General features: G+C 38.3%; 8 protein-coding genes across 18 annotated transcripts in view; 6 read left to right on the top strand and 2 right to left on the bottom strand.

Moving 5' to 3' along the window:
* The window catches only part of LOC113020761 (nuclear GTPase SLIP-GC-like), a 15124-nt gene extending 3187 nt beyond the window's left edge, over nt 1–11937 (bottom strand). The window contains exons 1-18 of one of the 2 annotated variants that reach the window (XM_026164981.2): nt 11343–11937; nt 9765–9806; nt 9612–9650; nt 9166–9190; nt 8920–9006; nt 8551–8638; nt 7446–7662; nt 7110–7325; nt 3516–3722; nt 3248–3423; nt 1951–2044; nt 1781–1868; nt 1545–1666; nt 1106–1279; nt 878–1029; nt 622–739; nt 378–486; nt 146–276 (exon numbers count right to left, since the gene is read on the bottom strand). In XM_026164981.2, coding sequence (XP_026020766.1) covers nt 146–276; nt 378–486; nt 622–739; nt 878–1029; nt 1106–1279; nt 1545–1666; nt 1781–1868; nt 1951–2044; nt 3248–3423; nt 3516–3722; nt 7110–7325; nt 7446–7662; nt 8551–8638; nt 8920–9006; nt 9166–9190; nt 9612–9650; nt 9765–9806; nt 11343–11618 — 2361 coding nt within the window. In that variant the 5' untranslated portion in view covers nt 11619–11937. The remainder of the gene's footprint in view (nt 1–145; nt 277–377; nt 487–621; nt 740–877; nt 1030–1105; nt 1280–1544; nt 1667–1780; nt 1869–1950; nt 2045–3247; nt 3424–3515; nt 3723–7109; nt 7326–7445; nt 7663–8550; nt 8639–8919; nt 9007–9165; nt 9191–9611; nt 9651–9764; nt 9807–11342) is intronic. The other variant, XM_080300270.1, reaches the window with a different exon arrangement.
* Nucleotides 11938–15992: 4055 nt separating this feature from the next.
* Nucleotides 15993–39389, top strand: LOC113020765 (nuclear GTPase SLIP-GC-like). The gene is made up of 24 exons (XM_026164990.2): nt 15993–16224; nt 16358–16439; nt 16611–16723; nt 16892–16933; nt 17046–17084; nt 18570–18608; nt 19027–19051; nt 19213–19299; nt 19603–19690; nt 21893–22109; nt 22230–22448; nt 24592–24798; nt 24891–25066; nt 34353–34446; nt 34529–34616; nt 34733–34854; nt 35063–35239; nt 35340–35488; nt 35581–35698; nt 35808–35916; nt 36001–36131; nt 36415–36502; nt 36593–36679; nt 37485–39389. The coding sequence occupies exons 2-23, from the start codon at nt 16373–16375 to the stop codon at nt 36670–36672; spliced, it is 2475 nt and encodes an 824-aa protein (XP_026020775.1). The 5' UTR covers nt 15993–16224; nt 16358–16372; the 3' UTR covers nt 36673–36679; nt 37485–39389.
* A 9062-nt stretch (nt 39390–48451) lies between these two features.
* On the bottom strand, nt 48452–50995 carry LOC145428264 (uncharacterized). Its single transcript, XM_080300306.1, has 2 exons — nt 50302–50995; nt 48452–49413 (listed from the first exon to the last, which is right to left on the bottom strand). Exons 1-2 carry the CDS (start codon nt 50559–50561, stop codon nt 49143–49145), a joined length of 531 nt encoding a protein of 176 aa, XP_080156432.1. The 5' UTR covers nt 50562–50995; the 3' UTR covers nt 48452–49142.
* Nucleotides 50996–60001: 9006 nt separating this feature from the next.
* On the top strand, nt 60002–73889 carry LOC113020762 (nuclear GTPase SLIP-GC-like). Its single transcript, XM_026164982.2, has 24 exons — nt 60002–60251; nt 60387–60468; nt 60639–60751; nt 62181–62219; nt 62848–62889; nt 63007–63045; nt 63463–63487; nt 63631–63717; nt 64037–64124; nt 64913–65129; nt 65237–65452; nt 67072–67278; nt 67371–67546; nt 68775–68868; nt 68952–69039; nt 69157–69278; nt 69560–69733; nt 69815–69966; nt 70072–70189; nt 70305–70413; nt 70517–70647; nt 70854–70935; nt 71125–71202; nt 71356–73889. The coding sequence occupies exons 2-24, from the start codon at nt 60402–60404 to the stop codon at nt 71472–71474; spliced, it is 2583 nt and encodes an 860-aa protein (XP_026020767.2). The 5' UTR covers nt 60002–60251; nt 60387–60401; the 3' UTR covers nt 71475–73889.
* A 1564-nt stretch (nt 73890–75453) lies between these two features.
* LOC113020768 (nuclear GTPase SLIP-GC-like) lies at nt 75454–87473 on the top strand. 3 transcript variants are annotated; one of them, XM_080300296.1, is made up of 22 exons: nt 75454–76043; nt 76179–76260; nt 76496–76608; nt 76878–76913; nt 77225–77249; nt 77392–77478; nt 78050–78137; nt 79078–79294; nt 79416–79637; nt 80442–80648; nt 80747–80922; nt 81498–81591; nt 81679–81766; nt 84014–84135; nt 84406–84549; nt 84638–84792; nt 84904–85021; nt 85104–85212; nt 85316–85446; nt 85655–85736; nt 85930–86007; nt 86128–87473. In XM_080300296.1, exons 2-21 carry the CDS (start codon nt 76194–76196, stop codon nt 86001–86003), a joined length of 2355 nt encoding a protein of 784 aa, XP_080156422.1. In that variant the 5' UTR covers nt 75454–76043; nt 76179–76193; the 3' UTR covers nt 86004–86007; nt 86128–87473. The 3 variants fall into 3 exon arrangements, with proteins under 3 accessions (XP_080156422.1, XP_080156423.1, XP_026020778.2); XM_080300297.1 differs by having other exon boundaries at nt 75456–76043; nt 79449–79637; nt 86217–87473; XM_026164993.2 differs by having other exon boundaries at nt 75458–76043; nt 86217–87473.
* A 1996-nt stretch (nt 87474–89469) lies between these two features.
* On the top strand, nt 89470–104073 carry LOC113020766 (nuclear GTPase SLIP-GC-like). 5 transcript variants are annotated; one of them, XM_080300278.1, is made up of 23 exons: nt 89470–89902; nt 92640–92704; nt 92803–92884; nt 93490–93602; nt 94194–94238; nt 94321–94350; nt 94427–94451; nt 94638–94727; nt 96894–96981; nt 97529–97745; nt 97837–98058; nt 99013–99219; nt 99315–99490; nt 100635–100728; nt 100809–100896; nt 101025–101146; nt 101397–101570; nt 101659–101813; nt 101925–102042; nt 102117–102225; nt 102331–102461; nt 102670–102751; nt 102936–104073. In XM_080300278.1, exons 3-23 carry the CDS (start codon nt 92818–92820, stop codon nt 103019–103021), a joined length of 2439 nt encoding a protein of 812 aa, XP_080156404.1. In that variant the 5' UTR covers nt 89470–89902; nt 92640–92704; nt 92803–92817; the 3' UTR covers nt 103022–104073. The 5 variants fall into 5 exon arrangements, 4 of the variants coding, with proteins under 4 accessions (XP_080156404.1, XP_080156403.1, XP_080156405.1 ...); XM_080300277.1 differs by having other exon boundaries at nt 92640–93602; XM_080300276.1 differs by lacking the exon at nt 89470–89902 and having other exon boundaries at nt 89915–92704; nt 92803–93602.
* Nucleotides 104074–107652: 3579 nt separating this feature from the next.
* LOC113018027 (nuclear GTPase SLIP-GC-like) lies at nt 107653–129467 on the top strand. 4 transcript variants are annotated; one of them, XM_026161105.2, is made up of 23 exons: nt 107653–107941; nt 114147–114211; nt 114310–114391; nt 115042–115154; nt 115313–115357; nt 115457–115486; nt 116835–116859; nt 117037–117117; nt 119699–119786; nt 120296–120512; nt 120604–120825; nt 122042–122248; nt 122339–122514; nt 123128–123221; nt 123301–123388; nt 123539–123660; nt 124338–124508; nt 124592–124746; nt 124873–124990; nt 125096–125204; nt 125300–125430; nt 125680–125761; nt 125860–129467. In XM_026161105.2, the coding sequence occupies exons 3-23, from the start codon at nt 114325–114327 to the stop codon at nt 125928–125930; spliced, it is 2412 nt and encodes an 803-aa protein (XP_026016890.1). In that variant the 5' UTR covers nt 107653–107941; nt 114147–114211; nt 114310–114324; the 3' UTR covers nt 125931–129467. The 4 variants fall into 4 exon arrangements, with proteins under 4 accessions (XP_026016890.1, XP_080156408.1, XP_080156407.1 ...); XM_080300282.1 differs by having other exon boundaries at nt 114147–114391; XM_080300281.1 differs by lacking the exon at nt 107653–107941 and having other exon boundaries at nt 113471–114211.
* An 8034-nt stretch (nt 129468–137501) lies between these two features.
* The window catches only part of LOC145428263 (uncharacterized), a 12556-nt gene continuing 7139 nt past the window's right edge, over nt 137502–142918 (top strand). Inside the window, exon 1 of the mRNA XM_080300305.1 lies at nt 137502–137575. The gene's annotated coding sequence lies outside the window, so the exon portion shown is untranslated. The remainder of the gene's footprint in view (nt 137576–142918) is intronic.

Genomic DNA, 142918 nt, shown 5'->3' on the forward strand with positions numbered 1-142918 from the left:
ATTTAGAATTTTTTCAGACTGGATTAAAAATATAAATGGAAACATAAATTTTTGTATAAGTCTAATCCAGTTGAACATAGAAAAAGCCTTTGGGTGAGCTAAAACAAAATACGGTCATGATATTTCTTCATAAAACGTGACAAACCATCAAATCGTGCAACTTCTCCAACATGGTATTTTTTGCCTGCTCAAACATGTCCTTCTTTGAGTGCACATGGTTCTTAATAGTCTCCCTCATGCAGTACAGCATGCCTTCTCCTTTAAATTCTGCAGCCTCTACAATAAGACAGAAAGCTTCAAATTTCTCATGCCGAATAATGATGAACATAAATATGCGTTTTAGTGCCATGTATTGAATCTCTGATCTTATCTCTTACTGCAGTAGCCTTCTTCCATAATGTTCTCAATTGTCTCTGTCAGACTGCTGTAGACTTTTTTCTTCTGTTTCCGGATGATTCTGTTCAGTTTTGCCTTCATTTTTTCTTCCTTAGAGACAAAACATGAAATATGGATCAACATCATTTTAAATCACAATTCACAAAACTAATGTTAACTTTTTCATGTTTTACTTTACTGTACTTTACTGTTTGAATTGATGTATAGGAAAGTTTCATCTCTTACCTCTGTCTTGAGAAATCTGAGCTGCAGTTCAGTATTTTTGTACTTTTCAATCAGAGAATCAGTGTTAAGTGAAAATGTCTTGATGACTCCATTGAATGCTCCACATTCTGAGTCATTTCTAAAACATGTAAAAAATTTGGTTAATAATGAAAGAAGTGGCAATTTTATAATCATTATGTTAAAAACGTGGTATGTAATAAATTAAATATTTTGGATAATATTATGTGACTGTTTAGAACTTTTTTTTTTTTATTACAGGAAGGTCTTTCTGAATTCTTCATCAATGCTGTCAGTCAGACATGAAGCCAACTTCATGTTAAGGTTAATTAGCTTCCCTTTTTTTGGTTTGTAGACACCACCATTCTCAACAACCTGCTTCAGTACCCCACAAAAACCACTGTTCCTTCCCTGGAACACAAAACAATTATTTAAATATATATTTGTGTAAAATGTGTCTTTTGTTACAACTAGTTAAAATACATACTTGATACAAGAAATTCTTGAGTTTTTCTCCATATGAACGTTTGGATTTCTCAACGCCATCAGCAAGACATTTTTCGAAAGCCAGAAAGGTCTTTTCCATTTCTTTTCTGACATTATCAAGTTGGAGGATCATGATTATCTCAAGTTTTGCACAAATCCTGCCTTTTTTATCACCCTGAAAAATATTTGAAGGGATAAAACCATAAAAAATACTTGTCGTTTCTTATAGATTTATGAACTTCACATGGTTTTAAAAGTCACTCTCCTTGAATAATGAACCTGAGAAGTAAAATAGAACAGCAAAAATACATGAATCAATCGATCACTTAATAACTCATAAATTAATAAATAAACAAAAAACAGAATTGTAAACACAAAGACAAATGAAAAATGCCAACATGTAAGCGAATGTTGTTGTGTATCTTTTTACTTGACTTTACCACTCCTCTGGAGTTGGCTCCTTGAATCAAAGACAGAATCCCATAAGCTCCATTAACATAGTTTATTGTCTCAGAGTGACAGTCATTGAGCTCTTGCAACAATCCCTGAAGTTTGGTTATTTCTGTTAAGAAATTTCAGTGCCACAGTTTGACATTACGTACTATAATTCAAAATAAATAATTCTTCTTTCAGTCAGAGCAAACTAAAACAACATGTGCACTGAGACTTCACCTACCAGTTTCTTCTGGACTTAGATGCTTCCCTTTTAGGAACTCTTTGGAGCTCACTGTGAACACTCTGAAACTGTCATCATGGAAATGTTTCTGCGGAAAAATGATTTAATTTTAAAGCATCCTTGCAACTGTGGAGAGTCTGTATTATTTTCTATCAGCCTATAAAACTCACCTTAATCTTGCTTCGTTTGTTGAATTTTTTCCTTACTCCATCCTTGGCTTGCAGGTTTCTTTTAACTATTCGATCATGGATATCAGCTGATGAACTACAAGAAATGTGCAAATATGTACTGTTACCATCATCACTATTATCATCACCATCATTAATCTGGGGCAGGCTGGGTGGTTTTGTTTTATTCTTGACCTTTTTTGGTGAAATGTGTAAAATCTCCCTTTCTTACCAAGCTGAGCTTTCCCTGACTGCTGCACACCTGCCACTCATTGTTAACACGTAGATTGTATTTAAAGACTGGCTGTGGCAATGTTTCTCTGCCTGATGGTGCTGGTACTCCAGTTTGTTGCATTCTAGTCTTAAATGTGTAGTCTGGTTAATATCCTCTCATGCTCCTACTTACTACCCTGGGTTGTCAGAGTCTCTTACCAAAATACTTACCTGTTCACTACAGACTCCCTCTTAGCCGTGTTTGTAAACATAGTAAGAAGAACTCCTAATTTCTCTAAAAACATTTGATTTTGTTTCGTCCCTGCGAGTTATTGGATACTCTCGCTAATACACCAGTTCATTTTATATATTTTTTCATTGTAATTAAACCTCTTAAGTTTCAGTTGTGCGAGTCTGCCTTGCAGGTCCAGTCATTTATGATAAAATGACTTTAATTGTTTAATGCATTTCTCTTTAAAAAAACAAACAACTTCCAAATATGGGAGATTGGTAGCATTTATTCGTAAAGCACTCGGAGAAAGGCCAGCATGTTTTATTTGGATCGTGACATCAACACGCTGACATGCTTACATAGAAATGTTTTTTTTTTGTCACAGCAACTACTTTAACTTTGTTGCTGAAGGACAGTGTAATGCTACTTATTCTTTACAATGTAGAATTCTTGAATTACTCGACTGTAAGGACCAGGATATGCATGATTTCCAATAATATCATACATTATGTGCAACATACATTAAAGCTGCCATAATGTCATTTGCATCACTTTCTCCTCCTGCTCTCCTGTTATTACTCACCCTCTTCTCTCTTGCTGTCCCTCTAGAACTAAAAAATTCCACTGCCTGTCCCATTATCCGCTATTCTACTCTGGCCAGGAAATTCTCTGTTCATTACTCAGTCCACCATCTTCAACTTTATAAAACTGTAACTGCCTATGAGACTCCCTTTGAGCCAAATGTTCTGCATTCATTACAACAAAGGCTCAACCCTGTGCTTCATTCTTTGTCTAGCCTGGGTTTATCTTACATGGAAACACCCTGTAGTTGGTCAGTATGCAAAATTTACTTACAGATCATCAGAATCATCAAGAAGATCAGACTTGTTGCAGATAAAATGAATTTGCTGACATTTGCCACCATTTCCAATCAGACTACTGACACTTTCCAGGATCTCCCAGGCCTCTTTCTCTGATGCTGCTCGGTTAATTTCAGTCACAATCCACACAGTAGAACAATCTCCAACAATCTGAAAGGAGAATAACATGTCTCAGTGCTTCATTGAAAGATGACTGTTTACAGACAACACAGTATAAGCAAAGAGCAGTAGATATGAATTACCCCTTTCCACATCTGATCTCTGCTCTTGTTACAGTCACCATTTCCAGGAAGGTCCACAAGTGTGACATGCTGGAGAAAAGGATTGTTTGGCACCCTGACAGTCACACACTTCACTAGTGGCCAAAACCACTTTTTTCCTTCATCACCTTCTCCTTGTTTTGACTCACTTCTTGTGTACTTGACAAATTGTGCAGAAAGTTCATTAGCCTGCAATAAAAAACAAAAGTAAAAAGCTTAAGGAAATTTGATCACTAAAAGTTGAGTCATTCGTTTTTAATCTCAAATTTAAATTATTACATCGTGTCATGGTTCTGGGTCATTTTGACCCAGCATTTTCAGTTTCTTGTGTTTTGGTGTTTTTTCCACATTATGGTTTATTTTCTGATTCATTAGTTGTCCTGTTTTGAACATTATAATCCTGTTATCCAGTGTTATTCTGGTTAAGAGTTTTGTTCTTAGTTTGAGTTCAGTGTCTAGTCTGTGCCTGTCATGTTTCCTGTTTTACTTTGAAGGTCCATGTCTCATGTTAGAGTGTCCAGTGTTATCCTCTCCTGTGTTGTCATTATGTTTCATTCAGGTAAGCTGTGTCCTCATGTGTCACCACTTCCCCTGATCACGTCATGTATGTATTTAAGTCCTCTGTCACCCTTTGTCGTGTTATCTGTGTTACCCACTCCATATTTGGTCATAGTTTATTGTAAGATTTAAGACTGTTAACAACAATAAATCAAAGACTGTTGTTTCAAATAATTTTTTTCATGGCAGAAAGAATTTTGAATCCATCTTTGGTGAATCAGTGTTTTCCAAGCCTTGTCGTGTGAATTCAGACACTGTAATTTCAAACATTATGATTTGTGGTGGTAGAAAAGTCTAGCTTATATTGAATGTGTCAGTGTTTTCTGCGCCACCTCCTCTGCCTCCAGTCTCTGTGCCCAGGGCAGCTAGGGCCCGGCCTTTCCTTCACCTGTACCAGTTCCTCGGGTGAGGGCAGCACCCTTCCAGTAGCCAAACCCATCTGTTCTCTGATTGGATTGTTAAATTTGTGATTGACATGACATTGGCCAATCAGATGAAAGGAAGAAAAATAGGGTCAAAATTCATACTTGTAACTTGAAACTTGAGTGTAGAGTTTCACACGTATTTTTTCTCACACAAATCTTTTTTGCACTCACACAAATTCTTTTTACACATACAAATCCTGATTTACAAATACAAAACTGATTTACAAGTGCAAAATATTTATGACCACAATTTGAGCCCATACTGCCAGGGCACAGTCTGTCTCCACACCTGTACCTAATCCTCGGGTGGGAGCGGCTAGTGTTCAGAAGGTGCCTGCACCCATTCCTGTCTCCGCTGGAAGCTCAATTGAGCCCGTCCAGCTGTTTTCCTTGTGTTCTTAAGGCTCAGAAGGCTTAGCTCAGCCACCATTACAACCACCATCACTACCATCTGTAGATAACAGTTACGTTATGTTTGTCCATACTGCCTGCCGTTGCTGCAGTTACGGAGGTTTCCAGGAGATGTTGCTGTGGTTCTAACTTGGCTATGGCAGTGCTTCCTGTTACCTGTGTGCGAACGTTCATGTTGGCTGCTAATTAACACCTGGCATACAGTTACAACGGACTGGTTATTGTAAGCAAACCTACACCATCATTACTACAACCGCTACAACCTCTACTGCAGTCCATAGTTCAGTCAGTAGCTCAGTTATTAGCTCATTCACTTGCTTTGCCACCAGTTCAGGCTCCAGTGTTGTCACCAGCCCTGTTACCTGTTCAGTTCTCGGCATCAGACATTAGCTCTGTTTCCAGGTAACTCATTAGCTCAGTCACCAGTGAAGTCAATTACTCAGCCACCTGTTCAACCACCGCCCTCATCTGCTGAGAGCTCTGAATCCTCTCAGCCTCCCTCTGCTGCTTCCCCTGGGAGCTCTGCCAGGCGTCTCAGTTTTCTGTTTTTGCTGAGAGCCTGTTCGAGCCTCCCCAACGGTCCACAGCAGCTTTCACTGAGTGCTCTGCTGGGTTGTCTCAGCCTCCTGTCTCTGCTGAGAGCTTGTGCGAGCTGTCCACACACTCTACAGCAGCCCCCACCGACGGCACAGGCAAGCTCATCCTGCCCTCAATGGACTATGTGTTGCTGCAGCCTGACAGGCAACCCGAGCTGGCTGGCTGTCTAACGCAGCTCCAGATAGCTTCGTCTCAGCCAGGGGTTTCTGTACCATCTGGCCTTTCATCTGTTCTAGCTGGGGGTTAAGGAGAACCCAGCCAGCATCACGTCATATCAGCTGGAGGGTCTGAGGAGCCTGTCCAGCCATTAGTGCTGGCATCAGCAGCTTCTACTCTGTTGCCTGCTGCACCGCCACCTGCTCCTGCTGTTGCGTCTGATACAACTCAGCCTGCACCACCTTGCTGTCGCTGGCCACATTCCAGGCCACTGGCTAGATTTCTTCCTTGTCATGGACAGCTTTCTGAACTCAGTCACTGCCACCATCTTTCACTTGGCCGGCCTTGGGACCTGCTCTGTCGCCGCCGCTACCTTCCGCGCGGTCAAGCTCCGGAACTGTTTCCATGCCGCTGCTGCTTTCCACACAGTCGGCCCCCTGAACTTCTGGATTTTGGGAGTTCTGTGATGTTGGCTTCTGAGACGGCCCCCTGAACCTTTGATTTATGGACCTTTGTGCTGCTGACCCCTGAGGTGATTCTGAACTGCTCCCTGTGCTCCAGTGTTTTTTGTGGACATTTTGTTTTGGTTTCAACAGCTAGTATTACTGTTAGCAGAAACTACTTCATGTGGGCATTTTGCACAGTTGTCCACCACTTTGAGACATTAATAAGCTACTTTAGGCTGTTCCCTTATTTACAAGGGGTCACTACAGTGGATCACTTGGCATGTTTTGACTGTCAGGGTTTTACACCACTTTATGCCATTCTTGATGCAATTGACTATCAGACAGTGATTCACTAAAGTTTATGGCCACTTTGAATGAGTCTTTGCTAACTTTGCTCAGCAGTGAATTTAAAACCAGGCATATTAAAACAGGTAAGAGTTGATTAAAATAGGAATCTGTTATGTGAAGAGGTAAGGGTTTATACTGCGATTTAAAAAAAAATAAAAAATAAAAAATAATGCTCTACATAATACCTGGACCAGTCTTGGATCCTGTTAACCACAGTTATTACAAGAGCAGATAAGTTTTTTCTTCATTTAGATGTGATCATTTAGATGTGATCATCTAAATGTCATTGTGGGATCTCAGTAGGATCTGTTTTGTTGTAATCACTGGATCTTATTTTTAGTGTGTTTTGTTTTTTGGACTTTTGAATCTATGCTGAATTATTTTTTCAGAAATGAGTTATGTTTCTACTTCTTAGTTTTTTGTTAATTTCTTCAGTTCACTTTTTTGTCCAGGTTGTCCTAGTTTCACCTGTGAAGACCACAGGTGAAACTAGGACAGCATCCCCAGTATTTAGTCTATCATGGCTGTCTGTTATAGTCAGTCTGGAACACAGCGGAGTTGTTCAGTGCTGACGCTCACAGTGCAACACTTGCAAGAATGCTTCCTATAAAGAAATATGAGAGTTTTTGTCTTACTGATTCATATGTCAACATCTTCCGCCTGGATTGGAGAAATTCTGGAATTTCTTTGAAATATTTGCTGTCCATGGGATTTTCAAAGGATCTTCTCCATTCTTGTCCATAAAGTGCTGACAGCTTTTCAACAGCATCATGATAATCATCATCTTCCTTTTCCTGATTTTTATTATTGTCAAGAAACTGACGAAATGACCACAACTCATCACGCCACTCCTACAAAAATAGATGACATGCCATTTATTGAGGCATGTACCCAACCCTATGCCCCAAGAACTGGACTGTAACACATGATTTTGCTTAAAGTACAAATCTAACTTTGGGAATTCATTTTACCTCTTTTGTGATGAACTCAATTTCTGCTTCATACTTTGAGCTACGTGTGTTAGCTTCCACTTTGATCATGACTGAGGTGCAGGCATTGACACTTCCTGAGGGTAAAAGATTCTTCTCTTTGATGATGGCATTTATCAAAGAGCTCTTTCCAGCCCCAGTTTTACCAAAGACACCAACCAGCTCCCTCTTGTCTGTCTCCAAATCACTGATCTTTTTCCTGTTGAACGAGATTTTAAATATGGGTTAAATGGTTCAGTCATGATAACATTTTAAGCATGCATTAAAAAAAACAGTTTAAAAGACAGTTACAATGGTAATAATGGTAGTTATTATCAAATGAATTATCACTACATATTTCAGTTTTATACACTTGTGCCACCAATTGTTTACTGTATGTTGTTTTGATCCACACCTTCCTTTTTGTGTCACCTAAACTGAAAATGTTTTCCCAAAGAGTTGGTAGATGCCAGGTACAGCAGAAAATGTAGTTAAGTCACCAAAACTTCCTAAAAATATCAGTCTTTGTTGGTCTTAGTTTGGATGGTTTGTTTTACTACTGAATCATTCCGTCAACTATAATTGTACAGCTGTAAGTCAAAAGTATAACGTGAAAAAACTAAACAAAGAACCGACACGTCAAACAGACTGACACAAGAAACAAATTGGTGAATATTGAATCAAAAGGGTTCATGTACAGGCAACACGATGACTTGATGTTTGGCACTGTTGTCTCACACCACTATCGGGGGCCTTTTTGTTTTGAGTTTACGTGTTCTCTCCATGTTTGCCTCGGTTCTCTGCAGGTACTCTGGCTTTCTCCAACAGTCCAAATACGTGCAATTAGTGCATTTAGGTTAATTGGTGACTCTAAAGCCTCATCGATGTGGTTATTCATTCCTGTGACTGTATCTTGGTGTAACCATTGTGACATTCATAAAGTTTAATTGGATTAAATTACACATAACTAGTAGCTTCTGAGGATGTTTTATAGACATTTTTGCTTTCTTTAAAAACAATCTGTCTTTGATCTGTTTGTGAAACTGTCACATGAACAGGAGTGGAACCAGGCCCATTCATTACAAAATATGAAAAGAAAAATACTCACTTTAAGAAAGCACTGAGTTTGTCTTGGTCATTTAGTCTGGAATGTACAACTTTCATGATGCTTTTCACATCAGAAAATATGATTGCTTCTGTGGACATAAAAGTAAAGAACTATTTGGAAGGAATTATAGACTAGAATAAACAGAAAATGTAAAATCTCATTTTAAAAATACAAACAAAACTGTGTGAATCAAAGTATATCAGGAGCATAATGTGACCACTTACCAATCAAACTTAGTATACCATGCATCATGTGACTGTTAAATTTTGACAACAGCCCAAAGAAAAAGTAATTTCTAGCATCAAAGATGATGTTGGACAAATTGTGCTGGCTTAAACTGTGACACTGTTTAGAAAGAAACATAAATACCTTCAAATCCTGGCATAGACAGACGCTGTCGCTTAGCTGGTGACTGCAACCTGCTGGGGTCACTTTGAAGGTCTGATTTTCTCTTTCCTGATTGGATGAAAACAACAAAAAAAATAAGAACAAAAAACACATTTCTCTTAGCATTGAAAGTTATTCTTAGTAAAGTTATGTAGATTGAAAGGCATCAATATTTTTTGCAAACACAGAATAATATGAGATGCAATAAATACGATGCATGTGTCTCACCTGTATCACTTGTGGATGGCAAGACCTGAGGATGAATATGAGTTATACAGGAAATTATCACTTGCATTGGCATTGTTCTTTAACAAAATTTGAAGGACATTAACGTACAAGTTTTACAATCAACAAACCTAAATGCAGTTATGTTTTCAACCAGAAGATTGGTGAAGAATACATTATAAATTACCTTTTTCTTAGTAAACATCTGTGATTCTACAAGACAATTCTTTTGCATAATTAAGTCCCGGTCCCAAAGACCTACAGAGACGGTTGGCGAACCCCCTAGCTAGGGCAAAATGTATATTCACCAACCCCCTATGAATTAAGTTTTTAGATTCAGTCATTTATTGGTTTCTGTAGAGAGTGGTCAGTCTCTGTAGACCAGAGAATGGAGCTTTACTTTGTCTCAGGTATTGGCTCATATGTCTGAAATTCAGTATAACCCTTACCTTAACCAAACCAGCTGCTTGTTCATGTTCCTGTTTACACTGCAGATAAAAAGTGCAAAGCCGAATACAACACTGAGCACTTAAACATGTATTGAAATTGTATTTGTCATATAGATACTAAATCTCAAGGAAACAAAACAATTTTTAACTTACTTGAAAAGGAATGACTGTTTCCTGGTTTGAGTTTTGTTCTCCCTACCACAATCAAAACAATTCAAATCCATATTAGTACAGAATTAAAAAAAAATATGCTAAATATTGTTACCAGTATTGGGCAAAATGCTTTGAAAAGGTAATTAGTTATAGTTACTTCTTCAAAAAAAGTATTTAATTAGTATCTGGGTTACAATATTATAAAAGTAAGTTATTACTTGGAAAAGTAACTATTGCATTACTTTAAATAATGCTTAAGGTGGATGAATCATCAAATTGCTAAATCTAAATGAATTTTCATGACTTTTAAGTGTTTGGGGGGGATTTTTTTTCCTTTGGATTATTAATTAAAACCAAGGACAGAAATAATAAAATGATAAGTCGCTATCACTTCTACTTGTAGTTTAAGTATAGTAACTGTACAGTATCCCTTTCACAGTTAACACTAAAGGGTAATTACATTCAATCAAATCTGAGCCATGATATATTCTGGATGTTTGTTTCGATTACAGTAAATGTTGTTATGACTGTTTAAAGCAGCGGCATTTACCCTGAGGGCCAGGTTGCCTTTTTGATGAATCCAGGAGTAACAAAGAAACCGAAACTGGTATCCCGAAAAGTTCATTGTTTTTAGTTGGAGAAACGTTTCGTCACTCATCCAAGTGACTTCTTCAGTCTCAGCTGACTGCAGGTTTCACTTGTTTTACCAAGGTAGGTATCCCCGACAGAATTTGTTTCCCTTGCATCGGGAGCGTTCGCTGGGCAGGGAGAGCGGATCCAACTGATTCCGCCTCCATTACAACCAACTTAGACGTGGATGAACAGTTTTAGTGAAAAAGTGAAAAATGAGTGTCATTACATTACCGTTCAGTTTGTCGGTTACAACAGAAAATGATACATTTATTGTTCTCAGGTGTTATATTTCAATAAACCAAGGACATTTTGACTGATAATTATTTGTATCCTTGTGTAATTGTAGACAGCTAAAACCTCCGAAATTTCAGGAGCCATAAGTCATTATTAGAAGAGTTTCAGAACTAAATATCAAGAATGTGTCCTTCCAACGCAGGGGGAACCTACCTTGGCACGGAATTTAAGCTGTTATAAATTCGGTGACAGATTTTAAATGACATTAAAATCTGTCAAAAACAGGTCAATCATATATCTCACGAAGAACATCAAGTGATTTAGAGATCATTCCTATCACAAAGTAGCTGCTGTCGTCAATTTTTGGCAAATTAAATGTTATATATCCTTTATTTATCTGGATAAAAAGTAAAGGACAATTGAAGTGTTTTTTCCAGGAGAGAGCTAGCCAAAAGCAGCAAATATAACAACTATAACATCACAGTTCTATATATATATATAAAAAAAGAACTGGATTGATGACAATATGGGTAAAAATACGCATAAAGTCATAAAGATACTAAGAAAACAGATAATTTCTTTATTTGATATACATAACCCCTTCATAAACCCTGTTGACTAAAGTGTAATTACTGATTCAAGTAAATATACTAGACGTAAAAAAAAACATAAAAAAAAAACATTGAAAAACACTCTTTGACGGACGCTCACCTCCCCTGCCGGCGATCTTGCTCCCATGCGGCAACCACAGAACCGGCAACGTTGGTCTTGTGAGGAGAGTTTCAGCCGGTCTAGATGGGGCAGATTCGCAGCAGCCCCAAACTGAGCCAAAAAGTTTTGTAGCACCCGTGTCTGCTGCTCAGTCTGGGCCTGCAGGTCTTCCAGATGACGCCGGTACACTACCGCCTGCTGCTGCTGCAAGGTCGCCAATTCGGCCATCATTTGAACCAGTATCTGAGCTGACTGGAGGTTCTGTGGGTTTGACATATCGTAGCGGCAAGCTGGGCGCCACTGTAACACTCTGTTACTGATCCCCGTTACGACGCGCGCACACACAAGGAGACAGTTCTGCGTCACGTTTCAATAATCCTCTTTATTCAATTCTCAACTCAAAGCCACTCGTTTCACACACTCCAACTCTCACTGCTACAGCTCTCTCACTTCGCTCTCAGCTCTCCGGGCCCCAGCAGTTCCTAAAATAGGGAGAAATGTAATCAGCGTGACAGGTATCAGCTCTTTCTCCCAGCCTCCCTTGTCGCTGTCACCTGAACTCGCTGCTCCACCCCTCAACTGGTGCTAAACCACAAACCACACCCCACCGCAAACGAAAATCACTATTTTCGTTTGTGGCGGAGTGTGTCGTTTTCGTTCAACTATTAGCGCACCATAATAGTTCTAAAACAAATTCACCTGTAAGTGACATTTTTCAGAAGAAAGGTAGCAAATGTTAAAGCATTTAATTAATTAATATCACTCTAGGTCCAGCTCTTGTGATCAATTTATCGATTTCCTGATCATCAAGATGATACAGACTATTAAGACTATTCCTACTATTTAGTAGGAATAAGGATTATTCATAAAATGAGTTCAGAAATACCTTTTTAAAGGAGTTCTGCATTGGTGTATAAATTGAATGCATTTTAATTCTCTGTGTTTTAAACAAACTGCTAAGAGTTTTTACACCAAATGAGAAAAGCAAGAGAAAAGCTCTGTTTCATGGTTAATATTACGTACATAAAAGTATCAATATATGTACCCACAATAAATGAAATATGTTAAACAAAACAAATGTAATGATTTACTTTCAAATGTCACTATCCTTTCACTTAGTTTCCATTCAGTCAGTTTTCTTTGCACAAAATCATCCATGACCAAGATTCAAAACTGAAAGATGAATTGAAATTTCAGATAAACCACTCCTACTTTATAAATTAGGCCTTTCAGCTGAAATTGAACGAGTAGAGCAGTTACATAGATGCACAGATTGATCAGAACTTCAATTTTGTTAGTGTACTCAGCTGTTTGGTCATGCCGAAAATGGTCAGTTATGGAGGATGAAATTAGCAGGCAAAAGGAGAAGTGCAACAACCAGCATGATTAAAGAAAAACAGATTCAGATTTTTTTTTAAAAAAAGAAGCTAGACATGAATGGTTCTATTGGAGCAAAAGACTGTCTGTCAGAAAGCAAGTAAAACCTGACCTGCACATGTACAGACACTGATCAGGGAATGAGAAAAGCAGGGAGGGCTGACGAGAATGGCTGGATCATTGTTGTCTGTATGGCAAAGTTCAAATGAGTTAAAGGGGTTAAGTAGAAAAAGAAACAAAAAACTTTGCAAAATGACTATATGAAATAATAATAATCAAGAAGAAAAAGTAAAACCACTTACAACAGTAACAATGACTTTTGTGACAAACAGAGGTGCTGTTTGAACATACTCAGATTATTCTCATGTACTTATTTCAAGAAAAACACACATTGTTGGCAAAATAGAACAACTATCCTTCTTCCAAAGCTGCTTAGATAGATATGCACTGTCAAATGATGCTTATATTTAACTCTGTGAAGAATAAACATATAAAATATGCCACAAAACTAACCCTTTCAAGATAACAGACAAATAACTACTCTGGGCAGTCACACATAAAGCAAGGTCAAAAAGGCTGCTGGAAGCAAAAAGTGTCATGTTCTTAATGAAAGAGCACAACAACAAAACTGAGTGATTTTTAGTTTCTGATAAAAAGAAAATGAAACTGAACTAAAGATCAAATCTTACTACCTTTCTATTTACATGTTTTCATACACAAATCTACATAATGCTAATCTTCCCAAAATGTGCAGGAACATTTGCATTCACCAAATTGTTTCTTGTTTTAGCATCAATATTAAAAAACAAGTAGCAAAGCTAATATATTCAAGCTTCTCTAGAAGTTGAATTTTAACTTTCACATTTCACAAAAAGTAAAGGTTAATTTGAAATATTTTTTTTAAATATCCAGCTTTTCTTTGGAAAATACATGTAAAACTTTTTTTTATTTGTCAAAAAAGTCTCAGTATAGTTCAATTCAATTCAATTCAATTTTATTTATATAGCTCCAAATCACAACAACAGTCACCTCATGGCGCTTTATATTGTACAGTAGATCGTACAATAATAGATACAGAGAAAAACCCATCAATCATATGACCCCCTATGAGCAAGCACTTTGGCAACAGTGGGATGGAAAAACTCTCTTTTAACAGGAAGAAACCTCTGGCAGAGCCAAGCTCAGGGAGGGGCGGCCATCTGCTGTGACCGGTTGGGGTGAGAGAAGGAAGGAAGACAGGATAAAGACATGCTGTGGAAGAGAGACAGAGGTTACAGTTTTTTCTGAATGCTTAAACTCTAACTGCGATTGTTATAGCACAATTTCGAAAACTCTTAATACTTATAGCAAAACCACTCACTGAGTTTGCAAAACTAAAAGCACAAACACTGCTTTGCACTCAGTTTGCCATTTTGTAACACACACCTGGCAAAACTGTAGGTACAATCCACTGCACAGCACTCTTTTTGCAGAACTGTAAACACAACTCACTGCTTTACACTCAATTTCCAAATGATCAACACACTCCTAGCAAAACTATACACATTTATGGCTATTATTTACACTATTTTGCCAACTGTCTGACACACTGTCACGTGTGAAAACAGTTTTAGATAATTAGTTCACTTTGCAATCAGCCTAAGCACTATAAATAAGGTACAGGTAAGCTGTGGAGTACAATGGAGGGAGCAGGAAGAGTGAGAAGAGTGAGAATTAGAGGAGGCCGAGGAAGAGGACGTGGAGGTGAAGAAGTAGGACAAAGAGGATGACAAGGACAAGGAGGTGAAGTTAGAGCAAGAGGACAAGAAGGAGCAAGAGGAGCAAGAGGAGGGGGAAGAGGAAGGGTAAGAAGAGTAAGAAATAGAATTGCTGGTAACATCAGAGCTACAATAGTGGACCATGTAATCAACCATGGAATGACCCTGAGTGAAGCTGGCCAACGGGTTCAGCCTAACTTGAGCCGCTACACTGTAGCAAGCATCATAAGGATATTTCGAAATGAGAATCGGTTAGTACAGTCACTTTGCACTAAGACTTGTAGCACTGCCATATGCTAATGAGGAACACAACAATACCACAGATGTAAAAATACTGAAACTGTTACTTTACAGAATTGCTAGCTGACCAGATGCTAGGGGCAGAGGAAGAATGTTCACTGCAGACCAATAAACCCATATAGTCAATATGGTGACTGCAAATAATTCCATAAGGCTACGTGAAATTCAGCAGTGCCTAATTGAGGATGACACCACCTTCCAGAACATACAAAATGTGAGCACTTCTCTATTAGGTTGTGTACTTGCCCGCAACAAAATCCGAATGAAACAAATCTACAGAACACCTTTGGAAAGAAACAGTGAACGTGTAAAACAGCTGCAATATGACTATGTGCAGGTAAGCTATAGTATCATTGGTACTGAATCTGGAAGTGCATACTGTAGTGCTGTGCATGTGCCTGCTGTTTGTTTTGTCTTGCTCATGTCTTGCTCATGACCCATCTGCAGAGGCAGATGGGTCATGAGCAATTTGTTGTGGATGAGGCTGGTTTTCACTTCACTAAGACGAGGAGACTCGGAAGGAACATCATTGGACACCGTGCCATAATCAATGTCCCAGGACAACGTGGTGGTAACATAACTATGTGTGCAGCTATAAGTCAAAATGGTGTTGTTCACCATAATGCAACCCTGGGCCCATATAACAGTGCACACATTATTACATTCCTGGACACCTTTGACATGTTCACTAATGTTCAGAGACCAGAGCAGACCAGATACGTCATTATATGGGACAATGTTAGTTTCCATAGGGCTGCTTTGGTCCGCAACTGGTTTACAGATCACCCACTCTTCACTGTACTCAACCTCCCCCCATACTCTCCATTCTTGAATCCAATTGAAGAGTTCTTCTCTGCCTGGAGCTGGAAGGTCTATGACAGTCATCCCCATCAACGCATATCCCTTTTACAGGCAATGGAGGAGGCATGTGGGGATAAATAATAATAATAATAATGTACACACGTGGCAGCATATTAAAAAAAACCTATGGTGATATTTTTACTCTAACTACCTTAATGTAGTTTGGCAACTTGAGTATACTTTAAGTATACATAAAGCTGTTTCTGTCTTGTTTTTAAACTATAATATTTAATCCCTTTGATTTATTTTAAACAAACTAAAAAAACAAACACTTTCTCTGAGGCAGGTTGTTACCTGTCTGCCAGCCACTCCCATCTGCGCTGCACAAACACCTCTTCCTGCTTTTCTCAGTTCTCAGTTCTATTTTTCCTGCACCCGCTTTAGTCATGTTGGATTTACCTTTCTATTTTATGTATAAATGCAGTTGCAGACAGTTGTGCAGTCTAAGCCACACAGTTACAGTTTGATTTTAACCGTATCCGTTTGTGGACTTTGTGCTCGATTTCTTTTTTCTGTTTCCTGTTTGTGTCTCACTGCTTCCCTCACATCTCCCTCAGCAGCCTTTTCCTGCATTACTCAAACAAAAGGTGAGCAGTTTGAAGTTTTAATCTGAATTTAATCAGTGTCTCTGATTATATATGGATTAAAGGAGAAGTTGGTCACAAATATCTAATCTTTAAAGCAGTACTGTCTGGTTAAATATTGCATTTTATCTTACAGTTTCATTTCTTGGTCATGGATGATTTCGTAAGAACCAAACTGGTTGAATGGGGGCTAAGTGAGTGGGTGGAAAAATTTAAAGGTAAAGTATTAATGTGAATCTGTGATGGGTACAGATATTGATCCTGATGTGATCTGTTAACTGTAAAACAGCTCATAGATCTGTGCCCATAGCTTTTTCAATCATTTACGAAGAATTTCTGAAGAAAGTTGAGAATAAACTTTATCTCTGCAAATTCTTTTTAAATTACAGATGAACAAATCGATTCTGAAAGTCTGTGTGAGCTTGATGATCAAGAAATTAATAATTTGATCACAAAAGCTGGACCAAGAGTGAAATTCAAGAAGAACCTCAAGCTGTTAAAGGTAATTACCTTTTTTTTTTTTAAAACAATCATTGTTGTTTTAGTGTACAGAGGTGAATTTCTATTAGAGTTACCTGGATATTAAAAAATGTGCTGGCAGCAATATTATGTAGTGTAATTTTTGTTAACTCTTTACTAATATGGATTTGCAATGTTTTGATTGTGTTAGGAAGAAAAAAACACAAATCAAGAAACAGTAATTTCTTTTCAAGTAAGTTACAAACTGTTTTGTTGCCTTGAGATGAAGTATCTATATGAGAAATACAATTTTTAGTATATGTTTAAGTGCTCAGTTTATTTGGCTTTGCACTTTTTATCTGCAGTGTCAACAGGAGCATGAAGATGTAGCTGATGTGGTTCAGGTAAGGATTATACTGAATTTCAGACATATGAGCCAACTGCCTGAGACAAAATGAAGCTCAATTCTTTTGCCTATAGAGTTACATACTGATTCAGTATTAATTTTAGTGATCTCCCATTAAGGTAACCAGGTGTCATAATTGCCGACATAAATTAGAATTTTATTCAATTTATGTTTACACTTAGCCAGCAGTTTTAAATTTCCCTCAGTGTCGACTGTTCTGGTTGTCTTTGCTGGTGTCTCTAGCTTCACATGTGTTAGAATAGAATCACCAATTACCAGAGTTTGAGCCCCTGCGGGTGTTTCTGCAAATGGGGGAAAACACTTAGACACATGAATGGGTTGGTGGTGTGCCACGGGGCTTCTATTTAATACTGTGCTTTCTCCTCATCGTCACCCAGTCATCTTGTTTCCCCAACTGCTCGGGACAATATGCCAGAGGGAGCTACACTGGCTAAAGGAGCCTGGCTAGTTATGGGATTTTTAAGGGTGCGAAGCAAAGTCTACAATTATGTGATCCTGGCCTCCAGAGTTGTAAATAGGGTACATTTAATGCAAGTCTCATTATTGCTAAAGGAGACTGAGGAGTAGGGATGGGTATCATTTAGGTTTTATCCGATACCGGTGCCAAACCGGTACTTTTGAAACGGTGCCGGTGCTTAAACGGTGCTCAAACCGGTGCTCAAACCGGTGCTTAAAGAATGGAGAACATAAACTTTGCCCAAAAACCTCTTATGTTTTTATTTTTAGCAGTCTCCTCTTTTTTTCTGCAAAATGATAACCAAGTTAGCCTTTTCTGTTGATACAAGATACATCCTTTGGTTGGAACCAGTGCTTAAACAATGGAAAACACAAACTTTGTCATAAAACCTCTCATGTTTAGCTGTTTTTTTTTTCTTTTGTAAAAAGATAACAATGTTAGCCTTTTCTGCAGCTATAGGGCATATATGGTATCACTCTATCAAACAAGAAGACAGCTGTATGACAGCTCAAGAAAAAAAAGTACTGAAATAAAGCACCGAAATGTGTGCTGCTTTTCTGGTTACTACCGTTTATGTCAGAACCAGTACCCATCCCTGCCGAGGAGTAACTAAACATCTGACACAATGAGCAGGAAAGTGCAGGAGGGACAGGTAATTAGTGAGTAAATACACAGAGAGTGTGTGAAGATTACACCTTGAAGTAAGTTATACGTTTTTAATTAAATTGGCTACGCAGATAAGCTACACAAACACCACTGGGTGTTCAACAGTGTCTCACTGGCAGTAATTATTTGTAGAGTCATTTTATTGATTCTTAACTAATATAGATTTGAATCATTTTGATTGTGGTAAGAACAAAATTCAAATCAGGAAACAGTCATGTCTTTTCAAGTCAGTTTAAAACTGTTTTTTCCTTCAGATTTAATGTCCATATGACAAATACAATTTTTAATGCATGTTTAAGAGCTCAATACTCTATGCGGCTTTGCACTTTTTATCTGCAGTGTGAACAGGAGCATGAAGAAGCAGCTGATGTGGTTCAGGTAAGGATTACACTGAATTTCAGACATATGAGCCAACTGCCTGAGACAAAGTAAAGCTCCATTCTCTGGTCTACAGAGACTGACAACTCTCTACAGAAACGAATAAATGACTAATCTAAAGACATAATTCAAAGGGGGGTGGGAAAATACATTTTGCCCTAGCTAGAGGGTTTGCCAACCGTCTCTGTAGGTCTTTGAGACTGGGACCTAATTATGTAAAAGAATTGTCTAGTAGGATCACAGATATTTAGTAAGAAGAAGGTTATTGTAATTCAATTTTCATCAGTCTGCTGGTTAATAAAACATAACTGCATTTAAGTTTGTTGATTGTAAAACTTGTATGTTAGTGTCCTTTTGTTAAAGAACAATGCCAATGCAAATAGTGATAATTTCCTGTATAACTGATATTCATCCTCAGGTCTTTCCAGCCACAAGTGATACAGGTGAGACACATGCATCATATTTATTGCATCTCATATTATTCTGTGTTTGAAAGGCACTAATATTTTTTGCAATCTACATAACTTTACTAAGAAGAACTTTCAATGCTGAGAGAAAACCGTTTTTTTGTTCTTATTTTTTGTTGTTGTTTTTATCCAATCAGGAAAAAGAAAATCAGACCTTGAAAGTGATGCTAGCAGGTTGCAGTCACCAGCTAAGCGACAGTGTCAGTCAATGCCAGGATTTGAAGGTATTTACGTTTCTTACTAAACAATGTCACAGTTTAAGCCACTATAGGGTTAAATTTCTGTTCAGCACAATTTGTCCAACATGCCAGTTTCATCTTTGATGCTAGAAATTACTTTTTCTTTGGGCTGTTGGCAAAATTTAACAGTCAGCATGGTATAGTAAGTTTGATTGGTTAGTGGTCACATTATGGTCCTGATATACTCTAATTCACACAGGTTTGCTTTTTTTAACATCAAATTTTACATTTTTTGGTTATTCTAGTCTATAATTCCTTCTAAATAGTTCTTGACTTTTTTGTTCACAGAACCAACCATACTATCTAATGTGAAAAACATCATGGCATTTGTACATTCCAGACTAAATGAGCAAGACAAACTCAGTGCTTTCTTAAAGTGAGTATTATGTTTTTTCATATTTTGCTGACATACAACAGTACAATTATAGACGCTGAAATAATACAGTAGTAAAATTTATTGGAAAGTTTTGGTGACTGAGCTACATTTTTTTCCTGTTCCTGGTATCTACCAATTCTTCTTTTTTCTCCTCGATTGCCTTTTTGTGTTATACATTTCACTTTATGCCACCTAGTCTGACCTGTCTCCCCAATGTGATGTTTGTGTATTGTATGTACGTTCAGCAAGTTCCAATTTTCAATCCAGGCAACTGCAAGCGACAAATACAAGGATACATTGATTTATGATTCAATAGTAGACTATAACTATCCAAGTTAAGACCAACAAAGACTGATATTTTTAGGAAGTTTTGGTGACTTATCAATACAGGGAGTGCAGAATTATTAGGCAAGTTGTATTTTTGAGGAATAATTTTATTATTGAACAACAACCATGTTCTCAATGAACCCAAAAAACACATTAATATCAAAGCTGAATGTTTTTGGAAGTAGTTTTTAGTTTTTGCTATTTTAGGGGGATATCTGTGTGTGCAGGTGACTATTACTGTGCATAATTATTAGGCAACTAAACAAAAAAACAAATATATACCCATTTCAATTATTTATTTTTACCAGTGAAACCAAAATAACATCTTCACATTCACAAATATACATTTCTGACATTCAAAAACAAAACAAAAACAAATCAGCGACCAATATAGCCACCTTTCTTTGCAAGGACACTCAAAAGCCTGCCATCCATGGATTCTGTCAGTGTTTTGATCTGTTCACCATCAACATTGCGTGCAGCAGCAACCACAGCCTCCCAGACACTGTTCAGAGAGGTGTACTGTTTTCCCTCCTTGTAAATCTCACATTTGATGATGGACCACAGGTTCTCAATGGGGTTCAGATCAGGTGAACAAGGAGGCCATGTCATTAGTTTTTCTTCTTTTATACCCTTTCTTGCCAGCCACGCTGTGGAGTACTTGAACGCGTGTGATGGAGCATTGTCCTGCATGAAAATCATGTTTTTCTTGAAGGATGCAGACTTCTTCCTGTACCACTGCTTGAAGAAGGTGTCTTCCAGAAACTGGCAGTAGGACTGGGAGTTGAGCTTAACTCCATCCTCAACCCGAAAAGGCCCCACAAGCTCATCTTTGATGATACCAGCCCAAACCAGTACTCCACCTCCACCTTGCTGGCATCTGAGTCGGACTGGAGCTCTCTGCCCTTTACCAATCCAGCCACGGGCCCATCCATCTGGCCCATCAAGACTCACTCTCATTTCATCAGTCCATAAAACCTTAGAAAAACCAGTCTTGAGATATTTCTTGGCCCAGTCTTGACGTTTCAGCTTGTGTGTCTTGTTCAGTGGTGGTCGTCTTTCAGCCTTTCTTACCTTGGCCATGTCTCTGAGTATTGCACACCTTGTGCTTTTGGGCACTCCAGTGATGTTGCAGCTCTGAAATATGGCCAAACTGGTGGCAAGTGGCATCTTGGCAGCTGCACGCTTGACTTTTCTCAGTTCATGGGCAGTTATTTTGCACCTTGGTTTTTCCACACGCTTCTTGCGACCCTGTTGACTATTTTGAATGAAACGCTTGATTGTTCGATGATCACGCTTCAGAAGCTTTGCAATTTTGAGACTGCTGCATCCCTCTGCAAGATATCTCACTATTTTTGACTTTTCTGAGCCTGTCAAGTCCTTCTTTTGACCCATTTTGCCAAAGGAAAGGACGTTGCCTAATAATTATGCACACCTGATATAGGGTGTTGATGTCATTAGACCACACCCCTTCTCATTACAGAGATGCACATCACCTAATATGCTTAATTGGTAGTAGGTTTTCGAGCCTATACAGCTTGGAGTAAGACAACATGCATGAAGAGGATGATGTGGACAAAATACTCATTTGCCTAATAATTCTGCACTCCCTGTATTTTTTTTTCCTGTTCCTGGTATTTACCAATTCTTGGGGGGAAACTTTCACTTTAACTGACACAAAAAGAAGGTGTGGATCAAAACAACATACAGTAAACAGTTAGTGGAACAAGTGTATAGAACTGAAATATATTGTGATAATTGATTGGTTAATCACTACCATGATTATAACTCTCTTTTAAACTCTCTTATTTAAAGCATACCTAAAAAAATTTCATGACTGAATGAATTAACTATATTTAAAATCTTGTTCAACAGGAAAAAGATCAGTGATTTGGAGATAAAGAAGAGGGAGCTGGTTGGTGTCTTTGGTAAAACTGGGGCTGGAAAGAGCTCTTTGATAAATGCCATCATCAAAGAGAAGAATCTTTTACCCTCAGGAAGCATCAATGCATGCACGTCAGTCATGATCAAAGTGGAAGCTAACAAACACAGCTCAAACTATGAGGCAGAAATTGAGTTCATCACAAAGGAGGTAAAATGAGCTTTGAAAGTTAGATTTTTACTTAAAACTATTATAGGTGTTACACTTCAGTTATTGGGGTTAACGGTTGGGTACATACCTCAATAAATGGCTTGTCGTCTAATTTTGTAGGAGTGGAACGAAGAGTTGTGGTCATTTCATCAGTTTCTTGACAATAATAAAAATCAGGAAAAGGAAGATGATGATTATCATGATGCTGTTGAAAAGCTGTCAACACTGTATGGAGAAGAATGGAAAGAAAAGTCCTTTGAAAACCTCATGGACCGCAAATATTTCAAAGAAATTCCAGAATTTCTCCAATCCAGGCGGAAGATGTTGACATGTGAATCAGTAAGACAAACTCATATTACTACTATAACAGACAGCCATAAGAGACTACACACTGGGGATGCTGGGAAATTGTCACGGTCCTGGGTCTCCTGACCCAGCGTTTTTAGTTCTTTGGGATTTTTGTATTATTGTACTTGTGTGTGATTTATTCTATGGTTTCTAGTTTTGATCCCTTGCCCTTCATGTCTCTCTGTGTCCCCTCTGTTCTGTGTAATTGGGTGTCTTTGCATGTTTGAGTTTCTTGTTTTCTGTCACTCTGCATTGTGCATTATGTTCTCATGGTTGGTCTTTTGTTACTCCCTCTAGTCTAGTCTCTTGTGTTCCCAGATGAGTATTTCCCTGTGTATTTTGGTTCTTAGACCTCTGCCTTATGGTTTATGTCTCTGTGTTTCTTAGTTGCTGTCTCCACTGTGTCAAGTTCGCGTCTCTGTGTGATACTTCCTGTTTTACTTTGATGGTCCGTGTCTTATGTGAATGTGTCCTGCTTTGCTTGTCCCGTCAGTCCTGATTTCTCCCAGCTGTGCCCTCCTTCTGTGTCTCATTCTCCTCGTTACTTCCCAGTGTATTTAAACCCCGTGTTTCTCTGAGTCAGTGTCGTGTCGTCCCTCATGCTGTGTGTGAGTCTCCCCGTGTCTTCTGGTATGTGTTGCAATTAGCATCTCCCAGTTTAGTTTTGTATCGCTTTTGTATCACCGTTATCTTTTGTCACCTTTTTGTCAGCATTAAAGCTGCATTTTGAGTTCAGTCCTGTTTTCCCGTGAGTTTGCGTTTGGGTCCTATTTTCCTGCCTGCCACACACCGTTACATGACAGAAATGCACACAGGTGAAACTAGGACAACCTGGACAAAAAAGATAACTGACCAAATTAACAAAAGACTAAGATCTAGAAACATAACTCACTTCAGAAAACAGAATGCAGCATAAATTCAAAAGTCTAAAAAACACAAAACACTGAAATGCAGTGATCGCAACGAAATAGTTCTTACTGAGATCCCATAATCACATTTAGATGATCACATATCCAGAAAAAAAATCTGTTCTTGTAATAACTGTGGTTAACAGATCCCAAGACTGGTCCAGGTCCATTATGTAGAGCAGTGTTTCCCAACCACTCTGAGAAATGATCAGGTGTGCCCTGGAACTACCTGCTCTAATTAAATGGGTTACCAACTGCTAGTAAAACAGAAGAAGAAGAAGAAATTATACAACAGTCATGCTGTGAGTGAGACAACGCAGCACATGATAACGATAGATAAATATTTGAAAAGAAAAAGTAGTCAAACTGACCTGGGTCCTGGAGAAAATTCCAACCCAGATGAAGGCCTTAGCAAGACTAAGGCCTTCAGAAGAAAGCTAAAAAGGTATATTGGAGACAAACCGAACCAATTCCGCTATACCAGGTGAACGGAAAAATTATCAATATGCTTTTTTGACATTTTTCTTTGGTGGTGTGCCGTGTGATTTATCTGATGTGAAATATGTGCCGTGGCTCCAAAAGGTTGGAAAACACTGATGTAGAGCATGATTTATTTTTTTTTACATCGCAGTAGGAACCTTTACCTCTTCACACAACAGTGATCAGTTCCTTGTTTTAACCTACTCTTACCCTTTTTAAATCTCTCTGTAGAAATTCACTGCTGAGCAAAGTCAACAAAGATTGAATCAAAATGACGACAAACAATCAAAAGTAAATCGGTGTCTGACAGTCGGTTGTGTCAGGAATGGCAAAAAGTGGTGTAAAACCCTGACATTCAAAACATGGCACGTTATCCGCTATAGTGAATAAGGGAGCGGTCTAAAGTGGCTTATTAATATCTCAAAGTGGTGGACAACTGTACAAAATAACTGAGATCAGGTAGTTTCTGCTAATAGTAATAATAACTGTTGAGACCAAGAGTGTACTTAGTGTGATTTAAAATAGAAAATAAAAACTTTTAAATAAATAAAAAAAAGAGTATTTTAATTTTGGTTTTGAATAATAATTAGGCACTTTATTGAAACTATCAAATGGTTGATTGTTCTAAAAAGGATTTCACATGACCTGATTTTTTTGTGTCACTGACTTTTAATAGTCAGTGCACTTGTAAAGCACTTGCATTGCGGACTGAAATTAAACTGCACTGCTTTTATTATTTATTGCAGGCTAATGAACTCTCTGCAAAATTTGTCAAGTACACAAGAAGTGATTCAAAACAAGAAGAAGGTGATGAAGGAAAAAAGTGTTTTTGGCCACTAGTGAAGTGTGTGACTGTCAGGGTGCCAAACAGGCCTCTTCTCCAGCATTTGACACTTGTGGACCTCCCTGGAAATGGTGACTGTAACAAGAGCAGAGATCAGATGTGGAAAGGGGTAATTCACATTTACTGCTCTTTGCTTATACTGTGTTGTCTGTAAACAGTCATCTTTCTATTAAGCACTGAGACATGTTATTCTCCTTTCAGATAGTTGGAGATTGTTCTACTGTGTGGATTGTGACTGAAATTAATCGAGCAGCATCAGAGAAAGCAGCCTGGGGGATCCTGGAAAGTGTCAGTAGTCTGATTGGAAATGGTGGCGAATGTCAGCAAATTCATTTTATTTGCACCAAGTCTGATCTTGTTGATGATTCAGATGATCTGTAAGTACATTTTGCATGCTGATCAACTACAGGGTGTTTCCATGTAAGATCAACCCAGGTTAGACAAAAAGCGAAGCACTGGGTTGAGCCTTTTTAAAAAATTAATACAGAACATTTGGGTCAAAAGCAGTCTCAGATGCAGATACAATTTTACGAAGTTTACTGAAGATGGCGGACTTAGTAATAAACAGAGAGGGAGGGGAATAGCGGAGAGTGAGACAGGCAGTTGAATTTCTTTGTTCTGGAGGGACTTGTAATGTCCTCTGCCTCTAACGCCTTGCTAGAGTCGACATTCAGACTAAACAGTTACATGGTGACAGAACACTCCCCGTCTGAAACCCAGCGGATTTCACCTACTAATATGACAAGGTCAAACACATTTCAGTCATCCGGAGGAATGAGCAAGATCATCTCATTCACAGGTCGGACGTAAAGCTTTGGTTCCTCTTTCTTGATGACCTTTACTTGCACTTCGGGCACCCTTCCATCTTTACTAGGATACACATCAATGATAATTCCTAAGGGCCATTTGTTCCTACTGCACTGACTGTCCTTAAGAAGCATCACGCTTCCTTTCTTAAGGTTTGGCCGGTCAGATGTCCACTTTGTTCGACACTGTAGCGTTGACAGATACTGTTTCCGCCACCTGTCCCAAAATGTGTTAGACAAGCTTTGGACCCTGCACCACTGTTGCTTCAATAGGTTCTTATGTCCAAAATCTCCTTCTGGTACTGGGCATGGACCTACTTTCTGAGTAAGCAATGAAGCCGGTGTAAGAATGAAAGGATCTGTAGGATCGTTTGACACAGGCACAAGTGGTCGACTGTTCACTATGGCTGAAACCTCAGCCATGAATGTTGTGAGTACGTCATGTGTGAGTTTGGAGGAGCTCATTTGAAGAAGCATCGAGTCCAGGATACGACGTGTGATGCCGATCATCCTTTTCCATGCTCCTCCCATATGAGAGGAATGTTGTGTGTTGAAGGTCCACGTACATCCGTGTTCTGACAGAAACCTCTCCATGGCTTTCCCATCAAGATTTGAGGGAATCCCCATATCTTTGCAAGCTCTGGTGAAATTAGTGCCCCGGTCAGAGCGTATGTTTTTCAAAGGCCCTCGAATCGCCATAAACCTTCTGAATGTGTTTATGAAACTGGAGGAATCCAATGACTCAATTACCTCAATGTGTATAGCTCTGACACACAGACAGGTGAAGAGGACAGCCCACCTCTTACTATCAGCGTGGCCTCCTCTCGTGCGACGGGCTGATACAGACAAGGGCCCAAACACGTCAATGCCGACATTGCTAAAAGGTGGTTCCATGCTGAGCCTGTCTGGAACAAAAACAGGAACAAAAACATAATATTCCCGAAAAACGCTTTGCCGATACGATCAGCTGTTTGTTACACTTCCCACATTGAAACAGACGTCAGCGCGAACGATCGCATGTCCGCATTTCCTGCCTGAAACCGGAAGTGACGTCATTTTCGCGGAAAATGTAGTTTTTTACTTGTAGGCCTTAAAAGCCTATAATGGTGTTTTTATAAGTCATGCTTGACTTTATATTTTTCTGAATAGTTGCTGGGATGCTTAGAATGATGCACATTCTGTTTTCTTTGCAAATTTGCATCATAGGATTGTTTTTCGTTTTTCCTGCAGTAGATAAAAATTGGTGTATCTCAAAAATAAATCTATGAAGACACTCAAAATAAATTTCCTGTTGTTGTAAACTATTTTTTGCAACTTTTTTGTATTTAAATTTTTGAGGGATAAACCTCTTAAATTTCTCCAAGTAGAAATTTATGTAAAAAACAAACAAAAATGATTTTCAATTTGTTTGTACTTTATTGCACTTTTTTCACTTTTTAAATCACTTTTTTGCAATTAATGTAGTTACTATGGACTTAATGCATACATATTATTAAAATATGGGCTATGACAGTTGTATTGATGTATAGCAACTTGAAATGTTCCCAAAAATGGCACTACAGCATATAAAAATATAAAGTAAGCTCTGGCGGACTTGGTTCTATGGTAGGTCTTAAAGGGTTAAGAGCGCTTTCCTTTCTTCTATCCGGTCGTTAAGTCTGACGTCACTAGCCGTGTCTGGGCCTAAACTCCGCTGCAGGTCCATATATCAAACGATCACTATGGCATTACTGAGAGTTGAAAAACTGTCTAAAGTCTTTCATCTTTAATAAAATGATCAGTGTTCTGCTCTACCAGATGTAACAATTGAGTTTAACATCCAGGCATCCGTGAAAACGGAATTTATGACATTTAACGGAGTTAGAAGTTAGCAGGAAGTTAGCTCGCTAGCTTCTATCTAAATACAATATAGCATGTCCTGACTGCGGGTTTTGGAAACAAATTAAAACGTACAGCTCTGTTATCACATCCAACATAAATGAAGACAGAAAACTAAACAACAGTGACGTTTGTGCAGGGAGTGCAGAATTATTAGGCAAGTTGTATTTTTGAGGAATAATTTTATTATTGAACAACAACCATGTTCTCAATGAACCCAAAAATCTCATTAATATCAAAGCTGAATGTTTTTGGAAGTAGTTTTTAGTTTGTTTTTAGTTTTTGCTATTTTAGGGGGATATCTGTGTGTGCAGGTGACTATTACTGTGCATAATTATTAGGCAACTAAACAAAAAAACAAATATATACCCATTTCAATTATTTATTTTTACCAGTGAAACCAAAATAACATCTTCACATTCACAAATATACATTTCTGACATTCAAAAACAAAACAAAAACAAATCAGCGACCAATATAGCCACCTTTCTTTGCAAGGACACTCAAAAGCCTGCCATCCATGGATTCTGTCAGTGTTTTGATCTGTTCACCGTCAACATTGCGTGCAGCAGCAACCACAGCCTCCCAGACACTGTTCAGAGAGGTGTACTGTTTTCCCTCCTTGTAAATCTCACATTTGATGATGGACCACAGGTTCTCAGTGGGCTTCAGATCAGGTGAACAAGGTGGCCATGTCATTAGTTTTTCTTCTTTTATACCCTTTCTTGCCAGCCACGCTGTGGAGTACTTGAACGCGTGTGATGGAGCATTGTCCTGCATGAAAATCATGTTTTTCTTGAAGGATGCAGACTTCTTCCTGTACCACTGCTTGAAGAAGGTGTCTTCCAGAAACTGGCAGTAGGACTGGGAGTTGAGCTTGACTCCATCCTCAACCCGAAAAGGCCCCAAAAGCCCATCTTTGATGATACCAGCCCAAACCAGTACTCCACCTCCACCTTGCTGGCGTCTGAGTCGGACTGGAGCTCTCTGCCCTTTACCAATCCAGCCACGGGCCCATCCATCTGGCCCATCAAGACTCACTCTCATTTCATCAGTCCATAAAACCTTAGAAAAACCAGTCTTGAGATATTTCTTGGCCCAGTCTTGACGTTTCAGCTTATGTGTCTTGTTCAGTGGTGGTCGTCTTTCAGCCTTTCTTACCTTGGCCATGTCTCTGAGTATTGCACACCTTGTGCTTTTGGGCACTCCAGTGATGTTGCAGCTCTGAAATATGGCCAAACTGGTGGCAAGTGGCATCTTGGCAGCTGCACGCTTGACTTTTCTCAGTTCATGGGCAGTTATTTTGTGCCTTGGTTTTTCCACACGCTTCTTGCGACCCTGTTGACTATTTTGAATGAAACGCTTGATTGTTCGATGATCACGCTTCAGAAGCTTTGCAATTTTGAGACTGCTGCATCCCTCTGCAAGATATCTCACTATTTTTGACTTTTCTGAGCCTGTCAAGTCCTTCTTTTGACCCATTTTGCCAAAGGAAAGGACGTTGCCTAATAATTATGCACACCTGATATAGGGTGTTGATGTCATTAGACCACACCCCTTCTCATTACAGAGATGCACATCACCTAATATGCTTAATTGGTAGTAGGCTTTCGAGCCTATACAGCTTGGAGTAAGACAACATGCATGAAGAGGATGATGTGGACAAAATACTCATTTGCCTAATAATTCTGCACTCCCTGTATGGTTACTGAAGTTTGGCTAGCTGGTATATAGCTGGTATGTGCTACGTGACCGCTAGCGACACAGCTATGTTAGCATAATATAAACAAGCTAACTTTTTTTCCACTCGATAAAAGTTAACGTGAGTGTTATCGGTGGTCAGGAACAAATGTAATCGCATGGCAGGATGCTGTAAAAGGACCAAACTTCAGCCGGGAGAACAACTGAGATAATCCATCCACAATACGAGGTTAGTCATTCATATACTGCTGCATGGGCTGGGCTGTAGTTACATCCTAAGGTTTTAAAAAACAGAGCTTAAATAAATGATTAGCGGTAATAAAAGCTGAGGGAGGTCAACAGTGATCACTGACTATTTTATGAGCTTTTTGAGATTAAATAGAAGAAAATACATAGCATTAAACATGTTAACAACACAAAAGCCATATTAAACCCAGACTACTTTAGGCCCGGAAGTAGGATTCGTCACGTCATCGCTTAACGACCGGATTGGCTTCTCTCTAAACCCACAACACCTGGGTAAGGGGTGGGGTTTATTGTGTAGCGGGCAGCGCTCTGCTGGATCATCTCTAGTGGATGACTCGCTTCCACATTGGGTGCCAAACGATGCAGTCCTTGTACCGTTGGTAGGGGGTATAGGATCCGGAGAGACCCTCGTTTTAAAAACTGCCACAGCTTTGTGACCTTCGGCTTTAGACTGATAACTCACTGCTGAATGCTGTCTGTGTAAGGCCAGGGTCGTTGCGCATCCGTGCTTCCTGACACACAAAGAAGCCGAATGGGGGATAGGGAGCCCTGCGATCTTCTTTGTACTTAAAGCCTAGAGAAAGCCATTTTTCCTGGAGATAAAATGGCAGCTTCTGCACCACAGGGGTAACACCATGAGGAGTATCCAGATAACTAAGCCCAAGCAGGTCACCATCTTCTTTGGCAGCCTGTATTTCCGACAGCAAGTCTCCTAGCTCTCTTAGCTTACGACCGTCTCTGTTTGGAATCTTGGGAAAGTTGTCTAATCTTTTCAAAAAGACACCCTTGATGACCTCTGGTGCACCATAGCATTCATTAAGCCTATCCCACATAGCTCTGAGTCCGTTTGCTGGTTGTTTCGCAGACACGGATCGTATTCGTCTGGCATGTTCAGCTGAGTCCTTACCTAGCCATTTCACAAGAAGGTTAAGCTGTTCGCTTGGTGAGAGGTTGAGGCCTCTGATGGTATTTATAAACGATGCTTTCCAGGCTCTGTAGCATTCGGGACGGTTGTTGAAGTGAAGGAGCCCTGTAGACACCAGTTCGCGTCGAGCCATAAATCTAACAAGGTCTGACATGTTCTGCTCCATTTCTAGCGGAGTGTACAGTGGACCCCTTTCCTGGCATGTGGTCTCATGTGGGTGACTGAAGTTGTCTGGGGTTGTAATATAGGCGGTGCCAGTGTAGCCACTGTCTAGAGGCTGTTGAGCATAACTGACCGTTGGTTCTTGTTTAGGGGTGTAAGTGTCACTTTGCTCTGCTTTGCTTGGGAAATGTTCCTTTAGAATTGCTACTATGTGTGTGGTTCGTGCTTGGATGTGTGGTACTGCAAATGGCTTGGGGCTTGCTCAAGTATGTGCATCAGATCCTGGCGTAAGAGTCTATGATCAGCGAATGCTGAGGGAGCTTCATCTCTGTGTTACCATTGGAGGTTTCTAGAATGGGCATGGTTTGGCTGCCATGTGTGGCACCCTTCACATATTCCCTTGTGCGTGTTACTGGGTCATCAGCAGGAACATCTATTTCACTAAGAGTCTCGTTATTATCTTGAATCACTGCAGCCTCCAAAGCTGCAGCCCTTTTTTCCATGCGTACTTTATTCAACGACGCTTCAAGACGCATTTTTCGAAGCTGCATAGAGGCTTCTAGTTCTGCTTGCTGCAACTTCAGATCATTCTTTTTATCCATGAATGCTGCTTCAGCCTTAGCTGCCTCAGCTTCTGCACGTGCTTGTGCGGCACCTGCCTTACTTGCAGCTGAACTCCTAGAATGCCTGGAGGAGCCAGATATATTAGATCTGATTTTCATGAATGTACTGGTTCTCTGTGACATGTTGCTGTCGAGTGGATTTTGCCAACATCTGCAGCTGAATCTTAGAGCTGAGCTGTTTCTGGAGGATAGCTCTATATGCCGTGCAGTTCCTCATGAGACTGGTCTTTGAGAGGCTGTCGTTTTACTGTAATGTCCTCTGCCTCTAACGCATTGCTAGTCGACATTCAGACTAAACTCCTCTTCAAAATGACCACGCAGACAAGAGGGCTTGACTTCACTCCCTTTACTTAGGCCAGTTGAAGTAGGGTAAAACTGAGAAAACAACATGAAATGCTCTTAGAAATCAAAGACAAGGACAAATACACAATAACAGTACAAATGACTTGTTTAGCCAAAAGCGTTAGCGAATCCTCTCTTTACAAACATTTCAGCACTGTCCCAAAACGTTGGCTGCATCCTCCGGAGGCTGCATTTGAAGGCCGATTACGTCACAGCCAGGTGACGAAGGCTGTCCCAATTCATTGACTCCTTCAAATGCGGCCGACAAATCCATCCATCATTTCCCCAAATTTGAAGGATGGGTCGGGTGTGTCCTTCATGGCCCACCATATCTCAGAATTCATAGCTTGGCCCAGCCAAATTTCAGCTGCCAACAATGGCGGCCGCTACTAAGTTTTAAAATTACTCTTATTAATCTTTCTGGGTCACAAAATAAACTTTTAACATATTTTAAGGCGAGAAAGTAGCTGTGTAAATTACAAATATCTGCTTGGTTTATCAAGACATTGCATATTTGCAAAAGTGTGACGACGTTTTCGGAGACGTGGGCGAAAGTGTGTGTGTGTGTTTGTTTGTGTGTGTGTGTGTGTGTGTGTGGTTTCTGTAGACAAAACATAATGATACAAACCAATTATAACTCAAATTGCACATTAAACATAAAGATACAACTGAGGTGTACTCAAATGCAGTATACAAGTAAATAAGCTGACATATTTCTTCAGACTGGTTACATAAACTTAGTCAGACATTATGCATTAAGACACCACATACAACTATGCACTGAAGGCAACTTTACACTGTTTATCAACTGGTACACAGAGCAGAGAACCAACAACACTTTTACTTGGTATCGGATCGGAAAGGAAATCAGTGGTATGGCACATCACTACTCTGAACTGAAGCTGCGGAAATACGCCTATGGTGCATTCAGGGGGTATGGGAAATCCCATACACAAACCTAACCCTTTTTTACAGGGACAGCAAGAGAGAAGAGGGCGAGCAATAACAGGAGAGCGGGAGGAGAAAGAGATGCAAATGACATTATGGCAGCTTTTGTCTCGGACTCCCGGACCATCAGCACCGGCTCCCCTCAGGGCTGTGTTCTTTCTCCTCTGCTCTTCTCCCTGTACACCAACTGCTGCACCTCCACCCACCAGTCTGTCAAGCTAATCAAGTTTGCAGATGACACCACCGTTATTGGGCTCATCTCGGACGGGGATGAGTCTGCCTACAGGAGGGAGGTTGAACGTCTGGTGTCCTGGTGCAGCCACAACAACCTGGTGCTGAATGCCCAGAAGACAGTGGAGATTATTGTGGACTTCAGGAAGCACACAGCCCCACTCCCCCCCATCATCCTGACTGACACCCCCATCACCTCTGTGGACTCATTCCGCTTCCTGGGTACCACCATCACCCAGGACCTGAAGTGGGAGCCCACCATCACCGCCGTCATCAAGAAAGCCCAGCAGAGGATGTACTTCCTGAGGCAGCTGAAGAAATTCAACCTGCCAACATGGACGATGATGCAATTCTACACTGCAATCATCGAGTCCATCCTCACCTCCTCCATCACCGTGTGGTACGCTGGAGCCACTATCAAGGACAAACTGAGACTGCAGCGTGTTGTGCGCTCTGCTGAGAAGGTGATTGGCTGCAGACTCCCATCTCTGCAGGACCTGTACACCTCCAGGACATTGCGGCGTGCAGCTCGGATCTCAGCTGACCCTTCTCACCCTGGACACAGTCTGTTTGACCTGCTCCCCTCAGGCAGGAGGCTCCGGTCCATTCGCACCAGAACCTCTCGCCATAAGAACAGTTTCTTCCCCTCTGCTGTTGGACACATGAACAATAACCATATGACTGTTCCCGCCACTAACACATGACCCTACGCTGTGTTCACTGCATCATTCCATGTTTGGCACTGATCACCACCTGCACTCATGTATATATCTTTCTACGTAGCACTCTTAATTCTTATTCTCATGTATATATCTCATGTATATCTCATGTATATATCTTTCTACGTAGCACTTTTAATTCTTATTCTTACTTTTATTTTTTCATGTCTATTTAAGCCCAACTTATGACACTATGTTTGCACTGAAGCACCGCAGCAATTTCCTGATGTTGTAAACCTGCTCAACATTTGGCAATAAACCCCTTTCTGATTCTGATTCTGATTTTATGTATGGTGCACATAATCTATGAGATTATATGACATCATGCATATCCTGGCCATTACAGTCAAGTAATTCAACAATTTTACATTTTAAAGCAAAAGTACCATTACACTGTCCGTCCGCAACAAAGTTAAAGTAGTTGCTGTGACAAAAAAAAACTTGTGTGTAAGCATGTCAGCGTGTGGTGATGTCACGATCCAAAAAGTATAAATGGTACCAGCCTTCAATATTTGCGAGTTTGTTTTTTAAAAGAGTCAAAATAAATACATTGAACAAATAAAGCCATATCATCATAAATGACTGGAGCTGCAAGGCAGACAACTGAAGCGTAATAGGTTTATTTATAATGAAACAAATATATAAAATGAACTGGTGAATTAGTGGAGAGCACCACCCTAAGGTGATGGTCTGGGAGAGAGTGCTCAATGACTGTCAGGGAGAAATTGGGAGTCTGTAGTGATCAGGTAAGTATTTTGGTGTGAGGCTCTGACAACCTAGGTTAGCAAGTAGGAGTGTGAGAGGATATTAACCAGACAAGACGTTTAAAACTAGAATTCAACAAATTGGAGGATAACCACCATCAGGCAGAAAAACATTGCCACAGCCAGTCTTTAAATACAATCTACATGTTAACAATGAGTGTGCAGCAGTCAGGGAAAGCTCAGCTTGGTAAGAAAGGGAGATTTTACACATTTCACCAAAAAGTCCAAGAATAAAAAATCACCCAGCCTGCCCCGGATTAATGATGGTGATGATAATAGTGATGATGGTAACAGTACATATTTGCACATTTCTTGCAGTTCATCAGCTGATATCCATGATCGAATAGTTAAAAGAAACATTCAAGTCAAGGATGGAGTAAGAAAAGAATTCAACAAGAGAAGCAAGATTAAGGTGAGGTTTATAGGCTGACAGAAAATAATACAGACTCTCCATAGTTGTAAGGATGCTTTAAAATTAAACAATTTTTCCTCAGACACACTTCACTGATGACAGTTTCAAAGTGTTCACAGTGAGCTCCAAAGAGTTCCTAAAAGGGAAGCATCTAAGTTCAGAAGAGACTGGTAGGTGAAGTCTTGATGCACATGTTGTTTTAGTTTGCTCTGACTGAAAGAGAATTATTTAATTTGAATTAAAGTGTGTAATGTCAAAGTGTGGCACTGAAATTTCTTCTCAACAGAAATAACCAAACTTAAAGGATTTTTGCAAGATCTCAATGACTGTTACTCAGAGACAGTAAACTACGTGAGTGGAGCTTATGGGATTCTATCTTTGATTGAAGGTGCCAGGTGCAGAAAAGAGGTGAGGTCAAGTTATCTATGTGGAACAATATTTTACTGAAATTTAAAACTTCAAATGTTTCCATAAATCTGACACCTAACGAAATTTTAGTTATCAAGATTTCTTGACAGGCACTGAGTGACAACATTTCAAAATGATTAATTAAAAAAGAGTTGTATTTATGTTATTACTGCTTTAATAGAAAATAAATATACTGTTTTAATTTCAGGGTGTTGGAAAAGCAGATGATGTATGTAAAGTTCTCGAGAAAAACATGACAGAACAACTTGATCAAGTCAAAAGAGCAGTTGATGAAGCGATCAAGGATTTTGAACAATGTCTTACAGAAGGCGTTAAAAATTCCAAAACCTCTGAAGAAAAACTGAAATCCTTTTTGGACCGTGATGTATGTATCTGAATTTTAATTATTATAATTCACATCATAGCAACAGATTTTGCACTTTATATGAGCATGTGTTTAGAATTGTTTTCCTGATCTGTTACAGAAACAGCCTAGTTTTTTTAAGACACTACAGGCTGTGGTTAGAAAAGACGGCATCCACAAAACAAAAAAAGGGGAACACATAAATCTCAACACCGTATTAGCTTCATGCTTGACTGACAGCATTGATGAAAAATTCAGAAAGACCTTCCCGTGAGAATAAACAAATTACTATCATATTACACTATACTTAAAATGATTAAAACAAACTTGTCAATACTGCCATCGTGAAACATTTTTTTCAGAAATGATGTTAAAGGCGGATCTTTCAGTGGAGTCATCAGTAGATTTTCACTTGACACAAATTCGCTGATTCAAAAATACCAAGATGTCAAACTGCAGCTGATATTTCTCCAGACAGAGGTACGACATGAAACAATCCAGTTTGTCAGTCCATTATAGCAGAATTTACCTATTCACTCTACAAATACTAATTCTGTTTATTAACTGATCCATGTTTCATGTTTTTAAGGAGGATAAAATTAAGACAAAACTCAACAAAATAATCCTAAAGGGGAAGAAAATCATCTACAACAGTCTAACAGAGGCAATTGAGAAAAACATGAAAAAGTGCTATGAAGGTAAGAAGATTGTCAGCTTGTCACTGTAATAAATCACAATTGTACATAAAAAATGTTTTGACAAAGTTTATTCTTTTCTTGTAGATGCACGAAAAATTTCAGGGAATGGTGCGCTGAAAAAAATGAGGAAGACTATTGAGAAACATGTATCCTTAAATAGGAACATGTATGAGGACGCAAAAAAGACCATGTTGGAGAAGATGAATGAACTGATGGTTTGTCACATTACAAATTAATTTGAGACCATGTTGTGTTTTTTCTATATTTGAGTGCTTTTGCTCAGTCTGAACATTCTCTAAAGATTAGCGAATGGCTGTTAATATTTGTATTTTTCAGCATTACAAAGATTTAGTCTGCAATGATGAGTTGAACTGAAGAGCTTAAAATATGAACTGGCCACAAGAACAAACATCTACCCATTAATTCAGATGTTTCAGTTGTTTTAAACCTCAATATTTGACTCTGTGAAAAGTAATAAAAGCTCTGATGTTTAATTAGATGATCATCTGTAAGGAACTAAAGGAGACCATGGACCACTCCATTAAACTCTCACTCAAGGCATCAGCTTTGAGTGAGAGTCTCCCGGGTAAAGAAAATATAGGCTATGAAAGTAAATCGTTAGTAAAATGTTGAACAATGCTAAGCCCATGTTTTTATATATTTGTTTGCTTTTCAGATGTTTCAGAGCATCTTGAAACTGTGCAGCAACATTACAATGAAGGTAAGGGCAGTCAAGAGGGAGACATAACATCATAGTAGCCAGGTAAATATTTAAATGTTATTTCATGTTACTTTAAAAGTTCCTATGAATTCTCAAAGAAAGAGGGTGAAATTTGATGACAATCCTAAGCACCTAAATATACAGTAACTTTTAATTGTTTAATATATAAAATATAATATATAAAATATGTTTAATTGTGTTTAGTGTCAATTATAAGTTTTTCATAATTTAGAGATTAGAAGTAGCCATTTTAAATTACATATGGCCATTTAAGCTGTCCTTTTGTATTTTCATCATCTCAGCTAAAAAATCCAACTGGTTCATTGTGGCCGGTAATGTTATGCAGTGTTAAAGTATGACACCACAACGTTACATCTTCTTCAAAAAAAGTTTAGAAGCAGCTGCTAAACAACTGCTAACAGTGGTGACACCAGAAGCACTACCAACATAAAAGTTCAGGTTTTGCTCAAAAACTTCCCTGAATATTGTCCACAGTCTTTGGACAGAAGTGACTTATTGACTCATATCAGACTGACAGCTGAGGTAAACATGCTGAATTTGTTATTGCTAAGCACAGATGAAGTATTTGAATAATATCACCACTTATAATTTGTGTTATTTTACCCTTTTTGTATCCGAGTCACCTCAAACAGGTTCAAATAAAGTGTTTCCAAAAATGAGTTTCTACACAAACAGTAACAGAAACAACAGATATTAAGATTTTCTATTCTAGGCTGAGGAGCTTTCAAGACATCTTAAAGCACATCTTAAGTACTGACACTTGTTCTGTTTGCCTGAGCAACTGAGTGTTAAAAATCTTTGTGCTTATTATTACTGGATGTTTCAGATTTGCTCCACACAGTAACAGCAGAAACCTGATGACCCACTCAACATCTCTGAGGGAACACTGACCAAAAGCATGAGGTCTCTGGATATCGCCACAGATATTTCTGTAATGTTGTGTTTGACTTTTAATGAATTTGATGAAATTTGATTTTTCAGTCCTCACTGCAAGAAGGTCCTGGGTTTGAATCCAGTTTGTGGCTTTTCTGTGTGGACTTTGCATGTTCTTCCTGTGTCTGTGTGGGTGCTCTCTGTGTACTCTAACTTCTTCACACAGGCTAAAACATGCATGGGGGTTAGGTTAATTGGTGATCTTGGATATAGATGTGCATGTGAGCAAGAATGATAGTTAGCTGTGTGACACAGTTATTATAGTTTTGTATTTTGTCATTAATTTTTATTTTATTTCATTTTGACTTTTTGTTTTTATTTCATGTTTCAGTAAGTTTCAAGACTGTTCTTATTTTCAATTTATTATTGTTTGAAAATGTTTAGTTTTAGTTCAGTTTTGTCAGAGGCAAAATTACGAAAACCAGTAGAAACAATAGGAATGTTTCACTTTTTGAAAACAGTTGACCCACTTGTCTTGTACATGTCCAGTGTCTCAAACACGTCCATCAATAACATGTCAGGCACATTGTAATAACATTTTTACCAAACTAACAAATACTGAAACTAAGGCTATTTCCTCTATAAACTGATTTGTATTTCAAATGAGGTCATTTAATCATTTCTGTTGATTATTGTTTTTATTTTGTTTAACTAAAATATTCATATCTAGTCTTAGTTTTTACTTTAGTTTTATTTGAGTGGAATAACCTTAGCAAGCTCTTCAGGGTGTACTCTGCCTTTTGCATGACAACTGGGAAAGAGTTCCAGCAACCCCGAATTGGATAAGCAAAAGGATGAAAATTTTTAAGCATGAATTCCTCTCAGGGGTATTAAGGTTTTTAAGATTTTAGTTGTTAGGGTCTAAACCAAAAGGGCAGCACTCTGTCCAAAAATGTTTTGATGTCTATTTTCTCCATTTTGTTGTATTTGGTCATTATTTGTAGACCCTAGTTATACAGAAAATTATACAGCGGTAGAACTACAATGTTACAGATTTTAATTTTAGTGCTTTACAGGAATACTGTGATATTCAGACTCTTTCCAGTTTTAAAGATTTATTTTCTTGATGTATTTGTCAGTTTTATTCTTAAACTTCTATAGAACATGACTTATGTATACCACTTTACTTATATTTCTAACATAAATATGAATTTACTCTAATACAATGGTTTCTTTGGTTGTCACATGAGTAATAAAGCAGCAGCAAAAAAATAAGTCTCTGCTTCTGCTTTAGCTATTATATCATATTGTTTTCTGTTGTTTCTATTCTGTATTGATTCCATAGCTGTAAGATGTAAACATGATTTTTCAAATCCTGATCTTATTTTTGCCTAAAAATAAGCTCCCTGCCAAAAAGTATTTTGCAGCACCACAGTAGTTTGTAACATACAACAAAATTATATTTGAAGACTGAACCACAAGCCATTAAGTCAAATGATTGTGGATACTGCTTCCTCTGAAGGTGTTCTTGTCTGGGTGGCCTTACAGGTCATCTACAATCCTCCAGTCACATGTCTTATCAGCAGCTCTCTTCTATAATCTGTGTACCTGGTAACTAACTGGGTTAAAGTTTAGTGGTCTGGAAAATAGGGCCCAAGGATCTGTTAACTTTTATAGGCAAAGTAACCTTTTATAACCTTTTGTGTGATATTACAGTTTTTTCTGATGACTTAAGCTCTTTTTTTAAAACTATTGGCTATTTTTGCTAAACTCTACATGCAAATAAGAAAACCCTTCACCAAATCAGCAAAACATTGTTTACTTGTAAAAGCTAATAAACCTTGCTTAACTCTGCAAACCTTTGTAAAAATGGTATTTTCGTATCAAACAGTTAACACAAGCCATCACATTAATAAGCACACAATGCACCAACTACACACTGATGGTATGAATAAAAAAAATCTGACTTTTGCTTTCTCTGTGCACAAGGTAGGCTATGTCAGTTTGTGGTCATACTTTTGTCATAGGTCCGTAAACATAGTGGGATCCGAACTTCAAGTACTGGGGCCTGTTCTTCGTACCTCGCTAAGTAAGTTAGCTGGATTAGATTGTTGACGATTTCGCGTGATCCTGGATCGTTCGGTTCCCCGAAGCTCATCCGGGACTTGCTGTCATAGCAACAGAGCCGTAAGCGTAAACCTGCTCGGGAGCAGGTTCACTTTATGTAAACAGGATTAGATCGCGGCCACGCAGGTATGTCCGCTTCATTTATACGAAAGCAACAGCGATATTCCACCACTGTTTCACCATGAATAAATAACATCAATGTAACTAAAGATAATGCAGCACCTGATCCTTTTATTGATGTCACACAGATACATACAGGTCATTTCCTAAAAAAGGGAAATGTACTATTAACATTCTATTACATGTATGTGATTATTACAGATGTAATTCATATTTCAGAGTAGTAATTGTAAATTACTTCGTGTAATCAAGATGAGAGACCACGGCTATAAAAGCCAAGGTGGATTTGGGAAGCCTGTCGCAGCCATGTCCTGTCCGTTTACGCGAGCCACCCATTGCGGAAGGTGCAAGATTGATAAGGAGAGTCCTCAGAATTCAGCGTATATTGCGGGATAGACAGGATCCTTTAGCTCAGCGCGACAGTGTGCTCATTGAGAGATATCGATTTCCCCGTGAGGGTATTATTTACTTAACCAACTTGTTGACGAGGGGGTGCAGGACCACCACCTGTCTTTTTTTGCTCTGCCCTTTTCTTGGTTGCTGTTATGAACAAACAAACAGATTATTTCAGGGTCTCTTTCCAAGAGACGAAAAGCAATATAAGTGATAGATATTACCATTCTATAGAATATTCTTATATTTCACTTTTACTTGTTCCCATGTTCTAGTGGGTCCTGTTGTGGCTCTAATGTGAAAGAGGATATAATATAACAATATAATATAATGTAATATAATATTGGATAATATAGTGTAATATAATAAATCTACCCTACCGCCTACTGGTGTTGGCCAGAGGGGCCGATGGCGCGATATGGCAGCCTCGCTTCTGTCAGTCTGCCCCAGGGCAGCTGTGGCTACAACCGTAGCTGCCTCCACCAGTGTGTGAATGTGAGAGTGACTGAATAGTGGCATTGTAAAGCGCTTTGGGTGCCTTGAAAAGCGCTATATAAATCCAATATATTATTATTATTATTATTATTAAATTACTTACGAGTTTAATTTGTCAGCAACTTTCTGCCAGCCCTCTCTCCTTGCTTTTGCAGCCATTGCAGTGTTCCCTTGCGTTCTGATTTAACTCTGAAACTCCTGAAATCCCTCACTCAGGAGTTCTTGCTCTGCTGCCGAAAAATACCGAGCCGAGCGCACTCCTTCGACATTTTCGCCGACCAATCAGAGGGTTGCCGATCACTGTTTCTGCTATCGATGCGTATCCCCTTTTACGGCACCCAGTGATCGCACATTACTTCATCCAGCTGTACTAATCGTCAACAGCAGGTGTGTTCGGGGAACCGGATTAGCGCGCTCACGGTTAGCGCGATGGTTTGGTCTTGGATGTTTCATTTGATCTTGGATGTAGTAAGCGACGTACGAAGCACAGGGCCCTGGTGTTTATTCACACACATCAAAACAAAAACAAGTGTTTATTTCCAAGTCAAAACAAAATAGTAATTTCAATGAGGAAAAAAAAGAAATCAGTCTACATCGTGTCGTCTCTCTGGGTCCGGCCACAGAATTTCGTCTACATCACATGCAATGTCCTCTAGTCCAAAGCACCGGGGAAAATATCTTCTGGAATTTTACATCTATGGTAATGTTGTGTTCCTCATTAGCATATGGCAGTGCTACAAATCTTAGTGCAAAGTGACTGTACTAATTGATTCTCATTTCAAAATGTCCTTATGATGCTTGCTACAGTGTAGCGGCTCAAGTTAGGCTGAACCCGTTGGCCAGCTTCCCTCAGGGTCATTCCATGGTTGATTACACGGTCCACTATTGTGGCTCTGATGTCATCAGCAATTCTATTTCTTACTCTTCTTACCCTTCCCCCTCCCCCTTCCTCGTCCTCCTCTTCCCCCTCCTCATCCTCCGCTTGCTTCTCCTTGTCATCCTCTTTGTCCTACTTCTTCACCTCCACGTCCTCTTCCTTGGCCTCCTCTAATTCTCACTCTACTCACTCTTCCTGCTCCCTCCATTGTACTCCACAGCTTACCTGTACCTTATTTATAGTGCTTAGGCTGATTGCAAAGTGAACTAATTATCTAAAACAGTTGTCACATGTGACAGTGTGCCAGACAGCTGGCAAAGTAGTGTAAACTAGAAAAATTTGCATTTCCTGCGAAAATGCAGTGTGGATGCTTTAAAGCTGAAGCTGTATGCAAAAACTAGCTGAAAAAGCTGAAAAGTTGCAGAAATTGTAAAAACTTTGCAGAAGCAAAGGAACTTTGCTAAAATGGAATAACTTAGCAGAACTGCAATATCTTAGAGGAAACATAATACTTGGCAGAAATACAATAGCATAGCAGAACTTAGCAGAAATATTGTAACTTACCAGAAACATGATAACTTCTCAAAAATACAAGAATTTAGGAGAAATAGTATAAGATAACAGAAAGAATATATTTAGCCAAAAATACTTAAGCATTACAGAAACACTATGATTTAGAAAAATAGTACAACAGAGCAGAAATACTGTGATTTACCAGAGACACTGTGATGAACTATGAATATTGTCATTTTAAATTAATACTATGTTTTAGCACAAATACTATCATTTGACAGAAATACTATCATTTGGCAGAAATACTATGTTTCAGCACAAATACTCTGGTTTAGCACAAATATTATAACATAGCAGAAATACAATTATATAGCAGAAGTGCTGTATTTAGAAAGAAAAATATAATATAGTAGAAATAGTATGATTTAGCAGAAATACTGTAACATGACAGAAATTCCTCCACTTAGTAGTAATACTTTAACATAACACAAATGTTATGATTTGGCACAAAAATCATGATTTGTCAGAAATACTTTAGCAGAAATACTATGATTGAGCAGAAGTACTAAGATGTAGTAAAAGTACTTTGATTTAACAGAAATACAATTATGGAGGAGTAATACTTTAAAATGGGAGAAATATTGATACACACAAACATACACAGAGCCTAAAGGGAAGAGTATTTGTGCCATGGAGTGTTAACAAGAATGTGAGGTCCATATTAGAAAAGCTGGTAAAATCATAAAAGTTTGCAGAATTGTAATAAATGATGAATATGAATTACTGGTCTGTGATAGTGTATTAATTTATAGGGAAAAAAACATGTTGACAAGGTGGAATCGAACCCACGACCGTTGGTTTGCAGACCCGTGTCATTACCAACTGCGCCACTGGGAAATAGAGCGGGCGGCTTGAAAAACAGGGTGATGAGCAGTCAGAATTAGATCACGGTGAGAGGCGAAAAACGCCGTTTTTTGGAGTTACAAAACTTTGTGTAACTCAAAAACTAGGTGGACTAGAAGCATAATTCTTGTATTGGGTGAATCAGCGGACTTTGGTGTACTTTGACCGCGATTTTCATTGCTCTCTGTACATCCGTCGCTGAGATATGACGAGAGAAGGAACGGCAGACCTCAGATATGATTGGCTGGCTGGGAAGCCGTGCAGGCCCTGATATGTGCATTTGAATGTCTGAGTCCTCACAGAGGATTGGCTGCCTGGCAGAAATATATAGAAATAGTATGATTAAGCATAAATACTACATTTAGCAGAAATACTATATTAAGCACAAATCCTATAAAAGCAGAAATACTGTATTAAGCACAAATCCTATAAAAAGCAGAAATACTGTATTAAGCACAAATCCTATAAAAAGCAGAAATACTGTACTATGATTTGGTAGAAAAACTATAATTAATCAGAAATACTATATTTGGCAGAAATACTATATTTAGCACAAATCTTATAAAATAGCAGAAATAGTATGATTTAGCACAATAGTAATAACTTAAACAGAAAAATTGGAAAAGCAAAATTGACAGCTGAAAAAGTGCTGACCATGCTGAGGGTCCCTTAAATATACTTGTTAAATGAAAAAAAAATATATATATATATATAACAATCACAAATATGGACACATAAGGAAACACACATGCACAGAAAAACACACACACATGATCCAATTCAGTCAACCAGTCTAAATATATTGAATTTAATTTCTCTCTCTCTCTCTCTCTCTCTCCCTCTGTCACACACACTCACACACACACACACTCACACACACACACACACACACACACACACGGAGAGAGAAGCAAGTTTCTAGCTCAGTCAAGCAGCCTGGGAGTTGCTGAATTTGAATCCACCAATCAGAGAGGCTGTGTATTTTTTCCCACCAAAACAGGTGCACGCAGCACAGAGAGACACAGGATTTTTGCAGTCTATTTCTCATAGTGAGGACTCCCCTCAAACAAATGACCATAATTTCCTAACCCTAATTTTGTTCAGAAGACATGAGGAATCTTAAAGTGTTGACAATTTATCATTAAAATATGATTTATTAAAGATATTTGACTTGTAATGCACCATAACTGAGTAGAGCGAAGCAAAAACTGCCTTGACCTGCCCTCAAACAACGCTTTGTAACTCTAAATCTATTTGGATCATCGATATCATTCTTTCACCGTAAGAGACAGCAGGATTTGGTGAACAGTCATGGAAATTTTCAGGTCTCTGTGGAAATCCAACAAAAAGTTATGACGAGAGAAAAAAGTGGTTCATTTCCAGAGTTTGAAATCTGAAGAAATCTGAGCGAAGGACGAATTTCCTACCCTCAAACAAGTCTAACTCATTTCAGAACGGTAATAGGTGAGAAAGAAATTCTTGAATTGTGAGCGTCAGGAGTGTCTGAAGATATACTGGGACAAGCCTCATGTCTTAACTTTATTTCGTTAAGGAGATATGACGATTCGAATATGCCTCTCATTACAGAAATCAAGCGGTGATTTTGAACAAACTCTCCATTGACTTTCTATGGAGAGTTTTCCGACTTTGTGTTGGTCTGAGGAGATTTGCAAAAATTCTGTAAGTCCCACAACAATGATGGTGACATTTCCTGAAAGCCAGCAAAAATACCTACGTTTTGATGTATAATTTGTGGAAGTTGAGTGAAAATTGAGCAAGTAGCAAGAAGTTGTTCGGACATGAAGAAAAGACTGCAAAACCTTCAGTGGCACACTGGAAGCCAACAGCATAGCAACCATAACAACGCATGTATTTTGTGAAAAATCACAATTTTGCAACTGAAAACTTTAAGAGGCATAAAAGTAAAACGGTAAAAGATTTGAAAAAGCTGATTTATACCTGAATAGCCCAATAATTTGAGAACATTTTAAAGTTTGAATGGTTGTTCTAGGTGAAAATATGAGGAAGTAGTTAAGTTTCAAAAACAAGCAAATTTTAGCAGAATTGCAGAAGTTTCCCATTCATTTCAAATTAAAGGAAAAAGGCTTAATATTTTAAAAAGTATAATAGTGAAAAATACCAAAAGACATAGCCGTCATTAGCAGAAATAGCAGAATAGTTTAAAATTTGAACGGTGAAAATAGCACAAAAATTGTGGAAGTAGATCCACAGCGAAAAGTGTACAGAAACATCAAGAAGGAACTCAACAGTGTGGATGCTTAAAGCATCCACACAATAATAGCCGTAAATGTGTATAGTTTTGCTAGGAGTGTGTTGATCATTTGGAAATTGAGCGTAAAGCAGTGAATTGTGTTAACAGTTCTGCAAAAAGAGTGCTGTGCAGTGTTTGTGCTTTTAGTTTTGCAAACTCAGTGAGTGGTTTTGCTATAAGTATTAATAGTTTTAGAAATTGTGCTATAACAACCACAGTTAGGGTTTAAGCATTCAGAAAAAAACTGTAATATAACATTGTCTGAGTGACCCAGGGTCCATGAGCAGTTGGGGTCCATTTTATATATTTTTCTGCACTGTGCTGCCTTTCCCGTGTTCATGCTTGTGTATATGGAGGTATGTCTGTGTGCGCGTGTGTTGGTGCAGTTGTGACAGGCACCTTCAGGCTTGGTGAGTGTGGCCTTTCCAGGTTGCTGAGCACACCTGAAGATCATCACACACACCTGGAGCTGATCAAGGCTCGTTGAGCAGCTACTTAACAGTGTGGCTGAGCGCTCCTCGACGTGGGATTGTTGTGTGAGACTCCACGTCAGTTTTCTAGAGTTACAAGTTCAGTGTATATGCCCGCCATTACAAAGTGTCCAGACGGTTGCCTCTATTATTTTTCACCCAGGAGGAGCATGGAACGGTAGAGAGAGAAAACGTTAGAGCACTTATGCAAATATGTGATGTCTTGATGAATCGAGCAGATATTTGAAGTTTACACAGCACCATTCTCGCATGAAAATATCTTAAAAGTTTATTTTGTGACCCAGAAAGAGTAATATTTCAAATTACACCACTCTGTGTTCCTCCGCCACTGCCTCGTTTGAGTTTTGGACGAAATGGATTCTGGGATATTGCATTTCGTCATTTCGAGCTGATTGGAGACCAGAACAGCCAATCAGATTTTTTTGCATCCAAGTCTGTGATTGGCTGGTTTTGTGGCACAAATATAACGGTGTAGAGAATAGTGATGGGATTTCCGGCTCTTTTTAGAGATCCGGCTCTTTCGGTTCGGCTCACTAAAAAGAGCCGGCTCTTTCGGCTCCGAACCGGCTCTTCAGGTTGTTTTGTTGCTTTAATTAATTTATTATTAACAATAATATAAAATTATGCACAAAAGGAATTACTAACGTAAAAAAAAGTGGTTTTATTTGTATATGTTTATATATAAATATATGCAGTGGCCCCTAGAGACAAAACACGTACAAACTCCAAAACACATTTCTAGCATGAACTGAACTTCCAAAGCAGAGCTACTAGATCACTTAAATTACACAATTGAAAGCATGTGTGTATTGTTTGTGTATTTCTACACAGGCACTCATATATATTCAAATAATTTAAAAAAAAAGTTCATTTACCTGTTACTACCACACACCAAATCCGGTCGTTGGTACTTACTGGCTTGTGTAGCCACTCGGTAACAAAAGCTCAACACTGCGCCCAGCATCCTGGAGCACTTCTGTTGTCTTTTGTACGTGTTTTGGAGTTTTTACGTGTTTTGGAGTTTGTACGTGTTTTGGAGTTTGTACGTGCTTCAGAGTTCGTACGTGATTTGAAGTTTGTATGTGCTTTGTCTGTAGGGGCCACTGTAAATATACTTTTATTTTTTCACTCCACATAAAATGTAATAAATAAATCATATAATACAAAAATCAAGTATTCACATTTCAACTTTTAACTATTTAAATTTTCAGCTTTTTCCTTTTACAAATTTAAAGTGAAAACAACACAAAACACTGCAAACCACAACACAATTAAATATAAATTATAATATGAAAACAAAAAGAAGATGCATATTCTCTGTCATATGGGCCTGCATGAATAAACTTTCTGAATCCTTTATCATCTGCAACCGAAAATAGTTGTGGATGATTACTTTACCTTTCTAATGTGACGTTGTTGTCCCTGGCTCTCTTTCTCTCTCTCTCCCTCTGGCTCTGTTCCTGTGCTACTGAGTGTAACGGTGTGTTCACACCGAACGCGATGGACGCGAATAGAGCGTCAGGTTTACATGTAAAGTCAATGGAAAGGCGCGATGACGCGCGATTGCGGGTCCCGCGAAAATTCGGAAGCAGATTTGCGTCGCGAAAACGCCAAAACGCGTGAAACGCGCGTCAGTGTAGCGCGTCTGGCGCGTTTGACTCGCGAATAAAACCACGCGCGTGAGTTTTTGTGTTGCATTTTGTGCATACGCGCGTTTCGCGTCTACCGCTCGAGTTGGAAAAATCTGAACTCCAGCGTCAAATCGCGCCGCGACAACCAATCAGGAGCCTGGTGACGTGGCTGTTACCTAGGTCAAAGGGGCAGATCCAGCCAAAGCCTTTCATACTTCAATGGAGGGGAAGGCTAATCAATGCGGTAGCAAACAACTCGGAGCTGTACAACACCAGCTGCTTTCAGTACCGAGACAGGAATAAAAAGGACCGAGCTTGGAGGAAGATATGTGAAGAGATCAGGCAACCTGGTAAGTTCATTCATTTCTCTTTTGAAAGTTTTCACTGACCCGGGAAGCCGCACAAAAGCTAGCAAGCCACCGCTATTTTCCCACTGACGTACAAATACCGTTCTGCTTTTATGCATGTTGTCATTTAGGAATATATTTTATTGCTTATTAATAAACAGCACACAGTGGTCCCGCTGTTCATCCGTCACTGCTTTGCTTTTTCGCTGATTTTTTATTGCACAGTACAGCATTGCATTCTGCAGCCTGATTGACAAATCTCCTGCGCTTGCCAAATTTATCACGTTTGGTTTTGATAACCATCGCGTCCAATAGAAAAAACAGCACAAAAACACCCATAACTATGAGCCTCATTCGGAAATAGACACCTGCACCGTGAGGGAAAAAGGTGCACGAAAGTGGCGGGCAGATGAAGACAAACCGCGGCATAATAATACTTTTACGTTTTGCAATCTACAAAGGTTTGCACTTTGAGAATCAATTGTGAGAACTGTGACCAGGGGCTAGTTATTCTGAGAACCCCTGCAATAAATGAGGGACCACTGTCTACTCTACGATTATTATATCCAACCTGTTAACATTTAATACTGTATTGATAGAACCAACTGATTCTGCAGCAGAGCATCCCCAGTCCCTGAGCTCCTGCTGCTGCACCCACAGATATGTACAGCAAGCACTGATACCTTTTTAGTCGGTGGGATTCCCTTGTGATCACCTTTACTAAATATCTACAACCAATCTGATTATATCCTGTTATTGTTTTTTTTTTTTTTTCAATGTTGAAATTAAAATCTAGTAGCAGCCTTCTCATTTCTTTGTGTTTTGTGCTGTTTTACAGGCCCACAGAGGAGGACGGCTCCGAGGCAGATGAGGGACGGGTCCCAGGACGGTCCATCGGTGGTGGAGCTGGCCATCCTGGAGTCCCTGAAGAGGCCACACCAGTCTCCAATGGAGCATTTCCTCCTCAGCCTTGTTCCTGCTCTGGAGAGCAGCTGGTCCTTTTTATTCCTGTCTCTCTGTAAATACTTATATTTTATATATTTATGTTTAATGTTTTTCTGTTTGAGACTTTTAATATTATTTCAAATAAATGTTTATAATGACTAATGTCTCAGTTCTACTACACAGCAAATGTTGGCACACGACTTGACACATGTAGAATTTATTTCATATTATACTAATGACAAAATATACTGATACAGTGGGATGCAGAAGTTTGGGCAACCTTGTTAATAGACATTATTTTCCTGTATAAATCGTTGGTTGTTACAATAAAAAATGTCAGTTAAATATCATACAGGAGACACACACAGTGATATTTGAGAAGTGAAAAGAAGTTTACTGGATTTACAGAAAGTGTGCAATAATTGTTTAAACAAAATCAAGCAGGTGCATAAATTTGGGCACCACAAAAAAGAAATGAAATGAATATTTAGTGTATATCAATGTGTGTGTCTCCTATATGATATATGGGGTGCCTTTGTCTGGATGTGCTTCCCATCCAGAGCTTCACAGCACAGAGGAAAGTTCCAGCGCTCCTGGAATCCCTCTGTGATGGACCGCCAGTCTCCAGGTGAAGGCACAGCCATGAAGTCGTCCACTAGACAGTCCCAGATGGACGTCGCTGCCTGGGGGGTGATCTGGCTCACCGTGGACACACCGACTCTGAAACTGAACGCGATGGTCCTGAAGGAGTCCCCGGTGACAAGGAACCTGGACAAAATTGTTCAAAATCAGTATTATGTGTACTGCAGTTACAAAATACATTATTCAAATTCCAAAATACTTTTGTGATGTCAGATATAAATCACAAAACTTAAATCTTACATAAAACATTTTGTAATTATAAGGATAATTACAAAATGTATATTAGATAATATCTAAAACAGTTGTGTTTTGTTTTAACTTTAACATATCATAATTTGATTGGTAGCAACTTTCACAACTACAGTGAGCCAATCACTCATAATTCCTAAACATGTCAATCAGGTAGGAATGAAGTAAGACATTAATAGAAATAAAGAGTTGTGTGTTGACATGTAGCCCTTTCCTTGCTTAAATCATTAATATTTTTGAAAAATTAATCTGTGATAAGACAGCTTATCAAGATAGAACCATGTAACTAGAGATGAACCAAACTGTTCACAGTTTTATCTAACTCTGTTTTAATAAAGGCTGGTGACCCCTGCTATAGAGTCTGACAGCTGCAGGGATTATATACAAATATTCAACTATCCCAGAATTAAACCAGGTCTAAATAAAAAGGAGTGAGTATCACTACAAGGTTAACTCAGTGGTCCTAATGCTACAGTTTGATATCAGCAAACACCGAGCGCATACATTGATGTGACACCACAGCCATGCTATCATGCAAACACTGATAACAGCATAAATCGAATTAAATCGGGACTTGATGAGAGCTTCTGAGTATCACTAGAAATATTATAAAGAGTCGTCTCTGTACCACAGTTTGCTTTCAGTAAACACCGACAGCATTCACTGTTAGCATAGCACATCCATGTTAGCAGTGTATAACTGGATGGATTAGCATATTAGCACAGATATCAATAAAGGACTACCGTATTAAATAGTTTTACTAACCTCAGGCAGACGGACAGGCGCTCTGCAGGTGGGATTGAGCGTCTGTAGTTGGTGTCTAGGCGGGCGATGCTGGGACCGACGAGGGAAAGCAGGTCCTCAAACTGGCCGACGGTGATAGCGCTGGAATCGGCCGTCATCCAGGCGCAGCTCCTGGAGCAAGTGGTGAAACTCACCAAACTGCTCATGCCTCTGGAGGACCTGATGGACCCAGGTACGGCGAGGACGTCTTTTACGCTGCTGCTCTGCTCTCCACAGTACATAGAGAAGGGAGACTCTCTCTTCAAGCGCTAGCTCGATAGCTGCCATCTTGCAAAGATACCGGTCTGGCACAACTCCCTCCCACATTCCTCCCACATTTCCGGTTCACGCGCGATGGATTTTTCTTGGACACGCGTTGAGACGCGAATGTACACGCGTCAAATTAGGGGCGTTTGGGGCGTTTTATTCGCGTCCATCGCGTTCGGTGTGAACACACCAAGGCTCAGGTGCACAAGGCTCAGGTGCGAAGTGAAGCGGAAAAAAAGTGCGAGAGAGAGAGAGAGAGAGAGGGTGAGAGAAAGAAAAAAAAAAACCCACGTGACGGCTCGCGATAAGGAGCTGGCTCGCGTCGTTCACGTCAAAGAGCCGGCTCTAAGAGCCATTTCGTTCGCGAACGACCCATCACTACAACCTATCTCTAATGATCGGCTATGTACCACAGGCCTTCAAGCTGGCTGTAGTTAAACCTTTACTCAAAAAGCCATCTCTAGACCCAGCAGTCTTAGCTAATTATAGGCCAATCTCCAACGTTCCTTTCATATCGAAAATCCTTTAAAGAGTAGTTGTCAAACAGCTAACAGATCATCTGCAGAGGAATGGTTTATTTGAAGAGTTTCAGTCAGGTTTCAGAGCTCATCACAGCACAGAAACAGCTTTAGTGAAGGTTACAAATGATCTTCTTATGGCCTCTGACAGTGGACTCATCTCTGTGCTTTTCCTGCTAGACCTCAGTGCAGCATTCGATACTGTCGACCATAATATCCTATTAGAGCGATTAGAACATGCTGTAGGTATTACAGGTACTGCACTGCAATGGTTTGTATCATATCTATCTAATAGACTCCAATTTGATGGCCGCCCCTCCCTGAGCCTGGTTCTGCTGGAGGTTTCTTCCTGTTAAAAGGGAGTTTTTCCTTCCCACTGTCGCCAAAGTGCTTGCTCATAGGGGGTCATATGATTGTTGGGTTTTTCTCTGTACCTATGAAGCAACAATGTAATACAATAATAACAATAAAAAACAATAAACGGACAGTAAAAGAATTAAAACAATAACTAAACTAATTCAAATAAGACCAAAATGCTTGGGTCATAGTGTGTTAAAAGCCAGGGCATAGAAATGTGTCTTTAGTAAAGATTTAAATTGCTCAAGTGTTTGTGCAGATCTAATATTTAAGGGGAGACTATTCCAAAGTCTGGGACCTGCCACAGAGAAGGATCTATCACCACGGGATTTGAGGTTAGTCCGTGGGATGGACAACATTAGTTTTGAGCTAGACCTCGTGGTTTTTCCTGGAGCATAGGCAGAGAGGAGCTCAGACAAATGATTATCGCCCAGTAGCCCTAACATCTGTAGTGATGAAGTGTTTTGAGAGGCTCATGAAACCCTTCATCAGTTCCCTCCTTCCTCCCGACTTCGACTCACTGCAGTTTGCATACCGGACAAACAGATCTACCGGAGATGCTGTAGCACAGGTCCTGCATACCACACTGAGCCATCTAGATGAGGGATGTGGGAACTATGTGAGAATGCTGTTTATAGATTACAGCTCAGCATTCAACACCATAGTGCCCCACACCCTCTCGGGTAAGCTCCAAGATCTGGGATTCAGTACATCTTTGTGCAGGTGGATTCATAGCTTCCTGACCGCGAGACCACAGTCAGTGAGAATAGGGGATGTATACTCCCATACACTCTCATTGAACATAGGGGCCCCCCAGGGATGTGTACTGAGCCCCCTTCTCTACTCCCTCTACACCGCGGACTGCACGGCCAGACACCCCACTAACTCCATTGTGAAGTTTGCTGACGACACAGTGGTGGTGGGACTCATCTCTGGGAACGACGAGAGGGCCTACCAGAGTGAGGTGGATGGACTAGCAAAGTGGTGTGAGGCAAATCACCTCTCCATGAACATCAGCAAAACAAAGGAGATGGTGATTGACTTCAGAAAACAGAGAGGTGAGAAAACTCACACCCCAATTCAGATCAATGGAACCCCTGTGGAGAGAGTCTCCAACTTCAAATACCTCGGTGTCCACATCAACGAGGACCTCACTTGGAGTACACATACGGACTTCCTCATTAGTAAAGGCAGACAGCGCCTCTATCACCTGAGGCGTCTAAAGAGGTTTAAGATCTCCAAGAATATACAGAGGAGATTCTACACTGGTGTCATTGAGAGCATCCTGTGCAACAACATCATGGTGTGGTACGGGAACTGCACAGTACAGCAACAGAAAGCCCTGCAGAGGGTTGTGCGCACAGCTGAACGCACTATGGGAACACCTCTACCAGCACTGCAGGACATCTATGCTGAAAGGTGCAGATCCAGGGCCATCAGGATCATTAGGGACTCCAGCCATCCCGCCCACAAACTGTTCAGGCCACTGAGGTCAGGGAAGCGCCTCTGTAGCCTGAAAACAAGAACAGAAAGGTTCAGGAGGAGTTTTTACCCACAAACAGTGAGACTCCTCAACCAAAACACAAACCGGACAACATGATGGACAATCTCACACACAGTACATAATTTGCACTTTACTTTTTTCTCTGAACCTTATCCGTACCTTATTATATACATCTGTACTATGTAAATATGTATATTTTTATAGTTTTTTTATTCAAATCATTACAGTGCAATATCTTGCACGTCATGGATATATACTTATAAGCACAAACATATGGACTTTTACATTGTTTTTACATATATATATATATATATATATATATATATATATATATATATATATTTTTTTTTTTTTTTACTTTTAACTTTTGTTTCTTTCCCTTTTTTTCTTAGTTTTATGTAAAATCTTTTTTAGCATGTTTGCACAGTCGGGGGGAGTACTTTTTTAGCCAGAAAAAACATTTCACTGTATGTTGTACCAGCTATAACTACATGTGACAAATAAATAAAGAATTGAATTGAGACAGGTAAGGAGGGGCTCGGGCATTAAGTGACTTAAAAACAAAAAGTAGAAGTTTAAATTGGATCCTGTAGGAGACAGGAAGCCAGTGTAAAGAAGCTAAAACTGGGGTTATATGCTCTCTCCGTTTGGTACCAGTTAGCAGGCGAGCAGCAGCATTTTGAACCATCTGAAGACGATGGATGGTGGCCTGATCTAGACCATAATACAATGAATTGCAGTAGTCCAATCTGCAAGTAAGAAAAAGGTGAATAACACGCTCAAAGACGTTAGCCGGAAGGTATGGCTTTACCTTGGCTAGCTGTCTTAACTGAAAAAAACAGGACTGAACTACTGCACTCACCTGCTTATTCAATTTAAAAGAACCATCAATGTAAACACCTGTCATGATATGAGTAAACAGTTGTTGTTTAAGGTGCAGTTCATGTGGAAGCCACCGGAGGGTGGTGTGGAGACAATAAAAAAGTGATGGCTAAAACCTAAGACGGTGTCATGTCTGCTCCCTGAAGCAATATCCTAACATGGTGTCAGAAGTGAACTGATAAGGCTATAGAAGAGTGTCGCACACATGGAAGGGCTTAAGCCGCCAGCTGGACTTGATTTGCTGCCAGGGAACCTCTCGGAAAATTGGAGACGGTTTTGGCAACGGTTCGAGCTGTATCTAGCGGCTACAAGAGGTGCTAGCAAGCCACCCGAGGTACAGTCTTCACTATTTCTTCACGTTGCTGGAGAGGAAGCGGTTGAAGTGTACAATACCTTCACGTTTGCGGAAAATGGTGATGAGCATAAGCTGACGAAAATAATGGAGAAATTTGAGGAATACTGTAGCCCAAAGAAGAACATAACCTATGAAAGGTACAAGTTTTTCACGTGTGTGCAAGGGGATATGCCAATTAGCCAGTACATCACGGAGCTAAAGCTAAGGGCCAAGTCATGTGAATTTGGACAACTGCAAGAATCCCTCATCAGAGATCGCGTAGTGTGTGGAATTACATCGGATGCAATGAGAGAAAGGCTGTTAAGAGAAGATGATATTACTCTCGAAAAAGTAGTTCAGCTTTGCATTGCAGCTGAGACCACAAAAGCTCAAATCAAGCAAATGCATGAGGAGGATCGCAATGCTCAAGTCTCTGCACATGAAAGTAAAGACGTAGATGCAGTGAGACATAAGCAGACAAGCAAAAAAGACAGACAAAGTAAGATGAAACCGAACGACAAAGACCAAGCAAGCACGTTTAATTGCAAACGATGTGGAACTAAGCATGCATCACGCCAATGCCCTGCTTATGGCAAACAGTGCAAGAACTGCGGGAAAATGAATCACTTTGCCAGAATGTGTAGATCGAGAAAAGTGCACACTGTCGCCGATGAAGCCACGGATCAGCAGGTAAGTCTGTTCATTGGGGCTGTAAATGCAAAAACACGGACACAAACAGATGAATGGACTGTAGAAATAAAAGTTGGCCATAAACCTGTGAAATTCAAACTTGATACTGGTGCACAAGCCAATGTGGTTCCCTACAGTCTACTACGAAGAATAGGAAATAAGCAAATGCTTAGACCCACAAATGTCAGGTTGTCAACATACACCGGAGACAAAATAGCAGTTAAAGGAAAGTGCACTTGGGCAGTGAAATACAAAAAGAAAAGTTTTGCTTTGGAGTTCATTGTCGTAAAATCAGAAACCAAGCCAATTCTGGGAATTCAAACATGTGAAGAAATGGGACTCATCAAGAGAGTGATGGCACTGAATAAAAGTGATGAAATGGACATCTTCAAAGAAAAACTCAAAGTAGAACTGGACAGAATGGAAAAAATGGAGGTGATTACAAAAATTGAAGAGCCTACCCAGTGGGTAAATCCAATCGTCATTGTGGAAAAGGCTACTGGACGACTGAGAGTCTGCCTAGATCCTCGTGATCTCAATACAGCAGTCATGAGAGAGCACTACCAGTTGCCAACAGTTGAAGAGATAACGAGCCGACTGGCAAAGGCCAAATACTTCACTGTGCTGGACGCAAGCTCAGGATTTTGGCAACTTAAATTGGATGAAGCCAGCTCTCGTCTCTGTACATTCAACACACCTTTTGGTCGTTACAGATTCCTTCGCCTGCCTTTTGGAATTAATTCAGCTCCAGAAGTATTCCACAGGACGGTGAGGCAGCTGTTTGAGGGGATTGATGGCGTCGAGACATACATAGACGACCTTTTGATCTGGGGAGAGACTAAAGTACAGCATGACGACAGACTGAGGCAAGTGCTGGAGAGAGCAAGAGCAAAAAATTTTAAGCTGAACAAGGACAAATGCAAGGTAGGCCTGGAGGAAATTAAATACCTTGGCCACATCTTCTCGGCAGATGGTTTGAAACCAGATCAGAGCAAGATAGAGGCAGTAAAGAAAATGCCTACACCAGAGTGCAAAAAAGATGTGGAGCGATTTCTGGGTATGGTGACATACCTAGCAAAGTTCATTCCAAACATGTCACAACACACAGAGCCATTACGCGGCCTTACCAGAGATGATGTTGCATGGCAGTGGGAAGGTGAGCATCAGCACGCATTCAACAAATTGAAAACAATTCTTACTGAAGCTCCTGTGCTCAGATACTACGATGTACAGCTTCCAGTAACACTATCTGTCGATGCTTCTAAAAGTGGACTCGGTGCTGTCTTACTACAAGATGGCAAGCCAGTTGCTTATGCATCACGCTCATTAACAGAGACTGAACAGCGTTATGCACAAATAGAAAAGGAGATGTTGGCAATTGTGTTTGGTGCAGAGCGTTTCCATCAGTATGTGTATGGCAGAGAAGTGAATGTGGAGTCAGATCACAAACCACTAGAAGTGATAATGAAAAAGCCGTTGAGCAGTGCTCCAGCAAGAATACAGAGACTCCTAATGAGACTGCAAAAATATCAGGTACAAGTACAGCACAAGCCAGGAAGTGAAATGTACATCGCAGACACATTATCCAGAGCATATTTGCCAGTGACCAGCTCATCTGATAATGAGATAGAAGACCAGGTGCACATGGTAATTTCCAACTTACCTGTGACAAGTGCAAAACTAAAGGAATTCAGAAAGGAAACAAGGAATGATATGACACTGACTAAACTTACAGAGACAGTTCTGGATGGATGGCCAGAAACAAGAAACCAAGCTGCAACAGAAATCCAAGTGTATTGGAATTACAGGGAACAAATTTCAGTAGTGGATGGAGTTCTGTTCAAAGGAGAGCAGCTTATTGTTCCTGCAGCACTGAGAGCAGAAATGCTAAAGCGCATTCACGAGGGTCACTTGGGTATTGAAAGCTGCCGACGCAGAGCGAGAGAAGTACCCTTTTGGCCTGGAATGTCACAGAGTATCACAGAGATGGTGAACTGCTGTGATGTGTGCAGTACTCACCAGAAACGACAGAACAAAGAACCACTACATCCACATAGTGTTCCTGAAAGACCTTGGCAGAAGATAGGTGTGGACCTATTTACTTTTGACCAGCAGGAATATCTCCTTTTAGTGGATTACTATTCCAAGTTCATTGAGGTTGAGTGGCTGAAGTCAGACACAAGAAGTGCAACAGTTATCACTCATCTTAAGTCACAATTTGCCAGACACGGGATTCCTGAAACGGTGATTTCAGACAACGGACCACAGTTCAGCTCCCGTGAATTCCAAGACTTTGCAAAAGAGTGGGAGTTTTGTCACAACACTACGAGCCCCCACCATGCACAGTCAAACGGAATGGCAGAGAGAGGAGTACAAACAGTGAAACTCTTGTTAAAAAAGGCAAAAGCTGAGGGGAATGACCCGTATCTATCATTAATAAATCTGAGGAGTACACCGTTGGAGGACATTGGAGCGTCACCAGCCCAGCTGCTAATGGGTCGACGCATAAGAACAATACTTCCACCGACATCGCAAGGATTGAAACCTCACATGGTCACTAAGACAGTGCAGCAGTTGTTAGAAACAAGACAACAGAAACAGAGAGAATACTTTAACCAAGGAACCAAAGCACTTAAGCAACTGCAGGTTGGTGACACTGTCAGAATGTGGCAACAGGGCGTATGGAATCCAGCTCAGGTGACAGGTTTATCTGAACATCCAAGATCTTATGTTGTTCAGATGCCTGATGGACAGACATATAGAAGGAACAGAAAGTTTCTAAGGCAGTCAAGGGACAATCAAAATGTAACACAGCAAAATGAGTGTGATGAAACACAGGGACAAAGTGAGATGGACATGCAAAGTACAAATGTCACTCCCACAGAGTTTCCAAGTTCCCCACCCAAAACTGCGAGTGGACGTATTGTTTCCAAGCCCAGAAGGCTTATTGAGGAATAAAATGAACATTATGTTTTGAGCACATGCTTTGATATAAAAAAAATAAATAAATTTAAAAAAAAATGGGAAGAAAAAATATGTTCACTGGAGAGAAATGTGAGTATGCCAAGAGGCATTTTTTTTTCTCCCTTTCTTTTTTCCACAGGTCGTGGGCCTTGAGTGGTGGTGTGGGTTGCTTTGTTGTTTGCCCCTGTTGTTGTAGAAAAAAAAAAAAAAAAAGGGGGATGTCATGATATGAGTAAACAGTTGTTGTTTAAGGTGCAGTTCATGTGGAAGCCACCGGAGGGTGGTGTGGAGACAATAAAAAAGTGATGGCTAAAACCTAAGACGGTTTCATGTCTGCTCCCTGAAGCAATATCCTAACAACACCGAGGTTTTTTACATGTGTTTTAGAATACGAGGAAAGGGTGCCCAGAGTGCTGTCGATATGATTAAAGTTGCCAAAAATGACAACCTCAGTTTTATTTTCATTTAGCTTTAAAAAATTTAATGACAACCACTGTTTGACATCATCAAGGCAGCGTAATAAGAGCTGCGGATGGTTTGACCCTGCTTTTAAAGGATGAGCAGCGTAGTCAAAAGCACTCCCGCAATCCAGGTGAAGAAGTCAGGCATCAAATAATTTTATTACTCAAACTACACTTTCTATTTCATCATATTGATTACATTTAAACATGATTAACCATTAGCAAAATAACATCTAAGTAAACTCAGTTTTATCACTCTGCATCACGATTCCCATAAAAAGGCTGGATGCTAAGTCCTTCTTTTCCACTTTTAGACAGAGATGAACCGAGGGATCTCATTCTCTTTGGCACTTTGAATATGGAAGGAAAATCATTTGTTTCAGTTCTATCACATCACAAACTGCAGATACTTTATGTGGCCCTACAAATGTATGTTTTACAAATAAACTTGCCTTGCCTTGCCTTTTCATATGCTGTCCCTTTTTTTTTTGTTTTACAATGTGAATACATTAACATTAAAACGAATAGCGTAGGGAGGATAAGAAGGAATGTTTGTGTGAACCGCAATCCTTTTATGTAGTGATACAACATTTGAGCATGTTAAATACGCCATTCTAAAAACACAAACACTGATTAAGCAACAACTTTCAGCCAAGATTTATAAATTCTTTTTCCTTCTAACTGTCAGTGAATCTACTACCTATACACCATAATTCAGCAAGTCAAACTAATGCTGGGCATACAGTGTGCGATTTCTGGCCCATTTTGAGCCGATTTTTGAGTCGTGCGACCGTTTTGGCGATCGGCCCGATTTTGGCCTTCATCGTGCGTCGTGCATCGTGTAGTATACGTGGGGTAACGAGAAGCGATTAATACCTCACGACCAGCTCCCGATCATCAATCACTTGGTCGTGAGGGTGTCACCGCAGCTTCTCACACTGCGGACCCGCAAACACAAATGTCAGCGAAAAAGACGGCGTAGCACGGCAGTGCAGCGTGTGATCTGGACACAAGCGATGGAGGCACAACTTGTAGAACTATGGCAAGCTCATCTGAGCCTTTTCGATGTGGCCTCACAAAATTATCACGACCACAACAACCGTGAAAATAGTTGGATGTATAGTGCTGCTCAATCACAGCTGCTTGATAAATGTTTTTCATTAGCAATTTAGCAAAGTTGATGGTGGTGGTGTGCATGTCTGTGTGAGTGAAAGACAGAGAGGGAGAGCGAGCGACAGAATTTCTGTTATAACCTTCATTTTATGGACGCACAGTTTGAGCACTCAGGTCGCATCAGAGCATCGGGCCGTATAGTGTGAGACCCTGCATCGTGACCTACGAACTTCTAACCCCTGCGAGTCAATCGTACAGTTTGAGCAGAAGCTGAATAACGCGACTGAAAAAATCGCACAGTGTCTGCCCAGCATAAGCCCAGCATTAACAGTTACATTTATCTATTGTGGGATGGTTGTGGCTGGCCCGATGACTGTGACATAACAGAGTGGCAATTTCTATTTTTATTAATACTTTTGAGGATTAAAGATGGTATTAATAATTATTTTTTAAAGTGTTCATCACCCAACATCGTTTCACTCCTCTGTTAAAAAGTAAAACAAAAAAGAAAAACAAAACATTTGCTCCGAGGCAGGTTGTTACCTGTCTGCCAGCCACACCCTTCTGCACAAACACCTCCTCTTCCTGCTTTTCTCAGTTCTCCGTTCTGCTTTTTCCTGCTCCTGCGTTACTCATGTTGGATTAACCTTTCTATTTTATGTATAGATGCAGTTGCACCTGTGCAGTCTGAGCCACACAGTTCCAGTTTGTTTTTAACCGTATCTGTTTGTGGACTTTGCTCTTTGCTCGATTTCTTTCTTCCCGCTTGTTTCCTATTGTTGTCTCACTGCTTCCCTCACATCTCCCTCAGCAGCCTTTTCCTGCATTACTTCTAACAAAAGGTGAGCAGTTTGAACTTTTAATCTGAATTTAATATCAGTGTCCCTGATTATATATGGATTAAAGGAGAAGTCGATCACAAATGTCTAATTTGTAAAGCAGTACTGTCTGGTTAAATATTGCATTTTATATTTCAGTTTCATTTCTTGGTCATGGATGATTTCGTAAGAAACAAACTGGTTGAATGGGGGCTAAGTGAGTGGGTAGAAAAATTTAAAGGTAAAGTATTAACGTGAATCTGTGATTGGTACAGATACTGATTCTGTTGTGATCTGTTAACTGTAAAACAGCTCATAGATTTGGGCTGATTGCTTTTTCACTCATTAAGAAGAATTTCTGAAGCAAGTTGAGGATAAACTTTATCTCTGCAACTTTATTTTTTCTTACAGATGAACAAATCGATGCTGAAAGTCTGTATGAGCTTGATGATCGAGAAATTGAGAATTTGATCACAAAAGCTGGACCAAGAGTGAAATTCAGGAAGAGACTCAAGCTGTTAAAGGTAATTAAGTTTAAAAAAAAAAAAAAAAAAAAAAAATATATATATATATATATATATATATATATACATATATATATATATATTGCTATATACAGAGGTGAATTTTTGTTAGAATTATCTGTATATTTAAAAATGCACTGGCAGTAATAATCAGTGATGGAAACAGCAGCGATAAAAGGAACGCTGTTACTTTTTTCAGTAACTAGTAATCTAACTATTTGCTATTTCTATTGTTACAACGCTGTTACTGTTACTAACAAGAAAATGTGGTGTGGACGTGTTACAGTTTTTCAACACACAGATGTATGAAGCTGTCTTCAGCTAATTTAAAGTGGATACTATAAATTAGATAGATTTTCTCCTGAATACTATTGCTATTTTTCTGCAGAAGGAAACTGTAAAAGCTGCATTTTCTAAGGAGCAAAAACAAAAAACTCCACCCTTTCTATGGGCTTAAATTGTGGTCATAAATATTTTGTACTTGTAAATCAAATGTGTAGTTGTAAACTCAGTTTTGTAACCTTGTAACGTAATAGTGTCACGGCTGGCGGGGTGAGCTGTGTGGTGTTGGAGGAAAAGGAGGACCCAAAATGCGGCAGTGACTGATGATTCGAGTGACGTTTATTTACAAGTGGTGGAGTGGGGGAAAAACAGGCAGTGAGGCATGACAAAACAACTGAAGAAACCTAAACTGGGAGAACTAAATGACAAACCTGAGAGCATACAAAAGGGGTGCGGGGCAGAGAGACGCAGAGACAGGAACAAAACACCATAGAACGCACATGAGCCAACAACGAACACAGACCGACACCCACTATATATACACACACAAGGTAATCGGGTAATCACACACAGGAGGGAAGAACAGCTGATCCGAATACACATGATGACTGGAGGACACAAGCTGAACACAATGACAACAGACAGAGACCTTCAGAATAAAACAGGAAATCTAGAACACAAACCGGACACAAGGGGGAGGACACAGAATACCAAAATCGGAATAACTAGAACAGAGGAAAATAATCATAAAAACAGAAAACGCTGGGTCAACGAGCCAGCACCATGACAAATAGTGACTTTTCCTAGTAATAATTTATTTTTAAAATATTGTAGCTCAGTTACTAACTCAATTAGTTTTTTTGAAGAAGTAACTACTAACTATAACAAATTAATTTTTCAAAGTAATTTGCCCAACACTCGTAATAATATCTAGCGCAATTTTTGTTAAGTCTTTACTAAGATGGATTTGCAATGTTTTGATTGTGCTAGAAAGAACAAAACACAAATCAAGAAACAGTCATTTCTTTTCAATTAAGTTACAAACTATTTTGTTGCATTGAGGTTCAGTATCTATACAAGAAATGCAGTTTTTAATACATGTTTAAGTGCTCAGTATTGTATTCGGCTTTGCACTTTTTATCTGCAGGGTAAACAGGAGCATGAAGAAGTAGCTGGTTTGGTTCAGGTAAGGATTTTACTGAATTTCAGATATATTAGCCAACTGCCTGAGACAAAGGAAAGCTTGATTTTGTTGCCTATACGGTAAAATACTGATTCAATATTAATTTTAGTACCTCCGATTGACATAACCAGATGTCATTACTGCCGACGTAAATTACAGTTTTGCCAAATTTATGTTTACCTTTCAGTTTTACATTTCCCTCAGTGTCATCTGTTCTGGTCGTCTTTGCTGGTTTCTCTAGCCTTACATGTTTCAGAACAGAATCACCAATTACCAGAGTTTGATGCCTGGCAGGTGTTTCGAAAAGTGGGGAAAAACAGTTAGACACATGAACAGATTGGTGGTGTACCAGGAGCTTCTGTTTAAGACTGTGCTTCGTCCTCATCGTCACCCAGTCATCCTGTTTCCCCGGCTGCTCGGGACAATCTGCCAGAGGGAGCTAACTGGGCCTACGCTACCTTTGGCTCCACGGGCTAAAGGGGCTTGGCTAGCTAAGGGATTTTTGAGGGTGCGAAGCAGAATCTCCAATTCTGTGATCCTGGCCTCCTGTGTCTCACTGGCAGTAATTATTTGTAGAGTAATTTTGTTAATTCTTAACTAATATAGATTTAAACTGTTTTTACTGTTGTAGGAAGAACAAACCTCAAATCAGGAAACAGTCATTTCTTTTCAAGTCAGTTTAAAACCGTTTTTTTCCCCCTTCAGATTTAATGTCCATATGACAAATACAATTTTTAATACATGTTTAAGAGCTTAATATTAAACACTGCTTTGCACTTTTTATCTGCAGTATGAACAGGAGCATGAAGAAGCAGCTGATGTGGTTCAGGTAAGGATTATACTGAATTTCAGACACATGAGCCAACTGCCTGAGACAAAGTAAAGCTCCATTCTCTGGTCTATAGAAACTGACGACTCTCTACAGAAACCAATAAATGACCGAATCTAAAAAGTTCATTCATAGGGGGTTGGGAAATATACATTTTGCCCTAGCTAGGGAATTCGCCAACTGTCTCTGTAGGTCTTTATGACTGGGACTTAATTATGTAAAAGAATTGTCTCATAGATGTTTACTAAGAAGAAGGTAATTTATAATGTATTCTTCATCAGCCTGCTGGTTGAAAACATAACTGCATTTAAGTTTGTTGATTGTAAAACTTGTACGTTAGTGTCCTTTAAATGCTGTTAAAGAGCAATGCCAATACAAATAGTGATAATTTCCTGTATAACTCATATTCATCCTCAGGTCTTGCCATCCACAAGTGATACAGGTGAGACACATGCATCGTATTTATTGCATCTCATATTAGTCGGTGTTTTAAAGGCACCAGTATTTTTTTGCAATCTACATAACTTTACTAAGAGTAACTTTCAATGCTTTGTTCTTATTGTTTTGTTGTTTTTATCCAATCAGGAAAGAGAAAATCAGACCTTCAAAGTGATGCCAGCAGGTTGCAGTCACCAGCTAAGCGTCAGCGTCAGTCTGTGCCAGGATTTGCAGGTATTTACGTCTCTTTTTAAACAGTGTCACAGTTTAAGCCACTATAGGGTTAAATTTCTGTTCAGCACAATTTGTCCAACATGCCAGTTTCATCTTTGATGTTAGAAATTACTTTTTCTTTGGGCTGTTGTCAAAATTTAACAGTAACATGATGCATGGTATAGTAAGTTTGATTGGTAAGTGGTCACATTATGATCCTGATATACTCTAATTCACACAGGTTTGTTTTTTTAACATGAGATTTTACATTTTCTGTTGATTCTAATCTATAATTCCTTCCAAATAGTTTTTTTTTTTTTTTTACTTTTTTTGTCTACAGAATCAATCATACTGTCTGATGTGAAAAGCATCATGACATTTGTACATGAAAGACTAAATGAGCAAGACAAACTCAGTGCTTTCTTGAAGTGAGTATTAAGTTTTTTCATATTTTGTAATGTATGGGCCTGGTTCCACTCCTGATCGTGTGACAGTTTCACAAACAGATCAAAGAGAGATTGTTTTTAAAGAAAGCAAAAATGCAGATGCAAATGGCTGTAAAACATCCTCAGAAGCTGCTAGTTATGTGTAATTTAGTCACACAGAGAAGATGGTCCATCTTTCAAGAGTCTTGACACACGCAAAAATAAGCAGTATATTCAGATAATCACAACAATTAAAATAATTCAGTCCAAACAAACTTTATGGATGTCACACTGGTTACACCAAGAAACAGTCACAGGAATGAGTAACTACATTGATGAGGATTTAGAATCAATACTAATTGCACGTCTTTGGACTGTTGGAGAAAGACAGAGTACCGGGAGAGAACCGAGGCAAACATGGAGATAAACTCAAAATAAAAAGCCCCCCAGCCAGATGTTGGTGTGAGACAACAGTGCTAAACATCATGCCACCGTGCCACCTGTTCATGAACCCTTTAGGTTTAATATTCACCAATTTGTCTCTTGTGTCAGATTGTATGACACAGACTGCTGACATACAGCAGTACAATTACAGATGCTGAAATAATTCTGTAGTAAAATAAAACAACATATAATAAACGATTTGTGGAACCAGTGTATAAAACTGAAATATCTAGTAATGATTCATTGAATAATCACTACCATGATTATACATTTGAAATCTTTTGAAGCATGCTTAAAAATGTTTCATGACTGAATCCATTAACCATATTTAAAATCTTGTTCAACAGGAAAAAGATCAGTGATTTGGAGACAGACAAGAGGGAGCTGGTTGGCGTCTTTGGTAAAACTGGGGCTGGAAAGAGCTCTTTGATAAATGCCATCATTGAAGAGAAGAATCTTTTACCCTCAGGAAGCATCAATGCCTGCACCTCAGTCATGATAAAACTGGAAGCTAAAACACACAGCTCAAAGTATGAAGCAGAAATTGAGTTCATCACAAAAGAGGTAAAACAAATTCCCAAAGTTTGTTTAGTATGTGTGTTACACTGCAGTTCTTGGGGCTTACGCCTGAGTACATGGCTCAATAAATGGCTTGTCATCTATTTTTGTAGGAGTGGAGAGATGAGTTGTGGTCATTTCGTCAGCTTCTTGACAATAATAAAAATCAGGAAAAGGAAGACGATGATTATCATGATGCTGTTGAAAAGCTGTCAGCACTGTATGGACAAGAATGGAAAAAGTCCTTTGAAAACCTCATGGAGAACAAATATTTCAAAGAAATTCCAGAATTTCTCCAATCCAGGCGGAAGATTTTGACATGTGAATCAGTAAGACAAAAACTCTCATATTACTACTATAACAGACAGCCATTATAGACTACACACTGGGGATGCTGGGAAAAATGCACACAGGTGAAACTAGGACAACCCGGGACACAAAAGGGAACTGACCAAATTAACAAAAGACTAAGAATTGGAAACATATCTCGCTTCTGAAAATAGCATGCAGCGTAGATTCAAAAGTCCAAAAAACACAAAACACTGAAAACAGATCCAGTGATCCCAACAAAACAGATCCTACTGAGATCCAACAATGATCTTTAGATGATCACAATCTAAAATTGAAAACTAATTATTCAGCTTTTAGTGATCCAATTTCTTTTAGTATTTTTTTTTATGTCACTGACTTTTTAATGGTTTTTGTAAAGCACTTCAAGTTTCAAGTTTATTCATTTATAATGCGCTTTTAAAAACAACAGTTGTTGACCAAAGTACTGTACATCAACACAGTCAAAGCGGAAGACATACCAAATAAAATATATTGTATTTTCGTTTAAGTATAGATTAAACAAAAATGGAATCATGGAAAGAACAATAGAAACAGTCTCATCTTGATTTAAAAGCCAGAGATTAAAAGTGGGTCTTTAAACGGGTTTTGAAAGTCTACATTGTTGGAGAGGTCCTGATATGAAAAGGCAATGAGTTCCATAATTTAGGAGCAGTGACGGCAAATGCCCGGTCTCCTCTGTGTTTTAACCTCGACCTTGGGACAACCAAAAGCATTTGGTCGGCAGACCTCAAGACCCTACAAGTCTACCCATCTTTAAGAGTCACTTAAAAGGGCGACTGAGGTACACTCAAACATGTGATCATGTTTACTAATCATGCTTTATATTGGACGTGAAAAAAGAGTTAGTGTATTAAAGAAAAGGGAAACAACTATGAGTGTAATGGGTGAGTGCAATATCAGGACAGTCAGGGCATGTGCAATACTGGGGTTTGTGCAATATAATTGATGTGTTTCTGTTATTGTTATCTATACTGTCCTCTGTGTCCACTCTTCTTGTCATTGTTTGTTCTGGTATAATGTGATCACTGTTTTTGTCCTTGTCACATGACCTGTAAATAGTGTCTCTGTATGTTTTTACTAACTTGTGTTTAACACCAACCTGCCAGAGGGTGTGCAGATGGAAATTAGCCCAAGGCTATAACCTGGCATATTTATATTTGTTAAAATGTTCATTGATATGTATTGCCCCTCGTTCTAAATAAAATAAAAAATTTAAAAAAATAAATAAATCTTGGGGGAGAATACCGGGTTAGGAGATCAGCAAGATATATAGGGGCTTGGTCATGTAACGTCTGAAAAACAAGTGTTAAAATTTTTAAAATCAATTAGAAAGCTGACTGGTAGGCAATGTAATGATGCAAGTATGGGAGATATGTGATCCTGCTTGCGTGTCCCAGTTAGGAGCTGTACTGCAGTGTTTTGGACTAGCTGCAGTCGGACAATTAATGTAGCGGCAATACCAGAATAGAGGCTATTACAGAAGTCGAGACGCGATGAGATGAAGGCATGAATCGCTTTCTCAAAATCTCTGAGAAAGCGATCGTCACTTGCACTGAGGATTGAAATTAAACTGCACTGCTTTTGCTGTTTATTGCAGGTTAATGAACTCTCTGCACAATTTGTCAAGTACACAAGAAGTGATTCAAAACAAGGAGAAGGTAATGAAGGAAAAAAGTGGTTTTGGCCACTAGTGAAGTGTGTGACTGTCAGGGTGCCAAACAATCCTTTTCTCCAGCATGTCACACTTGTGGACCTCCCTGGAAATGGTGACTGTAACAAGAGCAGAGATCAGATGTGGAAAGGGGTAATTCACATTTACTGCTCTTTGCTTATACTGTGTTGTCTGTAAACAGTCATCTTTCAATGAAGCACTGAGACATGTTATTCTCCTTTCAGATAGTTGGAGATTGTTCTACTGTGTGGATTGTGACTGAAATTAATCGAGCAGCATCAGAGAAAGAGGCCTGGGAGATCCTGGAAAGTGTCAGTAGTCTGATTGGAAATGGTGGCGAATGTCAGCAAATTCATTTTATCTGCACCAAGTCTGATCTTGTTGATGATTCAGATGATCTGTAAGTAAATTTTGAATGCTGATCAACTACACGGTGTTTCCATGTAAGATAAACCCAGGCTAGACAAAGAATGAAGCACAGGGTGGAGTCTTTTTTAAAAATTAATACAGAACATTTGGGTCAAAAGCAGTCTCAGATGAGATACAATTTTATGATGTTTACTGAAGATGGTGGAATTAGTAATGAACAGAGAATTCCCTGGCCAGAGTGGAACAGCGGAGAATGGGACAGGCAGTGGAATTTTTTTAGTTCTAGAGGGACAGCAAGAGAGAAGAGGGTGAGCAATAACAGGAGAGCAGGAGGAGAAAGTGATGTAACTGACATCATGGCAGCTTTTATGTATGTTGCACATAATGTATGAGATTATAGGAAATCGGAAGTCCTTCATTTCCCCAGATTTGAAGGATGGGTCGGGTGTATCCTTCGTGGCCCACCATATCCCAGAATTCATAGCGCGGCCCAGCCTATTCCAGTTTCCAACAATGGCGGCAGCTACTTAGTTTTAATATTACTCATATTACTCTTTCTGGGTCACAAAATAAACTTTCAAGAGATTTTCAGGTGAGAATGTAGCTGTGTAAACTTCAAGTATGTGCTTGGTTTATCAAAACATCACATATTTGCAAAAGTGCGCCGACTTTTTCGGAGACATCTGTTACCCACCAGCTCGATAACTCGAGAACAGCGAACTCCTGGCACGTCATTTAAATTTAATTTTATAAAACTAAATATTTGTATGCTGTATGCATCTTGTCTATTCCTAAGTTGTGAATCTACACCAGCCATATTTCACAGCGCTGTGACTTATGATTTTGAATCACTCAGACTAATGTAGTATTTGTCAGTTTCTTTCTTATTTGAATAAACTCTGGCCAAGAGAGCCAGTGAGGCAAAATCTAAAATACTGTCATTACTCGTTCCCTCCCAGGCTTCTACAGTTCTGATTGGCCAACATTTCTAGAAGGTTAGGATTTGGCATGTTCTTGACAGCGTTTGACTTTGTGTTTGCATTTACATGTGAATAGAGATATTTTCCTTTAAGTGCACATGTGAATGTTTTTTGGGGGTTTTTTTTTAACGAAAACAGAAATTCCCAGTTTTCAAAAATACCTGTGGACATGTGGATGTAGCCCAAGAGTAAATCAAAACCACCCAGCCTGCCCCAAATTAATGATGGTGATGATAATAGTGATGATGGTAACAGTACATATATGCACATTTCTTGTAGTTCATCAGCTGATATCCATGATCGAATAGTTAAAAGAAACATGCAAGCCAAGGGTGAAGTAAAGAAGGCATTCAACAAGCGAACCAAGATTAATGTGAGTTTTATAGGCTGACAGAAAATAATACAGACTATCCACAGTTGTAAGGATGCTTTAAAATTAAATCATTTTTCCCCCAGAAACACTTCACTGATGACAGTTTCAAAGTGTTCACAGTGAGCTCCAGAGAGTTCCTAAAAGGGAAGCATCTAAGTCCAGAAGAGACTGGTAGGTGAAGTCTTGATGCACATGTTGTTTTAGTTTGCTGTGACTGAAAGAAGAATTATTTAATTTGAATTAAAGTGTGTAATGTCAAACTGTGGCACTGAAATTTCTTCTTAACAGAAATAACCAAACTTCAGGGATTTTTGCAAGAGCTCAATGACTGTCACTCAGAGACAGTAAACTATGTGAATGGAGCTTATGGGATTCTGTCTTTGATTCAAGGAGCCAACTCCAGAGGAGTGGTAAGGTCAAGTCAAAGATATACAACAACATTCTCTTACGTGTTGGGATTCATCAATTATCTTTGTGTTTCTTATTTATTTATTTATTTATTTATTTATTTATTTATTTATTTATTTTTAATTAATTTATGGGTTATTAATTGTCTCATGCATTTTTGCTGTTATATTTAGTTTCTCAGGTTCTTATTACAGAAGAGTGACTTTTAAAACCAACTGAATTCAAAAACCTATAAGAAACGACAAGTAGTTTTTATGGCTTTATTACTTCAAATATTTTTCAGGATAGTAAAAAAGGCGAGGTGTTTGCAGAACTTGAGAGAATCATGAACCTCCAGCTTGAAAATGTCCGAAAAGAAATGGAAGAGACCTTTACGGCTTTTGAAAAATGTCTTAATGATGGCGTTGAAAAATCCAAAGGTTCATATGGAGAAAAACTCAAGAACTTCTTGTATCGTGTATGTATTTTCAATATAGTTGTAACAAAACAACAGATTTTACATGAATATGTGTTTAAATAATTCTGTTTCGTGTTTTAGGGAAAGAACAGTGGTTTTTGCAGGGTACTGAAGTGTGTTGTTGAGAATGGTGGCGTGCACAAACCAAAAAAAGGGACCCTAATAAACCTTAACATGAAGCTGGCTTCATGTCTGACCGACAGCATTGATGAAAAATTCAGAGAGATCTTCCCGTAAGAAAAGACAAGTTCTAAACAGTCACATAATATTATTCAAGATAATTTATAACATATAAACTTGCCAACTCTGCCATTAATAACCACGTTTATATGTTTTAGAAATGACTCAGAATGTGGAGCATTCAACGGAGTCATCAATGAATTTTCTCTTAACACTGATTCTCTGATTGAAAAGTACAAAAGTGCTGAACTGCAGCTCAGATTTCTCAGGACAGAGGTAAGAGATGAAACTTTCCTGTCTAAACTAATGGACAGTAAAAGGAAAAAAATGTATTATGACTTGATGTGATTTTAAAATGATGTTCATCCATATTTCATATTTTTTCTCTAAGGAAGAAAAAATTAAGGCAAAACTGAACAGAATGATGCGGAAACAGAAGAAAAGAGTCTACAGCAGTCTGACAGAGACAATTGAAGACATTATGGAAGAAGGCTACAAGAGTAAGAAATAAGATCAGAGCATCACTACTTACCACAAACACATAGTTATATTTAACACTATATGGCATGAGAAATCTGATTGGAGTTTTCTGTCTTATTGTAGAGGCTGCAGAATTTGAAGGAGAAGGCATGCTGTACTGGATGAGGGAGACTATTAAGAACCACGTGCACTCAAAGAAGGACATGTTTGAGCAGGCAAAAAATACCATGTTGGAGAAGTTGCACAGTTTGATGGTTTGTCACGTTTTATGAAGAAATATGATTACCATATTTTGTTATAATTCACGCAAAGGCTTTTTCTATGTTTAGCTGGAATAGACTTATACAAAAATGTATGTTCAATTTATATTTTTAATGCAGTTTGAGAAACTTCTAAATGTCATTGTATTTGACTTTAACACATTTTGATCTGTGATAAGTAATTACAATTTCTAAAATAGGTAAACATCCTGGAGATTCTGGAGAAAATTATGAAGGAATCCATTGAAAGTTCATTTAAAACTGATGGGAGCTTACTCCCAGGTAAACAGGATAGTTTGCTGTAATTACATTTGATAATGCTTCCTTCCTTTTCACTTTATCTTTACAGTCTTGCACCTGATAGCACAGTCTGTTTACCTTTTTGTCTATCTATTTTTTAATTAACTTCTAAATTACTGAGTGACCTGTTACTGTGGCGAGAAACAATTAAAAAAATATTTTGTTTTTCAGATGTTTCAACAGAGCTTGAGATGGTGAAGAAATATTATGATCAACTTGCAGCCACTCCAGACGATGAAACATCACTTGGTAAATCCTTAAATGTCATCATCAGTATTACATTAAATGTTTTAAATTCAAACAATTGTCCTTAATGGAACCAATGGAAACCAAAGTTTCCATTTGTTATCGCTCTTTGTTAAACCTCCTTTTCTGTTTTTGTCATGGTTGGCTGTGTGGCAGGCAGGCAAGCAGGAGTGGTGGACCCAAAATGCAGGACTCAGACTCAAGGGATGAACTCAAAAGCTTTGATCTCAGCTTTATTTGCTGGCACAGGAAATCAAGCTTACAAAGCAAACTAAACTAAACTGGGAAACAACATAAACTCACGGGGCAAAGGAATACAGAAGCTAAGAAATATAGAACAGAAACCAAAACACCAGCAGTCATAAGCCAAGAATCCAAAGGAAAACAGACCAATAAACAATAATATAGAATCAAAACACTGGGCCACAGGCCCAGAACCGTGATAGTTTTGGATGTTTCAGATTTGCTGACTGGATAGAAACTGCAGAAACCTGGACACATACAGGTTCTCCCAGAGGAAGTGCTGATTAAATCAAAAAACCATCTTTGATTGATTTTGTCTCAATCATTTTCAGTTGTTTTTGTTGGGTCTATTTAAAAGTTGTTTGGTGACATTTGACTTTGATTTTGAGAATGTCTGTATCTTTAATGATTCAAATCTTGAGGCTGACAGAGCAGTTTGAGGAAAAACTGAAAGAGATTTACATTACATCACTCTACATATATTTCAAATCTATTTTAATGTTTTTATTTTATGAATTTAGTTATGGCTCATTCAGATGCCAATGACATTTATATAACACATTTCAGTACATGTAAAATCAGTCTACTTAACACAGAAGATAAAAACATGGCAACACTTTATAATACAGCCCATACCTAACGCGTAGTTCCCCTGTAATTAAATGGAATATCAATGTATTTTATCTAAAATTAAAATTAAAATTGTAATTGTATTTACCTACAAATACTTCTAAAATGTTTAGTACTATAATCTAATGAATCCTAAAATTGATCTTGTAAACTTTGAGACAGGATTGGTCAGTTAGGGTAAGTAGCTCCATCTCCGTCCTGTAGCTACATGACTAGTTTTATCCCTCTACATTGTGTCCATCTTTTCCCTCAATTTCAGGAGTTCTTTTCACTGTGGAATTAATTGTCTGATTATGAGATTAAAAGTAGTTTTTCATCTCAACTTTTCACACTCAAATATGTGTTTTTGACAGGTTTTCATACATTAGAGCCACAGCAGAGGGTGTTTTTCTTGAAAACAATATCGGAATTAGGATTAGATGGATTTGTGTATAAGAAACACCAATAGTCATAGATTTATTTGTAAAAGTTTTTTTTCAAGGACACATTCATACTTCTTGTCATGCTCTTTAATTGTACGTTTCTTGCTCCCAATAACATTTCTGACCTGTCATCTATGTTTATTCTTCACAAAAAATATTACATAAACATTGTTTTGGCAGTAGTATTAGCAGAATCTGTTGTGATATTTTGACAACATTGTGTGTTGTTAACAGAATTTGACCTCTGTCACACCTAACAGCCATTTTTGTTGTTATGCAGGTCTTTCCAAGTACTCGGTGCCATTTGAGGCACTAACTCCTTCCCCACAAAAGAATTGAGTATATTTTGTATTAAAAATATATTATCACATTATTTCTAAAAGCTTGTCTTAAAATGTTAAACCCAATTTACCTTTGTAATAAATTCTACATTTCAGGAAATATTCTTTTCTTTTCTTTTTTTTTAGCATGTGTTAGGTTTTGTATTGTTGATTGTCATTTATGCTTAGCAATATTTAACCATATATGCTTAGAGGTGTATAATCAATTGTGTAGTGATAGGATGTGTGATCTTTAGCAGGCTGCAAAGGCTTGGAATGCATTCCAGGAATGCACACCTACATCCTGGGAGCATGGGAAGAGGTCGTACCTTGTTTTAATGTTTTACGGTAGGATTAATGTAGCTATGTCAGTTTTAGTCTAAGTGCTTTTTACATATAGATGGATTGTTGGATTTTTCAGACCAGCAGGTTAAGGGAAGTCATTTATGGGGTCACACTCTGACCCCACACACTCACACACACACTTACACAACGCACAGGAAAGGTACTCTTTGTTTGTATATAGACGTCATATGTTAATGAACCTATGCATATTCATGTAACCTCAATAAAAGAGCAGTGTTACGGGGGAGCAGAGAGAGCAACTGGGGTCAAGCGAAGGAACGGCGTTTGTCCGGTTCTCTCCCGTGCACGAGGAATATGAACTTTGCCTACTTCGTGTCTTGCTTGCTGTGTAATTATATTGTCTTCAACGTTCCAGCGAATAGGTTCAAGCTACAAACCTATCAGTATGAGTATCCTAAAATGCCATCATTTTTGTTTAGGTTCAGTTGTTAATATAAGTTATAAAAATTTGACAAAAACATTTGACCTTCTTCATTACAGTTTTTCAGCCGTATTCATAATATTATAGCCAGAAGTTTATTTTATTCCACTAAGGCATTTTTCAATGCTTAAAGTCATTGAAATAAGTCTCTGAATAGTCTTTACTCCCATTACTCTTATGGAAATCCTTCTGAATTTGAATTGTTTTTTGTTGTTTTCGTTTGTTTGCTTTCTTTTTGTTTTTTGAGGGGGGGAAAAAGAACCAGAATAAATATCAATCTTTCATCAACCTTTTTCTCAGTTTTTCTGAATGATTCACAAATGTGTCAAAGCATACCCTGTCCACCCTCTTGTAGTTATTTACAGTATAAACTGATACTGCATCACATAAGTCTGTGATTCTTAACCACTGGGCCATGAGCCACACTTTGAGGGCTGGGAAAAAAAAAGGTATTTTACACCTGTGTCCCTGTCCATTAAAAATAATTTCACTTCCAATGCAGCTTCCCACCACTTGTTGGGGGTTGTTTAATCAGCCTCAATAAGCAACCAGAAGAAGACAGTCTGCCCGCTGTTTATAAATAGCAAAATATATGGAGAAGTTCTTAAAATGCAAAAATGAACATAAAAGTGACAACCCCCCGTCCACAAGGCAACATTTTTGTGCAAGTTTAACCCTGACTTCCTGAAGTATGTGTTTGTGAACGGAGGAAACGAGGCGGACCTGAGAGCCCAGTGTGCAAAGTGTGGACTAATGCTACCCAACGAAGCACTGAACTGATTTTACCCATTGCTGTATACTGTATATGTGTCATAAGCTGATGGGAGAGGCTGCTGCAAACAAGCTACTGACCATCCCACTCTCAAACGAAACTCTGAGCCACCATATTACAGACATGGTCTTAGACATACAGCATCAGCTTCTGGAAAGACTAAAAAGTACAACATTTTTCTCTTTGCAACTAGACGAGTTATTATTTTTATCATTATAAAATAATGACCGTGGCTCAGGGGGTTGGGGATCACATCTGTAACCGGATGGTCGCCGGTTCGATCCCTGGGCTCTCTGTCCTGGTCGTTGTGTCCCTGGGCAAGACACTTTACCCTACTTGCCTACTGGTGTTGGCCAGAGGGGTCGATGGCGCGATATGGCAGCCTTGCTTCTGTCAGTCTGCCCCAGGGCAGCTGTGGCTACAACTGTAGCTGCCTCCACCAGTGTATGAATGTGAGAGTGAATGAATAGTGGTATTGTAAAGCGCTTTGGGTGCCTAGAAAAGTGCTATATAAATGCAATCCATTATTATTATTATTATTATTATTAAGCTTGACTCGAGCCTTTCAATTTCTACTTGCAGTTGGATTTGTTCCATGAATTGTTGACCTGTTTGGCATTTTGTTTTATGTCCAGGTTCACATACAAGTAATAAATGTCTTTGTGATTATTACATTGCATTATGTCATCATCCTGTTTATTTAGTTTTAGTTGTTAAAATGAAGTACATTTGATTTAGTTATTAAATATAAATCAAACCAAAAGTAAACTCGGTTTATTGAATACAGTGTTAATATCTGAATGGGCCATGAGTCACTTTGTAGTGAAAACGTTGGGCCCCGAGGTAAAAAAAAAAAAAAAGTTTAAGAACCCCTGACATAAGTAATAATGACTAATTTAAGTATAAAACGTCTTCCTTATGCATGAGCTTGATTTTAAAAATTTGGGTTTGTCAACATCCCCAAAAATCATAAATAAGTAACAAACCAGTATATTTGTGAGATTATATACCTTATGTCACAAAGTGATGTCAGTGATATATGATAGGGTAATATATGATAATTAAACAGTAGTATGTTTGACATGTGTATATATATAAGATATAGATAGATACAGATATATAGATATAGCAGCTGGATGGTGTAATGTTAAAACTATGCAAAATGTATAAGTGAGCAGATTCCTAACATGTTGAGCTGTCTGTTGTGATGACCACTTTTTTTTCTTCTTTTTTAATGTTTTGTTTTCCAGTTTACTGTAAGTATACATAAAACAGTGTTTTTGTCTTGTTTTTAACCCATAACATTTGTAAACTTTTATCCCTTTGGGTTGTGTAAGACAAAAAAAAAACACTGTCTGGCAGGTTGCTACCTGTCTTTCAGCCACACCCTTCTGCACAAACACCACCTCTTCCTGCTTTTCTCTGTTATCAGTTCTGCTTTTCCCTGCAGGCACTTTACTCATGTTGGATTAGCCTTTCTATTATATGAATAGAAGCAGTTGCAATTGTGCAGTCTGAGCCACACAGTTCCAGTTTGTTTTTAATCGTATCTGTTTGTGGACTTTGCTTTTTGTTTGATTTTTATTTTTCCCGCCTGTTTCGTGTTTGTGTCTCACTGCTTCCCTCACATCTCCCTCAGCAGCCTTTTCCTGCATTACTTTCGACAAAAGGTGAGCAGTTTGAACTTTTAATTTTAATTTAATATCAGTGTCTCTGATTATATATGCATTAAAGGAGAAGTTGATCACAAAGATCTAATCTGTAAAGCAGTGCTGTCTGGTTAAATATTAAATTGTATATTTCAGTTTCATTTCTTGGTCATGGATGATTTCGTAAGAACCAAACTGGTTGAATGGGGGCTAAGTGAGTGGGTGGAGAAATTTAAAGGTAAAGTATTAACGTAAATCCGTGATGGGTACAGATATTGATTCTGATGTGATCTGTTGACTCTGAAACAGCATAGATTCTTGAGATTTTTGTCCATACTGCACAAAATGTTTTTAGACATAAAAGTGAGTTAAATTAAAACTGAAGAGCATTCATCTCTTTCATTCATTTAACAAGAATTTCTCAAGCAAGTTGAGAATAATCTTTATCTCTTCAACTTTATCTTTAACTGCAGATAAAAAAATAGATGCAGAAAGTCTGTATGATCTTGATGATGAAGAAATTGATCATGTGATCACAAAAGCTGGACCAAGAGTGAAATTCAAGAAGAACCTCAGGCTGTTAAAGGTAATTAATTTCTATCATTTCTATTTTAGTGCATAGAGGTTTGAATTATCTAGATACCGTATGTAGTGGAATTTTTGTTAATTCTTCACTAATTTGGATTTAAAATCTTTTGATTGTGGGAATAACAAAACTCAAATCAGGAAACAGTCATTTCTTTTCAATTGTGTTGTTTTGTTGCCTTAAGATTTAGTGTCTATATGACAAATGACATTTTTAATACATGTTTAAGTGCTCAATATTGTACACAGCTTTGCACTTTTTATCTGCAGTGTAAACAGGAGCAAGAAGCAGCTGATTTGGCTCAGGTAAGGATTATACTGAATTTCAGACATTTGGGCCAACTGCCTGAGACAAAGTAAAGCTCCATCCTCTGGCTGATAGAGACTGAATCTAAAAACTTAATTCATCGGGGGTTCGTTAATACACATTTTAACCTAGCAACTACAACTTGCTGTAGGGGTTCACCGACCGTCTCTACAGGTCAGTGTGACTGAGACTTAATTAGGAAAAAGAATAGTCTGACAGGATGAGATGTTAAGCAGGAATATAATTATAATCTATTCTTCATCAATCTGCTGGTTGAATAATTATCTGTATAACTAAATTTCATCCTCAGGTCTTTCCATCCACAAGTGATACAGGTGAGACACACGCATCTTATTTATTGCATCTCATTAATCTGTTTTAAAGGCAGCACTATTTTGTACAATCAAACTTTGAGAACAACTTTCAATGCTGAGAGAAACTTTTTTTGTTCTTTCTCTTTTGTTTTTGTCCAATCAGGAAAGAGAAAATCTGATCTTCAAAGTGACGCCAGCAGGTTACAACCACCAGCTAAGCGACAACGTCTGTCTGTGCCGGGATTTGCAGGTATTTACAACTCTTTCTGAACAATTTTACAGTTGAAGCCACTATAGGGTTAAATTTCTGTGCAGGACAATTTTTCCAAAATATAAAATGTCGGCGTGGCAGGAATGAGGCATGACGTGACCACAATTCTACGTTCTTCAACATACTTTTATCTATGGTTGCTGTTCTAATACACTTCCACACATACCCACAACAACAACAACAACAATATTACAGGACCCTACACCATTCTTAAGCTAGCGAAGAGTGATTATGATTACAGGTGCTTCTGCCTTCCCTGTCGCAACACCGCCGCCCACGGCCCGCCACAGTCAGTTTCTGCTTTGGTGTTAGAAATTACTTTTTCTTTGGGCTGCTATCAAATTTTAACAGTCAGCATGTTGCATGATATATTAATGTCTGTCGGTAAGTTGTCACATTATGCTCCTGATATACTCTAATTCACACTTTTTGTGAATTTTGTTAACAAAATTTTTTGTTGTTTTTTTGTTGTTGTTGTTATGAGATTTTACATTGACTACATGCTAGTTTAGAAGTCCTGCTAAATAGTTCTTTACTTTCATCCCCACAGAATCAGTCATACTGTCTGATGCAAAAAGCATCATGACATTTGCACATGCCAGACTACATCACCAAGACAAATTCTGTGCTTTCTTGAAGTGAGTATTAATTTTCATATTTTTTAATGAATGGGCCTTAATTTTTTACGTTTTGTAATATATGTGCATGGTTCCACTCATGACCATGTGCAGGTTTCACAAACAAAGCAGTTTATTTTTAGCTTAGTCTCAAATCCTTTTGGTTCAATATTCAACCATTTATTTCTAGTGTCAGTCTGTTTGGTATGTTGGTTTCTTTATCTATTTTTAACCTCCTAGGACCTGGCGTCCACATATGTAGACATCACAATTTGGGTTGTCTAGACCAAAATACTAAATTTTGCTCTACAAGGGCCTGATATCCACTTACGAGGACATTATACTGCCACTGTTCTATCAAAATTAAAACGAATGTACTCATATGTGGATCCCAATTTTTTAGAAACAAAACTCAGGTAAAAAGAAAAAATCTGATAATTCTTTGTTTTTACATTCATCAGGTCCCAATCAGCCCAAATAGCAAAGAGAAATTAAAAATGCATGCCATGAAAGAGTTCGGGTCTTCGGAGGTTAAGTTTTACTTCTGACTAACAACAACAGATGTTCAAACCATACAAATTATAGATGATTTAATGATACTAAAGCATTAAATCATCTATAATTTGTATGGTTTGAACATCTGACTTTTAATGTGTATCCCACTTAGACTTAAAAAAAATGTCATCCAATAGCTAATAATAGAAACATCAGCACTTTTTTTGATAAACAATGAAGCTATGAACCAAAACAACAATAAACAATGAGCTGAATAAGTGTTTAAAACTGAAACGTCTAATGATAATTATTTGGATATTCTATAATGACATATATACTATAATGACTATCACTATTCTTTTATGCATTAGTGATGTCAAAATATTGTTTTAAACCTTTTTAATTACATTTGAAAATGTTTTCATGACTGAATCGTTTAACCCATATTTAAAATCTTGATCAACAGGAAAAAAATCAGTGATTTGGAGACAGACAAGAGGGAGCTGGTTGGTGTCTTTGGTAAAACTGGGGCTGGAAAGAGCTCTTTGATAAATGCCATTATTGAAGAGAAGAATCTTTTACCCTCAGGAAGTATCAATGCCTGCACCTCAGTCATGATTAAATTGGAAGCTAACACCTACAGCTCAAAGTATGAGGCAGAAATTGAGTTCATCACAAAAGAGGTAAATTGAATTATAAAAGTTTCATTTTTACTTAAAACTAAATCATGTGTTACAGTGCAGTTCTGGGGGCTTAAGGCTGGGTACATGCCTCAATAAATAATATGTAAAAATGTTATTTTAGGAGTGGAATGATGAGTTGTGGTCATTTCATCAGTTTTCTTGCAAAAATGGAGATCACGAAATGGAAGATAATGATGATTATCATGATGCTGTGGAAAAGCTGTCAGCAGTGTACGGAGAAGAATGGAAACAAAAGTCTTCTGAAAACCTCATGAAGAGCAAATATTTCAAAGCAATTCCAGAATTTCTCCAATCCAAGAGGAAGATTTTGACATGTGAATCGGTAAGACAAAAACTCTCATATTACATTATATCTATCATATATATACAGCAAAATTAATTAAATAGTTGGCTTTTTCACATGTTAAATTTTTAACGACTTTTAAATTTATTCATAGAAATCCACTACTGAGCACCTTTTGCAAAAAGTGAATCAAAGGGGCCAGAAATTTTAGCAAGTCAATGTCTGACAGCCAGTTGCATCAGGAAAGGCAAAAGGGCGTACAACTCTGTCAATCAAAACATGCTGAGTTACCCGCAGAGGTGCCCCCTTTTAAATAAGGGAGCAGTGTAAAGTAGCTTTTTAATGTCTCAAATTTGTGGACAACTATACAACATGCCCACATAAAGTTGTTTCTGCTAAGAGCAATACTAGTTATAAAGAATATAAAACTTTTCCTAAATAACTTCTTAAATACATTTTAATTGTGGCTGGCAATGATCCTTTTTCTAAATTATCAAATGGTTGATCGTTTTAAACAGTTCAACAAAGCAACAATTTCCATAGAAATTACCGTTACCTGAATTCCCCCTCAGTACCCCTCAGAGTGGGGGACTGTCTTGGTATAATATAAAACAAGGGGAAGCTACATTATCCCATACTTCTGTGATAGACATACTTGTACACAATCTGATCATTTAAAGCTAAACTTTAAAACTAATTACTCCAGCTTTAGTGATCCAGTTTCTTTAATTAATTGTTCTTTTGTCATCTTTTATGTCACTGACTTTTTGATGGTTTTTGTAAAGCACTTGCATTGAGGACTGAAATTAAACTGCACTACTTTACTTTTGTTTTTTATTGCAGGCTAATGAACTCTGTGCAAAAGTTGTCAAGTACACACGAAGTGATTCAAAACAAGAAGAAGGCAATGAAGGAAAAAAGTGGTTTTGGCCACTAGTGAAGTGTGTGACTGTCAGGGTGCCAAACAAGTCTCTTCTCCAGCATGTCACACTTGTGGACCTTCCTGGAAATGGCGACTGCAACAAGAGCAGAGATCAGATGTGGAAAGGGGTAATTCATATCTACTGCTCTTTGCTTATACTGTATTCTTGTGCAAACAGTAATGTCATCTTTTGATGAAGCACTGAGACATGTTATTCTCCTTTCAGATACTTGGAGATTGTTCTACTGTGTGGATTGTGACTGAAATTAATCGAGCAGCATCAGAGAAAGAGGCCTGGGAGATCCTGGAAAGTGTCAGTAGTCTGATTGGAAATGGTGGCGAATGTCAGCAAATTCATTTTATCTGCACTAAGTCTGATCTTCTTGATGATTCAGATGATCTGTAAGTTAATGTTGCATGATGATCAACTACACGGCGTTTCCATTTAAAATCAAGCTAGGAGAGATAAAGCACAGAGTTGAGACTTTTTTGTAATGAATGCAGAACATTTGGGTCAAAGGGAGTCTCAGATGCTGAGACAATTTTATAAAGTTTACTAAATAAGGTGGACTGAGTAATGAACAGAGAATTGCCTGGTCAGAAGGAAATTGAGTTATTTAAGAGAGGCACAGGCAAGGGTTTGGAACAGCAAGAGGGGCTGAAGAATAAAACAGGAGTAGGAGGAGAAAGAGATGCAATGATGGGATCATGGTAGCTTTATGTATGGGTACAAAATCTATGAGATTATAGGAAACTTCCTAACAAATCATGGTCCAACGAGAACCTGCTGACATGTCTCATAATGCTTTAAGATTAATAACAATAATAGTAGTGTGCAAAAGCCACCTAGGCAAAGCTCAGCTTGGTCACAAAAGGAGTCTCCCACAACTCCACCTGAAAGCCAAAACCACACAACCTCCTGCAAACTGATGATGGTGTACAGAACATATACATATATATATTTACATTTCTTTTAGTTCATCAGCTGACGTCCATGATCTAATCACTGAAAGAAACGTGCAAGCCACGGATGCAATAAAGAAAGAATTCAACAAGCGAAGCAAAATTAGGGTGAGTTTTGTAGTCTGACAGAAAATCTAATGCAAAGACTCTCCACAGTTGCAAGAATGCTTTAAAATCAAATCACATTTTCCCTAGAAACACTTCAATGATGACAGTTTCAAAGTGTTCACAGTGAGCTCCAAAGAGTTCCTAAAACAAAACTACTTAAGTCCAGAAGAAACTGGTAGGTGAAGTCTCCTTCTAAATAACTCAAATGTATAGGGGGCCAGAAGTGACCAAATTGATTAATTAAATATACCATATATTTAAAACATGTAATAAATTATTTATTCAAACGTTTATTTAATTAATTAGACATTTGATCAGCTAATTATTGACACATTTAATTAATTATTTAATTATATATATCTTACATTTATTTTGGCACTCTTGGCCCTGGCACTGTCTTCATGAATTTTATTTTAGCTGTCAGTCTCACCCATCAACTTTAGGGGGCGGGGTTAATGTTGTTCGAGTCAAAACCATAGCTGTGGCCTGGTGGCTATTCTTTAAGTGGGCGTTTCTCTGCGCCAACAAGGACATGTAAAAACTAACCGAGCTGTACTTTGAAAAACCCAGTTTGTGTGTCACCAAATACACTTTAAATATTTTTTTAGCCAAGAATGTAATGTTTTAATCTTCAGATATCTGGTTGGTGTGTCATGGCTGTCATAACCCCAGCTGACTGGAGGTTGAACACCAACTTCCTTTACTAAGGTTATATCTATCGGGTCTTTATCTCCTGATGTTCCTAGGTGCCACACTTGTTTCAGTCGCCAATTCTGAATTAAAACTAACATTAAAATTATGTTTAAGGAGGAGAGAGAGCAAATAAATCTGATGAACTTTGACTTTTACATTCAATAATCAGTGTCACCAGTGCATAAACGCATAATCTTTTTTAAAAGAGATAACGGCGTTGGTGTTTCCCTCATATATTAACTGTCAGGTTTAAGTGTACCAGGCTTGTTAGACACTTTGAAACATACAGACTTCACAATGTTCAACTAATATTTTCATTATGAATATTAACCATGAAGGTAAACAATGAAGTCCAGCTGCTGTCTTTTAGCCCTGTATACCAAGAGCGAGATCAGCATATCCAGGATATTTTTCAGTGTTCTGGAATCACTGACCCTAACACTGGGACCAGGATAAATGCTCACACGAAGCTGGTTGTCAGCTCTCTAAATTAACCCAGGGTTTCCCAGGGCAGGCACAAAGTGTTGGCAGCATCAAAGTAATCTAACGGTCATATACGCCAGGGGTCATATCGATATTCTTTTACAGAAAATCATCTTTATCAGACTATTCGAAAGACGTGAGAGCTAAAACTTTAATCAGAGCCGATCAGATTTGCTCTGTTGTAAATGAAACAGTGAAGTAAACATGACCTGACAGACAGAACCTGAATAAATTATGTCTGCTGTTTAACCTCCACTGAGAGCTAAAACTCAGCGGAGGTATTAAAGCCGTGTGCCGGTGATTCGATATCAGCTGCTGATAAAGTGGGTTCGCCTATGAGGTGCTCTGTAGTTTTATAAGTGTCCTTCACTCTCCGTAAATCCCGTTTTACAGAGAAACAAGGGAAACAAGCTCCAGCAGCTCTGCGCTCAGGAAAAAAAAAATACATTTGATTATCTTGTGCAGAATATTGCTCCGACATTACGTTACATAAAGCAACAGTGCCCACGTTAAACTGTGACGATAACCAGGTAACTTTTGCAAACATATTCTATGTTGACAACCTGACCTGATACGTGAAGATTACGCCATTGAATTCTCAGCTAAAATAATATTAAAAGTAGAGTTTATGACAGAAAAACGGGGTATTTTAAAACTTTACTTACAGTTTAGAGCGCCACCACCATTGCCGCTTCTGTTTTGAAATGCATTCTGGGATACCTGGCTGCCCCAAGTCCACACTATCACCATTTCATAGCAGTCAATTATTTAGGATCAACCTGTCTTGACTTACTTTGCACTGTAACCATTCAGATGTTAGACAAGCAGCGGTTGCAGTGTTAACCCCGACCCCTGACTTTGATGGGTGAGGCTGACAGATAAAATAAATTCATGAAGACAGAGGCAGGGCCAAGAGTGCCAAAATGAATTAAATAAATACATCATTAAACAATTAATTAAATATGTCATTAATAAAATAAAATTTGAAATAAATAAATGCTTTAAATGTAATGAATGGACATTTAATTGATTATTGAAATATTTATTTAATTAATTAATTCCAATTTTAATTAAATAATGAAACATATATTTAATTATTTAATTGCATTTTTAATTCATTCATTTTGATAATCCTGGTCCTCCATAGGATTGCACTTGTTTTTTTTAGTTTGCCTTGACTGAAAGAATTATTTAATTTCAAATAAGTACGTAATGTAAAATTGTAACATTGAAATTTATTTTACAGAAATACCCAAACTTCAGAGATTTTTGCAAGATCTCAATGACTGTCACTCAGAGACAGTAAACTATGTGAATCGAGCTCACGGGATTCTGTCTTTGATTCAAGACGCCAACTCCAGAGGAGTGGTAAGGTCAAGTAAAAGATACAAAATAATATTCTCTTACATGTTGGGATTCATCAATTGTGTTTGTGTGTCTAATTTTGGTTTTGCTATATTTATTAAACTATGAGTTATTAATTGGTTGACTGATTCATAAGGTTTTGATGCTCCATTTTTTCTTCTCAGGTCCTTATTACAGGAGAGTGGCTTTTAAAACCAACTGAATTTCATTAATCTTTTTTAAAAAAAAACAATAAGTGGTTTTCATGGTTTTATTCCTTCAAATGTTTTTCAGGATAGTAAAACAGGCGAGGTGTGTGAAGAACTTGAGAGAAACATGAACCTCCAACTTGATAATGTCAGAAAAGAAATGGAAGACACCTGTAGGGCTTTTGAAAGATGTCTTGATGATGGTGTTAAGAAATCCTTCTTATATGATGTATGTTTTTTAATCATAGTTAAAATACATGCAGATTTTACATGACAAGGTAAAATGCAATAATTCTGAGTTTTCTTTTGTGTTTCAGGGAAAGAATGGTGGTGCTTTTTACAATTTACGGAAGTGTGTCATTGAGAATGGTGGCGTCTACAAACCAAAAAAAGGGAAACCAATTAGCCTTAATATGAAGTTGGCTTCCTGTCTGATTGACAGCATTGGTGCAGAATTCAGAAAGACCTTCCCGTAATAAAAACATCTTCTAAACAGTCACATAATATCATTCAAGATATGTAATTCATAACATGTAAACTTGCCAATTCTGTCATTATAAACCATAATGTTTACTTGTTTTAGAAATGAAGTAAACTGTGGAGCATTCAACGGAGTCATCAATACATTTACACTTAACACTGATTCTCTGATTGAAAAGTACAAAAATGCTGAACTACAGCTCAGATTCCTCAAGACAGAGGTAAGAGATGAGACTTTCTTATACATTAGCCCATTGATAAACAATAAGTAAAGTTCATCTATACTTTATGTTTTTCTCTCAGGAAGAAAAGATTAAGGCAAAATTAAACAGAATCATCCAGAAGCAGAAGAAAATTGTCTACAGCAGTCTGACAGAGACAGTTGAGAACATTATGGAAGAAGGCTACAAGAGTAAGAAATAAGATCAGAGCTTCACAACTTATCACCTAAACAGATATTTATGTTTGTTATTATTCAGCATAAAAAGTCTGAAGAGTTTTCTGTCTTTTTGTAGAGGCTTTAGCATTTACAGGAGAAGACACACTGTACAACATGAGGGAGACTATTAAAAACCACATGCACTCAAAGAAGGACATGTTTGAACAGGCAAAAAACACCATGTTGGAGAAGTTGCACGATTTGATGGTTTGTCATGTTTTATGAAGAATTATGATGAACATATTTTCTCATAACTCACCTGAAGCCTTTTTCTGTATTTAACTGGAATAGACTTATACAGAAATGTATGTTTCCATTTATATTTTTAATCCAGTCTGAGAAACTTCTAAATACAACTTTAACACAATATCCTAGTCTGTGGTAAGTGATGAAAAACTTTACATTTTTAAATTAGGTATACGTCTTGGGGACTCTGGAGAAAACTATGAAAGAATCTATTGGACTTTCATTCAAGGATGAAGAGTGCTTACTCCCAGGTAAACAGTTTGATGTAATTACATTGGTTCAAATTGTTTGCCTTTCCTCTTTATCTTTGCAATCTTGCTGCTGATAACAATAAGGGTGTCTATTTATCTTTTTTAAAAATTTATTCATTATTCATTTAGCCACACATTTACGTATGTGTGTCACTCTGGGAGGAAACAATTCAAAAAAAGTTTTGTTTTTCAGATGTTTCAACAGAGCTTAAGATGGTGAAGAAACATTATGATCTACTTGTAGGCACTCCAGATGATGAAATATAACTGGGTAAATCCTAAGATTTTATCTTCAGTATGAAATTATTGTTGTTAATTTTTTTAAAAAATGTCAGTGTTTTTGTCTTTAATAGACAATAGATTCTGTTTGCTTGCTTTGGCTCTGATGGAGGTGGACGCATCTCTCTCCCTCTCCCTCCCTTATCTTTCCTGCTTGGCTTCTCGTGTCTTTTATCTGGTCGTGTCTATCTCTAACCCCAGAAGAGCCTCTCAGTCCTCATCTCTAATACCTAAAGAAGAACTATGAATTTGATCAACTGATCCCTAAATGCAATTGACACTCACTTCTCGATGAAAAGCCTGGGTTCGGAAGAGTTCAACCGTCCTGGAGGGACGTTCCCTGCCGATGGCACGATGGCAGGAGAAGTGGCATGTCGTGTGCCTGGCGGGACTTTCGACTGAGGACATTGAAGACATCTACCTATTTGGAATCATTATAACAGGATTCTTGCTGATCGGAGATGGCTTGGCCCTGGTTTATTGGAAATTGAAGAAAGCAGTGACAGTTGTTATAAACCCCACAAGGCTACCCGCTATGATCGAAGCTATGGGTAGAGCTGTGAGTAGTCAGAACAACTGTAAAATTCTGATTTCCTGCAAAGGCTGTGGACTATTGACTTTTGCTTAACTAGGTGAAAGGACAGTCTCTCAAGCTGAACACAGGATACACATACACACGCACACACACACACACACACACACACACACACACACAAGTACACTGACACAGATACGCACTCACCTACCCTCACCCATCCCAAACGCCTCCAATGCATGTCATGTGCTTACGTGGTGTACATGTGAATATTCATGTGCTTTTTTTGTGCTAAGGTGTTTTTTTACTGTCCTCAAACTGGTCTCCCAGTTAGGAGCCCAGTTTAAGTCTTTTTTTTTGTCTCCTCTTGTCCCTGATGTGTGTACCTTCACTGATTTTCCTTATGGCATGGCTACGTCTGCATTACAGTTTTTGGAACTATGAAATCACTATAATAGTGTAGAAATGTGTATTTAAACATCGTTACATTGACAGAAATTGGAGTTTCTATGGTTTGACCCATCTGTGATAGAAGTGAGCTGTATGTGGCCTACGATGAAAAATAAGTTTTACATCCTGTGAGGCCTTAAGCCTTGTTATTATTTGGTGGGCCTGTTTTATTTCCTTTTGTTCAGGTCATCATTAGTGGCTCCTCCCATCTATTACGAGACAAGGAATTCACCTGTTTGGGAACCTATGTAAGGTGATATTCTTTTAAGATGGTGGCCACCCTCCCCCTCCTCTAAGAAGGCTGGGGCTTTTCTGGCACCCAATTTAGTTTTTGTTTTGTTTTTTCCCGCTTTTGTGGCTTTTGTGGTTATTTCTAGTTTCAGTCACTTGTTGTTTATAGGTAAGCACATAGTTGTTGTTGTTTTTTCTGCTTTACCTCTGTTTGTGCTTAATAAATGAATATGGTAAAATTATTTGTGTGGAATTCCCTTTGTCATGTCCCTAACAAGCTGTGCATATTAATACTACTACTACTACTACTACTAATGATGATGATGATAATAATAATTCATTTTATTTGAGGGTGCCTTTCTAAAACCCAAGGTCACCTTACAAAGAGAAAAAGATAAACATGGATAAAGATAAATAAAACAGTAGATTAAAATAGATTAAAAATAAATTAAAATACAACCCCCCCCCCCCACACACACACACACACACAAATAAAAAAGCAACCAAGATTTTGTCAACAAGTAAAATCTGACTTAGTTCCAGAGCCAAAGAGCAGAGCGACTGAAAGCTCTGTTCCCCATTGTGATAAGACCAGCAGAAGGGACAACAAGATGAATGGCAGATGAAGATCTGAGAGAGCGGGAAACAGTGGTGATATGAAGCAGATCACAAAGATAAGGAGTGTTAAGGTCGTGGATGCACTCAAATGTGAGAACTAAAATTTTTAAGTTTATCGTAGCTTGTATGGGTAACCAGTGAAGCTGCTGAAAAATTGGGGTGATATGGTCCCTTAAGGGCGTATGAGTTATGACCCGAGCTGCAGGATTCTGAAGAAGTTGAAGTTTATGGAGGGACTTATTAGGGAGACCAAATAAGAGGGAGTTGCAATAATCAATCAGAGAAGTAATAAGACTATGGACAAGGATGGCAGCAGCATGGGGAGTAGGGAACTAAGCAAACTAAGCAACCAACTTTATTTGACACATACACAATCATACAGAGTACAACATGTATAAAATGCTTGTGTCCGAGCTGTGGACTGGCTGCAGACGTAGCCGTGCCATTCCAGGGCTTGGTTTTAGCATGGGGGGTCTAGCCAGGACCCTTACTGGATACCGGGTGGGAAGGGACGAAGTCGGTTAATGTTACATAAGTGAAAGTATGCAGAGCGAGTTATGTAATTAATGTGAGACTGAAATGAGAGAGTACTGTCAAAAACTCTACAGTAATACCTAGTTTAACAATTATTATTCACACCAAATACAAGCTTTATACTGACATGCAATGTGAATGGAATTGTAGGAGAAATAATAATGATATATTTTAATATTGCATTGGTAATCACCAATTAATGGCCAATCACATTATATGGTGCTACTATAAATAACTGCCATCTGAGCAGCTGTTAGAGGTGGGGCACTTTGTTTCATACTCAGGTGATGTCGTTTGATCAGCCTGGGCCTGGGTGGGCACTTAATAGCTTTAGAGCTTTGTTCAAGTTTTCTTCTGCCCATCAGTATATACATATTTATAATATTGCAAATCAATATTTCAAACTAAATTATCTATCCAATTAAACACTTTAAATTCAACTTGGATTTTAACAAAAATGGAAAATTAAAAACCTTGATATTTGAATTAATTTACTTATTTCTCTTTTTTAAATTGCAACTTGAAAATCAGTTTTTTCTAATTTGTCATTTTAAAATGCTTTTTGAAATGAGGTTTTTATTGAGAGTTAAAAAAATTGTGAAATCTGTTTTAGTTTGAAGTATTTATTCATTGATTAATAATTCATTTTGAAACATTGATTTATAAATTGTGTTATTAAGTTATTAAGTAATACATTAATTTATTAATTTTTAAATGAATAAAATAATTTTGTATTTTGTTACACTATTCATTATTTTAACACAGATGCACTTCGATGCACTTGACTCTTCTGGTCCTTCGTATTGACATCATTGGTTTCTTGCTCTCGCAACACACACACGCACACACGTCTGCCCCGTGTTGTCAAATGTAATGTTTGTTTTTGTTGTGACTGTGCGTAAAGCAATGATGGCAGGGAGGAGGGCGTTCCTCCTGAATGAAGTCTTTGAATTAGCCTTACACGATTTGCAAATGAATGTGATGCAAATGGCTTGATCATAGTTTTTACTTGCCAGAGTTTCAGTTTCTATTTGTGTAAAATAAATGTAAATAAATGTAAAAATAAATGTCTTCGAAGACATTTATTTTTACACTTGTCCTCGAGACTATCTATTACTCTGGATGACATTACTTTTGCGTCAAATCTTGAAGTTATGTCCGTCAATGTGAATATTAAACAAATATGTGGTTTATATCCCCCCACCCCCGGACCTGTTGTACCTCGTCAGTCTCCGGCACAAAATTAAAGGAAGGGGGATTATTTCAGAATAAAGCTACTGGTACGATATCACGAATTAGACGCCCTTCCATCTAAGCATCCCTCACTAGCTCACCTGTTGCTGTATACATCCGGGTCTTCGTCACCTGCCTTCTGGAGCTGTTACAGGTAGAAGTCGTGTAAATTTTTCTGCTCCCTCCGACTGAATTGGTTACATTTTTGTTGATTGGTGCTCCTCATGTTTTTGTATAGATCACCTGCGGATTGTTTCCTCTGAAGTTTTCCCTCCACCGATTGCTGGTATGTTTTAATTCTGTGCATTTAATGATTTTACTTCGCAGTAAACAGGTGTGTTTATAGGTCGTAGCTGCAGAAACCTCCATTCTGAGAACTGGAAGACGCCGTTTGTAACTTTGATTTTTCACGGTCTTAGCTTTATTTCTGTCACAATCGTCTTTTTACTGTAAATGCTAATTTTACCGTGCATTCACAGCATGTGGGTGGGCGGCTGATAGCATTACAGTGGCGCCGCTACTGTTTCTCTGGCTTACACTTACAGAAGTGCTGCTGCTTTGCCTTTATGCTTTGTTTTCTCCCTTGTTTCGTTCGGATTTTATTCTTCTCATTTCAGTAACTGTCTGGGCAGTGATTTGATCTTGATCGTTTGATCTTTGTGCATTGCTCTGGTTTAAGATTTTAGAATAGCCTTTAAGCCGTATGTAGAGCATATGGAAGCCTGTTAATGTGTTTTTGATGTATTGAATTATTCATTTCGAGCAGTTTGAATATATAACAATTAATATTAATTTTTGAAGTGATCAACAATAACACTTCTATTTGGGTGTTTACTGGGTTTTTTGGAGGTGTGGTCCTAAACTTTTGATCAACTGTAAAACAGCCTGTTTCAGTTTAAGCGTTGTTTTCAATAACCTTCTAAAAATGTTTTGTTTCACTCCCATTTCTTCTTTTTGCATGTTCGAGCTCCAGTTGGAACCTTGTTAAGATCCAACCATACAAAATATGATTTTTTTTTGTGCCATTTTTCAAGTGGTCTTAAACTTTTGATCAGGACTGTGTTACACCATTGGAAGTAGGCTGTAACTGTCCCTGAGACAGTTCAAATAAAGTTGGTTATTTCATGTTTCTGTGATAGATTCATGCTTAATTTAGTTCATTTATTTACAAGATAAGATGATAAAAGTCTAACATTAATTAAAAAAAAACATTTCTAAAATATGTGATTACAAAATATGGGTTTGTTAAATATGTAAAGTGCTGTAAAGTTTGTATGAGGTAGAGTTTGTCACATGACCAGAGTTTGGTTGAGAGCACAACCATGGCATTGTGGAGCTAGCATGGATACATGGCTACAGATGCATCTACAGCCTCAACGTTAATGTTATTCTGCATGTGGTCCAAGAGGCGCACATGGTATGGTTTCATGTATATTGTTTGTATAATGTTGCATATGTGTTCTACACTGGTAATGAGAGGACATTTTTGTGATATCCATTATTATGCATTTTTTCTGTTCTGCTTGCACAAGACTGTTTATGGACACTGATATGAGAGACTGATAAGCTCAAAGCATTTATGTTGTAAACTTTGTGTTTCTTCAGTTTTCATGGTGTCTGAAGACAATAAGAGTGAGAGAGAGAGAAAAATAAATTACCGAAGACATCAGTATGATGCGTGGCCATTCTTTGTTGGACCCCTGTAGTTACATAGGCCCTCTCTCCGTTTTCTAGCTGCAGCTGCACCAGTGTTTCTGCAATAGGGTTAACCACAGAGGCTTTTTTTTTTTTTTTAGATGAATATTTTATATAAATTAATAACTTGTTTCCTTTTATCAGGGGCTGATGCAATAAAGTGGAAGTGACTGGATGCCTTAGTGGTGGGACCTTCCATGTGCCTTGATTATTTATGGACCTCTGGTTTAAACTGCACCAGTGTGTGTGCAAGACAGGGATGGGGAACTCAAAATCTTGTCTTTTTGAGTCTCAGGTTTAAGTAGCAGCTTTACTAATATTGACCTGTGACTATTTCATGGATTCAGTGCAGCTGCTGAATAGATTACCTTCAGTGTCATTAAAAACACTGATAATGTTACTTAGGACAAAAACACATCATAGTTAATCAAGGCCGTTTTAATAAGGTTAAAGTTTTACCCAGTTATGATACAGCAAAACTGTTGGTAAATGCATATATTCTTGCATCTTTTGGAAAGTTTTGTATTAGGCGAAATTGTATATGCATTATGAAAACAATCTTGCCATGCTGTTTCATCACTCATTCAATCAATCTTGCTTCCTGCAGCCTTTCTGACCTTGTAAATAACATAAACATAGATGAATAACATAAATACATAAATACTGAAGACATGGAACAAATCTGCGTCATGTCATTTATGTTTATTCTTCAGAGAACTTCCTTTTGGAAAGTTGTTTTTTTTTAAGTTTGGTGTTTATTTATATAAATTTTTATTTTAAACATAGCTTTGGAAGTAAACCCAGACTCTTTTTGTGCTGTTTTATCAAAATTGTGTTGACATTCTGACAAAATGGTAAAGAATCTGAGTGTTTTCAAAGAACACATTTGCTTGTCATACCTAACAGTTGCTGTTAGTTTTGTTTTGTCTTTATGTATTTGTTTACCAACGTTATTCCTTTTACATTTTTCCTATCTGGGTTTTTTCCCACATTCAAACAAAACTAAATGTCAGTGTTTCAATATTTAGTCTTTCACTCACTCCTTATTTTTACATGTCCACTAAGATCCTATAGTCAAACATCCAGCCACTTCCGGCACCTCTGCAATAACACTAGCTCTTCCACCTTTTCGCACTTACCCTTACTCATCCTCTGACTAGCATCTGTTTATGTTCAGATCTGGTTCCACTCACCTCCTTTTGTTCTACTTACCTTCTCTTCCTTTTTTGCTTTTTTTTTTTTTTTTTACCTTAATCGACTTTTGTTTTTAAAACTTCTACTTATTGTTGGACTTCTCCTTTTTTGTTTTTGTTCCTGACTGTTCCCAGTCTATGCCTTCTGGCTGACTTCACCCTCTCTGAAAGAACCTTTTCTACCGCATCTTCAATAGCAGGTAAACTATTTGAACTTTTGCTCTAAACGTATTGTTTATATATCTGCCTATTCCTAGCCATTTTGTTGTTTGATTAGAAATTACAATTTATCTTTCAGTTTTTCTTTGTGGTCATGGATGATTTTGTGAGAAACAAACTGACTGAATGGGATCTACAAAAGTGGATGGATAAATTTGAAGGTAAGGTATACCTATGCATCACTGATGAGCACAGATTTTGTACAATAATAATGTGATGTTTAACATGACAATTTGGCAAGCGAAAGGTCACTGGATTGTTTCCAGCTGGAGATTTGGGTCTGTATCAGGAAGAGCATATTGCCTAATGAAGCATTTGGAGCCACCCACTGCGGCAACAACTTGTAGCAAGAGAGTAGCCAATGAATACTGAAAAAGAATCTGTTAGTGTAGACATAAATGCTGCAACTTTGTTGAGCAGCAAAGCAGGTAATTTTCCTACTGTACTGGAGTAGTACATATGCACCAACGGCAACACATTGGTACATTTTATACAAATCTCGATAATAGTTATGATAGTTACTTTTCTGTAGCATCTTGTAGGTTGTTAATTTAACAGAGAAAAGTAAAATATAAATTAATAAAAGAAAACACAAATGACATGCCTTCAATTCAAAGAGCCAATGTATTAAATTGCCCCTGTGAGGGCAAATTACACTTTAACAGCTGTGTCAATAACTAAACTCTCCTTCATCATATGCATATGTGTAGTAATTTTAAAATGATTTGCACTTCTGCATTACTAAGATTTAAATTTTTAATTACAGATGAAGAAATTACACAGGAAAGTTTATATGAACTTAATGATGAACTCATTGATAAGTTGATTCCAAAAGTTGGACCAAGATTAACGTTCAAGCAGAAATTAAAGCAGTTAAAGGTAATTGTACTTGTGTTGTGTTTATTATGCTGCTCTCTTTTTTTGCTTGTTTTCTCTTTTTTTTCTCTTAATAGGTGATCAGCGAGATTTTTGTTTTTCTTTTTAAGTACCCTTTCGCACTGTCCCTCTTCCATTCTGTTTTTCTTTTCTTTCATCTTTCTTTCTGCCTTTCCTATCCCCTAACCATGTCTGTCCCATCTGTAACAACTGAAAATAAAATAAATAATAATAACAAATGTTGATCAAATGGACCAATACGGCAAAGCTGTGATGATCCACTTGGTAAAGTAAATCCGTTGGGTATCTTTGTTGGCCTTCAGACAACAATTCTGACAGCTAAAGAACCAAACGGGACAGACACAGAAATAAATAAATAAATAAATTTTAAAAAGTAATTGTACTGCATGTAATTAGTATTTCTAAAGTTGTCTGTGAAGGTTCTCAGTCAGTTTATTTCTAAAGTTATTTTGCATATTGTTATATTTGGTCTGATAAATCTCAATTTCTGTGAATTTATATTAGAATTGGATTAGTATATGCAAACACACATTAACACAAAACTATTTACCTGGAATTTTTTGTTCTTACTAGGAAGAACAAAACATAAATCAGGAAACAGTCAATTTGTCTGTTCAAGTAAGTTAAATACAATTTCATTTAAATGGCCAAGATCAATAATAGCAATTACAGTGTTTCAGTTACTTTGCACTATTAACAGGAGCAAAAAGAAGCACCTGATATAGATCAGGTAAGATTTATATATAATTAAATTCCTATATTTGATTACATAATTTTTCATGCATTAAATGTACATTGATCCCCAGGTTTTGGCATCCACAAGTGATAAAGGTAAGATGTATGCCTTTATTACCTATATTACAAGTATTAGCAGTATTTTCAAGACAACAGTGTTTTCACTTGGACAGAATAATACCAGTCAGTTTGAGTATTAAATTTCACTCCTGAGCAAATCCCATTTAAAATTATTTATTTGTACATTTTTATTTTTATTTTATTTTATTTTTATTCAATTAGGAAAGAGAAGGTTTGAACATCCAGACGAGTCCAGCAAGTTGCAACCACCAGCTAAACGACAACGTAGCTCCCAACCAAGACCATACTTGGGTATTTCTCTATAAACAATGCCATTTAACAAAAATGGCATTTTTTTCATTGGTTTATTGGTGTAAAAGTATGTTAATAAAATAGAATTTTTAAGAGGCAACGGCTCGCATGCCACATATACCATAATTAAATATTTAATGTTTTTGCCAAGTTCCCATATTATGAGCATGATACATAATGTTCAAACATTTTTCCTCTTTGTATTACATTTTGTATTGACTAACATTGGAGCCGAGGAGCCTGACTTAGCTGGGCTTACTACAAGACACCATGAGCTCAGAACCAGTCATCTTGAAGGGGGCTGGAGTGTTCAAAACCGGAGTTACTCTTGCTGAGACTGGCAGGAGCTGAACTACTCCAGTAGCTTAGTGAGATGTGGTTGGCAGGGCCGAGTTACTCATATTTCCCCAGTTCCAGCCCATGGGTTGGTTAATGGGTCCTGACTGTCTCCTGGCCTCTCTTTCTCTGGTGTACCTCTTCAGGTGATTAGTGAAGGCTATGAGTCTTTGCCTAGCAGTTTATAAGGCCTTGGGCATGGGTAGCTTGCTATACTTTTTAAGCATCCCTTTCTTCATCACACCTTTCTGCAGCTCTAATAATTGGCTAACTTCCCTCTGTGCTGCCTTGACCTTGGCATGCACTTCTTCTAGTAGACTGTCAGAGGATACGTCTTATACTCTTGGTAATCAACCATGGAGGATCCAGGTTTTCAGCGTAGCCACAATCTTTTCTTTAAGCTCAGCTGCTCTCGTACTCAATCCCTTGAATACACCTGTTATTCTTGGAGCTCTGTGAGATCTGGTGATCATAAAATCCCCTCTGACCTGACGTGACCTGTCCCACCAATACCATAGCATTTGTGTTATACAGCATCAGTCTTGAGTTGTGGTAGCAGTTACTTCTCTTGGTTGCTGGAACAATGAGATACTTGTTGTTTTATAATTAGTCTAGATGCTAGATGTACAGCTGTTGTTTGGTTAGCATATCTTAGTTGCACTGCAATGTAACATGTGACAATTAAAAGCCGCAGTTTAGAGATTAGGTGGCATATCATCAAAGTAGCCATTCATTTTACCGGAATCCTTGAATTTCTCCCGAATTATGTCCTTTCATCTATTTTCTTACCGTGGTAATGTCACCTTTCTCCATCCCTTCCTCGCTCTTTTGTGGACTTCTGTCCCTCCTGTACTTCTCCTTTGCTGATGCTAGTAACATCAGCCTCCTGTGAGTGTGAGGGCTTGTTACTTGTTGGTGTCGGTGTTGTTGTTGGTACCACCGTTGATGGCGCAGCTGCTAACGTGTCAGTTACCTTGACATATTTTGTTGCATTTATTGTAAGTGGATTTTTTTTCTTTTTCTCTCTTAGCTTTTCAGGTTCATCTTTTCACCACTTCTTCCACAATAAACTCAGTTCTACAAGGTGTGTGAGTGCACAGCAAAGGTGGAGAGGGCCTGGTTGTGTTAAGCGATTTGATTGGGTAAAACAGTGTCAGTTAATGATAGCAGTTAATTAATGAATAGGCAGCTGTCAGTGTTTGTGTGGATGGTCCACAGCAGTCATTGGTCTAAAAGCACATTGGCAAAACAGGCAAATGTCTGGTATGCCAGATTACCAGTCAAGCCCTGGTGGGCACTGAAGGTGGAGGGATCAGGTTTGGGGAGGAATCCTGTCACTCATGGTTTTGAGCTTGTGGGGCTCGAGAATCAGCTGGCAGTTACTGATAGGCCAAGTGGAATGTAGATCTGGCAGTAGCTGAACGAAAAACTCCGAACTGCCAGTGCAGAGGAGAGTCCAGCTATTAGATGAACCTTTTGAGTCAGGAATGAAAATGCAGCATTCGTAGTCATCACAAAACACTGTACCATCATTTTATGCTGTCAGAGATATTTGAGGTTGCACGGGAGTTTTCCAAACCAATCTATTTGGGGTTTTTGGAATTCGAGAAGGTATTTTATCCTGTGAGAAAAGAATGGAGTGGCCACTCAGGAAAGCACTTTTGCTTCGAGTAAAATATGTCTTTGGGTCCTGTTCACAAGTGAGAGTGGAGTGAGAAATTAGTGATATGGTGAGATGGTCATTCAGAAAGGACTCAGAGAAAGGATCATTGGGATGGTTTCACTGGTTTATAGCTCCTGCTAAATAATTATTTACTTCTTTGCTTACAGAAGCAATCGTGCTGTCTGATGTAAAAAACATAATGAAATTCGTCCATGCCAGACTACACGAAAAAGACAAGCTCAGTGCTTTCCTGAAGTGAGTATTAAGTTTCCGTATTCTTTGTTGTGTCTGTATAGCCATGTTAGAAAGCCATGTTTGTTTGTTTGTTTGCTAGCAAGTGATTCTAGAATCATAAATAATCATAGTAACATGGACATTCATTCCTTATTTAATTTGTAAGACTCAAGACCTCCATTGTTTGGGAGCACATGAGCTGTCTTTTATTGTTGGGGGATGTTCATTACAAGAAATAACAGTTTTCTTTTTGCTGAGCCTACATGAACCTACATTTTGTGCTAGTATTCACCAATGTATTTCTTGACTGGTGAAGTATTTTTACTATTACTTACTTTATTAGTTACTTTAAAGTTGTATTGCTGACAGACAGGTTAAAACAGAAAATGAATTCTTCCAATGCTTTAAGTGTGGATCACAGTTAGTCTCACTTGGGTTCGATTTACTTCTGCCAGACTTTTATTCTTGTGAATTTCTGGTAAGTCTGTATAGTACAGCTACTTTTATTTGCTGTTTCTGGTATCCACAAATTAGAGGTAAAAATTTAACTCTTCCTCTCATTTAACAGGAAAAAAATTAGGGATTTGGAGACAGACAAGAGGGAGCTGGTTGGTGTCTTTGGTAAAACTGGGGCTGGAAAGAGTTCTCTGATAAATGCCATCATTGAAGAGAAGAACCTTTTGCCTTCTGGAAGTGTCAGTGCATGCACCTCAGTCATGATCAAAGTGGAGGCTAACATGCAAGGCTCTAAGTATGAGGCAGACATTGAGTTCATCACACCAGAGGTAAAATTAGTTTTAGCTGCAGAAATATAATATCTTATTTTTCTGGGTTTAGGCCCTTTTAATAAAACTGAGAAGCATTTTTGTTTTTAAGGAGTGGAAAGATGAGTTGTGGTCATCTCATCAATTTATTGGGGATAATGAAGACTGTGAAATGGATGTTGATAATGACTATCATGACATCAGTGAAAAGTTTTCAGCGCTCTATGGAGAAGAATGGAAAGGAAAGTCTTTTGAAGATCTTATGGATGGAAAATATTTCAGAGAAATTCCAGAATTTCCCCAAAGCAGGAGGAAGATTTTGTCATGTGAATCAGTAAGACATCACCGCTCTATTACTAAACAGGAAGTGTGATGTGTTAAAATTTTATAAATTTGCTGTTATTAAGTATAGTATTTGGTTTCAGTAATTTAGGAACTGTGCAACCTACAGTAAGAGGTGTATGAGACAATTGTCCACTAACAAAAAAAATTAATCTGTTCTATTTTGTTATATTATCTGTCATTTTCAGACATATTTTCTTTTTAGGCCTGTGACAGACAGGCAACCTGTTCCAGGTATACCCCAACTGTCTCCATATGGCAACTGGAGAGGTTGCAGCCCCCTTTGAGACCCTAAATTAGAAAGTTGAAGAGAATGAATGGATGGATCAGTCATTTTAAACACTGTTTATATTTGAAAAGTTGGTTCAAAATTCAAGTTGTGTGTGTGTGTGTTTGTGTTTGTGTTTGTGTGTGTGTGTGTGTGTTTGTGTTTGTGTTTGTGTGTGTGTGTGTGTGTGTGTGTGTGTGTGTGTGTGTGTCATTTTAGGAAAAGTCATCAAATTTCAAGATTTTACTGCTGTTAAATGTGACTTTTGATCTGAACAGTATCTAAGGGTTAAATTACACCATTTAACAGTTTGATTCTTGGGTGATTTCACTATGTGCAACACAGTGATTTATTACTGTTACTGAAGGTTACTCACCATACCAACTAGATTTTAAGTCTTAATATAAAATGAGTAACAGTAGGGTGGGCATTAGGTAAGGCTGCACTTTTTGCAGCAATCTCCTATAGAAAACTATTCCACACGGATATAAAACAGGTCTGCTGATCACATTTAAATCTAAAATTAATGACTCATGCAAACTTTTACTGAGACTAGTTAATTGCTTTTTTGTCATCTTTTATGGCACTGTAATTCTTTAAAGCAATCTGTAACACACTTGCAGTGTAGGATTGAAGTAAAACTGTCTTGCATTGCTTTATTTTTGTTATTTATTGCAGGCTGAAGAACTCTCTGCAGAATGTGTCAAATACACAAGAAGTGATTCAAAACAAGGAGAAGGTAATGAAGGAAAAAAGTGGTTTTGGCCACTGGTGAAGTGTGTGACTGTCAGGTTGCCAAACAATCCTTTTCTCCAGCATGTCACACTTGTGGACCTTCCTGGAAATGGCGACCGTAACAAGTGCAGAGATCAGATGTGGAAAGGGGTAATTCACATTTACTGCTCTTTGCTTTATTCTGTGCAAACAGTAATGTCATCTTTTGATGAAGCATTGAGACGATGATGTTATTCTCCTTTCAGATAGTTGGAGATTGTTCTACTGTGTGGATTGTGACTGAAATTAATCGTGCAACGTCAGAGAAAGAGGCCTGGGAGATCCTGGACAGTGTCAGTAGTCTGATTGGAAATGGTGGCGAATGTCAGCAAATTCACTTTATCTGCACCAAGTCTGATCTTCTTGATGACTCAGATGATCTGTAAGTAAATTTCCCATGCTGATCAGCTGCAGGGTGTTTCCATAGAAGATCAACCCAGGCTAGACAGAGAGTGAAGCAAAGGGTTTGGCTTTATTAATGCAGAACATTTAGGTCAAAAGGAGTCTCAGACGCTGAGACAATTTTATAAAGTTTACTAAATAAGGTGCACTGAGTAATGAAAAGAGAATTGCCTGGTCAGAAGGAAATTGAGTTATTTGAGAGTGACGCAGGCAAGGCAGCTTTATGTATGGGTACAAAATCTATGAGATTATAGGAAACTTCCGAACAAATCATAATCCATCTAGATCATGTCTCCAAAAGTTGAATCTGTTCATCTGGATGTAGCGTTTTGTGGGAGAAATATTTCATCACTTATCCAAGTGACTTCTTGACTACTTCAATATTCATATGGACAATGACAAAATCCCTCTTTCCAGAGAGATCTGCCATCCATGGCCTTCCGTCTATTCACAGCTCCTCAACCCCTCATGAACTTGTTTCTCATTATAATGTCAACCTTCATAACCTTCGTAACATATTTGCTCCACTTAAACATCGAACTGTCTCATTTTCCCATTCAGCACTATGGTTTACCCCCAACCTGCGTCATCTTAAAGCTAAAGGACGCCAACTCGAACGTCTATTCAAGAAAACTGGACTTGCTATACATAAAGAAATGTATAATGATCATGTTTTGTTCTATAAGGACTGCATTGTTTCAGCCAAATTCGCATACTACTTTGGTTTAATCAGTTCTAATGAAGGTAACTCCAGGTCTCTCTTTTCATTGTTCAGTAAAATTACAAAAACTCGAGACATATTCTCCTCCCATATGTATTCTGCTGACTTTTGTAATTCTCTTATCTCTTTTTTTCACCCGTAAAATCTCAGATATTCACCGTCAACTTAACTCTGCAGGAGCTTCCGACTCTGAAGTAGACTTCCTGTTTCTCCCACTGTCTTCCTGTCACTTATTTTCTATTATCACAAACATTCTTGATTTGTATCACTTTTTTCTCAAATATCCATTACAGTCTTAAGGAAGGTACCTCATTAGTCTGTTGGTGGGTTATTGCCATTGAGACAAGTATATTTCTTTGTGTGTGTGTGTGTGTGTGTGTGTGTGTTACCCCCCTTTTTTTAGTTCGTCAGCTGATTTCCATGATCTACTAACTGAAAGAAATGTGCAAGCCAAGGATGCAATAAAGATAGAATTCAACAAGCAAAGCAAGATTAAGGTGAATTTTATAGTCCGACAGAGAGTCTAATGCAAAGTCTCTCCACATTTGCATTAAATTGAAATCACATTTTTCCCTAGAAACACTTCACTGACGACACTTTCAAAGTGTTCACAGTGAGCTCCAAAGAGTTCCTAAAAGAAAACTACTTAAGTCCAGAAGATACTGGTAGGTGAAGTCTCCTTTATGTAAACATAACATGCATAGCTAGAATGCTAATGTTTTTTCAGTTTGCTTTGATTGAAAGAAGAATTGTTTAATTTTAATTAAACTATGTATGTATGTCCTTGAAACAGAAATAACCAAACTTCAGAGATTTTTGCAAGATCTCAATGACTGTCACTCAGAGACGGTAAACTATGTGAAGGGAGCTCACGGGATTCTGTCTTTGATTCAAGGCGCCAACTCCAGAGGAGTGGTAAGGTCAAGTAAGAGATACAAAATAATATTCTCTTAAATGTTTGGATTTCTCATATGTATTTGTGTTTCTTTTATTGGTTTTTGTTACTAATTTATGAGTTATTATTTGATTGATTCGTGTAGGTTTGCTGTTCTATTTTGCTTCTTAGGTCCGTATTACAGGAGAGTGACTTTTTAAACCAACTGAATTTCATTAAGAAACAACAACAAGTAGTTTTTATGGTTTTACTAATAAAAATATTTTTCAGAATAGTAAAAAAGGCGAGGTGTGTGAAGAACTTGAGATAAACATGAGCCTCCAACTTGATAATGTCAGAAAAGAAATGGAAGACGCCTATACGGCTTTAAAAAAATGTCTTGATGATGGTGTTGAGAAATCCAAACGTTCATATGGAGAAAAACTCAAGAACTTCTTGTATGATGTATGTAGTTTAATCATAGTTAAAATACATACAGATTTTGCATGACAATGTAAAATGCAATAATTCTGAGTTTTCTTTTGTGTTTCAGGGAAAGAATGGTGGTGCTTTTTACAATTTACCGAAGTGTGTCGTTGAGAATGGTGGCATCTACAAACCAAAAAAAGGGAAACCAATAAACCTTAATATGAAGTTGGCTTCCTGTCTGATTGACAGCATTGGTGCAGAATTCAGAAAAACCTTCCCGTAATAAAAACATGTTCTAAACAGTCACATAATATCATTCAAGATATGTAATTTATAACATATAAACTTGCCAGTTAAGCCATTATGATCTACAATGTTTACATGTTTTAGAAATGAAGTAACTTGTGGAGCATTCAATGGAGTCATCAAGACATTTTCACTTGACATTGATTCTCTGATTGAAAAGTACAAAAATGCTGAACTGCAACTCAGATTTCTCAAGACAGAGGTAAGAAGTGAAACTTTACTGTCTATCAATGGACTGATGGTAAAGTTCATCCTTATTTCATGTTTGTCTGTAAGGAAGAAAATATTAAGGCAAGACTGAGCAGAATCATCCAGAAACAGAAGAAAAATGTCTACAGCAGTCTGACAGAGACGATTGAGAACATTATGGAAGAAGGCTACAAGAGTAAGAAATAAAATCAGAGATTCACAACTTGGCAGTGAAACAGATATTTTATTTTTTAGAATTATTTGGCATGAAAAGTCTGAAGAGTTTTCTGTCTTTTTGTAGAGGCTTTAGCATTTACAGGAGAAGGCATGCTGTACAACATGAGGGAGACTATTGAGAACCACGTGCACTCAAAGAAGGACATGTTTGAGCAGGCAAAAAACACCATGTTGGAGAAGTTGCACGATTTGATGGTTTGTCATGTTTTATAAAGAATTATGATGAACATATTTTCTCATAACTCACCTGAAGCCTTTTTCTGTATTTAACTGGATTAGCCTTATACAAAAATGGTTGTTTCCATTCATATTTTTCATCCAGTCTGAGAACCTTCTAAATACAACTTTAACACAGTATCTTAGTCTGTGGTAAGTGATGAAAAACTTTAAAATTTTAAATTAGGTATACGTCTTGGAGACTCTGGAGAAAACTATGAAGGAATCTATTGGACTTTCATTCAAAGCTGGAGAGTGCTTACTCCCAGGTAAACAGTTTGATGTAATTACATTGGTTCAAATTGTTTCCCTTCCCTCTTTATCTTTGCAGTCTTGCAGGGGTGTCTATATATTTATCTTTAAAAAAATAAATGAATAAATAACTGATTACTCATTCACACATATGTGTGTCACTCTGGGGGGAAACAATTCAAAAAATATTTTGTTTTTCAGATGTTTCAACAGAGCTTGAGATGGTGAAGAAATATTATGATCAACTTGTAGGCACTCCAGATGATGAAATATCACTAACTCTGTAAATCCTAATGTTATCAACTGTCAAATGTCAATGTTTTTTGTCTTTAAAAATGTTAAAATTTGTTTTAAGTACATATGCTGATCATCTTAGAGGCTGCAATTAGTCCATTTTAGGGACTAGTGTAGTGTGAGGATTGTTAAAAGCAATATTAAGATGTAAATAATTCATATCTTCCATTTGTCATCGTTCAGTAGTTAAGTAAAACTATTTATGCATTTTGACTGATACTGTTTAAAAAGCTTGAGAATATATTTTTTATGTGCTTGATCTGCTTACCCTGAGTTACAGTTTTTCATATTAAATCATTACATGACATTATAGAGTTGTGTAATGTTTAGATTATTTCTTGTATTCTTCCTCTCATTTAGTCATGTTGTCTTGTTGGTTTACAGCTTAATTTCTCCCTTGGTGTTCCTTAGTCCTGTGTTATGAAAAATGTATTTCCTCTTTGGTTCTTGACTTTTTTTTTTTTTTTAAGTTTTAGGATCCAAACTTAGTAAACAATCCTGCTCCATAACAAAACAAACATACAAAAACCCATTGCATTACAGTTTTTGGAAATATGAAATCACTATAACATTGTATACATGTGTATTTAAACATCTTTACATTGACAGAAATTGGAGTTGGTTTGACCCATCTGTGATAGAAGTGAGCTGTATGTGGTCTATGATGAAAAATGCGTTTTACATCCTGTGAGGCCTTAATGTCGTGTTATCGTTTGGTGGGCCTGTTTTTATTTCCTTTTTGTTCAGACCATCATTAGTGGCTCTTCCCATCCATTATGAGAAAAGGAGTTCACCTGTTTGGGAACCTATGTAAGGTGATATAATTTTAAGATGGCTGCCACCCTCCCCCTCCTCTAAGAAGGCTGAGGCTTTTCTGGCACCCAATTTATTTATTTATTTTTTCTTGCTGTTGTTTTTTTCCCCTTTTGTGGCTTTTCCGTTTTTTTTCTAGTTTCAGTCACTTGTAGGTAGGTTATAGGTAAGCACACAGTTGTTGTTGCTTTTTTTGCTTTACCACTGTGCTTAATAAATGAATATGGTAAAATTGTTTGTGTGGAATTCCCTTCTTTGTTGTCTAAGGAGCTTGGAAAGAAAACCGTCTGGACTTTTCTAAGTTGCTTGAAGATGTTTCACCTCTCATCCGAGAAGCTTCTTCAGTCATAACTTATCCATGCCTTCGTTACTTCAAGATTAGACTACTGCAACTCCCTTTACCTGGGCTTCCAATCTGTCCTTCTACATAAACTACAACTTGTCCAAAATGCAGCGGTACGTCTTTTAACTGGTACTAGAAGATTTGATTCTTTTACCTTGAACCTTACTGATCTACATTGGCTGCCCATCAAATATCGGATTAATTTTAAGATTTTATTGCTTACATTCAAAATCGTAAATAATATTGCACCATGCTATTTAACTGAACTTCTCAGCCTGTATACTCCTAGGAGAGCACTTCGATCATTGAGTCAAATGCTCTTGGTGCAACCTTGGTCCCAGCTGAAAACCAGAGGGGATCGTGCCTTTGCCATTGCTGCACCTAACCTCTGGAACAGTTTTCCAGCTGATATTCACACGTCGGAATCTATTTAATCTTTTAAAACACGATTGAAAGGTTATTTATTTGATCTTGCATTTTCGATTAGTTAGTGATTTATCGGACTTTGTGCTTTTGTTACATTTGTGTGTACTTTTAACCTATTGTGTTACTGTTTTTTTTCCCCAGTTGATAGTTCTGTGTTGATTTTACCTAACTTTTACACCAAGAGTGAAATATTTCTTTTAACATAGTACTCCCGGGTTAATCGGTGCGGTTTTTTTGGGGGGGTTTTTTTTGTCTGGCAATGTATTTGTACTCTACTATCGTACTCACATGTAATTAATTTTATTTCATATTTAACTATTGAGAACCACTTTGGTGTACCTTTGGTCTTTAAATGTGCTATATAAATAAAGTATCGATTGATAAGCTCAAATGGTGGAGAGTCCCAGAGTCCCCCCCCCCCCCCCCCCCCCCAAGAGGGACAATGGACACCCTAATGATCCTCTATGTAATCACAAGAGACAGGTGTGAAAACAGGTGTGGATCACAATCAACCGAGGTTTCAGGCGAACTTATTGTAAAACCAAGCCAAACCCTATGGGGCAGGATATGAGTGGGCATTAAGGGCCACTCACATCCTGGGCCTTCTGACAACAGGAAATCACATTATTAGAGATGGCAGGCAGTTGGTGTTATAAACCCCTGCCTCTGTTCGAACAGAGCTTCCTTTCCAAGCTCCTTAGACTATGATGACCTGGATGACTGAGAAGCTTCACAGACATATCCCTTCTTTGTTATGAGCCTAACATGCTGGACATTACAATCTCTAGTTTATCAATTATAAATAACACCAAAAACAAGCTTTACACTGACATGCAATGTGAATGGAATTGTAGGTGAATGATTATTATATTTCATATTGTATTGTTAATCACCAATTAGTGGCCAATCCCATTATATGGTGCTACTATAAATAGTAGCTGCCATCTGAGCAGCTGTTAGAGGTGGGCCACTTTGTTTTATACTCAGATGAAGTTGTTTGATCAGCCTGGGCCTGGGTGGACACTTAATAGCTTTAGAGCTTTGTTTGAGTTTTCTTCTGCCCATATCAGTATGTATATGTGTGTGTGTGTGTGTGTGTGTGTGTGTGTGTGTGTGTGTGTGTGTGTGTGTGTGTGTGTGTGTGTGTAGGTGTGTGTGTGTGTGTAATAAAAATCAATATTTCAAAATAAATTAATCCATTAATAAAAACTTTAAATTAAACATCAATTCCACAAAATTTTAATTCATTTACTTATTTCTCCTTTTTAAATTGTTACTTAAAGATTTTGAAAGATGTTTTGTCATCTGGATTTCAATAGTTTTTGAAATGAGGTTTTTATTGAGAGTTAAAAAATTTTTGAAGTATTTATTAATGGTTTAACAATTCATCTTGAAAGATTGATTTCTAAATAGTGTTTTTGTTTTAAATTAAATTATCAAATAAGAAATTACCTATTTAATTTTTAAATAAATAAAATAATTACAATTTTGTTTTTAAAAATGAATTTACAAATGCATATTTCATTATACAATTAATTATTTCAACAGAGAATTGTCTATTTCGATGCATGTGACTGTTCTGGTCTTCCATATATGTCATCATTATTGGTTACTTGCTCTTGTCCTTATTATCCTGCCATGCCTCCCACATCTGTCCCATGTTGTCACATGATGTAATGTTTGTTTTTGTTGGGACTGTGTATATAGTAAAGTAATAGCAGAAGGGAGGAAGGTGTTCCTCCTGAATACAATATTTCAATTAGCCTTAAATGATCTGCAAATGAATATGATGCAAATGGATTGATCATAGTTTTTATTTGCCATAGTTTCAGTTTCTATTTATCATGACGACATTTATCTTTACACTTTACACTGTGCTTGAGATTATTGTACCCGGCCCTAAAAATCTTAGAAATATGGTATCTAACCAGATGCTTATTTTGGATGACATTACTTTGGCCTCCAGTGAGGAATCTTGGAGCTGTATATGTCCTTCTATGTGCATATTAAACAAATATGTCGTACTGCTTTCTTCCAGGCTATACATACAAGGTCTTAAATGATCAGGCCTTATCTTAATAACCTTATAGTACAGTAGCACCCCATTAGAGCACTTCCTTCTCAGACTGCAGGCCTTCTTGTAGTTCCTAAAGTATTTAAAAGTAGAATGAGAGGAAGGCCTTTAGTTTTCAGGCTTCTCTTCTGTGAAACCTGCTCCCAATTTGGATTCAGGAGACAGACAATATCTCTACTATCAAGCCTTGAAACGTATAATCTGTTTATACATTACTCTTTCAACATCTATCAATCTATGGTTTTCTTCCACAGCATGTCTTTGTGTTATCTTCATCCTCTTACCACATCCAGTTGTGGAAGATGGCCATCCCTCCCTGAGTCTGGTTCTGCTGGAGCTCATATGGGTCACATGGTTTTGGGATTTTTCTCTGTTTGCATTGTTGCATTATTGTAGTTTCTTTACCTTACAATATAATGCATAAGTCAATTATTGTCATGATTTAGCTCTAAATAAATTCAATTAAATTGGAATTTAATTGAAGTGAATCATGAACAAAAATAAACTCAAAATTCTGATGCATTTATAACTTACTTGCTGTGTAAAACATCTCCAAAGACTACCCCTTTCACCAGATTAATGTTGCTTTAACTACTCATTAACAGCTAATAGGTGTCACTGTAAGAGACGATTCAGTGCAAATGTTTCATATAGAATTTCACAGAAAAGTGCCACTTGTGAAATGACAACTGATATTTTAAAATTATTTTGAATCTTCTTTTTTGTAGTAACAATAATAGCAATAACTGTATAATTGGATTGGATACTGTAGTGGATATTCTATCTATCTATCTATCTATCTATCTATCTATCTATCTATCTATCTATCTATCTATCTATCTATCTATCTATCTATCTATCTATCTATCTATCTATCTATCTATCTATCTATCTATCTATCTATCTATCTATCTATCTATCTATCTATCTATCTATCTATCTATCTATCTATCTATCTATCTATCAACATGGAGCAAAAAAATAAAGAAAGCGGGATTATGTGAGAATAAAAATACTGGTACGATGTCACTGAAATCAGGCAAATAGATGTCCTGTGTTCAATCGTAGCTTCCATCTCCTCGCTTCCGGGTCTTCGTCACCTGCCTTCTCGAGCTGTTACAGGTATAGGAGTCTTAAAAATGTTGCTGCTCCCTCCGATTGAATTGGTTACATTTTGGTTGATTTGGTGATACTCGTGTTTTTGTAGAGATCACCTGCGGATTGTTTCCTCTGAAGTTTTCCTTCCATCGATTGCTGGTATGTTTTAATATTGTGCCGTATTTTACGTTTATTTTACATCGCAGTAAACAGGTGTAGTTATAGGTCGTAGTTGCAGAGAATCGGGAGAAGCCGTTTGATCGGTATGTAACTTTGATTTTTCACGGTCTTAGCATTATTTCTGTCACAATAGTCTTTTACTGTAAATGCTAAATTTACCGTGCATTCACAACATGTCTGGCCCTGGGTGGGCGGCTGACAGCATTACAGTGGAGCCGCTACTGTTTCTCTGGCATACACTAAGAGAAGTGCAGGTGCTTTGCCTTTATGCTTTGTATTCTCCCTTCTTTCGTTCGGGAATTATTCAATTCGAGCAGTTTGTGTTTATAACAACTTCCCAGTACTGTTGTTTGTACTTGTGTATGTACATTTGGTTTTTGAACGAACGTTTCATTTGTAAATTGATAATATACAGTCCTGATCAAAAGTTTATGACCACTAGAAAAATGGTTATAAAAAAAAGAAAAGAAAAATTATTTGCATGGTTTGATCTTAACAAGGTTAACGTGGAGCTTCAACATACAAACAGAAATGGGAATGAGACAAAACAGTTTTTGAGCATGCGATGTATTGAAAACAACAGGCTGATCAAAAGTTTCCGACCACATGCCTTTATAAGGCCAAATCTGTGCAAAAATGTGGATTCATTGTCATTTTTTGATAAGTAACTTTTGAGGTCCGCCGTCATTTTGGTGTGTTCGTGTTACATCATTCCCTTTTACTCGCACTGCCACACACGCAACAACAAAAAAAAAAAAAAAAAAAAAAACCCCACAAAACCCCCCCACACAGGAACATTGTATGTGTGCCTTGCTGTCCAACAGGTGCAGTAGTTGGTGATCCATTTTGCTTTTCCGTTTGTGCTCTATCCTTTCATTATATTCTCCGTTTTTCTCCCTCATTCCTTTTTCTTTCTTTATCCCTGCTGTCAGTGCTTGGATATGGCCATATTATTCATGTAAAGTAATAACAGAAGCAAAACGAATGGAAATGAACAGATTATGACTGCAAAATCTGCGGGACCGGACAAAAAACATTATTATTTTTATAGATAAATTAATAATTTGTTTCCTTTAATCAGGGGCTGAAGGAATAAAGTGGAAGTGAGTGGGTGCCTTAGTGGTGGTACCAGTTTATGTACCCGTTGTTTGAGCTGCACCGTAGTGTGTCTGCACCTGTATGTGCAAGTGAGCCACACGTGTGAGTTGGTGGCTTTTCTGGACTTGTTCTCGTCTGGCATCCCATTCACCTATAAGCCACAGCTCTGAATTGACAGTACATGTGCAATTGCAATTGCTCTTTTAATTTGATAAGTTTTAAGTGGATGTCAATAAATTGTTTATTTTACACTCAGGGCCCTATTTCAGGAAGCCGGTTTAGTGCAAACTCTGAGTAAGTATACCCTGAGTGAACGAAAACTCTGGGTTTTCGGTTTCACAAAGCGAGTTTAGATTGATCCTGAGTGAGTTACTATGACGACACACTCCGTGAAGCTAACCTGCCCCCTAGCAGGTTTACTTCAACTAACCCTGACTTTCTCCGCCTCTTTGTCAGAAACCTGACTGTAGGAAGTGTCGGACATGGCGTGCCCCTTCCTTGAAGAGCCAGTAGATGAAGCCCAAATTCTCCGCAGAGCTCTCCGCCGGGAGAGAGTGATTAGAGCACGTTTGGACATTTTATCATTTCCTGATGATTTTCTGTGTGAATGTTACCGTTTTTCAGCACAATCTATAATTTATTTGAATAACATCCTCAGGCCTAATATTACTCATGTAACACATCGCGGACATCCTCTCAGTTCTATTCATATTATTTGTATTGGACTTCGTTTTTTGCAAACGGGAGCTTTCTGTATAACATTGGTGACGCTGAGCACGTTTCCAAGGCTACCGTCTGTCGGGCAGTCAGGAATGTTACAGTTGCACTGAAACGTCTCCTGCACTCGTCTGTGGTGTTCCCCGGTCATAGACCCACAAGATTTATCAAAGAGGGTTTCCACAAAATTGCAGGTATCAGGATGAACAAAACTTAATTCATGATGTGGTGATACTTGAACTACTACTTAAATTTTACATTTATTTTCACGGTTCCCAGGCGTGATTGGCTGTACAGATGGCACTCACATTCCAATCATTGCTCCTTCAGTAAATGAAGGAGACTATGTGAACAGGAAGTCTTTCCACAGCATTAATGTACAGGTACATAGCTCCCTGTAGCATTTCAAACTAACAAATTATTTATTATAGTAATGGATGCTAATTTGCGTTCTCTGCACTGTGAAGATCATATATGATGCTGCCAACATTATCACAAATGTGGAAGCCAAGTGGACAGGCTCTGTGAGTGGTGGTGGAGGACCCCCACCTGTTTTTCGGGCCTCCGCTTTTTTTCTGTTTGCTATAACGGGTCACATTTGAGCATACAGAGTAAGCAAATATTTACTTGTAATGTGCTCAGATAATTTCAATAAGTGCTTACAGAAAGAAAATTAATGTAGCCTCTAACTGCAATTGATTTACATCGGACAAACAGACCAAGCACTATGGCTCATAATACAATTACACCTTACCTGTTTGGACTATATTTTTATATTTCATTTTTACTTGCTGCCAGGAACGTTTGGGGTCTGTTGGGTTGCACCTGCGCTCACATCACATCACGAAATAAAATGTATAAAATATAAAATAAAATAACATATAATAAAATAACGTGTTAAATGGGTGGAAATCCCTAGATCAATGTTTAAATTAACACTCACGCATTGACTCTGTCGGCTATGTTTTGCCATGCATGCTCCCTTTGTTTTGCAGCTGAGGCTGTGTTACTTTTTTTCCGCAAAATTTGCATGTTATCGGCATATGCTGCCATCAGAATTTCGGCCTCAAGCGCTGTAAGATACATTGACCGCGCCTTCTTTCCCTCCGTCTCCATGGTGACTCGCTTAATCTGTGCTCCACTGATCAGGGCTTTATGTATCCTCGTGCGTGCGCTTAACTTGGGGTTAAAGCAACTCCGCGTTGACTGAACTAATTGTTATCAGCCTTTCTGAAACCGAATATTCCGAGTTGGACAGTTCGGGGTTACTCAACCCTGAGTATCGTTTTTCACTCTGAGTTTTCTAAACCGGCTTCCTGAAATAGGGCCCAGAATCCGGTTCTCCGAACACACCTGCTGTTGACGATTAGTACAGCTGGATGAAGTAATGTGAGATCACTGGGTGTAGTAAAAGGGGCTACGCATCGATAGTAGAAACATTGATCGGCAACCCTCTGATTGGTCGGCGAAAATGTCGAAGGAGAGCGCTCGGTATTTTTCGGCAGCAGAGCAAGAACTCCTGAGTGAGGGATTTCAGGAGTTTCAGAGTTTAATCAGAACGCAAGGGAACACTGCAAAGGCTGCAAAAGCAAGGAGAGAGGGCTGGCAGAAAGTTACTGACAAATTAAACTCGTAAGTAATTTAATAATAACAATAATAATGGAGTGGATTGATACAGCGCTTTTCAAGGCACCCAAAGCGCTTTACAATGCCACTATTCATTCACTCTCACATTCACACACTGGTGGAGGCAGCTACAGTTGTAGCCACAGCTGCCCTGGGGCAGACTGACAGAAGCGAGGCTGCCATATCGCGCCATCGGCCCCTCTGGCCAACACCAGTAGGCGGTAGGGTAGATTTATTATATTACACTATATTATCCAATATTATATTACATTATATTATATTATGTTATATTATATCCCCTTTCACATTAGAGCCACAACAGGACCCACTAGAACATGGGAACAAGTAAAAGTGAAATATAAGAATATTCTACAGAATGGTAATATTTATCACTTATATATATAAACTGTTTGTTTGTTCATAACAGCAACCAAGAAAAGGGCAGAGCAACAAAAGACAGGTGGTGGTCCTGCACCCCCTCGTCAACAAGTTGGTTAAGTAAATAATACCCTCACGGGAATATCGATATCTCTCAATGAGCACACTGTCTCGCTGAGCTAAAGGATCCTGTCTGTCCTGCAATATACGCTGGATTCTGAGGACTCTCCTTATCAATCTTGCACCTTCCGCAGTGGGTGGCTCGCGTATACGGACAGGACATGGCTGCGACAGGCTTCCCAAATCCACCTTCGCTTTTATAGCCGTGGTCTCTCATCTTGATTACACGAAGTAATTTACAATTACTACTCTGAAATATGAATTACATCTGTAATAATCACATACATGTAATAGAATGTTAATAGTACATTTCCCTTTTTTAGGAAATGACCTGTATGTATCTGTGTGAAATCAATAACAGGATCAAGTGCTGCATTATCTTTAGTTACATTGATGTTATTTATTTAAGGTGAAACAGTGGTGGAATATCGCTGTTGCTTTCGTATGAATGAAGCGGACATACCTGCATGGCCGCGATCTAATCCTGTTTACATAAAGTAAACCTGCTCCCGAGCAGGTTTACGCTTACGGCTCTGCTGCTATGGCAGCAAGTCCCGGATGAGCTTCGGGGAACCGAACGATCCAAGATCACGCGAAATCGTCAACAATCAAATCCAGCTAACTTACTTAGCGAGGTACGAAGAACGGGGGCCTGTTCTTCGTACCTCGCTAAGTAAGTTAGCTGAAACTCCTGAAATCCCTCAATCAAGAGTTCTTGCTCTGTTGCCGGAAAATACCGAGCGCGCCCCTTCGACATTTTCGCCGACCAATCAGCGGGTTGCCGATCAATGTTTCTACTATCGATGCGTAGCCCCTTTTACGACACCCAGTGATGTCACATTACTGCGTCCAGCTGTACTAATCGTCAACAACAGGTGTGTTCGGGGAACCGGATTAGCGAGCTCACGGTTAGCGCGATGGTTTGGTCTTGGATGTGTCATTTGATCTTGGATGTAGTGAGCGACGTACGAAGAACGGGCCCCAGGTCTGTTATAGACATGAATAAATAAACAGATAAATAGAGAATTTATAGGTTGGGGTTATCTTGGAAATAGCAAGTCTGTTTGGTGCAGTATCGCATTCAGATTATGACTGCAAAATCTGCAAAACGGGACAAAAAACATGCATGAATTATATTGTTTTTGCCTGCAAGGCAGTGAAGACAGGGATGGGGAACTCAAAGTATTGTCCTTTTGAGTCTCAGGTTTAAGTAGCAGCTTTACTAATATTGACCTGTGACTATTTCATGGATTCAGTGCAGCTGCTGAATAGATCACCTTCAGTGTCATTAAAAACACTGATAATGTTACTTAGGACAAAAACACATCATAGTTAATTAAGGCTGTTTTAATAAGGTTAAAGTTTTACCCAGTTATGATACAGCAAAACTAATTTTATATTTGGTAAATGTATATATTCTTAAGTAATTTAATAACAACAATTAAATTACTTAAGAATTTGTAAGTAATTTTGTAAAGTTTTGTATTAGGAAAATTTGTAAATGCATTGTTCTTTAGTTTCAGTTTGTGTATATTATGAAAACAATCTTGCCATGCTGTTGCATCACTTATTCAATCAATCTTGCTTCCTGCAGCCTTTCTGACCTTGTAAATAACATAAACATAGATGAATAACATAAATACATAAATAATGAAGACATGGAACAAATCTGTGTCATGTCATTTATGTTTATTCTTTACAGAACTTTTTAAAACTTCCTTTTGGAAACTCTTTTTTTTCTGTTTCATCAAATCTGTGTTGACATTTTGACAGAATAGTAAAGAATGAGTGTCCAAAGAGCACATTTGCTTGTCATACCTAACAGTTACTGTTTGTTTGTTTTTTCTTAATGTATTTGTTTTCCAAAGTTATTTCTTTTTACATTTTTCCTAGTGGCTTTTTAAAAAAAAAATTGTCACATTTAAACAAAACTAAATGTCAGTGTTCCTGTATTCAGCTCCTTATTTTTACATGTCCACTAAAATCCTTGAGCCAAACATCCAGCCATTTCCATCACCTCTGCAATAACACTAGCTCTTCCATCTTTTAGCACTTACCCTTACTCATCCCCTGACTAGCATCTGTTTATGATAAGATCTGGTTCCACTCACCTCCTTTTGTTCTACTTACCTTCTCTTGCTTTTTTGCTTTTTTTTTTTTTTGTACCTTAATCGACTTTTGTTTTTAAAACTTCTACTTATTGTTGGACTTCTCCTTTTTTGTTTTTGTTCCTGACTGTTCCCAGTCTATGCCTTCTGGCTGACTTCACCCTCTCTGAAAGAACCTTTTCTACCGCATCTTCAATAGCAGGTAAACTATTTGAACTTTTGCTCTAAACGTATTGTTTATATATCTGCCTATTCCTAGCCATTTTGTTGTTTGATTAGAAATTACAATTTATCTTTCAGTTTTTCTTCGTGGTCATGGATGATTTTGTGCGAAACAAACTGACTGAATGGGATCTACAAAAGTGGATGGATAAATTTGAAGGTAAGGTATTACTATGCATCACTGATGAGCACAGATTTTAAACAATATTGATGTGATGCAGTGTTTAACACGTCAGTTTGGCAAGCGAAAGGTCACTGGATTGTTTCCAGCTGGAGATTTGGGTCTGTATCAGGAAGAGCATATTGTCTTTCTTCTATTGGGGCGACCGTGGCTCAGGGGGTTGGGTATGTGCATCTGTAACCGGAAGGTCGCTGGTTCAAAATCCCCGGGCTCTCTGTCCTGGTCATTGTGTCCTTGGGCGTGTGTGAATACGAGAGTGAATGAATAGTGAATAGTGTCCTGGTTGTATACAATAAGTTCACCTGAAACCTTGGCTGATTGTTACCTACACACGTTTTCACACCTTGGCTCGTGGGATTATGTAGAGGATCAACAGGGAGCTCTTGACCCCGTTGGGGGACACTCCCCTAGGACTTAAATCTGGGACTCTCCACCATTTGGCCCTAGAACTGAAGAAGCTTCCCGGATGAGAGGTGAAACGTCTTCAAGCAACTTAAAAAAGTCCAGACACTTTACTTTCTAAGCTCTTTAGACTACAATGACCTGGATGACTGAGAACCTTCACAGACATGTGTAGTAATTTTTAAATGATTTGCACTTCTGCATTACTAAGATTTATTTAATTACAGATGAAGAAATTACAGAGGAAAGCTTTTATGAACTTAATGATGAACTCATTGATAAATTGATTCCAAAAGTTGGACCAGGATTAAAGTTCAAGAAGAGATTCAAGCAGTTAAAGGTAATTTTACTGTATGCAATTTAATATTTCTTATTGTACATTGTAACATTTGGTCTGATAAATCTCAATTTATGCAAATCTGTGTTAAAATTACATTGGTATCTGCAAATAACAGATTAAAACAGAACTATTTACCGGGCCTCTTTTGTTGTTGCTAGGAAAAACAAAGTGCAAATGAGGAAACAGTCAATTTATCTGCTAAAGTAAGTTAGATACAATTTTGCTATAACTGGCTAAGATCAATGATAGCAATTATGTATTTCAGTTATTTTGCACTGATTTTTTGTATTCACTATTAACAGGAGCAAGAAGATGCACCTGAATTAGATCGGGTAAGAATTATATATGTACACACACATTAGGGATGCACCGATACCGGTATCTGGTATCGGCCTCGATACCACATTTTCTAAAGTACTCGTACTCGTTAAAAGTCCCCCGATACCAGGGACCGATACCATGGTCTGAGACCTATCTGTGTTGAGCGGCATGTAAAGGGTTAATCACAGGTGCCGAGTGCCCGCCCCCAGGCCCCGGCTGCAGTTCAGAGCAGGGAGAAGGCGAGGCGAGACATATCAGCCGTGTGGAACTATTTTAAAGTGAATGAAGACAACAAAACAAAGGTGGATTGCAAATTGTTCTCAGCGAAATTGTCCAGAGGCTCAAAAGGTAGCGCATTTAACACAAGTAATTTAATCAAGCACCTAAAATCCCAACACGACAACGAGTACAAAGAGTTTACCCACGCTTATTTACCCATGCTTATTAGCACAGAGGAGCATAGCTGATGCTATAGCAGTGGGACGGAAAATAGTTGGGCATTTTAAACATTCCGCCTTAACCTACTCCCGCCTCGAGGACATTCAGGGACAGCTCAACCAACCAATAAAGAGACTGCAGCAGGACGTACAGACGCGCTGGAACAGCACGTATTACATGCTCCAGTCCCTCATTGAGCAAAAGCGAGTGCTGGGGTGTATGTGTCCGAGCATGAACTCTCTGACTATCTCACCGCTCACCAATGGGCTCTTATGGAGACGACTGTTGCCATCCTCACCCCCTTTGAGGAACTAACTACAAAAGTGAGCAGCTACGATGCACTAGCCTCTGATGTCATGCCAGCTGTGACTGTGCTAGTGAGACTTCTAAACAGAGAAACAGACGAGGACCACGGCGTCAAGACAATGAAAGCAACCTTACTGGCAGCTGTCAAGAAGTGCTTCAGTGACGTCGAGAACAACCCACTGTACTTCATCGCCACCATATTTGACCCAAGGTAAAGTCTGTGTGCTATAGGTATTCAATGATAAACTACAGTACTAAATGTAAGATTATTTTACATCTGAAATATTATATATTTGTAACTAAAATACACGAATACATGAATATGTTGCATACAACATGCTTTTCATTTTAAATAAATGTTCTTAATTCCAAACCAGTCCCTTGTTTTGTTTTTTTGGGTTTTTTTGTTAAATTATAGGACTAAAGCTGTTACCTGTAAATTTAAATCGTGTTTTTATTAAGTACTCGGTATCAGTATCGGTATCGGCGAGTACTGAAATGCAAGTACTCATACTCATACTCGTTTTTCAAAAAAGTGGTATCGGTGCATCCCTAATACACACACACACACACATATATATAATCTCATGCATTAATATGTACATTGATCCCCAGGTTTTGCCATCCACAAGTGGTAAAGGTAAGATGTATGCCATCTTATTTATTACAAGCAGTATTGAGCAGTATTTTCAAGACAACAGTCACTTGGACAGAATAATATCATTGAAATTAAATATTAAATTTGACTCCTGAGCAAATCCCAGAGAACAAAGTTGTATATTTATCCTTTTCTTTAAATATTTTTCTATCCAATTAGGAAAGAGAAAGTTCGACCTACCGGACGAGTCCAGCAAATTGCAACCACCAGCTAAACGACAACGTAGCTCCCAACCATTGGGTATTTCTCTCTAAACATTGGCCATTAAACAAATCTGCCATTTTTTAATGTATTGGTTTATTGGCGTAAAAGTATGTTATTAAAATTTACTTTTGAAGAGGCAACAACATGAGTGCTACATATACCATAATTAAAGTTACCATATTGTGTGCCTGATACATTACATTCACACAGGCCCTCCCAGGCCCCCATACCTGGGAGGGCCTGAGATGCTCCCAGAGAGGGAAGACCCGACGGGACAAACGTGCATTCCCACTCTCATGCACACATATACACATACTCTGCACTCACCCAATATGGAGACAAACAGAAAAGGACACTGTACACACACCCACACTCCCCAAACATACTCTATATCCCAGGTCCAGGTACCCTGGCCCCCGAACTGGAGTTACTCTTGCTGAGACTGGCAGGAGCTGAACCACTAACCCTGAAGTGGTAGCTTAGTGAGCTGTGATTGGCAGGGCTGGGTTTACTCATATTTCTCCTCTTCCAGCCTATGGGCTGGTTAATGGGTCCTAAATGTCATTTGTATGAATGTAGATTAATGACAGTTGAAAGCTTCAGGCCGGAGGATCCTTTCAGTATCTTTGCTATTCTCAGGATTGCGCTCTAACACATAGAGCTCACATGGTGTTTCTGGGATCTGTTGTAGTCACCCTCCCAGTTTGGGCATTACTGCCCTGAGTGCTCTGATTACCATGGTGGGGACCACTCTGCTTTCACCCTTCACATCTTATAAAGTTCTTCTCTCAGCCCTTGGAATTTCTCAAGCTTCTCGTTTTACTTCTTCCTAATGACATCATATCTTGATATAGTTACATCTATCACTACAGCCAGTCTTTTTGCTCCATCTCCAGGCTTGGTGGGGCTGCTGTTCTTATATTCCTCCAGTGCTACTTAGCGTACACCTTGTATGGTTTACTGAAGAAGGACATCTGGCTTGTCCTCCTGGCCTCTATCTTTCTGGTGTACCTCTTCAGGTGGCTAGTGAAGGCTATGAGTCTTTGCTTCAGGCATGGGTAGCCTGCTGTACTTCTTAAGCATCCCTTTCTTCATCACACCTTTCTGGAGCTCTTATAATTGGCTAACTTCCATCCTTGCTGCCTTGATCTTGGCCTCTAGTCTCCTTTTTCATGGAGGATACTGCTTCTTGTGGCCTTTTTTTTAATCTTGTATCCAAGCATCCCAAAGATCACTGCTTCTGTGGTGTAGATCAACTGGTTGGTTTCAGTGATGGTCATAGTAAAGATTATCCATAATGCTGCATTCAGTTCTTCTAGTAGACTGTCAGAGGATACATCTCATACTCTTGGTAATCAACCATGGAGGATCCAGGTTTCCAGCGTAGCCACAATATTTTCTTTAAGCTCAGCTGCTCTCGTACTCAATCCCTTCAATACACCAGTTGTTCTTGGAGTTCTGTGAGATCTGGTGATCATAAAATCCCCTCTGACCTGACGTGACCTGTCCCACCGTTGCCATAGCATTTGCGTTATACAGCATCAGTCTTGAGTTGTGTTAGCAGTTACTTCTCTTGGATGCTGGAACAATGAGATACTTGTTGTTTTACAATTAGTCTAGATGTTAGTCTAAACAGGTTTAATCAGATTGGTAAAGCTGTTGTTTGGTCAGCATATCTTAGTTGCACTGCAATGTAGCATGTGACAATTAAAAGCCACAGTTTAAAGATTAGGTGTGGCATATCGTCAAAGTAGCCATTCATTTTACCGTAATCCTTGAATCTCTCCCAAATTATGTCCTTTCATCTATTTTCTTACCATGGTAATTTCACCTTTCGCCATTCCTTTTTCACTCTTTTGGGAACTGCTGTCCCTCATGTACTTCTCTATGGTGGATGCTAGCAACATCAGCCTCCTGTGAGTGTGAGGGCTTGTTACTTGTTGGTGTCGGTGTCAGTTACCTTGACATATTTTGTTTCATTTATTGTAAGTGGATTTTTTTTCTCTTTCTCTCTTAGCTTTTCAGATTCATCTTTTCACCACTTCTTCCAGATCTGACAGTAGCTGAACCAAAAAGTGGGGGGTTTTCAATGAGTCCATGAAGCAAGACTGATCGAATGTGAGAATTAGAGAGATTACTTTGTGTAAGGTTACTGAGACAACTGGGGTGGATGATATTCTCCTTTATTTTTCTCAGGGATCTGTATGTGGTGCGGCTGTTTTGGTTGATATGCTTCTACAATGTCACATGGAGGTGGGACAGTGCAGTTAGACTGACAGACCAAGGTGGTGGACTACCGCCGAAAAGTCTTTGCCAGTGTAGTGCTAGGCACAGTCCAGCTATGAAATAAACCTTTTGACTCAGGAATAAAAATACAGCCATCGTAATCATCACAAAACACTGTACCAGCACTGTATGCTGCCAAAGATATTCTAGGTTGCATGGGAGTTTTCCAAACCAATCTATATGTGTCTTTTGGGATTCACCAGGGTATTTGATCCTGTGAGAAAAGTCTTTTGCGTCAAATTCAGATTTGGACTCGGATTAACAGTAGAAGATGGATGGATCCATAGGTTTATAGCTCTTGCTAAATAGTTGTTTACTTCTTTGCTTACAGAAGCAATCGTTCTGTCTGATGTAAAAAACATAATGAAATTCGTCCATGCCAGACTACACGAAAAAGACAAGCTCAGTGCTTTCCTGAAGTGAGTATTACGTTTGTTGTGTCTGTATAGCCATGTTAGAAAGCCATGTTTGTTTGTTTGCCAGCAAGTGATTCTAGAATCATAAATAATCATAGTAACATGGACATTCATTCCTTATTTAATTTGTAAGACTCAAGACCTTTTTACTATTACTTACTTTATTAGTTAGTTTAAAGTTGTATTGCTGACAGACAGGTTATAACAGAAAATGAATTCTTCCAATGCTTTTAGTGTGGATCACAATTAGTCTCACTTGGATTCGATTTAAGTCTGCCAGACTTTTATTCTGTATAGTACAGCTACTTTTATTTGCTGTTTATGGTATCCATAAATTTGAGGTAAAAATTTAACTCTTCAGCTACTAAATTTCTATAATTTTTTCTGAGATAGCATCTAAAAGATTGAGTTCTTAGCAAAAACAAAAGCTATAGAAACGTGAAAAGCATTGTGATGATTATTTGTGTAGTCAGTTGGATCAGTTAACCCATATTTACAATCTTATTTAACAGGAAAAAAATTAGTGATTTGGAGACAGACAAGAGGGAGCTGGTTGGTGTATTTGGTAAAACTGGGGCTGGAAAGAGTTCTCTGATAAATGCCATCATTGAAGAGAAGAACCTTTTGCCTTCTGGAAGTGTCAGTGCATGCACCTCAGTCATGATCAAAGTGGAGGCTAACATGCAAGGCTCTAACTATGAGGCAGACATTGAGTTCATCACACCAGAGGTAAAATTAGTTTTAGCTGCAGAAATATAATTTCTTAGTATTCTGGGTTTAGGCCCTTTTAATAAAACTGAGAAGCATTTTTGTTTTTTAGGAGTGGAAAGATGAGTTGTGGTCATCTCATCAGTTTCTTGGGGATAATGAAGACTGTGAAATGGATGTTGATAATGACTATCATGACATCAGTGAAAAGTTTTCAGCGCTCTATGGAGAAGAATGGAAAGGAAAGTCCTCTGAAGATCTCATGGATGGAAAATATTTCAGAGAAATTCCAGAATTTCTCCAAGGCAGGAGGAAGATTTTGTCATGTGAATCAGTAAGACATCACCGCTCTATTACTTACTGACGCATTCTTGCAGGGGTGATGTATTCAGGATGGTATAATTTACATACAGCTTTGGTTTCAGTAATCCTCAACTGTGCAACTTAACTAGTGTGCCCAATATACATCACATGTATGAGACCATTGTCCACTAACTAAAAATCTGTTGTATTTTGTTATATTATCTGTCATTAGTTCATAGTTTCTTTTTAGCCCTGCAATGGACAGGCAACCCTGTCCAGGGTGTACCCCAATTTGCCATATGGCAACTGGAATAGGTCTGTGCCCCCTTGTGACCCTAGATTGAATAAGTCGAAGAGAATGAATGGATGGATCTATCAACTTTTTCTATTTGAAAAGTTGGTTCAAAATTCAAGTACAGCTGAAGTATGTGTGTTTTTTGAGTCATTTTAATAAAAGTTGTCACATTTCAGGATTTTACTGCTGTTAAGATAAGATAAGATAAGATAACTCTTTATTGTCATTGCACAGTCATACATAGTACAGTAGTACAATGAAATTGGAAAAACTGTCCTACGTCGGCACTACATATAACACAACACGACACGATATGACACATCACAACGTAACAAACAACACAACACAGTATATTAACTTAGTATAAAAAAGAAGAATAAGTGTATGTGTATTGCACACTGTTAAATGTCACAACAGGTCAAATTTGATCTGACCAGTATCTAAGGGTTAAATTACACCAAAACAGTCCTACTCTGAACAAATGCAAATCTGTACTTGCAATGTGCATTGTTTAAGTTGAATTTAACTTTAGAGAAGAGGACAAGGTGCAAGAACCCAGACTTTAATAGTCTGATTCTGGGTTATGACTTTAAAATGTGCAACACAGTGAATGTGTGAAATAAATTAGGCCCACAATCCCATTTGTGCTCCCAATGTGATGCACTGATCTGGTATTAAAACCAGAGATTCTTACAAGGCTACTGTTTGGGGTCTTCCTAACATCAAAGCTGGTTGGGTTTGTAAGGAGTTCACATTTGCTTTAAAAACAGGAACAACATGCAAGTAAGTAAATATCTTAAAAATAAATGAAATATTTATTTTTCTTCTGTGTGCACTGTTTTTTAAAAAAATGTGCTTTTCTGTCATATTTTCTGCTGCTCTAATGGTTTAACTTGTAAAACACTTGTAGTGCTTAGAGTAATGATGTCTTACTTTTTTAAAATTATTGCAGGCTAAAGAACTCTCTGCAAGATGTGTCAAATACACAAGAAGTGACTCTAAACAGGGAAATGATAAAGATGTAAAGAAGTGGTACTGGCCTCTAGTGAAATGTGTGACTGTCAGGGTGCCAAACAATGATTTTCTCCAGCATGTCACACTTGTGGACCTTCCTGGAAATGGTGACCGTAACAAGAGTCGAGATAAAATGTGGAAACAAGTAATTTATTCACATATTCACTACTGTCTATTTTTAAATATGAAGTTTTGATAATAAGTTACTTACAGTTGAATTATAATATTCTTTCAGATTGTTGAAAATTGTTCTACTGTGTGGATTGTAACTGAGATTAATAGAGTAATCGCAGAAAAAGAAGCCTGGGAGATCCTGGAAAGTGCCAGCAGCTATATTGGAAATGGTGGCGAGTGTCGACAAATCCTATTTATCTGCACTAAGTCAGATCACATTGAAGATTCAGATGACCAGTAAGTATGACACAAAATGTGTATAGCTGTACACCCAATTCTGGAAAAGCTTTAGGTGTCAGACAGATGCGTCACAACAGGCTCTAGAATACTTCGGTATACCATAGAAGTTCAAGGTCAACTTAATAACTTCAAGCTACCAGTGACCAGTTCCAGTGGCTGTAAAATGAGCCCCAGTTTGCAATCCTCATGGTGCCACCTTCTTTCCAGAGAAGTGAGGTTTTCCCCTTATAACTCTTCAAACAAGCCATACTTGTTTAGTCTTTGTTCTAACCATATCATTGTGAACTTTGACATTTAGAATGCTAACTGAAGCCTGTAGAGCTTGACATGTAGCTCTTGATTGTTTTTTGTATTTCCCTGAATTTCACTGAGAATTTCAGTCTGACCTTCAGGTGAATTTTCTTAGATGGCCACTTATAGGATTGTCTCAACAACAACGTCTGCTTTTAAAGCGGTGCTCACTCGTTAATTAATTAATCAAGTACATTTTATCAGCAGTACCTAGCTGTTACGTACCCAGTAAGGGTGCACTTATTGCTTACTTAGAAAGGGTCTAGTTAGAGACTCCCCCTTACTGTCCAACTATATGTGCAAATATCTTTTCTTCTAGTTCAGCAGCTCAACGCCGGGACCTTATAGTTAAAAGAAACATGCAAGTCAAAGATGAAGTGAGGAAAGAATTCAGCAGGCTACACAAAATTAAGGTGAGCAAGCTGAAGAAAACTAACACAACAACTCTTTTTAATGTTAAGATTGTGTTCAAATGAAATCCATTTTCCCCAGAAACACTTCACTGTTGACCATTTCAAGGTCTTCACAGTGAGCTCCAAAGAGTTTCTAAAAAAGAAACGCTTAAATGCAGATGAAACTGGTAGGTAAAGTCTCCTTAAATGACAATATTATAGCTAAGAAATTTTTTTTTTTTTTTGCATTTTTTAACTGAAGCAAGAGTGAACGATTGGATTTAAATCAAAGTATGCACAGTCATGTAAAATTTCAGCATTCAAATTCCTTTTAACAGAAATACCCAAACTTCAGCAATTTTTGCAAGATCTCAATGACTGTCACTCAGAGACATTCAACTATGTGTCTGGAGCTTATGGGATTCTGTCTTTGATTCAAGGGGCCAACTGCAGAGGAGTGGTAAGTGGTAATAAATACTCAGATTTGTGATTAATATGTTTTTAAAGCTGTGTTTATTGAAAGTAAGTTTAGTAAAGTGTGTTCAGTTTCACTGGAAAATGACAAGGTGCACATGAAATGTGAATCTTAAAGACTTTTAGGAAAGCGCAACAGCAAAGTAAAAATACAACATTTTATAAAGCAGAATAAAACACAATTTTCAACTGCTTGAGAAAATAAAAGAAATTTACTCAGAAGGGAATTTTTAATCAAAGAATATTGGTATGATGTATGTTTTTAAACAGTTTCATTAAATCCTGAAAGCATGTTGTAAGTGAGGAGAGGGCCAGTAGAACAGTTCTTGCTATTGTGTTAGATGTTCTTACATTCTTAGACATGAATAAGAAAGTGCCAGGATAGCACTTCTCTAAGATAAGTTGCAGGTTGTGAATAATCCAATATTGGAAGTTGCATTGAGCGAGTAGTTGATGAATTAGTAATTTTGAATCTCAAAGTTCTGTCCAAACAAACCAAAAAATATTGCCCATACCTATTCCTTAATCTGAAATGCTGCTTTTTTTTTCTTTTTCTTTTTTTCGCTTGTATTTTTACTTTTGACTCGTTTGTGAAGCTCTTTTTAAAATTGATATAGTTTGATAAAAATTGTAACATGTTCTTTTTTTTTAAATTTATTTTAGGCTAGTAAAAAACATGTGTGTGGAGAACTTGAGAGAACAATGAGCCAACAACTTACGCAAGTCGCAAAAGCAATGGCAGAGGCCTATAGGACTTTTGAGAGATGCCTTAGCAAGGGAGTTGAAAGCTCCATCTGTTCATATGGACAAAAACTGAAGACCTTCTTGTATTATGTATGTATAAGCTAGTTCCATCAACACAAGGAACTTTGCATTTTATATGATTATGTGTTAAAATGTTCTCTACTTTGTTTCAGAGAAAGAAGGGTAGTGCTTTTCACTGGACACTAAAGCGTGTTGTTCAGAGTGGTGGCATCTACAAACAAAAAAAAGGGAAGCAAATAAACATTAACATGATGTTAGCTTCATACTTGATGGACAGCATTGATGAAGATTTCAGAAAGACCTTCCCGTAAGGATACACATTATATACCACACCTTTTAACAAATAAAAACATGAAATGGATATGTAAAAGTCAGTTTTAAAATAAAAAATTCTACTTCTGTCTGTTAAAAGCATCCTGTTTAAATGTTTCAGAAATGAAGTTAAATGCAGCGCATTTAATGGTGTAATTGAAACATTTTCACTTAACACCGATTTTTTGAATAAATACCACAAAGATGTTGAACTGCAGCTGAGATTTCTCAAGACAGAGGTAAAAGATTAAACTTCCCAATATTAGTGAAAACAGAAAAATAATGATTCATATATATATATATATATATATATATTTTTTTTTTTTTTTTTTTTTTTTTCTAAGGAGGAAAAAATCAAGGCAAAACTCAATAAAATCATCCGGACGCAGAAGAAAGATGTCTACAACAGTGTGACACAGAAAATTAAAGAAATTATGGAAGAAAGCTACATCAGTAATAAAGAGATTTATAAGTTGCCGCTACGATACATTTCTTTTTATCATGATTCTGCATCAAAAGTCTGACAGATGTTTTATGTCTTACTCTAGAGGCCGCAGCATTCAGAGGACCAGGCACACTGAACAACATGAGGGAGACTATTGAGAGACATGTGCACTCAAATAAGAACATGTTTGAGCGGGCAAAAAATACCATGTTGGAGAAGCTGAATGCCTTGATGGTTTGTTATATTTTATATTTAAACATATTTATATTTGAACACAATTTAAACCATACTGTTGCACATCAATTTTCCTTTGTCCAATATTTACACAATGCCTTTTTCTGTTTGAGTGGATATTATAAGAAAAGTGTTTCCTTGAGTACTTTCCTCAGTCCTAGCAACCTCCAACGCATCTTAAGTTGTGTTTTTTAAATGTATTTCTCACTGGTTCTTTGATAAGTGATTAAAAGTTTGGTACTATCTTAGCAATACATCCTAGAGACGCTGCAGAAAACGATGATGGAATCAATTGAACTCTCACTTAAGACTGATAACTGCTCACTTCCAGGTAAACATTTCTAAAGACAATAAATACAACTTCAACTTCACCAAAACCTGAATATCTTATTTTTAATATTTTTGACCTTTTTTGTTTGCTTGTTTTAGATTTTTCAACAGAGCTTTCAATGGTGAAGGAAAATTATGACAAACTTAAAAATAGCGCAGTCGTCAGATGAAGAAATGTCACTAACTGAGGGAATATCAAAAGGTCATATTTTGACTAGGAACTGATTCCACAATGTTACTAATGAGATTCTCAATTTCAATATTGTATTTGTTTTTTAAACATACAAATTTCAATACATATTTTAAGCAAATATGATTTCCATTCATGTTCCATGTTATGTTATGATTTTTAAGTATCTTTTCTATAGTTTTGAATTTTTTCAAGCACATGTTTTGTTTTCAATTTTATATTTAAGTGTTTTTTACTATTATTGTTATTATTGTACCAACGACAGTTTCTTTTCAAAATGTGTCCTACATTCATTCTACTTAAACACACTTAATGCAGTTCTGAAATCATGTCTTTGGTAACATCATTACCAAAGACATTATATTGTTGTGTTGATGCATTTTCTTTTTAATCTTGCAGCTTTTTGCAATTTTTTTTACTTTTGTCGGTAATAAGCAGAGATTTGTAGAGACTGTTTTCAAAAGTGTGTGAAAGAGTGAGGCAAGTTGGTTACTGTCAGTGGTAGCAGTGAAATTGTCCTTCAGTTAAAAGCAAATAAAAATGTATGTTCTCAGAAGAAGTTTAGTTAAAACAAATAAAAGCATGTAACCACAGAGAAGATGCAGTGATGTGGTGGAGGACATGCAGAGGGTGTGACTGAAGAGAATCCCAAGAATAGAGTAAAATGAGGCAGATCTGCTGTGGCGATCCCTAAACAGAAGCAGCTGAAAGAAGACGATAGCAGAGGTGTGGACTCGAGTCACATGACTTGGACTCGAGTCAGACTCGAGTCATTAATTTTATGACTTTAGACTTGACTTGAAAAAATGTTCTAAGACTTGTGACTTGACTTGGACTTTTACACCAATGACTTGGGACTTGAATTGGACTTGAACCGGTTTACTTGAAAAGACTTGATATTTTACCCCAAATATAAAATTTAACATGCATATTATATGGAGATTGAAAATGTGACGTCATTCACGGGTAGAACCGCAAAGGATTCTGGGAACTCGTGGCAAGCGGTACTAGCGCACGCAGGCTTTCAATTGAAATCAGTCACACAGCGATAAAAAGAAACACAAAAATGTCAAGAAGCTGTTGTATGATTAACTGCAATAGCCGGTCGCATGACAGCCACGGGAAGCCGACGAGTAAAGAGATCGGTTGTTATCGGATTATGTCGTTGAAGAGAAATTGTTCGAGCCATGTTTCCAAAGTAACAAAGACGCGACGGATGGTCTGGATTGCAGCCATTCAAAGATCAAATATAACGTCCCAGAACACTCCAGCTCACAGGTTAGTCTGCTCCAAGCATTTACACGAAGGTCAGTGTCTTTTAGTACTTAATACGTCATTTTCATAACATAATTGGTGATATAGGTTACAAGCAAGTCTGGCGCTGAACAGAAATGGTCGCGCTATGCTCCTTTATTTATTGTGCATAAATAGTGAATTGTCCTGACACAATATTGCGTTTCGCTTCTGTTATTATGGTACATTGACAAAAACATATACTTTTATTCACAGGATAAAACAGTTTTTTGTATCACTAATTGTCCAGTACGATTACAGCATACAGTATTATTGTCACTGCTACATTTCTGTGATGCGTACCAGAAATTATTTCCACTACTAATTAATTACCGTTGAGCTCAAAGGTCCTATTAATAAACGGTTAACGAATGTGTATTTATGACGACGATTTGTGAGACTGGTAAACTTATGATACATACGATGGTCTTTACTTTCTACACGGTGCATTTCAAGGTCCTGTACCCATCCGTCGGTAAACTGTACCTGGGCTTGTTGCAGTGACCTGAAGTTACTAAACTTCATGAGTGTATGCACTCACTCCAAGAACCGTATGATTATAAATATGCATATAAATATGCTAAGATGAGATAGCTGACTTCATCTAACTAGCAAATGTTTTCCAGGCTACGTTGGTGATGCAGTTTTTTTTAATATGTATGATATTTTTGTCATGCGATTTTAAAGCCGGTCCTACAACCGCATCCAAGAATAACATGCAGCTTATCTCAGAACTGTCGGTGAAAATTATTCTTGGAGCTAGGTTTAATTGAGCTGCATTTTAAAGAGGTGCAATTTCACAATTTGTGTATATTTTCTAAGTTCACTATTTTGTCATGTGTTGAGAAAAACACAGATTAAAAAATTACATGGTCTAATATTTACATTTAGCATAACTGCAACATTATTTTTTCGTTTTTTTTTTAAAGACTCGAAAGGACTTGAAATTCAAAGTTTCAGACTTGTGACTTGACTCGGACTTTTACACCAGTGACTTGAGACTCGACTCTGACTTGCCTGACATTACTTGAGACTTGACTTGAGACTTGAGGATAAAGACTTGAGACTTACTTGAGACTTGCAAAACAATGACTTGGTCCCACCTCTGGACGATAGTTTCACATGTATCTTCCTTTTCAACAATTGCTCTTTATTTATCTATGTTGTTGCAATTCTCTTACAAAAGTCAGTAAGGTTTTAGAGTAAGTGTCCAAGTAGAACAGTTATAACAGTTTTGGCAAGTTTCTTTTAATATTTTTTATTCATTGGTCACAGAGCTGAGACATACTCCACAATAATGGTCTTGAATTAAAAGTTTTTAAGGACAAATATTTGCTTATTGTACGATGATGGTTCATATCAATGACCACATGAGAAATGTTGCAAAATAGAAGAAACTGTTAAACTATGACGAAAATTACATCATTCAGCTATTTGCAACTTTTTTTTTTGTTTTATTTAGTTCAATCTGCTCTAAATCTAAAGGTGTGCATGTATTTGATATTGTATACTGTTCGATAAAACATTAGTAAAGGTGCAAATTGTGAGAGGGTAACTTTTGTTGCCAACCTTCTTTTTGTGTTATTCTTCCAGAAAAGGTTAGTTTTACATGAAGAAATTTTTTTTAAATCAAGATATACCACAACTTCACTTCAGAAATAAGGGCCGAGAGATTTCAAAACAGAACTGATCCAGGCCTTTTAGTGTTTTGGGTGTGGACTGTTTTCCCTGCTTCGTTTGTGTCATGGTCCTGGGTCGTTGACCCAGCGTTTTGTTTTGTGATTATTTCCCTCTGTCTAGTTATTCTGTGTCCTCCCCCCTTGTGTCCGGTTCGGGTTCTAGATTTCCTGTTTTGTTCTGAAAGTCTGTGTCTGTTGTCATTGTGTTCAGCTTGTGTCCTCCAGTCATCATGTGTATTCAGATCAGCTGTTCTTCCCTCCTGTGTGCGATTACCTGATTACCTTGTGTGTGTATATTTAGTGGGTGTCGGTCTGTGTTTGTTGTCGGCTCGTCTGCGTTCATCCATGTATCACTGCGTTAATCTACATTCATCTGCGTTCTATGGTGTTCCTGTCTCTGCGTCTCTCTGCCCCGCACCCCTTTGTATGGTCCCAGGTTTGTCACTTAGTTTCTCCCAGTTTAGGTTTCCGTTTGTAATTACTCGTGCTTCATTGCCTGTTTTTGCCACTACCACCCTGTAAATAAAACGTCATTCGTATCATCAGTTTGCTGCATTTTGGGTCCTCCTTTTCCTCCACACCACACGGCTCCCTCCCCCAGCCGTGACAGTTTGATTCTTGTGCTTGTTTTCATGTCTGAAGAGGAGGACAGAAGCAGAGGTTAATTATGTGTACGAGAAACAATTTGCTTAATGCAAATTTTCCTGTACCTCTGGGAAGTTTTGCATTAAGTAGATTTGTGTATGAGAACAAAATGTAAATGGAAAAGTGGCAGGATTTGATCTTTAGTTCAGTTTCATTTTCTTTTAATCAGAAACTGAAAGTCACTCAGTCTTGTTGTCATTTCATTAAGAACATGACACCTTTTTGCCCTCAGCAGATTTTCTTATCTATGGCGTTATTTTTGTGCCACTGTTCTGAGCGTAGTAAAAAAAAATTTGCAGGCACAAGTGTTGCATTTTGAGGAGAAATTTATTTTGAGCAAAGAAAAGCTAATTTTGAGTGAACAAAATTCACTGTTGCGTGCAAAAAAATTATTTCGGTGTTTGCTATTATCCACACACACACACAATAGCAGCCCCTTCTGCTCAGTTTTTGCATTTACGCTTGCTCGCAATGTGTTGCTCGTGTTCTCAACATTTCTGCCCGTGTGCATTCAACTCTTTCTGTACACCGTTATATTTGTGCCAGAAAACCAGCCAATCTCAAACTTGGATGCAAAAAAATCTGATTGGCTGTTTTGGTCTCCAATCAGCTCGAAATGACGAGATGCAATATCCCAGAATGCATTTCCTCCAAAACTCAAATGAGGCAGTGGCAGAGGAACGCATAGTAGCGGAGTTTGAAATATTATTCTTTCTGGATCACAAAATAAACTTTTAAGATATTTTCAGGCAAGAATGTTGCAGTGTAAACTTCAAATATCTACTCGATTTATCAAGACATTATATATTTGCAAAAGTGCTTTTTCAGACCATCTCTGAATCGAGGAGGGGGCCTCTTCCGCCATCTTACAATGCTGTGATTGCAGCCATTCCCCAACTCTAAATATTAAATTAAATAACTGTTAAAGCCACAGATAACTTTTGATGATTATACTGCTGTAATAAAATCTGTTTCTTGGGAATAATTTTTATAAGCCGTCTTGACAATTTAGCAATTATTAAAGCTCACTGGTGGTTTCATTGTTTATTTTGCTTCCTGTTGGAGTCACACATCTGGATTTCCCAGCACAATGTGATGTAGTTTTTATATTATTTTGTTTTCTTGCTTCCTAATCTGTACTGATTCTAAAAGAATGCATGTAGTTGATATTGTATACTGTTTAATAAATCTTGAGTGAAAGCAAATATTTATTTTAGTCATAAGATGGAAACATATTTATTATAACCTAGATCTTTTTGCCCTAAAACCACCAAACAATTGCATTTCAGGACCAACATACAGTGGTGTTAGAACGTGTTTGCTCTCTTCCTAATTTCCTATTTTTGTGTTTGTCACACTTCAGTGTTTCAGATCAGCAAACAAATTAAAACATTAGAAAAAAATTATACAAGTAAACACAAAATGGACATACAAGAAAAAAAAAACATATCATGTAGGGGGCAAATACTTTTTCACATCACTGTAGTTTGAAACACTCCACAAAAATTGCAGGTTACATTATACAGATTGTAAGTTAACTAACATCTTAGCCAGACTGCAAGATTTACATCTTGTTCTAATGTCTGGTTTTACAATACAATAAAACTAAAGATATTTGTGTAAATCTTTTATTATTATTTTTAATCTTTATTATATTTTATTTTTGATGTTTTACATAGTATCAGATTAGCCTCTCGTTTGACACAAAAACTTTTCTTATTTCAGTTGGAGTCCTTTTGTGGTTAAACATGATGTGTTACTGCATGGATGAGTAGATGAGGGAGCTAAGAACATTTGGAGAAACGTGCAAGTTGGGAAAAACTAATCTTCTCTTGACTCTTATCTTGTAAACCTTTCGGACAGGAATGGCCTCTCACTTTAGAGTAAATAAGGGGTTTCGGTTGTTCGCTGGTTTAACAATTATTAAAAATAGTTCTTCTGTCATCTATAAGGGAAACTTGATAACTACATCATCAATAAAAATAAACTCCAGTTTATCTGTAGTCTAAAACATCTCCAAAGATTACACAACAATTGTTATTTCAAATTATTTTTAAACCTTTCCTTCAAAACTATGATAACTGAGCTGCTCTTTGCGCAATTTCATTACACAATATCACTCCCATTGTCAACAGAAATAACAACAAGGAGCAAAAAATTAAAGAACAGCAGGATCACAGTGACAATACTGAATGACAGAGAACATTAGATAGAGATTATAGTTGCAATATCAGGCAATCAGATTGCCTGTGTTCAGCAAGTTGTTCAAGCTTAATTTTTCTTCTGAGTAAATATGGTGTGTTCTGTTTGCATGGGGTTGTTTGCTTTGGGTGTGTGCAGTGGATGGAACAGGACATTGGCTTTAATGCGGTTAGGAAAATGGTCATGGCAGACGTCATGTTCCCAAATCCTTTGTACTTTCTATTTCAGGGAAATAAAGGGTTATCCTTTAAAAAAAGATTAAACCACTGTGTGGCCACAGAGTCTGGTACTGCAGTGCGCATGTGTACATGTGACCTCTTTCAGTGATGTAAGGGACAGGCTTGCAGTCTCAAAGTCAGTTCATCACAAAGGTGATCTTGTTTCATAAATGTTTGTTGTTTGTTTGTTTCATAAATGCTTGGTTTTATACCCCTGTGACCATGTAAACTCATACAATGTGACATGACCAAAAGATATACAGCTTCTTGGCTAAAAGCCAGAAATGTCAATCTGCTTGTCATGGTCCTGATTGTTACCCAGTGTTTTGTGTTTAAGTTCTACTTCCTGATTATTTGTTACTCATGGTTTTGTTCTCTTGATGTTATTTGTTGTTCTGCCTTCTAGTTTAAGTCAGTGTCTTCCTTGTGTTCCATGTGTCATATTCCTTCAGTCTGTCTCTCAGTGTCAAGTCCGTGTCTTTGTGGATTGTCTTTTGTTTCCAGCTTTATTTTGATAGTCCCAGTCCTACATGCAGTGAGTCTAGTTTTGCTTCCCCTTCTCTCATTAGTTCTAATTTCTCCCAGGTGTGTTTCCATCCTGTCTCCAGTTCCCTGATTATTTACCAGTGTGTATTTAAGCCCTGTGTTTGCTCTGTGTGGTGTTGTACCCTCTCTTTGTGCTGTGGTTCTCTCGTCATGTTTTAAGCCTGTGTTGCCTTGTGTTTAGTTTTCAGTGCCAGTTTAGCTTGGATTGCTGTGATTCCTAAAATCAGACCAAGAGTAAAGTTTATAAAGAGAATATTACAGGTAATTTAAAAAAAAAACAACAAACAGCCAAATCCTGGAATATAAAGCCATTAAAATTTGCCTAATATAAACATGTTTCACACACATGAAGCTAGTGATGGGCAGATGAAGCCCCATGAAGCACTGAAGCTTTTCATCCAATTGGTTCACCCCAACGCGAAGCTTCATGAAGCTTCATTTGCTCTAGCAGGACACCTACTGGACGTAAAAATAATAGCTGGCATGAATTTGAAGAGTGTGGCATTTTGCACACAGCCTGTAAATGTCAACAACAAAAGGAGTGTGTAAAACATGTATATTGTAGTGATGGCAGTATACTGTGTATATTTATAGTGGCAGTATGGAAAATGATTATTTGGAAATGCTTGAAATGGAAATGATCATTTACTGTGAGGTGAGGTGTGGTTGGGGTGTGGACAGTAGTTGTGCTTTTGTAACGTTGAGGTATGGACAGCTACACACTGAGGCTTTGAGCCTCGGTCCTGCCTGTTCACATTTTATTCTGTAAAAACTAAATTTTCACTGCTTTTATGACCTTTTCAGTGGGGAGAACATAGCTGGGATTTAATGATTTAACAAATCTTTTGAATCCTTTGTCCTCCACAATGCTAAATGGCTGGGAGTCCTCAATCACCATGCTGACCAGGTCTTCATCTATTGGAGATTGTTCTCCTGAGGAAAGACAATAAAGATAAAGCACAAATATAAATATCACATACGTAACTTATAACAGTTGTATAATATTGTTATATCATTTAGTAACATTACTGCATCCTATATTATCATTGCATTTGATGGCTCACCTGGTCTTGCTCCACAATCGGTGTCCCCCTTATTCTCATGCAAAGCTCTGTAGTGCCTAAGCATGGATGTTGTTGTTATATCCCAGCTCCCTGGCACATAGCAAACACTTCACCTTGTACAAGAGTACAGACAGCTTAACATAAGTTTTATTGCACCATCAGTATTATGAAAATACATCTTCTGTAGAAATTTACATACCTTGTTGGGAGGAATAAAATCAAAATGTTCCCACACAGGGGAGGACATCCACCTCTTCTTAGCTGGCTCCATTCTCTCCTGACTTTCTCTCCTCACTCTCATAAACCTCCAAACTGTCTCCAAACTCTCACTAACCGCAACTCTCCATCAAACACCCACATTTTGAATGAAGTCTGAGGGTTTATATCGCTGTCATATCTCGCGGCAAAGTTCGAACCACTTCATGAACCAGTCACGTGGTACAGCCGGGCAGCGAGGCTTCGGACGTCATCATTTTCAGCTCCTCCCATAAATGAAGCAAGCCTCGATACGCGCTTCGCGGAAACGCCCCCTCCATTACTCGACACAAGCTTCGAAGCCTCGATACAGAACGTCACATCACTACATGAAGCCATTCATAGATCACTCCTAAAAATTATTTTGCTTGGTTTGCTCCTCTGATGCTGTGACAAGGCCACTTCTCCAGAATTGCAAACCATTCAATGGAGAATTTGCTGGTGACTGGTGTTTACACCCTGGCACAGTGGTGTAACAAAGCTCTGTATCTGTGAGGTCACAGCGATGTGATGAAATGAAACAAACATCAAGATTAACAAATATGTTTGTTGAAAATGTAAGAGAGGCTGAAAAGAACACATCAAAGTACGGAGTAAAATAAGTATCCTTGCTTTCCAGACTTCCTTTGTTTGACATTGTGTTTCCTTGTGTGGATTTGTACCTGAATATTTGCACTCAGTTTTAGTTGGTGTGTGTGTCTTTGGTTAAATGCATGTAGGTACAACAACAGTCTTTACATGTTAAGGCCTGCATCAGCAATGAGCACATCTATATAGTCTTCATAGCTGCTGTTGATATCCCAGGATAGGGATACCATATCATTTGCACAGATAATAACTTGTTTGCACGCATAATAAATGGTGTTGGTGGTGGTTGTGCAAGAGGTCATTGGTTTTGAGGAAAATTAGGAGCGGGTATTCAACAGGGGCAGAGCATGGGGGTGGCTTACTGGGCTTAAGCCCGGGTTGTTTTGTCAGAAGCCCGGGGTCTTTTGGAGTGTAATTTTTTTCATAGTTAGATGTCTGGCTGACAACTGTATAAAACAAAAAGTACACACAATATTCGAAGCACATAGTGCACACTGTGGGAATTTACGACTGTGCGTGAATCCCCCCTGATATTGGTATGATCCGAGCTCAGGCACTAAGCGACTGAGCGAGAGGGCGGGGCAGCTGCTGCCAGCAGTGAGTGCGCTGTTGGAGAAACGGAGCCAGCCATACTAAGGAGAGCTTAAGTTTGACCAGGTACCAAAGCAAATCATTCGTACCGTACAAATAATGTAAATATGACGGTGCATCACGAAAGATTGATATCAAACTGATCACTTGACCCATATTACGTTACTTGCTCTTCAAGTGAATCAACAAATGGCGAAATGAAAAGCCGAACAACAACAATGCTGTTTCTTAGCTTACATGTGTGTTTATTTCATATTTTCAGTTGTTACCCTCCACGGCTAAATAAATCGGTTTCAGTAATGCACTGATATACAAGAATGGACATAAGGAGCTTCTTTCAAAGAAAAAACTCTGGTAGTATTTTATATATCGTTAGCTTCATAGCATAAGTGCCTAAGTCATTGTGTTGTTCAGTATATTTCTATGCAAAACAAGAGGAACTTCAATACACAGCAGTATATTCACAGTTTAAATCATCTATTTACATACACTTTATGGAAAACACAAGAACATTTTTTTACTGTACAACATCAATTTAGAGTAAACTTGTTTTGTTTTGGTTAAATAAATATTGAAATATCTTTTGAATTAGTTAAATGTCAGAATAAAGAGAGACAGAGCTTCTATTTTTTATCACTTTCATCAAATTTAGGAGTACATATACACTAAGTTTATTGTTAATTAATAAGAAAACTCCAGACGATTCCATTCTGAGCTGAAGAAGCTTCTGATAGGTTAGTAGAGTCCAGGTGAGTAAACTGGTGGCACACCTGTGGATGCATATAAGGCAAAACACAGAGCCTGTTTCTGTGACATGGGAAAATCAAGAGATGTCAACCACAACACCAGGAAAAGAACTGTGGAGCTCCATAAGTGTGGCTCAGTTTTGCATACAATTTGGTGCCATTTGCAATTAAGAAATACAGATAATTTCTCTCCTTACTCTTAAAGTTAACAAATATGTTTTTTATATTTATCAATCTAAAAAAATTAACATTTAGTCTGATTTGATGTTACAATTAAAAAAGTGTTTGTGTTTTGATCTGAAGAGTACATAAATATGTGGTTTCAACTGTATATTTGATGATTGTCAGCACAAAGAGGGAGAGAGAGGAACAGAGAGAGAGAGAGAGAGGAACAGAGAGAGAGGAACAGAGAGAGAGGAACAGAGAGAGAGGAACAGAGAGAGAGAGAGGAACAGAGAGAGAGGAACAGAGAGAGAGAGAGGAACAGAGAGGGAGATGGAGAATGAGGACAGAACAGAGATGAACAAGAGCAGGTGAGACACACATGTTAGTCAAATGGTTGTTTACCAAAAGTATCACCGTATCATAGGTCCTCATGTATCTCGTACCTAGTGTTTCTTTTTAGGTTTGCTATTTTTCAAATTCTACATTTATTAAGCTTGAACATTTATTAGGCTTGTTTGCACAACAAGGCTAAATAATTATATAAACTTTTCTCAATCTAAATAGTGGACTTTGGTAGAATTAAAAAAATAAGTGTAGTGCAGGTCTATGATGATTTTTAGTGCTACTATCATCTAGTTCTGATTTTGGTTCTGTCTTGGTTAAATGGTAAATGGCCTGTATTTATATAGCGCTTTACTAGTCCCTAAGGACCCCAAAGCGCTTTACATATCCAGTCATCCACCCATTCACACACACATTCACACACTGGTGATGGCAAGCTACATTGTAGCCACAGCCACCCTGGGGCGCACTGACAGAGGCGAGGCTGCCGGACACTGGCGCCACCGGGCCCTCTGACCACCACCAGTTAAGTCCTTAGTCCTGATTTTGAACTGTTGTAGTCCTGTTTTAATTCTGATCAGTTTTGGGTCTGGTTGAAAAGGGGTTTACTCCTCGTGTCTTGATACAGCCCTGACCTTGTTCTGCCTTGCTGCTTAGTTAAAAAACTAGTTTAAGGTGTCCTGCATATGTGATATATATTTTCCCTATATGAAGTCATTCTTTTTTTGAACAAAATTCAAAACAGAGCCAATTAATCTTTCAGTCATTTCTCCCCCCCCCCCCCCAAAAAAAAAAAAAGAAAGAAAGAAATCCCACATGCATACTACCCTTCAGGGCTAAGCCCCGGGTGTTTCAAATGTCTGGCTCCGCCTCTGGTATTCAAGCTAGTGTGCAAATCACCTCTACCTGCTCCTGGATATCAACAGCAACTTTCTGCCTATGCAAATAAGAAACCAGTTTATTAAAAAAAAAAAAAAAAAAAAAAAAACTTCAGGGTCTGCAACTTGGCTTCACTCTCTGGTATCTGCATTACTTTCAACACCTTCAGTAACATATCTAACTCCACACATCTAAACTCAAGTTGCTAGAATGATTTTTTTTCTATTTCTTCTAATCAACATGAATCAACAGATTTATCTGAGTAATGACACAGTGTTTAAGATCTGCTGTTCTGTTGCGTAACACAAAATATGTCACCATGTGATCTGTGTCAGTGGTGGGAGGGGACTATTCATACAAAGTGCAAAATACACAGAAGAAACAGACTTCAGTTCAGTAGAAGAGACCACATGTAAGTAGATACTGAATCAGTCTATTATATTTGTCATTGTCCTGGGTCTTAGTCCCAGCATTTTTTGTTGTTGTTATGGACTCATGGTTCTTTTTCTTCAATCTCAGGAATAATTTCACTTGATACTTTGCATTATTTTGCCCAGAGTTCAGTATTTCATAGGGGTTCTGAGGTTTGTTATCTATATTTATAGTCTCCGGTGTCTTGTTTAATTTTGTTGGTTCTCTTTTGTTTCCTAGTCTTGTTTATGTGTTTTGTCCTTAGTGTCTCTTTTGCTAAGCCTATCGTGTCTCTGTGGTTTGCCTTCTGTGTGTGTGAAGCGCATGTATTTTAGTCCAGGTAAATCTCAGACATTTCCTGTCTTATTTTGGTGACATTTTGTCTCTTGTAGTATGTCTGTGAATGTTCTCAGTCATCCAGGTCAGGCTTGTCTAAGAAGTTTGGAAAGAAAAGCATCTGGACTTCTTTAAATTGCTTGAAGACGTTTCACCTCTCATCCGAGAAGCTTCTTCAGTTCCTGGGTCAAATGGTGGAGAGTCCCAGATTTAAACCCTATTGGAGTGTCCCCTAAGATGGACATGGACCCCCTATTGATCCTCTACCTAATCACATGAGCCAAGGTGTGAAAACAGGTGTTGGTCACAATCAGCCAAGGTTTGGGGTGAGCTCATTGTGAAACCAAGCCCCACCCTACCATGTGATTTCCTGAGGTCAGAAGGCCCTATGATGTGTGTGGGTGTTGAGGTGTCTGGGGAGGGATCTCAAAACTGGATTATACAGGGAGTGCAGAATTATTAGGCAAGTTGTATTTTTGAGGAATAATTTTATTATTGAACAACAACCATGTTCTCAATGAACCCAAAAAACTCATTAATATCAAAGCTGAATGTTTTTGGAAGTAGTTTTTAGTTTGTTTTTAGTTTTAGCTATTTTAGGGGGATATCTGTGTGTGCAGGTGACTATTACTGTGCATAATTATTAGGCAATTTAACAAAAAATAAATATATACCCATTTCAATTATTTATTTTTACCAGTGAAACCAATATAACATCTCCACATTCACAAATATACATTTCTGACATTCAAAAACAAAACAAAAACAAATCAGCGACCAATATAGCCACCTTTCTTTGCAAGGACACTCAAAAGCCTGCCATCCATGGATTCTGTCAGTGTTTTGATCTGTTCACCATCAACATTGCGTGCAGCAGCAACCACAGCCTCCCAGACACTGTTCAGAGAGGTGTACTGTTTTCCCTCCTTGTAAATCTCACATTTGATGATGGACCACAGGTTCTCAATGGGGTTCAGATCAGGTGAACGAGGAGGCCATGTCATTAGTTTTTCTTCTTTTATACCCTTTCTTGCCAGCCACGCTGTGGAGTACTTGGACGCGTGTCATGGAGCATTGTCCTGCATGAAAATCATGTTTTTCTTGAAGGATGCAGACTTCTTCCTGTACCACTGCTTGAAGAAGGTGTCTTCCAGAAACTGGCAGTAGGACTGGGAGTTGAGCTTGACTCCATCCTCAACCCGAAAAGGCCCCACAAGCTCATCTTTGATGATACCAGCCCAAACCAGCACTCCACCTCCACCTTGCTGGCGTCTGAGTCGGACTGGAGCTCTCTGCCCTTTACCAATCCAGCCACGGGCCCATCCATCTGGCCCATCAAGACTCACTCTCATTTCATCAGTCCATAAAACCTTAGAAAAATCAGTCTTGAGATATTTCTTGGCCCAGTCTTGACGTTTCAGCTTGTGTGTCTTGTTCAGTGGTGGTCGTCTTTCAGCCTTTCTTACCTTGGCCATGTCTCTGAGTATTGCACACCTTGTGCTTTTGGGCACTCCAGTGATGTTGCAGCTCTGAAATATGGCCAAACTGGTGGCAAGTGGCATCTTGGCAGCTGCACGCTTGACTTTTCTCAGTTCATGGGCAGTTATTTTGCGCCTTGGTTTTTCCACACGCTTCTTGCGACCCTGTTGACTTTTTTGAATGAAACGCTTGATTGTTCGATGATCACGCTTCAGAAGCTTTGCAATTTTGAGACTGCTGCATCCCTCTGCAAGATATCTCACTATTTTTGACTTTTCTGAGCCTGTCAAGTCCTTCTTTTGACCCATTTTGCCAAAGGAAAGGAAGTTGCCTAATAGTTATGCACACCTGATATAGGCTGTTGATGTCATTAGACCACACCCCTTCTCATTACAGAGATGCACATCACCTAATATGCTTAATTGGTAGTAGACTTTCGAGCCTATACAGCTTGGAGTAAGACAACATGCATGAAGAGGATGATGTGGACAAAATACTCATTTGCTTAATAATTCTGCACTCCCTGTAGATGGCAGATAGTTGGTGTTGTAAGCCACCGCCTCTGTTCAAAGAGGGTAAACAGAGGGTAAAGCAGAGGGTAAACAGACGCAGTGGCTTACGACACGGTCTACAACTGTCTGCCATCTATAATCCAGTTTTGATTCCCTTTACACCCATGGGGGACACTCCCATTGGTCTTAAATCTGGGACTCTGAAGAAGCTTCTCGGATGAGAGGTGAAATGTCTTCAAGCAACTTAAAGAAGTCCAGACGCTTTTCTTTCTAAGCTCCTTAGACTTTAAAATTTATGAGAAAATATTCATAATACTGAAAAAAGTCTTAGATTGTCAAAAATGAATATCTTATCTGACGATTGCTTTGGTGAAAAGGTGCTATATATTACAAACAATGTATTAATAACAACAAGATGACATTGCTTTATAGACTGTTTTTGTGGAAGTGGAAAGGGCAAATCAACTCAGTCTTTTTCTAGAAGGATGTTAGGTGTAAATGTGTCTGTGAATGTCCTGTGACACTATTATCCCCTCTCTCTTTTAATAATGTCAAAGATAATAGTGTCTTTGACACAATTGGACCTAAAGTTTTAACCATTATTAAAACCATCCCAGCTGATCTTAACCATACCATAGTGAACCCATTTCTCAAAAAAAAAAAACCCAAAACAAAAAAACAAAAAACAAATCTCAATGCAACAGTGTTCTCAAATTTTAAACCAATCTCTAAACTCTCCTTCCTGTCCAAAATCCTGCAAAAAATGTCTTCCTTCAGTTCCAGGCTCTACTGGAAATTAACGATATCTCAGAGACATTTCAGTCTGGTTTCAAAGCGATACATTAGGAAAGCGTAGAGCTCCCACCCAGGCAAAAGAAAAATAGAGCTATATCACATGTGATGTGAAAACTTCATTGTTCTCACAATATACTTTTCACATTTGAACAACATAATATCATGTTATTACAATATACATTATATATATATATATATATATATATATATATATATATATATAGCAGCTGGATAGCGTAGTGGTTAGACTACACGCCTTTGGAACAGAGGATCGCAAGTTCGATTCCTGCCTGGGGCGTCTGTATCCAGTAAGGGTCCTAAGGCTAGACCCCGTATGCTAAGCAAGCCTACCGCAGACATGAGCGAGACAGATAAATATGAAGGCATGCCGGCTCGGACGTCGCCCGGATCAACAAGGTCCGCGTCAGGTGTTGAGGAACCAGGGCACCCTGACGAAAAGTGGGCTACTGGAACAAGAAGGCATCGGTGGGCAAGGGACGAAAACAGGGCGTTGTTGGAATGCTACTACGCAAGTAACCCCGGCGGAAGGGGCTACATGAATAGGATGAGGGACCTATGGATTCTTCGATACCCAACATCCACAATGACGGCGAAACAACTAGTAGCTCAGTGTTCCAACATTCGAAAGAAGGGACTGCTCTCACAGCTAGAGATTGACGAGGTACAACACAAATGCTACGGCAAGGAGGAGTCAGGACGCCAGGTCAGGGGGGAGATATCATCACCCCCACCCGAGATTGGGTACATAGCCCCAAGTGCGATAGGAGAAGGATCGTTGAGTGCGAGAGGAACTGACCTGAAAAATAGGATCATGGCCAAGCTTGAAACCTGGATCCCCCGTAGCCGGTTACCAAGATTACGTGAAGTACCCTCAGAAGGTCTGCTAGATGATGTTAATGCAGCACTACGGGCAATACCTACAACCACGATTACCGACACTAACAAGCTGATCTACAATACGGCAGCAGTGATCAGTGAGATGCTTGGCTACAAGTTGAACAGCCACAAGGGGCAGTACCCTCCATGGAGAAGGAGGCTAGAGGGCAAGATCAAAGTAGCACGGAGAGAGGTTAGCCAACTAACGGAGTTGCAGAAAGGTGCGACGAATAAGGTGCCTAAGAAATACAGCAAGCTGTCCATACCTGAGGCCTTGGAAACTGCCAAGCAAAGACTCACAGCCTTGGCCAGCCGCTTGAGGAGGTACACCAGAGAGATAGAAGGCAGGAGAATAAACCAGCTGTTCTCCACAGAACCAGCAAAGGTGTACTCTCAGTGGCAAGGGAACAATAAGAGAACAGCACCACCAAGGCTGGAGACGGAGCAATACTGGAAGAGCATATGGGAGAAGGATGCAACCCATAACGGCAATGCTCAGTGGCTAGAGGATCTGAGGGCAGACCACAGCGACCTCCCTGAACAGGGTCCAGTAACCATCACAGTGGCAGATATCCAAGAAAGGGTCTCCAGTATGAAGAGTTGGACAGCACCAGGGCCCGACATGGTTCACGCCTACTGGCTGAAGAAGCTAACTGCACTCCACGAGCGTCTGGCAGCACAAATGAACCAGCTGCTAGTTAACGAGAGACACCCGGAATGGCTAACCGAAGGCCGGACGGTCCTGATCCCCAAGGACCCAAAGAAGGGACCGGTCCCCTCCAACTACCGACCAATAACCTGCCTCAGTACTACATGGAAGCTCCTGTCAGGCATCATATCGGCTAAGATGAACAGGCACATGGGTCAATACATGAGCGGGACACAGAAAGGAATTGGCAAGAATACCAGAGGCGCAAAACACCAGCTACTGGTAGACAGAACAGTCAGCCGAGACTGCAAGACCAGACTGACCAACCTGTGCACTTCCTGGATTGATTACAAGAAGGCCTATGACTCAATGCCCCACAGCTGGATACTGGAATGCCTAGAATTGTACAAGATCAATGGGACCCTAAGAGCCTTCATCAGGAACTCAATGGGGATGTGGCGTACAACACTAGAGGCCAACTCCAAGCCCATAGCACAAGTCACCATCAAGTGCGGGATCTACCAAGGAGATGCTCTGTCCCCACTGCTGTTCTGCATAGGCCTGAACCCCCTCAGTGAGATCATTAACAAGACTGGCTACGGATACCGACTACGGAACGGAGCAGTTGTCAGCCACCTCCTGTACATGGATGACATCAAGCTGTATGCCAAGAGTG

The sequence above is a fragment of the Astatotilapia calliptera genome, chromosome 4 (assembly GCF_964374335.1).
Source record: "Astatotilapia calliptera chromosome 4, fAstCal68.1, whole genome shotgun sequence".
In the NCBI taxonomy this organism is placed as follows: Eukaryota; Metazoa; Chordata; class Actinopteri; order Cichliformes; family Cichlidae; genus Astatotilapia; species Astatotilapia calliptera.

Coding starts and splice junctions, on each gene's coding strand:
- LOC113020765 (XM_026164990.2), top strand. CDS start 16,373: ATGGATGATTTCGTAAGAACCAAACTGGTTGAATGGGGGCTAAGTGAG. Junction 16,724..16,891: donor AGAACCTCAAGCTGTTAAAG/GTAATTACCTTT, acceptor TGATTGTGTTAG/GAAGAAAAAAACACAAATCA. Junction 35,917..36,000: donor CATGAAAAAGTGCTATGAAG/GTAAGAAGATTG, acceptor CTTTTCTTGTAG/ATGCACGAAAAATTTCAGGG.
- LOC145428264 (XM_080300306.1), bottom strand. CDS start 50,561: ATGTACTGTGGAGAGCAGAGCAGCAGCGTAAAAGACGTCCTCGCCGTA. Junction 49,414..50,301: donor CGCCTGTCCGTCTGCCTGAG/GTTAGTAAAACT, acceptor AATTTTGTCCAG/GTTCCTTGTCACCGGGGACT.
- LOC113020762 (XM_026164982.2), top strand. CDS start 60,402: ATGGATGATTTCGTAAGAAACAAACTGGTTGAATGGGGGCTAAGTGAG. Junction 63,488..63,630: donor GCCATCCACAAGTGATACAG/GTGAGACACATG, acceptor TTATCCAATCAG/GAAAGAGAAAATCAGACCTT. Junction 63,718..64,036: donor GTCTGTGCCAGGATTTGCAG/GTATTTACGTCT, acceptor TTTTGTCTACAG/AATCAATCATACTGTCTGAT.
- LOC113020768 (XM_080300296.1), top strand. CDS start 76,194: ATGGATGATTTCGTAAGAACCAAACTGGTTGAATGGGGGCTAAGTGAG. Junction 78,138..79,077: donor AAATTCTGTGCTTTCTTGAA/GTGAGTATTAAT, acceptor CTTGATCAACAG/GAAAAAAATCAGTGATTTGG. Junction 85,022..85,103: donor TCAGATTCCTCAAGACAGAG/GTAAGAGATGAG, acceptor TTTTTCTCTCAG/GAAGAAAAGATTAAGGCAAA.
- LOC113020766 (XM_080300277.1), top strand. CDS start 93,420: ATGCATATGTGTAGTAATTTTAAAATGATTTGCACTTCTGCATTACTA. Junction 99,491..100,634: donor CTTGATGACTCAGATGATCT/GTAAGTAAATTT, acceptor CCCTTTTTTTAG/TTCGTCAGCTGATTTCCATG. Junction 102,462..102,669: donor AGAAGTTGCACGATTTGATG/GTTTGTCATGTT, acceptor ATTTTAAATTAG/GTATACGTCTTGGAGACTCT.
- LOC113018027 (XM_080300282.1), top strand. CDS start 114,325: ATGGATGATTTTGTGCGAAACAAACTGACTGAATGGGATCTACAAAAG. Junction 123,222..123,300: donor GCAGGCTACACAAAATTAAG/GTGAGCAAGCTG, acceptor CATTTTCCCCAG/AAACACTTCACTGTTGACCA. Junction 123,661..124,337: donor GGGCCAACTGCAGAGGAGTG/GTAAGTGGTAAT, acceptor AATTTATTTTAG/GCTAGTAAAAAACATGTGTG.